This window comes from Pongo pygmaeus, chromosome 11, assembly GCF_028885625.2.
Source record: "Pongo pygmaeus isolate AG05252 chromosome 11, NHGRI_mPonPyg2-v2.0_pri, whole genome shotgun sequence".
Taxonomy (NCBI): domain Eukaryota; kingdom Metazoa; phylum Chordata; class Mammalia; order Primates; family Hominidae; genus Pongo; species Pongo pygmaeus.
This window is the reverse complement of record NC_072384.2, coordinates 93,051,489-93,195,667: the sequence shown is the minus strand read 5'-3', so window position 1 is coordinate 93,195,667 and position 144,179 is coordinate 93,051,489.

Here is a 144,179-nt window from a genome sequence, read left to right as displayed (position 1 = left end):
GTGCACAAGGATTTTTATCTTCCCAAAATTTTGGCAACACTTGCTGTGATTCATCTTCTAAATTTTTGTCAAACTAATAGTTGTAAAGTGGTATCTCATATTTGCATTGATATGCATTGCCCTGAATACTAATGAATTCAAATTTGAATATGTTTTCAAATGCTTTTGCCCCTTTAGGTTTTTTTCTTTCTTTCTTTCTTTTTATTTTTAAATTATTTTTGTTGTTGTTGTTGTTGTTTGTTTGTTTTTGAGATGGAGTCTTGCTTTGTCTCCCAGTCTGGAGTGCAGTGGCACGATGTCTGCTCACTGCAACCTTCACATCCCGGGTTTAAGCGATTCTCCTGCCTCAGCCTCCCGAGTAGCTGGGATTACAGGTGTGCACCACCATGCCTGGCTAATTTTTGTATTTTTAGTAGAGATGCGGTTTCACCATGTTGGCCAGGCTCCTGATCTCATGTGATTCGTCTCCCTCGGCCTCCCAAAGCGCTGGGATTGCAGGCAAGCCACCAAGCCTGGCCTATCACAGTATTATCATTCATACATTTTCTATTCTTTCTTATTAGGTTTATTATAGGTGCTTTGTTATGGTATTCTTAGGGATACCATAACAAAGCACCACAGAAAAAGTGACTTAACTCAGAAAATTAGTTTTCTCACAGATTTGGAGGCTAGAAGTTATTGATCAAGGTGTTGGCAGAGTTTGTATCTTCAGAGGCCTCTTTCTTTTGCTTGCAGATAAGTGCTTTCTCTGTGCTTCAGGTGGTCTCCCCTTTGTATATGTCCGTGTACTCATTTTCTCTTCTCATAGGGACTCTAGTTATATTTGATTATGATTTCATTTTAACTTTATTACCTCTTCAAAGACTGTATGTCCAAATATAGTCACTTTCTAAGTTACTGGGGGTTAGGACTTCAAAATAGAATATTTAAGGGACACAGCTCAACCTATAGCTTAAAGTACTGTAAAAATTACTGAAAAGGTTTGGAGGCATGGATAACCTGGATAACCTTTAGCTAATCTGTTTTGTAAGTATAGAGATAATCACTACATCTTCCCACTGTGTCATTAATTTCTTCTCATAGCTTCACTTATGACTAAATGAATCATAAATCAGGCAGGAGAAGAGATACAAAGTATTCTGATATTGATTAACAGCTTCTGCAAATTTCCATTTAAGTGATTATCTTCCATCTCTGAAACAGTGCTTATTGTATTTTAATTTAAAGCAAATTCAAGGTGAAGCCATATGCCTTACATTTTCTTTTTAAGGTTGGAAATTAGATATAACAGATTTCATTAAATATCAAATTGTGGCTCTTACGATAACATAATCAAATAAGCAAGATTTCTCTTTAATTTTAGCACAGTAAGGAATATCTACTGGATGGATGGAAAACAAATTCTGCCTTGCAGTGCAACTTTGGTGATAAAAAAAAGTTGATTGAAAACATGATTAATATTCAATGCCTAAAGTATGTAAAATTTGAAGTACAGTTATTTTCTAATTTTGTGAGTTTTCAACCATGTAACTTATAATTGGATTTAAAAAAAGAAAGAAAATCCTCTTTGTCTTCTTTCTGGATTTTGTTTGTTTATTTGCTAGGGCAGCTGTCTAATACATAGAAGAAATTTCTGCCTTAGCCAAGAAAAATTACCACATGTCAGTTCTAATTGCCCTATCCATATTTCTAAGAGGTACATAGAAATGTGGTACATCAAATACTTAAGTTTGCCAATGTCATCTTGTGGAACTAGAGTCCTTCTATTTGTCTGCTGGTATTTAAAAGGACAGGATATTTAAGGAAAAAGTAGTATAATAACTCTCCTTAATTAAATATTTTCTAGTTAGCAAGAATCGTGATCAAAATATTTGATCAACTTATCACTTAAAATTTAATCCTTTCAGCAATTCTATGTGATAGATAATATTACTCCTATTTTAAAATTAGGAAATGCAGGAGTAAATAGATCAAGCCACTTATCCCAGAAATATATATATATTATATTTATATATTATAAATATATATATTATATTTATATATTATAAATATATATATTATATTTATATATTATAAATATATATTATATTTATATATTATAAATATATATTATATTTATATAATATAAATATATATTATATTTATATAATATAAATATATATTATATTTATATAATATAAATATATATTATATTTATATAATATAAATGTATATTATATTTATATAATATAAATGTATATTATATTTATATATTATAAATGTATATTATATTTATATATTATAAATGTATATTATATTTATATATTATAAATGTATATTATATTTATATATTATAAATGTATATTATATTTATATATTATAAATGTATATTATATTTATATATTATAAATGTATATTATATTTATATATTATAAATGTATATTATATTTATATATTATAAATGTATATTATATTTATATATTATAAATATATATTATATTTATATATTATAAATATATATTATATTTATATATTATAAATGTATATTATATTTATATATTATAAATATATATTATATTTATATATTAGAAATATATATTATATTTATATATTATATTTATATATTATGAATATATCTTATATTTATATATTATGAATATATCTTATATTTATATATTATGAATATATCTTATATTTATATATTATGAATATACATCTTATATTTATATATTAGAAATATATATATTATATTTATATATTAGAAATATATATATTATATTTATATATTAGAAATATATATATTATATTTATATATTAGAAATATATATATTATATTTATATATTAGAAATATATATATTAGAAATATATATATTTATATATTAGAAATATATATATTAGAAATATATATATTTATATATTAGAAACATATATATATTTATATATTAGAAATATATATATTTATATATTAGAAATATATATATTATATTTATATATTAGAAATATATATATTATATACACACACATAATATATATCATACATGTATATATTTTTGCATATGTATATTTATATGTGCATATGTATATTTGCATATGTGTGCATGTATATATATGTGTGTGTATATATATACACGCACACATATATGAGAAAAAAACACAAGTCAGTATTTTAGCTAAGATTAAAAACTCAATTAGTACAATTAGTCCAAACCCAGCATGAAAAAGCTTCTGCTTGTAGGTCTGACATAAAAATACCTTGGAAGTTTGCACACTTGAATTTAAAAGAAGAAATTCTTTTGAAGAATTTACTTTTCTCAGTAAATGCTGAGAGTCAATTACTTTTCTCAGACTTATCAGACAAGTGAGGTTGGAGGACACACCGCCATACTAAAATCTGAAGAGACGGGTACTTCCGGAGAGATATTGCAACTCAAATCTGTTGACTTGGGGCAGAAGCCACTGAAGCCATAAAATGGTTGGAAAACAAGTTGTAATTCTGATGAACTTCTGAAACTGAGTATGGATGAACATAAGAGTGAGAAACTCCAGAAGCTACAGTTTGCCAATGTAGGGTGTTCTTTAATTGGTTTTACTTCTAAGTATCTCATCATATTCTCAAAATGTGAATCTGAGAAATAACTCCCATGGTCCCAGGGGAGGGAGGGGAAGAGTAACCATATGAAACATGATTAAAACTTTCTCTACTAACACACAAACAAAACAAACACACAAAAAACTATTTAATAGAGGATAGCACTTCACTGTAGCCAACTCTGAAATTTTATCCCAGCTGGATGAAGAGAATTCTTCACACTGCAGCACCTGCTATTCTTCCTGTTTCACTATAAAACATAGCCAATAGGGGGCAGAGTTTTAAACAAATATATTGGGAATTTTTAGCCAGAGACAGGAGCATGGAGCAAGGGAGAAAAAAAGCTATACCTGTGGAGGAGAGGCAGAAACATCTATGGAAGGCCAAATATTCCAAACAGGCTCACCATAAAATGAGAGTTAATCAGATTATAAAACACTCCTACCCTAAAATGAGAGTTAATCAGATTATAAAACACGCCTAACACTCTCATATGCCAATACCATACTAACAAGACTCCAGCTTTAAAAAATAAGTGTTTAAAACTGAAAAAAATAAAACATAAGAAAGTCTGTCTTCAATGAGAACACATAGTGAATTCCCAATACCAAGAGGGGCCGCTAAAGGAATTTGAATTCCCATTTTCGGTAGCTTCAACAAACATCATTAAACATAGCTTGACTTCTAGCCAAATTATCATGAACCCTCCCACTCAAGTCTTATTTGCTTCAATTTCTATTCCTCAATACAACATGTCTTGCCTTCAATTAAAATTTACAAAGTATGTCAATGGCAAAAGAAGACACAATCTGAAGAGACAAATTTTCAGGACTAGATTCAAATATAACACAGATGTTAGAACTATTGACGGTGAATTCAAGATAACTATACTTATTAGGTTAATATGTTAAGTACTCCAATGGCAAAGTAGATGCCATGCAATAAAAGATGGGTTATGTAAGCCAAGACAAAAGCCCTGAAAATAAAAAGAAAATGGTATAAATAAGAAACACCAAAAGAGAAATAAAGAAAGTCTTCTAAGCTTTCATCAATAGGCTCCACGTGTTGAAATAAATAATCACTGAAATTGAGGGTAGATCAATAGGAGCTTCAAAAATTGAAATATACGAAGGATAAAAAAGAATTAATGAAACAGGAGAGAATGTCCATTAATTAATTAAAACATTGTAAAATGTAACATACTAGAATAAGAAGAAAGTTCAGAATAAGTATTTCTGAGTTATACTGATATAAAAAAATGATTGAACAGATCAATGAGGGACAATAGACAATTCTCTCAAGAATAATTACGAATGTTTTACGTAGATGCTTACCATCCAAGAAGGTGGAGTATAAGTCCCTGACCTTTAAATTTGAGCTGTGCAGAATGACTTCTTTACAGAGTATGGTAGTCCAAGGCTGGTGGGGTGAGGAGAATAAAATTTTGCAGTAGAGAAAACTGACAAACAGTGCCTTATTCAGGTGATCAAATTATCTACTGTTGATGTGATACGATGAGAACAAAACTTTTCTTCGTTATTTTCCTCCCCAAAACATATAACCCCTGTCTAACCCTGAGGAAAACATTAGACAATTGAAATTATAAAACAGTTTATAAAATACCTGATCAGTACTCCTCAAAATCATCAAGATCATCCAGAATAAATAAAGTCTGAGAAACTGTTAGAGTCTAGAGGGGCCGAGGGAGACATGACAACTAAATGTAATGCACTATACTGGATGGGACCCTGGAATGCAGAAAGGAAATACAAAGAATAGACTTTAGTTAGTAAAATTATATCAATATTAGTTCATAGTTTGGACAAATGTACCACAGTAATAGTGTAAGACATTAATAATCAGAGAAATATGGTGTGAGGTATGTGGAAATACTATTCTCATAATTTTCCTGCAAACTTGAAAGTATTTTAAATAAATATATGATATAACATATATACGTGTCTTTATATATGTATAGCCAAACTATGCTCTCTTACTCTAAAATCATTAACAGTGACACACATGAGCACACACACACACACACACACACGTATGACATGCACCTAAAATCATTCAGATATCTTAATCACATAGAAGACACACAAAAATAATGAGTAGTCTATACATTTTTCCTGTCATTTAATTAAATATGGGCCAAAACATGTAATATTGATACAATTCCAGAAAAAGTCCGTATGGTTATCTATCATTAAAAATTGGGCTTCAAGTACCATACAATCATTCTGTTTTTTGCTTTTAGTACATAATTCAATAAATTACATGAGATATTCAACACTTTATTTCGAAATAATCTTTGTGTTAGATGATTTTGTTTAACTCTAGGCTGGTATAATTATTTTGCACACATTTAAGATAGACTAGGCTGAGCTAAGATGTTTGGTAGGTTAACTGTATTAAATGCATTTTGACTTACAATATTTTCAACTTACAATGGATTTATCAGGATGTAACCCAAGAATCATCTGTAATTTGTTATTAAAGTGGCATGAACTTTAATATTGGTATGGATTTTAAGATAATTTAGTGTTGAAGCTTCTATTTATTGGTTTAAAAAATTCTATGAAGATAATTAATATTTCAAATCACGGTTTTTACCCAGAGATTAGAAAATGGTTGGATGTTTAAGTTATTTTCAAGTTTTATAGACTCTTTATTTGACAATTCATGTTTCCAGTATTTTGAAATCTGTTTTATGGTAATTTTAGTGTCCATATTAAGGGTCATTTAGTTTTACAAAGCCAATAAAAAGTGAAAGAAGAGTTGTCAACAAAATTTACTATTCCATATGCCATATATATATAGATATTTAAAATAAAGAACTATGATAAGTAGCTGCACACACACATGCATACACACAAAGAAAGAAGAAAGTTCAGAAATAGAAATACATAACAAATAAGATGTATATTTGATTATTTTATATGTTGTGTTTCATAACACTTAATATTACATTATAATATCAAGAAGGAAGAACTACATGTCTCATTCCTGGAATGTATTCATTACTCAAATACAAAATGGAAAATAAATTAAAAAATAATTTAGTCTGATAATACTGTATGTTCATTGTTATGTGTTGATTATACTTAACACAGAAGCAATCTTATTTAAGTTATATGGATGTTATTGTCACTAGAGTAAATTTAATTCACATAGAATTTGATTCACTATAGGTTGGTTAGATTACAACATTTTGAGTGTTTACTACTAACAAATAAAACAGATGTTTGTCAAATAATCGCACTTTTTCTGTCCTTTTTAAATTTAATTTTTCAAATTGATAAACAGTAATTGCACATATTCATGAGGTATACGGTGGTACTTTGTTATACGTAATGTGTAGGAATAAAATTCAGATAATTAGCATAGACATAAACTCAAACCATTATCATTTCTTTGTGTGGTTCCTTTTTAGTGAATTAAAAGAAGAAATACTCTCTGAGATAAAAATGTAAAGATGTTTTTATTTAGTCATGTGTAATATTGAAATTGTGATATTTTCTGTAGGCTTTGCTTTGAGGATATTTATCATTTCCTTTTAAAGGTTCGTATTGGCCATTATTATCATTGTCATTGTTAGAGTTGCATAATGGTGTAATTGTTATAGGAAACCATTAATACTCACTCATTATTTTCATCATGCAATGACAAGAGGATTTAGCAATACGAATATGAGTGTGGTCTCATAAGTGTCTGCATAAAAGAAATTAAGTGTACATGAAATGATAGTCTTTTTTCTGGATATTATATCCATTTTCATAATGTTTCATTCTTACCTATTTTATTGAATGTTTCACAATGTGACACCATTCATCCTTTTTATTGCATCCTGTGCTGTCATAGTATGTATACCATATAGTAGGTATGCTTAATAATTTATAACAACTCTGTCCATTGGGAATTGCAATGACTATAGAATTAGATGGCCCTCTAGTCGAATCCTGTGATAATATGACTTTTGCATATTGTCTCATCTCCTTGAGCTCCAATTTTCTCTTTTGTAATATAGGGAAAATGAGATTTCAAGAATTCCTTGGAGGATAAAGAAAATAACATTTATTAAAACACCAAGTGCATTACATATGTAATACATGTACAGTTTCATAAGTGTTTAGTAAATACCTAAATTAGATAATAATTGCATTATTGTTTAAAATGTACATGACTTTTCATCTCTTACAGGATTGCAAGTTTTTGAAGAACAGTAATCATGATTCCCTTTAGAATCTGTCCCAGAAGTTGACAATCTAATTTGGTTTTTATTTTAAATTTAATGAATGCTATAGAACTAAAAGTTATTTTATGTTCTAGCAATTTCCTTTCTCTAATTTAGTTCAGAGAACTACTCAATATTTATAATTTTTATTTAAATAAAAGTCTATCTTAGTATGTATTGCTTCCCACAACATTGAGGATTATACTTTCATATAATGAGCATAATAGTTTCTATGTATATTTTATTTGTACTTTGAAAATCGAGATTTTGATACTTTCATAATAAAAGTAAATTTTGAAAACTCTATTTCTTCAGAATGCATTTCATTGACAAGATATAAGTCTCTAATAATAAATGGTTAAGCAAGAGAGGAATAATTGCATTATTAAAATTACATACAATTTAAATGTTGCAAACATCTGGCTTATCAGAGTCAAAAGATTATTTAATTGAATAATTCTGTATTAATCAGAGAAAGTCAACTTTCTCTGCTAGGCTAATATTTTCTGCAATCATTTTACTATATAATTTTTGAAATTAGTAATTATGTGTTTTTGCTGTTGAGAAATGCCAATATTAAATACTGTTTTTTTGTAATGTAGTGTTTAGAATATAATTTCAAATAACACAATCTTTATTGGAATAAATTTAGTGCATTTTATCTACAAAATCTCAATCAGAATTTTATGTGCTTAAGACATCAATCACACAAAATTATAATTAAACACATTTCTCTGCCTTGCTCTTTTATTGATTACAACCATTTTAGTTATTAACCTGTATTCTCATTTCCCCAATATGTCACTTGAAAAAAAATAGTTGTCTGATAAATTCTAGTCATCAAATTATTTTTCATATTCTTCTTTTATTTTACATTGTAATTTCAAATAGATGCTTTATTAAAAATACATAAAGCAGGATAATGGTAAACATACTCTTGCATGGTGTATGTAGTTACTTTAAGAAAAAATCTGAACGATGCATTTAGTGTTTCAAACGCCACAAATAAAATGTGTTCTAGTGTTTTAGTTTTTATAACTCTACAAATATTTTTGCTGTGTACTATTTAAGACAGTGCTGTTTACAAATCTTTTGAATTTCAAATCTCTATGCCAAATACAGGGTCCATAAATTCTACATGATAAGATTGGAGGCTTCTCAGACAACTAGAACGTATTATCTAATTGGGCCTCTGTGGGGTTTCCTCTCCTTTTCTAATATTTATATCAACATATTATGTCAGTAATATTAGCTGAAAACTAAAGATTCAAATATTAATATTATCCATATTGTAATTGTTTATTTCCTATAAAGGAGTGTAAATTAGTCATTTTATGGTAATAATTTTAAATCTTTTTAATGGCAGGCACCAACTAATTGACTATTATAGAATCTGCTAAAAAACAATCTTGGGATAAGGTTGTTGTGCCAAATGTTATAATAAAATCAGGTATTTGCTTCACGACCTAACTCCGAAGTAAATAATAAACAGAGGGCTGTATCTCAGGACTGGTTTTTATAGTCTAAAACACTAAAGCAGTCTCTGTTCAATGCAGTGCTGATACTCAGTTGGAAGAACAAGATAGGATTAAATAAAAACACTCATCAGTCCTAGTTGAGGTTCAGAGTTTTCTAAAATTTAAAAAGGGCTTGACTTCATAATACATGAATCCTAAGAAAGTAGAGATGAAACAGATAAGGTTGCTCTGCCCATGTGGCCATATTCAAGCTATGCTCAGTTATTTAAATGTCATATGGCTCTAAAAGTCAGATTTCTATTTTTGATAAAGTCTGATTTTACATAAATTTTACTTCCATTTAGATATTCTTAATATGAACAGCCCCAAGTGTGAGCCATGTTCTTTCCTTTTTATTAAACTTTTTAAAAGGCATTTGTTGCTATAATTTATTTTTTAACTTTTGTTAGGTATGATTAAGATATTAAAAAGCTGTACATATTTAATACATACATCTTGATGAGTTTGAGGATAAATACATACTTGTGAAACTATCACTTCTATCCATGCCATAAATATATCCATCACTTCCCAACGTTTCCTCCCATCTCCTTTATTATTATTATTTTGTTATTTTTTTCTGTGGAAGAACATTTAGCATAAGATTTATCTTTAGAAAAATTTAAGTATACAATATGTTAGTTCTAGGCATTATATTGTATATTATATCTTCAGAAATTATTTATCTTGAGTAACCGAAATTTTGTACACTTTTACAATCGTCTTCCTATTTCCTCCTCTTCCCTATCTCCAGCAACCACCATTTTATTCTCCGTTTCTATGAGTTTGACTATTTTAGATTCCACATGTAAGCGAGATCATACAATATTTGTTTTACTGCGCCTAGATTATTTCACTTAGCATAATGGCCTCCAGGTCCATCCATGTTGCGAGTGGTAGAACTGCCTTTTTTTTTTGAGACGGAGTCTCACTCTGTCGCCAGGCTGGAGTGCAGTGGCACGATCTTGGCTCACTGTAATCTCCACCTCCTGGGTTCAAGCGATTCTCCTGCCTCAGCCTCCCAAGTGGCTGAGACTACAGGCACGTGCCACACACCCAACTAATTTTTGTATTTTTAGTAGAGATGGAGCTTCGCCATGTTGACCAGGATGGTCTCGATTTCTTGACCTCGTGATCCGCCCGCCTCGGCCTCTCAAAGTGCTGGGATTACAGACATGAGCCACCGTGCCCGGCCTGAATTGCCGTCTGTTTTTTAAGGCGGAATCATATTCCATTGCATATATAAGTTTGCATACACATATGTATGCGTGTGTGTATATTTATGTGTGTGTGTGTATCTCATTTTCTTTATCCATCCATTTGTCAATAGGCATTTAGTTTGCTTCAACATATTGGCTATTGTGAAGAATTTTGCAATGAATATGGGCATACAAATATATCTTTGAGATTCTGATTTCAATGTCTAATTTCAATATACCCAGAAGTGAGATTTCTGGATTATATCTTTGAGATTCTGATTTCAATGTCTAATTTCAATATACTCAGAAGTGAGATTTCTGGATTATATGGTAGTTTTTTATTTTTTTATTGTTTGTAATTTCTACTCTGTTTTCTATAACTGCTGTAGCAATTTACATTTCCAACAACAGTGTATAAGGTTTTCCTTTTCTTTATATCCTCACTAATATTTATCATCTTTTTATAACAGCCATCCTAATAGGTATGACGTGATAATTCTTTGTGGTTTTGATTTGTATTTCTCCAATGATGAGTGTTGTGGAGCACCTTTTCATATACATTTTGGCCATTTGTATTTCTCTTGAGAAATGTCTATTCAATTCCTTTGCTCATTTAAAAAAATCATGTTTTGTTTTGTTTTTGTCACTGAGTTGTGTGTGCTTCTTACATAATTTGAATATTAACCTTAATTAGGTATATAGTTTGCAAATATTTCACCCCATTCGGTAGGTTACCTTTTCATTTTGTTGACTATTTCCATGGCTGTGCAGAAGCTTTCTTGTTTGATGTAATATAATTCATCTGTATTTGCTTTAATTGCCTGTGCTGTTGGTGTCATGTCCAAATAATATCATTGCCAAGATCAGTGTTAAGGAGTTTAACTCCGATGTTTTCTCCTAAGAGTTTTACAGCTTTGGGCCTCATATTTAAGTCATTAATCCCTTTTGAGTTGATCTTTATATGGTATAAGATAAGGGTCCACTTTTATTATTTTGCATGTGACTATCCAGCTTTTATAACACCATTTATTGAAGAGGCTATCTTTTACCCATCGTGTACTTTTGGAACTCTTGTTGAAAATTATTTGGCCATATTTATGTGAGATTATTTCTGGGCTCTCTACTTTGTTCCGTTAGTCTGTTTGTCTGTTTTTAAGCTAATATCATACATTTGTATTGGTATCCCTTTGTGATTTAATTTGAAGTCAGTAAGTTTGATACTTCAAGGTTTTTTCTTACTCAATATTGCTTTGACTATTAAGGGTCTTTGTGGATCCATGTGCATTTTAGGATCTATTCTATTCTATTCATCACATTGAGGTATATTCCTTCTATACCAATGTTTTGAGTGTTTTTACTAAGAAAAGATGTCAAATATTGTCAAATATTTTCTCTGTATTTGTTAAAATAATCACATCATTTATGTCTTTCATTGTGCTCTTGTGACATATCCCATTTATTAATTTGTGTTTGTTGAACCCTCCTGGTATCCCAAGAATAAATTCCACTTGATCGTGGAAAATGATCCTTTTAATGTACTGTTGAATTTTATCTGCCAATATTTGTTGAGGATTTTTATATCTATGTTCATGAAAGATTGTGGTTTGTGATTTTTCTTTTCTTGTAGTGTCCTTATCTGGCTTAGGTATCAAGGTAATTCTGGCTTCATAAAATAAGTTTGAAAATGTTCCATTCCACTTAATATTTTGAAGTATTTGAGAAACATTTATTTGTTAAATGTTTAGTAGAATTTGCCAGTGAAGCCATCTGGCCCTGGCCTTATTTTTGGGGGAGGTTTTTGATTTTGGATTCAATCTTCGTACTCTTTGTTGTTCTGTTCAGATGTTCTATTTCTTCATGATTCAATCTCAGTAGGTTGTATGTTTTTAGGAATTTATTCATTTATTCTAGGTTATCTAATTTTTTGGTCTAAAATTGTTTATAATGTTGTCTGATAATCCTTTGTATTTCTGTGGTATCAGTTGCAATGTTTCCTCTTTCTTTTATACATTTATTTATTTGAGTCTGTGTTCTTATTTCTTCGTCAATATTTTTTCAAAAAGCTAATTTAGCTTTGTTGGTCTTTTCTATTGCCTTTTTCTACTCTGTATTTCATATATTATCCTTTAATATTATTATTTTCATTATTTTGCTAACTTTGTGCTTGGTTCATTCTCTCTTTGTTTTTAGTTACTTGGAGTGTAAAGTTAGGTTGTTTCTTTGAGATCTTTCCTTTTCTTAATGTAGTTTTCTTAAGCCAACCTTATACTTATAAACTGCTTATTTTAACAGTTGTCACTGTCCAGCTTTTATGTGTCACAAACAGATGAAGGGATATATGTGTAAAATAATAATGCTAAAAGAAAATATATAAAATGACATCTGATTGGAAAGGTCAATATAATAATTACTTTCAATCTTCACTTAGAGCCTTGCCACCACCCCGCATGGCTCACGAGCACAGTCCTGTGCACTCTGCCATCTGCTTCCTACTAGAGCCTTCCCAAAAACCACATCACCTGAGCCCGGTGAACATGTGCCTGCCCGATACCACATGACTGCCTGAAACCTAGACTTATTTTTCTAAAGAACAGAAATGTAAGAAAAGTAAGTACAGTTTTTCTTTTCTAACATATGAAGTAAGCAATTTAAAAATCTTTTTTACAAAATCTGAAATTCTGCATTACAAAAGAAAAAAAAAGGAATAGCTGAGTGTCCAGGAGAGAAGGGAAGATTTCAGATACTCCAAAGATGAAATTGCAAAGAAATGAGACCTTTCACAGGGGTGAATACATGAATAGTTACTTTCCCCAGGAGTGGGAATGAAGTAGAGTTTGGATAAAAGATGTAACATAGTGGCAAGACTTTTATAATCCCCCGTTGCAATAGGAGTCAAGACCTCAGCTTCTTATAAAGTAGAAGATTGGAACAAACTTTTTGACAGAAAATTGGGATTCTCAAGGTAATGATGGAGTAGAGTTTTAAAGACACCTAACAGCAAAGGCTGATGATAATATAAAAACATGTTCGATTATGTATGAGCTCTGGAAGAAAGGAAAAATATCTCTCCTGAGAAGTTGAAGCCACAGACTTTGGATTCATGAAGATTGGGATTTAAATTTATACTACTCAATTATTCAGGGAAGCCTCAAGTTTTGAATATTGTATTAAAAATTGATCCAAGTTCTATGGTATACCTCGGGTGTCTAGCAGAAACTAATGCAAAATTGATCTAGAAAGGCACTTCCACAGCCAAACCTCAAGGTCTCCTTACATAAAAAGAAGCGATAATGAATATAATGTCATAATTAAAATACAAAAGATAAATTACAACAAACAGCTAAATTATATCAAAAAAGACCTAGAAAATTGAATTATAATATAAAAAATAAAACTGCTTAATCAGAAACAAAAAAGTAGGTTCCCATAAAAAGAAGAGTAATATTTTAGAAAAGAATATAAAATCTCTAAAACTAAAAATACATTCATTGGAACTAACTGAAAAGATAAAATAGCAGAATAATTTTTAAAAAATGTATCCAAAATGCAATATATAATGAAGGAAAGAGTGATCCAATTATAAATGGCTTAATTTTCTTGTTTAGGTAATTTATCAAAGTATTGATTTAGTTAAAGCTTTAAGACAAGCATACATAGAAAAAACATAAAAGTATTCACTAAAAAGTAGAGTAGAATGTAAATCTTCTAATCTGTTAAAAGGTAAAAAAGCACAAATAAATTTTCATCAATATAATAAAAGACTAAAATGAAGATTTTTTAAAGGGTTGGCCAATAAAAATATAACTATTTTAATATTTAACACATTATACATACTTATATAAAGAAAACTACAAAACCATTCATGGCAGTAGTGAGGTTTTAATAGTAACTCGCAGTTCTTTAAAGATAAAGCAATGTATAGCATCATATTGGACATCATTGCTGAATGTCTGACATTGTTAAAATAGAATAAAATTTTGGCATTTATTATTCAATTTGTTAAAATGTATTATTATTTAAATGATTATAGGCATGTAGATGTAATTATATTATTTTCTATGTTTTGTATATTTAAATATTTTAAAATTTTAATAAGATATTATCTACCATACCTCTCAAATGAGTTCATTACATTGATGCCAAAACCAGATAAAGATATCACTAGGAAGTAAAATTGCAGACAATGTTTCTTATAAATAGTAATGAAAAATCCTCAGCAGTATATTAGCAAAGTGAAAAATATATATATAAAAGATTATGCATCGTTACTGAGTGGGATTTATCTCAGTGATGTAAGGATGGTTTAACATGCAAAATTGACATAAGGATTGCATCATATTAATAGAATAAAAGACATATATCATTAACTTCATAGACACAGAAAAAGCATTTGACAGAGTCCAATATCCATTCCATGGTAACAAAAAACAAATGAGGGAAAGGAATGTACTCAACCTAATCAAGAATGCCAGCAACAAAACTCACAACTAACTTCATATTTAATGGCAAATAATTTAATGTTTTTCCCTTAAGTTCAGAAATCAAGGAAATTCACTTTTTCCACTTCCATTCAATATGTTCTGGGGCTTCTAATCAGGGAAAATAGGGGCTATGGGAAGGAAGAAAGCGTCTATGTTGGAACAGAACTAAACCTATATTTTAGATGACATTATAACACACACACACACACACACAGACACACACATATACATGTATGTGTGCACATACTCGTAATCCTAAGAATCAAAAATATTACAAATAATAGATGTGTTCAGCAAGGTTGCAAGAAACAAGTTCAATAATTAACTGAACTGAAGACTTCCAGCAGGCAACGTGAGAAGCTCTGAAGACCCACTCCTCAGTGAAACTTGTAAAAATCATAAAATAAAAATAAAAAAATTCCAGAATTGTACTTAGCAACCTATGACTAATGATGAAATATTTATCCCTGAAAATCTACTAAAATGAAATACGAACTTTGAGAGTTTGCAGTATTTGACTAGGTTATTTTTTATTCTCTCCCTTCTCCCAGCTTACTGAGGTAGAAACTCCATTCAAGTCTTCTACAGCTAAGAACACACACCTTTTTCTTCCCTGAGCTCCCATTCGGAAGGCTAGCTTCTCAGGAGTGGCCGATCATCAGTATTTGTAATCTTACCCTAGCTACCTGTCAATAAGTCTAAGTTTTGCTGAGTGGCTGACAAGTGGAAGCTCCCTTATTCCATCACTTTTGCCACTCATGGAGTAGAGACTCTACTAGGGTGCCACATTGCTGAGAATTCTTGAGCTCCAATCACATTTACCTCAGCTCGTGGAATTAGGGTTCCATTCCAGAGGCAAACTGAGGAGACCTGGAGCTGTTGTCCCCTTACACACCAAAGCTTCTAAAGTAAGACTGTCACTTAGAGAGAAGAACACCATTTTCCCATACCTGTAAAAGAGCCGTGGTTCAGAAACTTTTCCCAGGGTAGAGAAATTACTAAAGAGAACTCCAAATCCCTACCCAAAGGAACTGACTTTATTTGTAACAAAGTGTGAAGAAGAACAAGCCCAATGGAGCTCAAAAGTAGAAGTTATAGTGAAAGAAATGGGAAGAGATCCACAGATTATTTTTAAAAAGATGATTTTTCAGAAAAACTCAAACTATGTTTTTCCTCTGCTCTCACACCACAACAACACTCATCAACACAGACTTCTGTGACCAAATGTATGTTTTGTTTTGTTTTCTTCCCCAGACACTAAGTAAGCAAGTAATTTTGCAGTACACATCAGCTTGGTGTCCTTCAATTCAATTCCGATGCTATCTACCTGCAGAGAGCATCATATCCCACAGATTGAGGGCTCAGTCCCACAAGACTGCCCCCCTTTTAGACCAGTTGAAGTCCAAGCCTCTGGAACTTCTGACCAACCTGTTTCAAGTTGGGATTCCCAAGCCCTCCTCTTTGGGTTCAATTATTTTGCTGGGGTGGCTCACAGAACTCAGGGAAACACATATATTTACTGGTTTATTAAAAGGATACAGATAAAGAGATGCATAAGGCAAGGCATGGGAGAAGGGGTGCAGAATTTCTACTTTGCTCTCTTCAGGTGTATTACTCTTCAGGAACTTCCAGATTATCAGCTATCCAGAAGCTTTTTGAACTATAACCTTTGGGCCTGTTATGGAGACTTATATAGGAATGATTAGTTAATCCATTAGCCATTTGGTGATCAACTTAACCCCGTCTCCCTAAAGGTTTTGGGTGGGGCTGAAAGTCCCAATTCTCTAATCATGCCTTGGTCTTTCAGGTGGCCAGCCCCCAACCTGAATCTGTCTAGGAGCTGCCAGCTGTGAGTCAATCATTAGCATATAAAAATTCAACATTTTGGAGATTCGAAGGGTTTTAGGATTTGTATGCCAGACTGGGGTTGAAGACCAAATATATATTTTGCAACATTACAATGACCCATACAACACAAAAAAAGCAGGCAACTAAAAACTGCCTGTGAGAGTGGCCAGATTTAAGAAAGACTTTAAAGTAGGCATTATGAATATTTTCAAAGAACTAAATGAAATTATGATTAAAGGAATAAAGGAAGGCATGAAAAAAAACCACATCAAATAGAGAGTATCACTAAAAAGATAGAAATTATAAAAGCTAACCAATTGAAAATTCTGTAGTTCAAAAGTGTGATTACTAAAATAAAAAATTTATCAGAGTATATTAATAGTAGGTTTGAACTGATAGAAGAAAGAATTAGCAAACTTGAAGATAGATCAATAAGGATTATGCAAGCCAAAGGCCAGAGAGAACAATGAATGAAAAAAAATCATCGAAGTGTCAGTGAAATGTGAAACAGCATTAAGTGCACCAAATAGGTATTATGAAAAAAAAAGTGCATGAGTGAAAAGTACAGAAAAGAATATTGGAGAACATAATGTCTCAAAACATCATAAATTTAGAGAAAAACATCAACTTACTCATGTAGGAAGCTCAACAACTCCAAGCAAGATAAGCTAAGACAATGAGAAAATCTTGAAAACTGCAAGGGAAGAATGACTTATTACTTAAAAACATAAAAGTAAAACCTCAATAAGAGTAACAGATGACTTCTTAGAAGCAATAGAACCAGAAGGCAGTGGGATAACAAAGTGTTTATAACACACAAATCTTCAAGCAAGAATACTATATCCATCAAAGCTAGCATTAACAAATTAAAGCAAAATAGAGATGTTCTTAGATAAATATAAGCTGAAGAATATCTTGCTAACAGACTTGCCATACAAGAATGACTGTGGGAAGTTCTGAAGGCTGAAAGTAAGTAATCCCAGACAATAAATCTAATCCATATGACAACATATCAGTGGTAAAGGGAATAATGTAATTACAAAAGACAATATAAACAAATAAAACTATAAATGTATACTTTAGTTATTTAAAAACATAAAGTAATATAAATTAATATTATAATGTAGACGAGGTTAAAAATTCATGGCTACATGTAATATGTATAATAATTTCACAAAAAGTGGTCAAAATGAATAGAATATAAAAGTAACATTTCTGTATCTCCCCAAAATTAAGTATAAATCTGAAGCTCTTTTTACAAATTAATATAGATTATATAAACTCTAGAATAACTACTAATGCAAAAACAAAAACATCTACAGAACACTCTAACAATTGTAGAATACACATTACATTCAAGTGAAACATTATCCAGGATAGATGATAGAAGAAGACATAAAACAATTACCACCATATTTAAAATAAATTATGCAAGTATGTTCTCCCACAATAATGAAATGGAATTAGAAAAATAACAGCAGAAAGGAATTTTGGAAATTTGCAAATATATGGGCATAAACAATACACCCCTAAACAGTGAATGTGTTATAAAAGATATCACAAGGGAAATACAAAATACTTTAAAGAATATCGACACAGAACATAGCAAATGTCAGGACACAGCTAACAGTGCTTACACAGAGCTTCCTAACTGTATATATTTATATTAACAAAGAAGAAACATTCCAAATTAATAATTTAACTGTCCACAATAAGATACTGGAAAAAAATAGTAAACTACAGAAAAGGCAAATAGAAAAAAAGTTAAAATTTGAGTGGGAATTAAAGAAATGGAGAATGGATAAAAAAAATCAATGAAACCAAAAATTAACTTTTGTAAAAGATCAACAACATTGACCAACCTTTAGACAGACAAAGAAAAAGGGGGAAGTAAAATTTCTAAAATCAGAAATGAAATAGAGGACATTAGCACAGTATTGACCTAACAGAAATCTTAAGAAAGGCTTATAAAGGAATATTATAAACAATTGTTTGCCAACGAATTAGATACCCTAGATGAAATAGACCAATTCCTAGAAAGCCAAAACAATATTGAAATATTTAAAAAACATGTGATGGTTAATATTGAGTGTCAACTTCATTGAATTGAAGGATGCAAGGTATTGTTCCTGGGTGTGTCTGTGAGGGCATTGTGAAAGAAGGTTAATATTTGAGTTGGTGGATTGGCGGGGGGCGAACTACCCTCAGTCTGGGTGGGCACCATCTGTTCAGCTGCCAGCGCAGCTAGAATAAAAGCAGACAGAGGAATGTGGAAGAACTAGACTGGCTGAGTCTTCTGGACCCCATTTTTCTCCAGTGCTGGATGCTTCCTGCCCTCAAACATTGGACTCTAAGTTCTCCAGCTTTTGGACTTTTGGACCTACACCAATGGTTTGCCAGGGGGTCTTGGGCCTTCCACCGCAGACTGATGGCTGCACTGTCGGCTTCCCTACTTTTGAGGTTTTGGGACTCGGACTGACTTCCTTGCTCCTCAGCTTGCAGATAGCTGACTGTGGGACTTTACCTTGTGATTGTGTGAGTCAATTCCCCTAATAAACTCGCCTTCATATGTTCATCTGTCTTATTAGTTCTGTCCCTCTAGAGAACCCTGACTAATACAAAGCACAACAAAATTGGAGGATTCACACTTTCTGATTTCAAATTTACTACAAAGTAACAATAAAGAGAGTGTGGTTTTGACATAAGGATGTACCTATCAGTCAGTGAAATAGAATTTGATAATCTAAATATAAGTTCTCACATTAATTGTCAGCTGATTTTTGATAAGATTGACAAGACAATTCAATGGTGAAAATTAGTATTTTCAGCAAATGGTGTTGGGACAACTGGATATCCAAATGCAAAAGAATAAAGTTAAACATCTATCTCATACCATATATAAAAATTAACTTAAAATGTGTCACAAACCTAAATGTAAGAGCCTAAATAATAAAACTCTTAGAAGAAAACAGAGATACTATTTCTCAACTTCTTTAGGCAATTCTTTCTTAGATAAGACACTGAGACCAGAAGTGACAAAGAAAACAATAGATAAATTCAATTCATCAAAATCAAAAACCTTTTTGCCATAAACAATACCACCAAGAAAGCGAAAAGAAAAACCACAGAATGAGAGAAAAATATTTGCAAATGAAATATCTGTAAATCATTTATCTAATAAACTACTTGCATATAGAATACATAGAGAATTGTTAAATAATAAATAAAAAATATCATCTCATTCAAAATGAGTAAATGAGATCTGAACCAACTTTTCTCCAAAGAAGATATAAAGTGGCCACTAAGTACATGAAAACATGTTCAACACAAATAATTATTAGGGAAAAAGCAAATCTAAACCAAACTGAAACATTATTTCACACTTATTAGGATAGGTATAATAATAATACCAGACAACAACAATATCGTTAAGTATATGGAGAAATTAGAACCTCACACACTGCTGGTGCAAATGTAAGCTGGTCAGAAACTTTGGAAAGAAGCCTCAACCCCCTCTACATATTAAATATAGACGTACTATATGACCCAACAATTCCACTCCTAGGTATAAACCCAAAAGGAATAAAATATATGCTCACTCAAATACTTGTGCATATCAACATTACTCATAAAAGTCAGAAAATGGAAATGAATTAAATGTTGATTAACTTTCAAGTGGATAAAAAAATATGGTATATCCATACAATTGAATATTATATAGTAATAAAGAGAATGAAATTCTACCACTTGCTACAATATGGGTGAACCTTGAACACATTGTGCTAAGTGAAAGAAACCAGTGACAAAAGATACATTGTAAGATTCCCTTTATAGAAGTGCACAGAATAGGCAAAATCTGTAAAGACAGAAAACATATTAGTGATTTCATAGGGCAGATTGGGAGCGAGGGCTATGGAGAATAACAGCTTATGAGTACAGAGCTTCTTGTTCGTTAATGAAATATTCTGCATTTAGATTATAGCGTTGATCGCACAACTGTGAATAGAATAAAAACATTAAATTGTATACTTTATTGGTTAATTTTATGATGTATGAATCATATCTTAATAAAGTTGCCATGAAATATACATTACGGAGCCATTATGTAGGGTGATAAGCCAATCAAATAAGAAAGGATTTTTTTAGAGACACTAAACATGTAGAGGCAGAGATATTTAAACCAATTATCAATCCATGCTACTTTAAAAAGTATACTGAATGTGTGTGTCTGTGTCTTTGTGTGTATTTGCATTTCCATAACTAGCATAGTTTTGTTTTACTGGTGGTTTTCTTTATTTATTGAGATGTTTATTTCTATGCCCATTTTTCCATGTTAAAGAGAGTGACCATGTGGTATAACTTGCTTCTACAAAGTATTATTAATTGTTAGTACACCTCATAATGATTTTTCATTAAAAAACTCAGTTGCGTTATGTTGTACTGACAATCAATATGCTCTCTGGCTAATCACACAATAAATTCTACAAAGTGTTAAATCGCAAGAACATGACACCTAAAAGCCTTTTGTTGAAAGGAGCTATACATTTTTCATAGAAAAATATATTTATAGTTTATTCATTCTGCTTATCATAATGACTAGAATTTTGCAATAATAAGCTCAAAATTAAAAGAATTTATGTAAGCTTTCTACATTTATTATGCTCAAGTTCATCACAGATGAATTGCAAAGAAATTTAAAGTTCATTATTCAAAGTTAGAGTAATGAGAAACACCACCTCCTTCATTCGAGATTAGGAATTAAGTAATTAAGTAGTGAGTTTCAAAAATCATGTAAGAGAGTAAAAAATCTGTGTGTTTGTACGCATAGTTCAACAAACTGTGTATAGTATATATGTTTGGATTTTAAAAATTAGATACATTTTCTTGAATATAATTATATTAAGTAATGAACCTTATTAACTGTCATAGCAAAGGAAAAATTTCAAGGTGTTTCTTTAAAGACTGTAAGTATTCTGTCAGCTTAAAACTGTAGAATAAATCTTTGTGTTTCTGTTTTTCATTCATGTGTTCTTTGATTTTTTTATTTGTTCACCTATTTCATTAATGAGCTAATAAGTCATTCTCCCTCTCTTCTTTTCTCTCTTTCTACAGTGAATTGAGTACCTACTGGGTACTTGGATAGTAATTTGCATAGCATGCTCAATAAATATTTTGAAGGTATAGTTTGGAAGAATTTGTTTATAATATTCATCACAGTCTAAAAGATGCTACATTTATTATTTTCTTTGAAAATCTTTCTTCTGTGACTTTGCATATTAGTAGCCTTTCTGCTGACTCAGCTACAACCTTGCCATCGTCTCCTTCTGGGAATAAGTTTTATAGAGGCATGTTTCTCTTCCATAATTTTCCTCTTTCCAGAAGACTGAGTGAACAGTCTTATATTACAAATTGCCTCTAGCTTTGCTATATGTGACCCAGAGCTACTTCTGTAGAGGCCAGATACCATCAAGACTATTCCAAATAGATGGTAATAAGAACCTTAAAAAATAATATTGATATCTTCAAAATTTCAATATTTATTGCACACATATTACATGTCAGTCACTATTTTTAGCTCTTTACATAAATTGTCTTTTCATTCTTACAATAATTTTATAAAACTAGTAAAATTATCTCCACTAATGTGAAGAAGAATTCACCTCACTTCTCTTTTTTAACTTTCATCCAACGTTACATGCCAAATTGTGTCATAATCTTACTCTGTTTTATGGTCACAATCTTTTTTATTATTTTATTTTATTTTTACTTTTTTGTTCTTCAAATATTGAAACCTTCAGATCTAGTAGGAGCAACAAGTTTATTACTTCACTTGTGTCTATATCCATCCACCATTCCATAATGTAATTCTTTTTTTTAATTATTATTATACTTTAAGTTCTGGGGCACATGGGCCAAATGTGCAGTTTAGTTACATAGGTATACACGTGCCATGGTGGTTTGCTGCACCTATCAACCCGTCACCTATATTAGGTATTTCTCCTAATGCTGTCCCTGCCATAGCCCCCCAACTGCTGACGGTCCTCAGTGTGTGATATTCCCCTCCCTGTGTCCATGTGTTCTCATTGTTCAACTCCCACTTATAAGTGAGAACATGTGGTGTTTGGTTTTCTGTTCTTGTGTTAGTTTGATGAGAATGATGGTTTCCATAATGTAATTCTTATCATTTGTTCCCTTTTCATTCCAAGCTAACTCTACCAAAAAATAAGTTTAAATCAATAAAATAATTCAAATGGAAGAAAATTGGTTCAAATAATTAATCTGAAGGATAATATAAATAACAAAAAAGCCTGGGTGTGGTGGCTCATGCCTGTAATCCCAGAATTTTGGGAGGCCGAGGTGGGAGGATCAAGAGGTCAGGAGTTCAAGAACAGCCTGGCCAATATGCTGAAATCTCGTCTCTACTAAAAGTGCAAAAATTGGCCGGGGGTTGTGACACGTGCTTCCCAGCCAGCTACTAGGGAAGCTGAGGCAGAAGAATTGCTTGAACTCGGGAGGTGAAGGTTGCAGTGAGCAGAGAATGTGTCACTGTACTCCAGCCTTGGCTACAGAGCAAGATTCCATCAAACAAAAAAAAGAAAAGAAACAATAAAACAACAAAAATGAAACTAGATACCATAGAGGGAAAACAGACACATGGTTTTGCAACTCAGTTAAATAATCTCTTGACTGTTATATACCTAGCAATCTCCATAGAACTCTAGTCATTTCTTTTCCCCCTTTTCTCAGTAATTACACCAAACTTTACTTAGTTTAGCATTTAAAACACTTTAATCCATTATTTTCATAAATATGTTATGTCCTTCACTGTGAAAATTAAGACCATCTGACAAGACATTTTCTTATTTAGCTCCATGTCTCCTGTCAGTGTATTTCAATTTGCATACTCCTACATTCTTAGAAATCCTTATCTTAGTGAAAATGTGGTTAACTTTTTTTCACTCTCTTTATTCATTTATTTCCTATTCATCTCTCTCAAATGAAAAAATGAAATAATTGAATGTTGTATTTCTATCTACTTAGCTACCTTTTCTGTTTTTGTTTATAACCTCTAATTCCCACATACCATTTACCTCTCAAGTAATTACATTTCACTCTCATCCTGAAATGGCCTCCTTCAGCGAAAAGAAATGGAGAAATAACTGGTAAACTTTCTGAAGTATTACAAAGAATTGATCATTGTGTTTTCTTAAAATTCTCACTTTTCTAATTGCTGTGGTTATTTGTTCTTTGTGTTTTACTTTTGCATATTGGTTATATTTTAAAAGTCTTGTTTATGTATGTGTATTGTTTTGATAATGTCTTAAGTATTCCTGAAGGCTAATCTTTTAGCTCTTGTCTTTCCCAAATTATATGTTCTCTTTCTATATGCATTATTTGTACTGCCCAATAGACAGTAACATCTATTGGGTCAGAGAACAGTCTCTTTTAATGCAGATACTTCGATTCTTAATATACTGTGTAGATTTTCAACAAGTGATTTTTTCCCAATGATTTAAAAACTTTTATAAATGATTCTGGAATTCTCAAAAACTCCAGATAAGTTTATTCTGTTGCCCATAGTATTTTTCTACTTGAATATCTCCTCATAGCCACCTCCTCTAGATTATATATTTAAACTTTAACTGCCCTCTCTTGACACACGTATCTCTAGTTCTTCTCACTGTCAGCGTCATATGCACAGACACTCTAGCTATGTGCATTGCTACCTCGGGACTTTCACATTTGGAATTTCTTCTTTTTGCATCAACCGTCATTTGGTTAACTCCTACTTATAGTAAATAACCCATTTCAAATTGAACTTTCCTGGAAAGCCATATCTGAATCCTTAAGTTAAATAAGACTATTCTCCTGTGTGTTCTCCTACCACTTACCAGTTTATATTCTAAGGACTCCTTAAGTGTTTTCTTCACAATTTCCCTTTGAGAAGGATATTTGAGTAGCTAAAGACCTGTCAGAAACACTGTTACATCTTCTTTTGAGATTTTGTATTTCATCTGTGAAAAATTTGCTTAACGTTACTCAAAATGTTTACCAAAAATGTAACTGTACAATTTTTTTTCCACATAGCATCTGATGAAATCCTTATAGAAGACTTAGAGGTATGTGATCAACTTCCAGTCTGCACTCATAACACAGAGTAAGAATTTAACACATTTGAGAGAAATGACTCATTATTTAATGTGTTTCAAATGTTAATAATATAAACTTCATAGTAATAATATTTTCTTATTTAAAAAATGAATGTAAAACGTAACATAATGCCTGACAGATTCATGTTTAATGTAAAAGTTATCTAACAGCATTTCCATTATGATAAAGCAGCCAATTTTCTTCACTGAATAAAGACTACTCTTTCGAGATCTTCATTATCCTTTATTCCTATGGGGATATAAAAGATAATTGCATAATGTCATGAATTTTATTTTTACCAATTGTATTTCTGTCATTACAATTATTTTATTTTTGTAAGTGGTTGATTAAAATTTCTATAAAATAAGAGGTTTCCCAATAAAAATATGTTTGGAGATATATATATAAATATATATATGTATATATGTGTGTATATATATGTATATATGTGTGTATATATATGTATATATATAATTTGAAGACTATGTATATCTATTTATCGATCTATAGCTATATATAACACATATGGCTCAATTTGACAGCTAGGTGCAAATTAAGGTTTTATTTCTCTGATATTAGAATGCTGAAATATTCTGTAGCAATTGAGATTGCACTTTAATAATCTTGACATAAAGCTGTAATACTAAAGCTTTCCATTTTTATATAAATTAAAATACCAAGAAAACATGCTATTCCACATTACAACTTAAATTTTTACTTTGCCCTATTTACTGTGCTTCAAGATTTACAGCTTCTGACATTCTTCTTACAATACCTATTATATCCAGCCAGTGAGTGCTTAATTGATAATGATGAAAATCATCTCTGTACCTGTGGCATATGTTGAGCATCTGTTTCAGGCTATAATTTTAAATTTATGCCTTGTGCTTATAACTAAAGCATTGAGCAGATAAGTTTTCATTTTTCAGGTTTTTAAAAAATATTTGGTTAACCAAGTAGACTAAAATCTACAGTAGAGATTTTCACTTTGAAATTAAACACCAGAATAGAAAAGAATCAGAAGTACAACTCTTTAAAATATACAAATTGACTTATAAAATATTTCTGTCATTCTGATTTAAGTGTACATATGAATATGCCTCCTTGCAATCACATGGGCATGTGTAAATAATTCACCAAATTTTGAACATCTATCTGGCATTTTCTGGTAGCTAAAATGTTAAACTGATATCTATGTGCTAGCCTTTGCCTTATAAGCATTGTGAAAAGAAAGAGTGAAGTTTGGAAAATTACAAGCTGATTTCCTTGGCCAAAATTAATGTACCTCATCACTCTGATACCAATAAGAGCTATATTGTAGACAGTTTCTTTATTCTTCTATACAGCCTCCCTTTCCCCTTCTTTGGGTAAAGTCATTCTACATTTCCTAAGGGTAATCTTCACACTTCATTCCATATGGTTCTAGAAGAAATTCTGCTTATTGAAACTTCATTCTCTATGTCCTATTACCTGCTATCAGGCAATGAGCAAATCATCCAATCAAGGCTATCAGGCTTTTCGCCCTGGTAAATTGAAGTTTGAATGCAATGTCACATTAAGGTAAGGCTAAAATCAACATCCCAAACACATAATTCATGTGTTCCTAATTTAAATTTCTACAGCTGTGCGTGTTCCTATCCTTCATAAGAAGTGGGTATTTAGCTTTTCTTTGATCTTTTATCTCTGCTTTTTAAAAAAGTTATAACTATTTATTTACTTAATTCTCTATTTAAAATTAGTTAGCCAAAAGGGATTTCTGTTCTGTAAGACAAAATAATTCTAAGCAATTCAGTAATTTTCAGAGTTATTGTAAGAACTAAATTTCATAAATTGAAATAATGTGAAATTGCCTAATTAATAGGTATTTGATTCTAATAGGACAGGCTGAATAATTAGTTTTTGCCACCTTCACTAACTCAGTATCTTCCCAATCCGTATTAACTAGTGTCATGATTGTTACAAGCACTATATGAGTTTTGTTTTAGAATTTGGGAAGTCAGGGAATCCCCCTGAATGAAACAGAATCCATGCAAACCAGGATTCTTGTTTTATAAGAATGAAATATCAGTGCAGAAGTTGATAGGAAATAGATAAGAATACAGCTAACAAGTGATATGAAGGACCTTTTCAAGGAGAACTACAAATCACTGCTCAAGGAAATAAGAGAGGACACAAACAAATAGAGAAAAATTTCATGGTCATGGATAGGAAGAATTAATATCAAGAAAATGGCCACAATGCTCAAAGTAATTTATAAATTCAATGTTTTTCCCATCAAGCTACCATTGACTTTCTTCACAGAACTAGAAAATCTACTTTAGATTTCACTATGGAACCAAAAAAGAGCTCATGTAGCCATGACAATCCTAAGGAAAAAGAACAAAGCAGGAGGCATCACCCTAGCTGACTTCAAACTATACTACAAGGCTACAGTAACCAAAACGGCATGGTACTCATATGAAAACAGATATATAGACCAATGGAACAGAACAGAGGCCTAAGAAATAACACCACACATCTACAACCATCTGATCTTTGACAAACCTGACAAAAACAAGCAATGGGGAAAGGATTCCCTATTTAATAAATGGTGCTGGGAAAACTGGCTAGCCATATGCAGACAACTGAAACTGGACTCCTTCCTTACACTTTACATAAAAATTAACTCAAGATGGATTAAAGACTTAAACATAATACCATAAAATCCCTAGAAGAAAACCTAGACAATATCATTCAGGACATAGGCATGGGCAAAGACTTCAAGATTAAAACACTAAAAGCAATTGCAACAAAAGCCAAAATTGACAAATGGGATCTAATTAAGCTAAAGAGCTTCTGCACAGCAAAATAAACTGTCATCAGAGTGAACAGGAAACCTACAGAATGGGAGAAAATTTTTGCAATCTATCCATCTGACAAAGGGCTAATATCCAGAATCTACAAGAAACTTAAACAAATTTACAAGAAAAAACAAACAACCACATCAACAAGTGGGTGAAGGATATGAATAGACACTTCTCAAAAGAAGACATTTATGTGGCCAAAAAACATATGAAGAAAAGCTCATCATCACTGGTCATTAGAGAAATGCAAATCAAAACTACAATGAGATACCATCTCACACCAGTTAGAATGGCAATTATTAAAAAGTCAGGCACAACAGATGCTGGTGAGGATATGGAGAAATAGGAATTCTTTTACATTGTTGGCAGGAGTGTAAGTTAGTTCAACCATTGTTGAAGATAGTGTGGTGATTCCTCAAGGATCTAGAACCAGAAATTCCATTTGACCCAGCAGTTCCATTACTGGGTATATACCCAAAGGGTTATAAATTATTCTACTATACAGACACATGCACACATATGTTTATTGCAGCACTATTCACAATAGCAAAGACTTGGAACCAACCCAAATGCCTATCAATGATAGACTGGATAAAGAAAATGTGGCACATATACACTGTGGAATACTATGCAGCCATAAAAAAAGAATGAGTTCATATCCATTGCAGGACATGGATGAAGCCAGAAAACATCATCCTCAGCAAACTAACACAGGAACAGAAAACCAAACAGTGCATGTTCTCACTCATAAGTAGGAGTTGAACAATAAGAACACATGGACACAGGGAGGGGAACTTCACACACCGGGGCCTGTTGGGGGGTAGGGGGCAAGGGGAGGGAGGGCATTAGGACAAATACCTAATGCATGCGGGTGTTAAAACCTAGATGATGGGTTGATAGGTGCAGCAAACCACCATGGCACATGTGTACCTATGTAACAGACCTGCACGCTTCTGTATATATATCCCAGTACTTAAAGTAAAATAAAAAAAAAATAAAATAAAAAGAAAAAGGAAGAACACCTACTTAAAAAAAAGAAATAAAATATCAATGCAGGATTTAAACATGTGTCATTGTATTTGAAGAAGTTGTTCTATGACCACGTCTGCATATACTCAGTTTCTTGAAAAGAAAAAGGTATGATAGATAAGTCATTAAATTAATGGATCGTACACAAAGAGATGCTTTTTGTGTGTGACTTCAGCCAGTAACTCCTCGAACATTAATCCAGCATTTTCTTTCTTTCTTTTTTTTTTTCTTTTTCTTTGAGATGGAGTCTCGCTCTGTCATCAGGCTGGAGTACAGTGGTGCAAAATGGGCTCACTGCAACCTCTGCCTCTTGGGGTCAAGTGATTCTCCTGCCTCAGCCCCCTGAGTAGCTGGGACTACAGGTGCACGCCACCATGCCTTGCTAATTTTAGTAGAGACAGGGTTTCATCATGTTGGCCAGGATGGTCTTGATCTCTTGACCTCGTGATCTGCCCGCCTTGTAATCCAGCATTTTCAATAACTTATGTCACACAGTAGGTCTGAGGTTAATCTCTGTTGAAGAAATATGTTCAAATATGTCCTGTGTACAAAGATCACAATCCCTTTGTTTCAAGTGAACTACAACTTGATCTGCACAAAAATAGTAACAAATATGGTTAGCTTAGTAAAAACATGTATAAATTAACAATGTGTAAAAACATGATTTAAGGCTACATATAATATTACTGTTATAGATAAATTATAGTTAAAATTTTATTTACTAATTTTCAGTATTAAATGACATCTTAATGCAAACTAGAGTACCTTCTCTTAGAAATAAACTTTAATATTAAAAAAGAATTCTGCTATCAATTAATTGGCTTTTAGGAATGTTATTTTATAAGTAACTTATTTTTAAAAAATATGTACAGCATAATCAGAGTGGAGTAATAAGGTGAATGTAACATTGTAAAGTAGACTAACATTCAAGTGAGGAAAAATACACATAATCATGTATATTATCTATAAGCAATATATCAAAGTACACAAAGTAAGTTTGTTTAAAAATTAATAAAATCTACCATAAAATAGATGAACCAACATAACAAAAATTTGCTAATGTGTCGATATAATATAGTCTTACAGATAAACTAGGGAGTAAGAATTAACACCTAAAGTCGAAGCTCACTATGTTTTATTCGTCTGTCCAAATAGAATATGCAGGTTTATTATTGAGTGCTTGCCTGGGAATATAGGGCGGAACTGCAGGACTAGTTATTTTAGGTATAATATAAGAGTATTAAAAATATTTTAAAAAGTTGTTGACACTTCGGGAGGCTGAGGCAGGAGGACTGCTTGATTTTAGAAGTTTTTAGACCAGCCTGGGTAACAAAGTGAGACCCCATCCCTACGAAAAAATTAAAAACATAGCTGGGCCTGGTGGCGCATGTCTGTAGTCCCAGCTACTGAGGAGGCTGATGCAGGAGAATCCTTTGAGCCCAGAGTTTGAGGCTGCAGTGAGGCTGCTAGTCTACTATGATCACACCACTGCACCCCAACCCAGACGACAGAGCAAGACAAAAAGATTGTTAACTAAAACATTTTCCGTGGACATCTAATCCAACTCACTATGGATTAGGAAGTAGAGGTACAGTTATCAAATGACTTGCTCAAATTTAGTGTTGTGTATTTGAAGAGTTAGGTCTCCTGTGTCTCCACCTGACTTTTTCTTTCTTTCTAAGTCTTTGTCCCTGCTCATCTCTTTTTCTGAGCACTGTTTTCATAGATCCCCACATTAGTGTCTCAGGTTAAGCACTGAACCTTTAAAAGAGACTCTAGACTCTTAAAAACAACAGTGACTTCCTCTCATCCCTACCAGTTGCTTACAAAAAATCCTGTTGTGGGTTAATAGCACTTAATATTTAAGATTAACTTGTTTTCCCATCTCTCTGTCTCTTTCTTTCAAGATCCATGAAGGCAGGAGTCTTACCTCCCTTGCTTTTAGTGCTGTATCTCTTTTACCTATAACAGTGACACATAGTAGGAATTTAATAACACTTTGTTTAATGACTTATTGAAAACTCATCACTTCATGAGAGGCCTTTTATTTCTCACCCTATCTGAATTAGTAGTTCCCTGGCTGTCACCAAACCTGCCATATGTTACTATAAATGAGCAGCCTATTAATAGAAACATTACTATAATGTGCAGCACAATATTTTATTCAACATATGCTGTGTACAGTTTGATGATTTTAATTTATTCAAATCAGTATTAGCAAACTATTAATTTGTGCTGTTTATTACATATATTTGTTCTCCATTAATCTAATAAGCTCAATAAATTCTGTGCTATTTAGAAATACTTCAAATAAAAACTAAAAAAAGCTCATCAGTCATAACTGCACATATTGAAAGAGAATTTATTTCTCCTTATTTTCCTTAACATTGGTACAACAATTGTCCCACTAATAAAAGGTTATAAACATTAAATGAGCTACTAGAAAATAAATATTTAAAGTGATTTGTAGAGTGACATTTATAAAAAGTCATAATTATTAGGAATTGCTTTTTGTTGAAATTTAATCTTTTATATTTCTAGTGATTTTGTAAATTTAGTAGTTGATTATATTCAGACAATAAACACTTGTTTTTTATTGTATTTGATTTATGAATACTTATTTTTTATTTATTTTTTTTTTTGAGACAGAGTCTCACTCTGTTGCCCAGGCTGGAGTGCAGTGGGGCGATCTCGGCTCACTGCAAGCTCCCGCTCCCGGGTTCACACCATTCTCCTACCTCAGCCTTCCGAGTAGCTGGGACTACAGGCGCCCGCCGCCATGCCCAGCTAATTGTATTTTTAGTAGAGATGGGGTTTCACCGTGTTAGCCAGGATGGTCTCAATCTCCTGACCTTGTGATCCGCCTGCCTCGGCCTCCCAAAGTGCTGGGATTACAGGCATGAGCCACCATGCCTGGCTGATTTATGAATACTTTTAACAAAGTTTTAAAACTAATTCATTTTTTTCCAAAAGATGGAAGATTTACTTTAATAAAATTTGATATGTTAAATGTGATTGTTTCTATTATCCAATAGGAAATATTTCAGTGTCATCATTGAACACATTACTTCAGGAGGAAAGATTATAGAAAGCTAATGAATGGAAGCCACACAAACCCTAAAATATTTTCTATATCTTTTTTTCCTTCAGAAAAAGATTTGCCAGACTGCGGAACTGCATATGGTGATCTTCTTTTTTTTTTTCTCCTCCTCCTCATCTCTTCCTCCTTTTCTTCTCGCCTCTATTCCTACTTAATCTTCCTTTTTTTTTTTTAATATACTTTAACAACTGTAAACAACATTTCGCACATCTGGTACTGGGCCAGACTTACTGTAAGTAAGACCTACCTACTTAGGCCATAGTTTACTGACCTTTAGTCTAGAATTTACAATAAATATGCTTAGTTTATCATAATCTATCTTCAAATAATGTATTACTCCCCCATATAGTATAGTAACCTATACTGTCAGAAAATAGACTGGTTCCATCCCCTCTTCTACACATCTTATATACTCAGTAGTGCATTGTTGCATTGTTATTTTTGCTTTGAAAGCTATTGTTTAATGAGATTTAAAATAGAAAATGTATTTAGTCACAATTTACCATTTCTGGCCTCTCCATTCTTTCTATGTAAAGCTGCTTTTTCCTTTCATTTCTTGTTCTTTCCTTTTTACCTTAAGAACTACCTTTCCAATTTCCTGCAATGCAAGTCTCCTGAGAATGAATATTTCAGGACTTTTAAAAATTTGTCTTAAGTTTAAAACACATCTGAGTGTATAAAAGTTTAGATTGAGCAGTTTTTGTTTGTCTATACCTTTTTGGCACTTTAAAAATGTTCTGTTGCCCACTAAAGAAAGAGACCATTGAATTTCTCAGAGATACTTGTACTCCCCTTACCAGCACATTTATTTTCACTTTGGTAAATGGAGTGATTTCTGGGCCATCACATAGAACATAATTAGCTTGTATGTTTTTCACCCTTCTGAGATATATGGCCTACTTCTCTGAGCCTTTTGTTCTATTTTTTTATAGTGGCTTCCATGGAAATTCTGGCATTTTCATTTCAGTTAGTGTAGGCTATTACTATTTCCAAGCTTTCAAGAACCAAAATAGTTGTGTGAACATGGATGTCTCCCTCGGTTCTGCTACCACCTCTAGATCCTTTACAAAGTTTTAAATCCTGTATTAAAAGACAGTGCTCTTATAATAATAATCAATCCGTAATCAAGCTTGATGTTACATGCCACTCTTGATCCAGGAACCTTGTCTCTATTACCATACAAACTTGTCAGACTTTTACAGCTCCTATGGGGTATAGGCCCTTTTAATGGTGTATATTAAATGGTTTAATGGTTTTGTAGCTATGAAAAAAGATAGGGGTAGACTCTGATGAGTGTTTATATTTTTTGGTAAAGAAGAAATTTTTAAGTTGTCTTCTGACAGAGTAAGTCTTCAGCTGCAGTGATTGCCTGGAGAATCTGTGATTCAAGATTCCCAAGTGCTTCAATTCAGACATTTGTATTAGGGTTCTCTAGAGGGACAGAACGAATAGGATAGATGTATATATATAAAGGAGAGTTTGTTAAGAAGTATTGAGTCACATGATCACAAGGTCCCACAATAGGCCATCTGCAAGCTAAGGAGCAAGGAAGCCAGTCTGAGTCCCAAAGCTGAAGAGCTTGGAGTCCGATGTTTGAGGGCAGGCAGCATCTAGCACAGGAGAAGCATGCGTGCCAGAAGACTAAGCCAGTCTAGTCTTTCCACGTTCTTCTACCTGCTTATATTCTGGTTGGGCTGGTAGTTTATTAGACTGTGCCTACCCAGATTGAGGGTGGGTCTGCCTTTCCCAGTCCACTGACTTAATGTTAATCTCCTTGGGCAACACCTTCACAGAGACACACCCAGGAACAATACTTTGTATCCTTTAATCCAATCAAGATGACTCAATATTAACCATCACACCAATGCATATCTCAAGTTTACAATTCCTCCCAATCAATCTCTTGACATTGGCATAGAAGACTTTTAATAAAAATCAACTATTTTTGGATCTCTGCTTCTTTTCTACTTAAGTCCTGGGGTTAATCCAGGACTTAATCCAGGACATAATCCACAGCTTTTAGTACACTTTAGCTGAAATAAGAAAGGAGGCCTGCTGGCTCTTGTATTTCACCTAAATTGGTGATTAATAACACTCAACTTCATAGTCTTTCTCCAGTGTATGGATTATCCCCTACAACAACCATCAAAAGTCATCTTTCTTATTATAATTTCTACTTTTCACATAACCCTCAAAAGCCTGATGGGTTGCACTCATTAGTGAATTAACATTCACTAGTAGCCCATTTTGGTGTATCACTTTGTTATTCATGAACTTTAACAATCACACTGCCACATATGCCAAGAGCTATTCATATTCAACATACTACCAGTGATGTGGGCCTCATTGCCCGCTGGTGGTGGGTGGTGCAATTGACAATTGCATATTAGTGTTTGTTTCCTAGGACCTAATAGAATGAAAGGTCTTATGTCTGTGTTTTTAAAAAATGGACTCTGAGACTTGAATTCAGGATATTTTAATGGGAAAGCCTCTCAGGAATAAGACTTTTGAGAGAGAGCAATTGAAGCAGAATTGGTCAGAGAGAAGCTGAATGGTGATGCAGATGCAGCAATAGCTCCCATTAGTTGCACAGAAAGATGTGAAGCTACAATGGGCCTTTAAAAATGTTCAAGGTAGAGACAGGGAGACAAGTTTTGTAGTTCCTCACTGACCAGCTGAAAATGTGTGGGGCAGCTACCATCGATGCAAGCATGCAAGCATAGGTCACCAATACTCAACATTCCCAGCAACTGGGGGCTTAGCTCCTGAGACCTGAAGGGGGATCAAGATGAGGCACCACACCAGGCACTGTAGGGATGCAGATAATTTAAAGAATCAGCTACAGTAAGTTGTCATAATTTCTATTAAAGAGAATTAGGGTATGTTATGACTTTACTTATTAGGCTTCTTTACCAAATCTGGAGACCAGGTAGTTCTTTCTGAAGAAAAATATGTTTATGTTGAAGGCATATAATAAATGTTTTCTAACATATGGAGAAAAGGTTATATGTTATAGATTCAATGAAATGGCTTATGTTGATTGGGTTAGATCAAACAGGCAAATCACTCAGTTTTGTAACTACTAGTGTAACTCAGTGAAATTACACAACAGACTTGTGTGCATTTTGATTCCCAATAAAATTTAATAAATATAGGGCCCTGTTTTTCACCTATCCTAGTAAATTTAACATATCCAAACTAATGTTGGCATTCAAAACAGTGCATTTCAGAGATCCATAAATACTGATTAACATTGGTATAGACTGATACATCTCTTGGTATTCTTTCTGAAATAATACAATCTAATTTTTTTTAAATCACATGAAAAATTTCAACAGAGATCACAGACCTTAATTGTTACGTGAGAATCTGAATGAGTTTGAAGCATTTTTCAATTATGTATTACTATCAAAAGAATGAAGATATTGGCCATTATTGAAGATAATCAAAAGAATGTGACATGAGATGTAAAGAAAATTCCTGAAATAGATGGCATCTTTATAATAAAGGCAGTGAATCCCACAATTATTTGGAGACTCCAGCACTCGGGTTGATGTTTTTACTAATACAGATTCTTCTTGATATGACAGCTTACTATACTCTTCCTTTCCACATGCTAGCAAACAACCCTCCCAATTCTTTCCAGGTTCTCTGGTCTATAGTCCTTATTTTTCATTACATTATGAATGCTTAGGATGAGTTGCAAAACATTTGTATCTTTGATATCAAAAATAAATCCTCAGATATGCTTCTTTTTTCCTCAGTTTCTCTCAATCTCTCCTAAAAACTATGTGTATGTGTGATTAATTTTTCCAAAAAAAGTCTTTGATCATATTCCCTTAGGATAACAAATACAAATATACAAAAGTCCCTCTGCCTTTAAAATCCCTTAGTAAAATTGTAAAATTATAAAATTTCGATTTCTAATAGTTAAAAATATGACAATAGGCTTTTTCTCCCCCCTCCACATTATCTCAAATTCCTTCTTATTCTTTACCTGTTAATGTTTTATCTGACTCCATGGTCCAAATAAAAATATCTTTATTTTTTCTCCATGAGTATCTTAACCAGACACACTCTACCATCATTCTCTTTCAATAATATTATTAGATATGGGAAACATCTAGGTGTAACACCAGTTACCTGGCTATTCTTGATACATGTTTTTATTTCCTTGTCTGAACCTTAGTGCTGTTATTTTGGATTACCTAATCTATGACGTTTATTCCTCCTTTTGTAAGTTTGGATGTGTGCTATATGTTGATCAATTAAAATATTCAATTATTCTAGTATTTGATACTTATTATAACAATTATTTTATTCAAAGTCTCATAAGGTGTTACGGTTTACTTAACTGTTTAACCAAGATGGGTATATGCCCTTTATTCTTTTCTGCTTCAATCAAAACCCCCTAAATATTCTTAATCAGGCAAGGGGACAAACAATTCTGTAATACTATTCTCATGTAAATTCCATACAAGCTGTTTTGTTCTTCTTCCCTAACAGCTGCTACTCTTAACTGGTCCTTAAAACAGTTTGTCATTTATTCATTAACACAACATTCATGTGTTACCTATCCACCCTATGGCTATATTTATATTTATCTAGTTTTATACAGAAAATAAGACACATTGATAAATAAATGGACATGCAAAATCATGGCAGGATGTTAGTTTTGGGTAAATTCTTCTTACACAGTCTGCAAACAATGGGAAAAAAAAGTGAAGAAAAGCAAGAAGCCCAATCTTCTTATAGTAGGACATCTGTAGTCATTTCCACATACTGCTCTTTCCATCCTCACAGCTTCTTTAAAAAATTAGTTTCAGTGGTGAAAAGGGTAGAAGAAGGGTAAGTAGAAAAAAGTATCTCAATGGAGATGAGAGTAAATCCATCACCAACACTGAATAACTAACACAATGGATCAGTGGCATCATCTTTATGTGTGTTGGACAACATATTTCCCCTGACAGCATCTCCTGACACTTTAGAAACAGTCAGCAGGTTATGGTGACTATGCTGCCATCAATAAGTAAATTATGGGATCAAGCTGTTAGGAGTGGCTATCATTATTCACTTTTTTCTTATAATGTCACCTTTTTCATTATGTTTTAGGTACAAAGGAAAGATATATTTCAACTCCAACCTTCATGGCACTGAGTAAAAATAAATGTGAATTTCAGTAAGTGCAAAGAAATATTTCATTGGCAAAAACAGCCTTTCAATTTTAATGATGATGACTATACTGCATCAAGTAAGAACTGGCTTTTTTCTCTCTACACTTGAAAATGTGAAATACTATATATCACTCTTTAATTTATGGACACTAATTTTTAAATCATCTCTTCAGAATACCACCAAATATACAGTGAACACATGTGAGTGTTACATTTGCTTGATCGGATAACTTAGAAAACACAATTAACTATTTTGTTATTCTTCCCATTATACACAAGTACTCATTTGTGAGTAAATTCTGGACTCCCAAAACTCTCTCAGATGCTTTCAGTGGATGTAGAGGATAAAACAATTTTCAAAACAATTATTATGTTATTTGACTTTTTTTACGTGTTGATATCTGAAATGGGGCAAAAATCAATGATGGATGTATTACTCTGTTCAAGCTGCTATAACAAAATATCACAGACTGAGTCACTTACCAATATACACATATCACTTATTTTTCACAGTTCTGGAGTCTGGGAAGTCCAAGATCATGATTCTAGAAGATTCTGTGCGTGTTGAGGGCTCTTTTCTTGGTTTGCAGACAGTTGCCTTCTTTCTGTGCCCTCACAGTAAAATACTGGGCTCATTAAATAGGTAATTAAAAATAATTACTTTCTTTATCTAATTTTTCACCAAATTGGCTCTTCTGCAGAAAACTCCGCAATGATAATTATGGTTAGTATGATTTACATAATGTGCGCAAATTTTATGTGTTCGAACTCTTGTTTACAAAACCTTGATTATAAACAACACATAATTAGAATATACTGTAATCAACTTAAAAATTCTGAGTAACAAATGATAATAATATGCATTTATTAATTACTTTCTGCAAAACAATAGAAATTGATTATACAGTAGAATGATGCTGAAGATTATTTAATTTCTCTTGCATTATGCCAAAACCACTTCATGATATTGTAATGATTCCAAGATGTGAACATAAATATTAATTATATTATGCTGGTAAAACAAGAAAATAACAACTAATAGTCTCATGTTAATAAAATGTGAGATAAACTAAGTCTCTTTTTTCTTCTGTATTCTCTCCATTATAGTATCTAATTACATTTAAAGATCTCCACAACATAGGCTCTCAAGATATCTTTCTTTATTAATGTTACTTAGAATCATTGGCTTTCACCCTATGTCCCTTACCCAAGTTCTTTATAAGGTCAACTTTTTCTTAGAAACAGATAAATTTTAATCATCTGGTTTCCTGGGACTTCCACTTAACTTGCTCCATGGCTTAGTTGTGCCCATCTCTGTCACTTCCAGCTATGCCAAAGAATGGTGCTCCCTTTATCCCATCAGGAACTCCTCCACATGGCATAGTTGTTTTATGTTCATGCCAGTGGTGTGAATGATACTCTGACCACCAGGTCACCATAGTGTTGCAGCTTTTTCACTCCTGTTGTTTGGTGAGTGGGAGGCAGCATTAGAGCTCTTTTACTCCAACCACCAGCAAGCTCTGGGTTCTTGTCCCCTGACCAAGAAAAATAAGGCACACAGACGTCAGAGAGTGAGTAAGGCAGAGTCATATTTATTAAGTGATAGAAAAGCTCTCAACAGGAAGAGGGGACCCAAAATAGCATTGACATCTATGAGGCTGAGTCTAGGGTTTTTTATGGACTTGAAATGAGAAAGTGAGTGCTGATTAGTTTATGGATGGTCATGAAAAAAGTACCATTCAGAAAGAGGAAAAATAGTGTAAAGGACCAATCAGGGGCTGAAGTGAAAGCTTGGCCTGAGACCTTGGCCTGGAACCTTGGCCCGGGACCAATCAGGGCCTGAAGTAGAAGCTTGACACGGGATCTTGGCCTGGGACTAATTACAGAAAGATAGGTATATGTAAAATAGGTGAAAGTTAAGGATCGATCAGGAAGAAGCTTGTGAAATGAGAGAAAGTCACACCAAGGAAAGAGAAATGTGCCCAAAAAGGAGGGAAATTTGTTATCTAGATTCACAGAGTAGACATTTCTATTCAAGGATACTGGCTTTTTCTTATCTGGAGGCTGCAGCTAGATTTTTAGGCTGTTCTTAGTTTGAAGGAGTTTTGCTGATGTTGGATCTTTCCTATCTGGGGCCTGCAGACTGATTTGCAGGCTGTTCTTGATTTGAAGGAGTTGTACCGAGGATTCACTCTAACTGCCTGCCTGGTTGTTTTCTTCCTTTCTCTGCTCTCAATAATATTACTTCAGAAGGCTAAATACTGTACATAACTTATTTTCACTTTGGGATTAAGGAAAATTAGAGAAAATCACAAAAACCTAAAAGCTTCCAAATAGAGGCTCTTTGTGGGTAAATTCCTAGTTTCTAATCTATCTCTACTGCCTTAAAATTGTGAGGCTATACTAACCATATTTATGAGGATCCACAATGAGTCCCAACAATACTTATGCCTTTCACAAAAGGCATATGCATTTTTTTCCTCATAGATATATTTCTCTAAGTTATGTCTCTTCGGTATGGAGAATATCCTGGTACTCTTCAGTGGATTTTTGAGAGTTTGCCAAAGCCACCAAAATCCTGGAGATCATTTCCAGGGTTATTTAAGGCTAACGCTCCCAAATTTTCATTATTAAATGTCATATCTATGTTACAGAAAAACCCGCATTTTCTGAGCAAATGTTTATAATCAAAGACATGAAAAAAATTGATTAAATTATTAGTCGATAACTCTCAGTTTTATCTTTTTAAAAACAGGGAAATAGATGAAGGTAGGTAGATATGTTTGCTATAACATAAGATTTATATTAAGGATTGAATTCCATCACTTTACATTTTATTCAGTATTTCCTCAAACCTCTATATAGAAATAGGTTTTCATGTTTTTGATATAAATAAACCACAGTACATTTTTTTGTGCATCCAAATGAGAGACTCTTTGTTTCTATACATTCTCCATATGATTATGGCTACCAAATGCTTCAGAAGTTTATTTCTTCCTTTTTGTTTAACTTACATTAGGAACTATAGTAAGGGAATGTAGGATGTGATGTTTGTACACACAAGATAATTTGCATAATATCATTGATGATTTTAGAATTTAGAATTAATCATAGCGATTGTCTAAATATCTAAAATCATGTAGTAAACATAAACTGATTTACAATGATAATATTTTCTAATGCTTTACTCAGATAGAAAATGTGTCGTAGCATAGCTTTATAAATTTTCTGTTTCCAATTCTGAGTTCACAAAGGTTATGGAAACCCTTAGAGTAATTTCAGTGAAAGAAACCATTTAGAAATTTATCATATTAATAACAGCTATCACACGGTACAAAGTGTGCAAATTAACAAACTGTCATGTTTCATATTCATTGTATTGGAGACTGTGGGAGGAGGTCCATGTGTTTAGCCAAAATATGCTGTATTTTTGAAACTGTTAGAAGAAAATCCAACAGAGAAAAAAAATTATTCATTTTCTAGTAGTACATTTCGAGGACAAAGGAATCACAAGATATACGATACTAATCAATAACAAATTAATACATTTCAATAAGCAGTTTTACTCTGACTACACAATAAGTTTGGAACAATGTAACTGTAAGTAGTTTTACACCCAAAAGCAAAGGAATCCCCAGTACAGTTTTACTTTTCAGCTTTTCTTTCGATGCTTATATAGAAAAGGATTCTGTCATGCAATATATCTTACCAGTCAAATTTAAATTTATTTTATATTGATAATTTTTTTGTGCACATCCCAGAAAAACAAAAGTTCCCTGTGTCCATCTCATAGACTTTTCTGATCAATCCAGGAAGATATTTGTTTTAAAATTTTTAAAATAATTTCGCTGTTTACAATTTGCATGTTCCTTTTGTTTCAATTAATGCATTGATTCTAAATAAATGTAAAATCAAATTTGGATTAGAAACTTTTAATATGCCAATTATTTGGTAGACTATCCTCACCAATTATTCTAGGCATTGCTGTCTGTACAGAATTTATACATATATTTTATATATATATATACACATTATGTATATGTATTTGAATAATTACTGAATTCTTGTTTAAAATTATTTAGCATTTCCTAAAATGCAAGCACAAGTTTGTATATAAATTTGCATAGATAATTTTACTTCTCAGTATTGATATGGTTCAGGAATGTTTTAAATGTTGATTTTCTATTGTTCATTAAAAATTTTACTTTACCTACACACATTTACTTTACTGGAACATTTATAATGAAGTTTAAGGAACAACAAGATGTATAAATGTCTTATTTGTAAAACCGTCCTTATTTTGTTTTGATTTGATTTGATTTGTCCAAAAAGTTTGACTTGCATATTGGAAAACTAAGTACAAACGTTGCTGCATCTGATTTCCTCATCTTCTACTCTGTACCAGTCACTCTTCTACAACTTCCAGGTTATCTTTTCTAATAAGTATTTTTTATTATCTTTCAAGAATAGTCTAAAATAGCCCATCTTAAAAGTGACTAACAAAATATGTTTTGTATTTTGTCTATTCTTTCCATCATGGTAGGCACTGCTGTTGTTGAAGCTATCAGTAACTCTTAATTAAAAACTTTGTCTTCTAAATAATGTATCTTATAGTTTATTTTAACTTTTATTTTAAGTTCAGGGGCATGTGTGCAGGTTTGTTATATAGGTAAACTTGTGTCATGGGGGTTTGTTGTACAGATTATTTTGTCACCCAGGTATTAACCCTTGTTCCCATTAGTTATTTTTTTTCTTATCTTCTCCCTCTTCCCACCCTCCACCCTTCGATAGGCCCCAGTGTATGCTGTTCCCCTTTATATGTCCATGTGTTCTTATTATTTAGATCTCACTTATTAAAAAGAACAACAACAACAGATGCTGGTGAGGTTGTGGAGAAAAAGGAATGCTTATATACTATTGGTGGGAGTGTAAATTAGTTCAACCATTGTGGAAGACAGTGTGGCGATTCTTCAAATACCTAAAGACAGAAATACTATTCAACCCAGCAATCCCATTATTGATTATATAACCAAGGAACTATAAATCATTCTGTTCTAAAGACCCATGCATGTATATGTTCATTTCAGCACTATTCACAATGGCAAAGTCATGGAATCAACCTAAATGCCCATCAATGATAGATTATAAAGAAAATGTAATACATATATATATACCATGGAATACAATGCAGCCACAAAAAGGAACAAGATCATGTCTTTTGCAGGGACATGGATGGAGCTAGAGGGCATTATCTTTAGCAAACAAACATGGAAACATAAAATGAAATACTTTATTTTTTCACTTTATAAGTGGGAGTATCTAATAGTTTTAATCTTTCTAGTACTCATCCACTAAATTTATTTTACATGAAAAAAATAGAGTCTTTAAATAATTCCAAGTGTGATACTAGACTAAATCTTAAGTTACTACAACTAATATACATCCCTTTGGTCACTGTCTCATAATATCCATCATCAAATGAATACGCTATGAAGAAAAACTCTCTCAATTTCAAGGGTGAATATACTGAAAAGGGCAAAACATGTTGCTTATGCAAAATAAAGCAGAAAAAACAAGCAAACTACATGAGAAACAAAATATATAATATCACAATGAAAACATAGTAGTCAAAGAGAAAATGTAATCAAAATATTTTTAAAATAAAAAGTGTGGATGACAATTTTAAAAGAATTATATGAAATTTAAAATCTTTGGCTTGCACATTTTTCATAGAAATCATGTAGAACATAAAACAAAAATAATTAGTGAGAAATAAAATGTACAGAAAGAAAAAATGGAATACTTTAATAAATGTCATAAACAATAGAATAAATAAAAGAGAAATGTTTTCCAAAATGTAGTTTAAGTAAATTACATTAATATTAAAAGAAACTTGAGCCTAGAATTTAAAGGAAGAATTTATTACATAAAAACTGACAGGGATCCGTTAATACTGATGTGTTACCAAACAGTTTAAAAGTCAACAATTATAAACGTTTCTAGAACTCCTACTCTAGAACTCCTACTCCTTCTTACAAAAAAATAAAAAACTATGAGGAGTAAAACAATTCAATTGGTTTCAAACTACTACAAAAATATTTGACATATGGATAGTTTGGTGTCTTCAAATCTTTCAAGAGAAGAAGTGGGATACAAGTGTTGTACAAAGTAGCTAAACTGTCATTCATTTATAAAAGGAAATAAGCAAATATTTTCAAACATGCCAGTACTTACAGAAGACATAATAATCATAACTCTGTCATAAATGTAAAAAATTAACATAGAATCAGCTTCACCAGCCTAGAAATTAAAGAAGAAAACAAAATTAAAAGCTTAGTAGTAAACAATGAATTCATTTAATACTAGAACTAATATTCCAACACTTGAAGTACATATTATAAGCTATTATAATATAAAACTAACAATGTAATAGACAAGGACAATGAGGGGGAGACAGTGAAAAGACTGGCAGGGAAACGTAGATAGCCCTGTCTTTCATAGATGGGCTTAACTGATACTATTTAAAGATAATGTATAAAAAATATTCAGCTCATTAAGAGTAGGATAAACTTTATAAATAAGAAAAATGATAAGAAAACCAAAACTGAAAATTGTATTTTAGAGTAAATTCTTAAAATAAGTTTAACATATTTTTACAAATCTAGTGAGCTAGAATCAATAAGTATTATCAAAGTTGGTAATGTAAAAATAACATAGCCAATAAAACAGAAAACCTATAAATAACTGGAAGGCAAAATAAATATGCAAAGAACATTTTTAGAAACAAACAAAAATGACAGAATATGTAGTCAAGAATAAATAGAATTAAGTAAGAAAACAAAGCATAACATTCAAAAACATGATAAAATAATGCATTTTATATCAAAAATGAAAATGAGATAAACTTATTAAGAAAAAATAAAAAATCTGATTATGAATCAAACAGTCTGCCATATATTTCATGTAACTAGAGAATCTACCATATATTTCATGTAACTAGAGAATCTAAAAAATTTAGAAAATTTAAAAGAGTAAATACAATTTAAGAGAGCAGATGAAGTTAAACTATTAAAATGGTTATACATATTTAAACAAAAAGTATATAGCATTACAGAAGACAAGAAGAATTTATAATAAATTAGGCATGTCCAATTGGAAAGCTTAGACATAAATACTTTTCAGCAATAAAATAAATATTAACACAATTCATAAAACAATTTCTATACAAAATGGAAGAAAAATTCAGAAAGAATTACATCTGTAGTTGACTATTTAACTCATCTTCCTCGGTCTGTGATAAATCAAATAATTAAAAATAAGTCATGATTTTTATGACCTTAAGACATTTAACAAATGAAGAATATCTAATATTTATTTTTGTGTTTATACCTGTAAATATATATATATGTTAGAAATGTATGTATTGAACTTTATACCCAGAATACAAATATTTGCATATTCTTTTCAAGACACAAAGAAACAATTAAAAAATATCAGTATGTTGGCTGAAATTAAAATGGTTCCATTAATTCTAAAATATAAACGTATTATCAAAAATTTCTATCTCTTTACAGTATAAAGACCTTATAACAGAACAAACTGGACTTTGTTCTTTAAATCTACCCTAAAAAACATAGGTAAAACCAAATGCCAAATAACAAGGTGGGAAACAAATATATAGATAATATAAATGGTAGACATTATTAATTTCTGGAAACAGGAACCTCAGACTACAGCTGCAGAGATTTAGATTCCACCACCAATATGAATAAGCTGAAAGCAACCTTTTACCCAGAGTCCCCAGATAAAAGCCTAGCCTGGCTGACACTTTGATTTTGGCCTTCTAAGACTCTGAATATAGAACCAAGCCCAGTCTAGATTATCTGAACATATTTGCAAATAATATATCTGATAAAGTCCATATATACACAGTATATAAAGAAAGATTACAACTCAACAATAAGAGCACAAACAAGCCAAATAAAAAATGGGCAAAGTATTTCAATTTAACTTTTCCTCAATGAAGATATGTAAATATCTATTAAGCACCTCACAGAAGTTCTGCATATTTAGTCACTAGGGAAATGTAAATTAAAGCACCATGAAACACCACTAATACCCACTAGAATGGTAGGAATACAAAATACTGGTAATAATGAGTGTTGTCAATAATTTAAAAAAACCTGAACTTTCATATATTGCTAGTGGGAATGTAAAATGGTAAAAACAATTTGGAAAACAGTTTGTCAATTGCTTACAAGGTTAAACATACACTTACCACATGATTCATCAATCTTCCCTTAGCTTTTAGCTGTTTATCAAAGAAAAGTAAAAAGCTATGTTCACACAAAGACCTCTATGTGAAAGTTCATAGCAGCACTATTCATAAAATCCAAAACCTGGGAACAATCTAAGTGCCCATTGACTACTTTAATGGATAAACACCAAATGGTGTGTCCATGCAATGGTATACTACTCAACAATAAAAAGAAATAAATATGCAAACACAAGTCTGCAGAATGAATAAATTTCAGAGACATTATCCTAGGTGAAAGAAGCCAGACTCAACAGACTACATATTTTATGATTCCTAAAATGTGAATTCATAGAGATTGGTGGTTGCCTAGGTCAAGGGATGGGAATGAGGATTGAATGCAAATTAGTACAAAGGACATTTTTGATGTTGATTTAATTGTATTACTTGAATGTAGTTATGGTAGCAAAATTATATGTTTGCTAATATTTACTGAACTTTACCTTTATAATAAGTGATTTTTTGTATGTGTAAGTTAGTTTTCCTTCAATAAAATGATTTCACATATAATTAGGAGTAGACCAAGTTGTAGTTTACCTGTACTTTGAGAACAGTCTGAAATTTAGGTACTATTTTACGTCAAATCATAACCTTTTGAAGTATAGATGTTTTCTTCAACTCTGTTATCTTGGTGCTCAGCTCAATACCTGATAAATTATAGAACACTATGAATATCTATTAAATTTAAATATATATTTATAAAATGATGTATTTATAATATGTATTATTTAAATATAAAAATATTTATTAAATTTAAGTATAAATTAAATTAGATAATTGAAGGGAAATTAACTCTTGAGTAAGCAAGATCAAAGGTATGCTGCTTTTTCCGGTGTATAGATAAATTTTATAGGCAAAAAGGATAATTTGAAATGCCATGTAGAATAATGTCCAATACAGTAATAGTAACAGGTAAATTTGCTAATTAGAGACTTGCATCCTGTTTGGCATATGCCATGAGGGGTACCCATTATTATAATTTTCTTTCATTAAATTAGGATTTTTACAAAAATATTTGGGAAAATTTCTGGAATTTTCCATGAAGCAGAGCACATTTTATTTTAATGAAGTTAGATAAATGATTTAACTTGTCAGTAAGGTATAGGTAAAAGTAAAATAAAATATAAATAATTGATCAAAAATACTGTTGACATGCTCTCATTTCATTAATATGTTATCTTACTCCTGATATCATTCCTGCTTTTACATTTGGTCATAAGACACACAAATTAAATACACATACACATTTCCATGAAACAATAAGATCCATACTATTCCTTTCTGAAACTTATTAAAATGTGATGAAGAAATTTATAATAATAATATATCTGCATTATGACATCAATATATACTATTATATATTGTCATATGTTATATATTGCTAAATGCACTGTATATTTAACTATATATTAATTTTTAGCTTACATATTATGTTATATATTATTATTTAAATTATTATTAAAAGCATAATTTTAAAGCCATAGTTGTCTAACAATGTAAAACAGATTATAATTCATTTTGATAGTATAATCACAAGTCAAAATTTCTATTACGTTTTTAGACATATGTTACTTGAGATATCTAATTGCCAACTTTTTTTGCCCACAAGGCAATTAGTAGCCCTGAATTAGTAGCCCTAAATTAAATATTAATGAAATTAAGGATTAAGTCTAATTTTTTTGCTGTTTTCACTTTAAATGGTGAAATATGCTCTCAACAAAGATCTGTAAATGAATGAATAATTACATGTACATTTTATATATTTATCCGACTTGCTATAGATAAGTGCTCCATTTAAATATTACATAGTCTTCTGAAAAATCAGTCCAGAATTAAATTATCATTTTTGAGGATATCCATAATAAATGTTGTGAACGTGTATTGGGAGCGAGTGTTCCTCACTATATAAAGTAGATGTACTTAGGCTCTGTAGGACATGATACATTTACAAGTTGTGTCTATATATAATTTTATATAAATGTTGAGAATGTTACAACTATTTAATGAAATAATGTACTTGAGTCTGCAGCTTATTTATTTTTTCTATTTTTCATTTAAATATGTTCTCCGTAAAAACTTTTTATAGTAGCTGCTTTCATTAAGCTTATTTTGTCAGAGGTGTTTCTTGTGCCTTCAATAAATTCTACCTGCATTTTTATAGACATGAAGGTCAATATTTGTATGATTTATACTATTAAAATATGCTTCTTTCTCCATGTTACACACTCTCTGCTTTCTCTCATGGGAGTTGACAGTTTGTTTTGATATCTTCTTTGATTAAATACACTGCTGAAAATACAGAAGGTCATATTAAGGAATAAAATCACATAATATCTTGTCACTTTTATTGACATTTACAAGTTTTATGTATTTTTCGGACCAGCAATTTTTACTGATGCACCATAAATTAACTTATAGTTAGTGATCCAAATCCTTGAACAACATCAGTGATCATTCTCTTCCTCTGAATTGCTGCTAAAGAAGTTGGTCGTAGAAGCAATGCTGTGAAATCCTTCCACACATTTAGACAATTGTTACTGCTATTATCTTCTATGCATATGGTTTGCATTATTTTTTCACATCAGATAACCTTATATATAAGTGTAATAAAAGCTGTAGAAATGGCAAAATTTTGATATGTTTATTTGGATAAGATGATGAAGCTGTGTTTTTTTCATAATTAAAATTAATGTCAGTAAGAATTAGAGGCTGGATGTGGTGGTTCATGGCTCTAATCCCAGCACTTTGGGAGGCTGAGACAGGTGGATCACCTGAGATCAGGAGTTCAAGACCAGCCTGGGCAACAATGTGAAATGCCATCTCTACAAAATAACAAAAATTAGCTGGGCATAGTGGCACTTGGCTGTAGTCCCAGCTACTTGGGAGGCTGAGTCAAGAGAATTGCTTGAACCCAGGAGACAGAGGTTGCAGTGAGCAGAGATCATACCACTGCACTATAGCATGGATGACAGAGCCAGACTCTGTGTCAAAAAAAAAAAAAAAAAAAATTAGAAATCTTTCTAATTAGTATTGCATTTTCTGCAATAAATTAGAAAATGCTTAAAATCACTTAAAACTACTATAAATATATTGTTTCACTATATAATATGCCTTGTTTTTATTTGATTTAACACAATACTTTTTATATTGCCTACTGAATTGTATATGTGTTCCTTTAGCTAAGAAATGTTGTCATTATTAAAATAATATCTTCCAAATTAGGCATTTACTAATAATCCTCAACTAAGATAGAGCAAATGATGATTCATGCTTATAGAAAGTAATTTAAAATAGCATAGGTTTAGATCAGATCATCTGCAGTCAAATGAAATAAACCTTCGATTACATTACATTTCATCAGCAGACCAAATATTTTGAGAAATTTCTTTAGCATAAATGATATCTCTCTGACGGAAAATCAATGGAATAAAGAACTGTCTTCTAATGCACTAGCATAATAGTATTTTTCTGTTGATAGACATAATCTAGACTGTCCAGAGATCAGAATAAAGATTCAAAATTTGGTGGGTGGCTTTTGGAATATTTGGGCTTTTTGTAAATATCTACCTTGTCATTCCAACTTCTCCTTATAGCAGCCAAAATGGTGATTAATCCTGGCTGTCATAAAGTATATGCGAGTATGATGGTCAGTGAAGTAGTGTGGGGAAGGCAGATACCTGGAACACCTAGGAAGTACATTAATTCTCAAATTCCACAAACAAGTTACTGAATCACAATAGCCACAGTATATTCAGAACCTTTGGCAAAATCACCAGATGTTTGAGAATTTTGCTACTGAAATCAATGCAAAACCAAGAATCATCACGGTTTGAGCAGATCAGAAACTATACAAACGTGAACTTACAGTTTTACAAAAAAAAAAGGTTACTTTGTAAATAACCATAAAATATGTCTGCCCTGTTAAATGTAATAACATTTGGAATTGCAACAAGATGAGGTAATAGGATCATGTCCTAAGAAGCAGTAAGGTGAACTAAAACGCTTAGCCAGGAAATTATTTCAAAAAACATTTTGTAACCCAGAAAGTTAAAATTCACGTGTCTGGGATTCAATAAAAAATGTCCAGGTATCCAAAAAAGTAGAGAACACAACCTATAATGAGAAGAATAATCTATGAATTGCAACTGACACAAATGATGCTGATGTTTAAAATTAGCAGAAAAGGACAGTGAAATAGTATTTGGCATTTTGTATGTACAAAATGTGAAGTAGAGACTTGATATATAAAAAAGACATAAAAATAAAAATTACAATATCTAAGATAAAATACACTAAATGAGCTTCATGATGAACATTGCAGAAGAAAAACAAATTGTTAACTTGAAGACATAAGAATAGAAACTATCCAAATGAAACACAGAGGTAAAAATAAAAGAAAGGAAGTCTAAAAGAAAGGAACGTTTATCAGTAAGCTGAGTGAAAAGTTTAAGTGGTAGAATATATGCATAATTCTGCTTAATGAAGAGGAGAGAGAAAAAGAACAAAAATATTAAAGAAATAATGGCCAAAATTTTTAGAAATTTTATGAAAAGAAGTCCACAGTTTTAAGAAGCTCAAGAAACTCCAAACACAAGAAACACAAAGAATATGATACCACAAATTGCAAAAGCAGTGAAAAGAAAAAATAATTAACAAACCCAAATTTTATAAAATGTCACAAAAGAAGAAAAATAAAATGAATGTGAATTTCTCCTCAGAAATATCTTCCAAAAGTGAAGGTAAAATAATGTTCAGGAAAACACATCTAAAAGAATTTATCATAAGCAGAATCACTTCAAGAAATGTTAAAGAATATTGTTTAGCCAGAAACAAAATAATGACAGATGGAAATATGAATCTTAACAACAATAAGAAAAATAAAATGCACCAGAAACAGTACCTATATAGGTAAGTATGTGATAGTTTCCTTGTTTAAATTGCATTAAAACAGGATTGACTATTAAACAGGTAACAATATTTGTATTGTGGTTATTAAACATGTGAAAATAAAATGTATGATCACAATACCAGGAAGACCAAAGAATGAGAATGAAAGTAAGGTTTCATATGCTATGTGAAGTAGTAAATATCACCTGAGGAGAGACAGTGATATGCACATGTGCTGTGTACTACAATGTGGCAAATATAATATGATAACAGATTTATAGCTAAGGAGTTAAGAGTGGAGATAAAATAATATGAAGTACTTAATCAAAAGAAGTCCAGTAAAGAGAAAAAAAAGTGAACAACAGCTGAGATCAGTTAAAAAAAAAAAAAAAGGAAGGTGCTGGATGACACTTTTAAACTCAACCACATTTATCTCTCTAACTATTTATCTATCTATCTATCTATCTATCTATCTATAGTAGATGATACTCTAAACAACTCAATTAAAAGGCAAAAATTATCAGATTGGACTAATAGGTAAGACTTTTTATTCTCAGGGCTTAAATACTGCCATTTGTTGTTTTTTTTTAATAGGTTTTTAAAGATCCTTTAGAATTTCTGCAAAGTACAAATCACTCCAAACTTATAAATAGAAAATTTTAATATCTTAGAATTTATTATCAAAGTGTAAGCCCAATTTTGATATATTTATTCAATGAATAAATCAATTAATATACTCAAAACTTTTCAAGACCATCATAAACCATATTTTTAGCTATTAGTATTAATAATTATCTAGCAGAAAAAATTTGATTCTAATGATCAAAAAACAGTGCTGAATTCTATATCCCTCTTCTCAGGAGAATTAGATTTTTGCTTTTTCATTTATTAGGGTTTCCTTTGGATATTAACTTATGCAATCCTCAAACTAATCCTCTGAATGAGAATAATATCACCATTTTTTGATGAACAATCTTAGGCACAGACATCTGTGAAACTTTCTCAAGGTTACATAATGAGTATACAATTCAATATTTAAAGCCATACTCTCAAATTTCCACAGTAAATCAGATGACAACGTTTGTTATGGCTTTTATATGTTCCTATCACCAAATTCTAGGTATGGTCTCAGTAAGGAGCTAAACTTACTGACAAATACTTGTCAAGAAAAAATATTTAAATAGTGATTATGTTAAAATTAAATTGTAATTGTATCACAAGTGCATTTTATTGGATCAAGAATGTGAAAACAATTACCTTGAATGAAATGATCTTTTTATCTTTTAGAGATACATATATAAGGTCAACATCTTAGACGACCCTTAACACAATGTCCTGATCAAATTAAGCACTCCTAAAGAATTGCAACATACACCCTCCTTATACAAAAATACACCTTTGATGAGAGAAACTCTTGTTTACAGAATACAATAGTCCATTGTCAAATTTTCGTATGTGTGTCAGAGTAATAATTTGAGGATTATTAGACTTTTTCTTATAATTATTTTACCTCTCTAGATTTATGTTTAGGAATTACCTTCAAAATAGTGAACACATTCACAAATTATTATAGTCATTTTTTGTTGTTTCAGAGGATGTTTATTGCAAAAGAAAGAACAAGGAGAATAAAGATGAGACATCTAGCTCTGTCTTGTTCTTAAGGAATTTACATTTTAAAATTCTTAACATGTTTTTATGCCACTGGAAAAGGCCAAGAGCTTTAATGAAGATGGTGTTTTAATATTAAAAATATGTGTTTTATAGTTTTTAGTCTCCAAGATCTTAAGTCCTGAATAATTAAGTTGGCCCCATAAAAATAGAAAAAAAAATAGTAAAATGCTTATTGCCACGTAAGTTAAATCCTTCAGACTAAAGGAAGTTAAGGAGATTCATAGCATAAAGCAGTAGAGTTGGGTTCTTCTGTGGGTCTCTGAGAAGGGTGTCTGCATCCTTTTTGCTGCATCCAGAGTTATGGGGGCAGTCAATGAAATCTTCAGCTAAGTTTTGAGATGTGATTTGGAGCAGGCACCGAGTGTCACTTTCCTTCCATAGCCTTAGCCTTTGGCAGGCTCAGAGTACTCTCTTTTTGCATCAGATCATATGAATAGTAAACTAGATATTTTTTATAGTGGTCTTGAAGCAGGAGGGCCTATCACAGTCCTTTCTAACTTCTGCCATCACTGAACTGTACAGAAAAACATTAATTTACTGTTTTCTGAGGAGGTTGGGGGCGTCTAATCAAGATAGCATGAACAACACACCTGAAGAAGCTTCTTAGTTGGCTGGATAGATTCCACTGTGGGTGGGAGTGGATTCCACTTGGGATATGATTCACATTAAGAAGAATTGTTGACATCTCAGTAAACAAAATTAAGGATATGGTCAAGATTGAGAGCTAAACAAAAGACTCAGCTGGTGCAGTTTTGTCAGACAATGACCAAGAACCAGGTATTCATGCCTATTGATGTCCTCAGAACTTAGATCCATCACAAAAGGCAGGAGGGAGTTAAGGAAATTCTGACTTTGGCTAAAAACTGAAAACTGAGTATATCTAGGATTGATTAGATTAAATGTTTGCAAACAATTGGAATAATATCACTATCAAGAGGTAACACTTAAGATATAGGCAAATAAAGTAACATTCAATTTTGAGAAGACCTGATTGTGAAATGAGATTTTGTACAGTTTAGACATAACATTGAGAACAAAGGTTTGTGTGAAATTTTTACTAAAAGTAGCTTCATGTGTAATTTCATAATGAAAAATAATTTTACAAATTATAAGTGCATTTAGGTATTTCTTGTATGCAATGTAATAGGCATACAGGTAACTTTAGAGACACATTGAGAGGTCTGATTTGGGGCCAAAATGAGTCTAATACACATAGAGATTAGACAAAACATTCCAAAGCACTGCCTTAAGATTGTCTTAAAGAGAAACAAATGTGGTTGAATACAGACCTTTTTAGAAACATATTTCTGAGTCATTTAAGGCTATAATATACACCATGTTTGTAATTAAGTCTAACCTATAATGATATATCCAGGAAAAAGAATTTAGAAGAATATATTCTTACACTCCTCTTTTTAAGAGCAATGTTCCATGGCTCAGTGTTTTTTACCTATTAAGATATCCTGCTAGATGTCTTCTTTGGCATGCTTTCCTTACATTAAAACATAAATTAGGGAAAAGTAGTTTATCACATGTGTAATCTACTCCACAAGGAGTCGCTCATTTCACTTTGTAAGCCTGTTTTGTGATGAAGGTGATACTTAGTTGCTAATTTCTTTTTACCTATCCACCACCCAAGCGGCTGATTTTTTTTAACCAATCAATATGGTAATTGATCTTGGGATGCTAGATTTGGTGAAGTTCACCAAGAAATTGAAATCATCTACTGCGTGCCCTGATTATTGAAATGATAGATGCAACTGGAAATTTGCAGCTAAATTTGTAGTGCCCGAAGTTGGGCTTATTTCTCTCACTGTTTTACATTGTGAAAATACAATATACATTTTCATGGTGACAGGAAGGTGGTTCCCAAATGAATTGTGAGAAATCGCAATCGAGAAAAAAAGGAGACAGCCTGAAGCTTTTGAGATGGCTTATATCTTTGACAAAACTTGAAGTTCTGAAGCTAGTGCCTACAAGAATATCAATGAAATACATGAGTTTACTTTTGGCTATTATAGCCTCTGCATCCCTGTTTTATATAGATCTTGATTAGTAAATTTAGTAGTGGGGTCTTGCTATGTGTAATAAAATACATTTTATTCATAATACATCTTATAATTCAAATGCTTAGACTGTATACTAGTATGTTTGTTAGTTTTGGTTTGTCCAGGATTTTAAGTACCTAATTCTCCATATTAAATTCCTTACAAACTGAAATATCTGAATTGTTTTCTGTTTCCTACACAAAATCCTAGTATAAAGATACCACAAATTCAGGATCAATATTATCAGGCACTGGTCTGCAGAAATCTTTTACTAAAACCAATTACTTACACGAAAGAAATGTTAAGTGTTTTGTTTTGTTTTAGGAAGCCAAAGATACTATCTTCAATATGCTCATAATCTACTAGAAAATAGCCATAGTACAGTGAAAGACATGGACAGCATATAAAAAAGATGACATTTACATAAGGGAAAGTTAGCGAAAATTACGTGTGAGAAAAATCTTAATGTGTTTAAATTAATTTTCCTTGTTGAGAGCTACTTACTTCTAAGTGGAGCTCTTCTTTTAAATAGATAAATATACCTATCATCATGAGGTAAAACAGCATGACTTATTTTCCAGTATGACCCTGAGCAATTCAAATAGGATTTGGTCAAAACGGGATGCAGGAAAGAAACCAGCAGAAACTAGTAGACACCAACAAAAACACCCTCTAGTTGCACTCATTGCTCACTATTAAAGACACTCCACCAGCACCATGCCATGACAATGCACCATGGCAATGCAGGGAAGTTACCTTATATGGTTCTGGGAAATCCCTGTCCCTTTTCTGGTAAGTTTGTGAATAATTCATCCCTTAATTAGCATATAATTAAGAGTGGGTATAAATATAATTAGCCAGCACTCCACGATTGCTACTCTGGGCCACTCTTCCTGTGGGATAGCCCTGTTCTGTCTATGGAGTAGCCATTTTGCTGCACATTGTTGCTCTACTAAACTTGCTTTCTTTCACAGTTGGCTTGCTCTTGAATTCTTTCCTGAGCAAAGCCAAGAACCCTCCCAGGCAGAGCCCCAATTTTGAGGTTAGCCTGCATCAATCACACAGTACTTTAGTTCAAAAATGTGCGTGTGTATGTATACATACATAAACACACATATATGATACATATAAACACATATATGTATATAAATATGTACCCACACATGCACATGCATGTATTTGAATGTATTTGTAAAAAGTGACACAAAAACATTACTTGATATATTTTAGTTACATGTAGTTCAGAAATTGGAACACCAACAACTGGCAGTTCAATAGAAAAACCAAACAATTTCACTTCTAAGAATGAGAGGGGATGGGGGACAGAGTGAGGTTGATCAATTGTTACAAAATACAGTTAAATAGGAGATATAGTTCTGGTGCTCATTTGCACAGTAGGGTAACTAGTTGGCAGTAATTTACTGTATATTTCAAAATAGCTGGAAAGGAGAATTTTTAATGTTTTCATCACGAAAAAATGACAAATGGTTAAGGTGATGGATTTGCTGCTGATCCTGATTTGATCTTTATACAACGTGGACACGTAGCGAAATATCTACAATTATATGTGAATTAAAAACAAAATATATGAAAAAAAGAATGAGACAGGAAAGCAAAAGTCATTGTTCTAAATAAAGGTTTTACATTATTTTCAAATTATATCCAATTGCTTCTACACATTCATATGTATATATAAGAATTTATATATGAATATATACAACTTTATCAGGCTCTTTTATGGGCCTATAAGGCGTAAGATTAAGACTACATTTTCTAGTCATTCTCAGATAGCTACATTCAAATGACTAGTTCTAGTCAGTGAAAAATTTAAGTGATGTAATATGCTTCCTTAATAGTCGCATAAAAACCTCTCATTTGCATTTTTTATCTCTTTTTCATTTTGCAGATACTTTATTGGTCTCCAGTAAAGATATTAGAGCTATAATGGAAGGAAACCAGTATCTCTGAATCATTTCTGGTAGAAATCTTGCCTACAGGAAATGTTTACATTTGACTTTGTATGAACAAGAACTAAGTTGTTTCGGAATTAATACACAGAGATTTTGCTGCAGGGCAGGTGAGCCCCAAAATTAGAGCTTAACTTGGAGGGTTCTTGGCTTCACCTAGGAAATAGTTCAAGGGTAAGATGGTAGTGTTAGCAACATTTATTGGAGGGGCAATGTACTGGGGCAAAGAGTGCACACTGCTCTTTGCTGAGCAAGGCTACCCCATAGTGTGCCCAGAACAGCGCTCAGAGGCAGTTCTGCAGTTACATTTACAACCACCTTTAATCACATGCAAATTAAGGGGTGAATTATTTAGAATGTTATAGAAAACAGTGGTACTTTTTCATCATTGCCATGGAAAGGGGTGGTAGCTTTTTGGTGTTGCCATGGCAATGGTAACTGACATGGTACTGGTGATTATGTCTTATGGAGAGGGGCTTTTGCCTCTTCCCTGTTTCTAGTAATCTTCAGTCTGGTCCAACATAAAGTCTCTGTCGCTGGAGTCAAGTCCCAACTCCTACTTAATTTGGTGTAGTTCATTACAACAGAATGAATTTTTACTCTAATTATGACAGCATTCATCCTAATAATTTTCTAAGTAAATTAAAGCAAATGAAAACTCTGCCACTCCCCAGAATCTGCAAAGGGATTGCTGCTCTGGAAATGTTTTGGTTTTGAATTGATACATTAGCCTTTTTCAACAATAATAAAATAAGGAAAAAAAATCTATATGCCCTGGGAGTGTATAATGTGTTTTCATTTTTTATATGAAGGAGAATAAGGGAAAGGTTAAAAAGTTATGGCAGCTTTAAAAAACTTGAAATATAATTACTTAACCAGGAGAGAAAATAAAGGATGGATCTACGAAGCACAGTATACTTTTAAACTGAGGGATTTTTATTTATTTATTTATTTGCTTTTAATTGGGATATTGACTGCCTTGAGGAAAATTGTGGAAAGAAATGATGAGTTATTGTATCTACCAAATTGAAGAATTGCAAAGAGGCATGAGCCAATTAAAAAAATTAAAAGAAAAGGTTACATAGATTTTTAATACTCTATTTTTATGCATTGAATGATAATTGAAGTACTTAGAAAGTCCAAATCTATTTATTCTGACAGTGCTCCAAATAAGTGTCTAGATGATAAATAATGTGAAATTAAGGTGTTATTTCTGACTCTTGAAACTACTTACAACTCAACTATCCTTCAGCTTTAGTTTGCCAGTTTCTGTTTTTTTCCTTCTTGTAATGGATTTTAATGTCAATTTTAAATTGATTTCACTTATAGTGAAAAATGTTTTTAAAAAGTTAAGCAAAAATAAATGGTGTGATCTGATAGCTTTCTACAGTGTCTTGTTGGTTTGAACAAATTTTTAGACAATAATTAGTAACTGTCAATTACAAGGAAAACAAAATTACGTACAAGTAGATAAATTCACTGTTTAAGTAAAAGTTATAACATCAAACAATTTTAATATTAATGTAAACTCAAAGATTCACTGACCACCTATTGGTTTTTACAGAATACAACATAGATAATACTATGATGTACCATGCCAATTAGCTGTTTCCAAAAAATTAAACTAGGATATGCACACCCCAAATTTGAAAACACAGGCCTGCATTCTGAATGATTATTTTTAAGCTTGAAGTCAAATATTCATTATTTGTTAACTATAGAATACACTTCTTATTTGTGATACTTATTTTAGAAAATGAAAGGGTGCCCATTAAACAAAATTATTAGCGGCTATTTTATCTATTGTATTCTCAATTTACTTGGGATGTCAGCACATATTTAATATGCCACTACTCAGCTAGAAGTAATCAATTTCCTGTTCTCAAAGTAAAACTTTGTATAAAGAGGTAAATACCATCACATTTCAGGAGGGAAGTTTGTCGTTAAATGCGTCCATGAACTGTGTTTGGGACAATGCATCAAGATATCCAAATCGTAGTGTAACTGATGAGGCTGTCCTGTTCTGGTTCTTATTTGTGGAGCCACTAGATATTATTAATGATTTTTAAAACATAATAAAGTGAAAGTCACTTTTCTTTCATTTCTGTCACCTTTTACTCCTGAACTCTTCTTCCCCAACACCTGTAGTAAATAACAGATCATTAAATTTTGGAAATCGAATACTGGAGGGTAAAACCAGAAAGGAGTTATTACTCTTGCACCTTCACTTACAATATAATAATGTACCTTACATTTTGTCAGAGCATAATATCACAAAGTCATCGTAGAGACCAAACTAATCCTCTTCAAAAGGGTTAATCATGTGTTATGACACTATAAAATATTTTTAAGTTATTTAAATTTAGCAAAATTTTGTGTGTTCTGTATGAATGTAAACAGTACATATTTTTCATGTGAACTCTGAATTTTACCTTCAGAAGAGTTTTAAAACCCACTTAAAATTAACTTCCTTGAGTTGTGCTGGTTCCCCTTAGGAATTCAGGGTCGGGGAGTAAGGGCATCAGAATATGGTGGTACTCCACCCCAACCCCATAATAAGCCACTTAGTAAGTCCAAGTTTCCATCTCTTTCACAGGCACTTCTAAAACAGCACTATCCTATTAGAAGACTAATTGAAAAGAATACCTATGAAGATTTTGTGTGAAATGTTTGAGTATTATATCTGATTTCATTGTTAAATCATAGAAACTCATGAATAGCACCCATGTATTTTACACTATTTTCTAACATATGTCCTTAACTAATTCTTTCCAGAGTTTCTGTATATATGAAATATTTTCAGTATTTAACTGATAAATGACATGATATTTCTCTAACACCCAGAAACCATATACAGATTTGGGTTAAAATACTTTTCCTCACAATCTGAATGAAGGTAACCTCCCTATCCTATTCAGCACTGTCAAGGAGAATCTAAGATCAATCTAATTTTCATCCCTTCATAATTGTTTGTTTTTTCTTTTTTGGAGAATTACATAGGTTTTCTTTTTTTAATATTTTTATTTTTTCTGTTCATGAATATATCCTACTTTTTGGTTATTTACTATGCACTGTGCTAATCAATCATAGGACCCTTGTTTAGGCTGAAAACTCTCATTTTACTTTTGTGCAAAAAAATTGTTTCTGATATTCCTTAAATTATTTTTCCTCCATTGTTTTTGATATCTGGAATTCTTCACGGAGTTGATCCCTTTAGACCATGTCCCATGTCTTTTAATTGTTTTTTTGTTTCATTTCCCCCACAAAAATAATGCTGCATTCTAGGAATATTTCTCAATCTTCCTGTCAAGGGAATTTTAAACTATGTCATTTCTGCTATGTAGGCTACGTATTAAATTAATTTTAATTTTAGAAAATTGTACATGGATGCATTATTTTCTTATAACTTTGTGAGAATTTAAACTGTTGATCTTTTATATTTTGCTTTTTTATAAATTTGAGTATCTATTCTTATGTATTATGTTTGAATGCAGATTTCAGTACTTCTCTTTAAGGATATTATTTTTTAATTCAAAAATACTGTTATTTTTAAAAATTTAGGCACTGAAATATGCACTTGAGACTATCATCTAAAGATCTTTTTGTAGAGACTGCATTCCAGTGAAGGATCATGTTTTAGCTTGAAGTATAACTTTTTTATCTTTGACCTGTTGATTTCATGAGGCATTTATATCAACGATAATTCTAAGAATAATTCCAAGGGTTTTTAAATTGAATTAGATATATTGAGTCACCCACACAGATAAATTAAAATTTGCTAATAAATAATCTCAGAAAAAATCTGAAAAAAATTGATGAGAATATTAAAAGCAAGGCTGTTGTAATCAAAGTGTTTAAGCATGGATTAGGGAATTGTGATGATACTTAGGATAGCTCATTTATATTCTGAGGTATGGGGAAAACAAAAATCATATTTCAAGGGTAGATGGTAATTAGAAATAAATAGTAAGCAATAATGCCAAAGTAATAATAAAATGAAGAAGAAAAAATAAGGCCATGGAGAATAAATAGAAAAACAATATACTTTTTAGAATAAATTTGGGAGGCAGATGGAAAAAGAAAATGAAAATGGAAAAAGTCCATTATTGCCATAGTGCAGTCAGTAGAAAAGGAAATAGGAACAAGAACACAGAGTTTGAAAAAACTGTTAGTAATGATGGACTATTGCACCATCTCTACTGAGTAAAATTGAAAACTAAGAAACGTAAGGATTATTACATTTTTTCCTATTAGAGTTCCAAAACAAAAACTGTTTGTAAGTATAAAATCTTCTACCTTTCCAATAAAAGCTGGGATCTTCTGAAAGAAAAACATTATGCAAATATTTATAAAATTTGCCTAGAAGATTATCTGAAATTAATTAACTTGAAATTAAGTGTGGTAAAGTTGGTAACAATCAAATTTTATTTGAAATATATTGACATGGAGAACTACTAATCATGTAAATTGCCTAGAAAGGAAAAAAAGAGACACATGTTGGGATAGGATTGTTTGAATAGTATTTTTAAGCCATATATGTTCAGAGAGGTGAAAGAAATACATTGAATAATTTAAAATACTTAAATTAAAAGTAATTTAGCTTTTGGAATCTATAGGAATAATATAAGGCACAAAGTTGCTTGAACATTCTTAATAAATCATTTTTGTTTTTTATATCACAATGATTTAACTTTCTCTAATTTTTGGTTACAACATAGCCATATTTTCCATGATATGAAAGAGTCAATTACAAATTATTGAATGTTCCTTGTACTATCAAGCAAGTAATTTGATTTAAGAAATATGCCATGTCTTTTTCAAAATAAATGCATGGTTTTTAAACTTAAAAGGTCTTTTAAACTCTTCAATAATATTATTAAACATGTTTATTTAAATATAAACAATTGGATGACAAAAACAATTAAGTAAATTCACTCATCCATAATTCAATAGTAAGAATCAAATCAAATTTGTTTTATTTTATAAACATTTTGTGTGTTACATTCAGAATAATATGTGCTTAAATGCTACATGTGATATAGTATATTTCAATGTATTAAATCAAATATATGGAATAGATTTTATTTACCATAGAATAAAAGACAGTAATAGAATAACATTGGCAAACAGCGAGCATTCTACTTCAAAGTAGTGCAATTTACTGAAATAGTAAAAAATGTTTCACTAAGGTATTGCTACATCCCATTTTTCAGCCAAATGTAAATAGAAAAATATGTGTAGAATGCCTCATTTTTTGTTGTATAATTTATTTTCTTTATAAATATATGTAGGACATATATATTTATATACCACCTTTAAATAAAACAAGGTTGCTGAGATAAAATCAGAAAATAGAGCAAGCTAAAGTGTAGTGTAAAAAAGTAATACATACAAAGAGGGAACAAGCAAGAGCAAGACACTAAAAATAAGATAGATTTGAAGCTAATTAAAATGCATTTTTGTAAACCATATACTTGCAAAGGGTAAATAACAAATTTAAATCTGACAGATCTAGTAAAAAGACAAGAAAAACACAATTCCTTAAATGTTGAATATTATTAATTACTCTGATGAAGAATGATTTCCTTATAATAATGCTAGAAAGATATTTCAGTCACATAATTCCATAGCAAAGTGATGAACATATTCTTAACAATGCCTACATATTTACAGGAGGAAGAAAGGAAAAAAAGGAACTTCACTCTTTATTATCGCACTTCAAAATATATATTCCAGAGACATTTTAGATAACCACAAAGGATCACTCACAGAACCATTTTTTATTATTTTTATGTTTTCTTGTCTTAGTTATCGCTTTTGTTTTGTGTAGGCAGTTAGTTGATACAAGATGTACACGGGAAGATGGAGAAATAGCATGGGAACTTCTATAAAAATGCATTGCTAGACATTATTTAGAAATAATAAACACAAAATCATTGTCTTAAAAGTATAATGTGGAAATGTAAAAGCAGAAAGTAATTTACAATTTTAGTACAATAGAATTTAATAAAATAATACGTTTATCAGTGTATAAATAGTCACATGTCAAACATACCTATGAATCCTAGGAAAGGGGCAAACAAAAAGAATGAAAATTTAGAAATGAGGGTAAAAAGTAACTGAGCATATATTGTATATATAAAAACATATATAATAATGTTTTATTTATTTGTATGATAAACACCTATTTTTACAATAATGAAAACCTTAGTGTAGCAACCATAGAATACATAAGTTTTGGAAATGCTTCTTCTCAGTATGCATGTACAATAAATTACTTATTAAAATTGGGTGGATTAACTGAAATAAGGAAGATTGGAACAACAAGCCTAGTTAATTTGCATAATATTTAAAAACTAGAAATTGTCTCCACCGCCTCTTTCTGACAATAAGAATAAGTTAGTGAGGACATTTGCCTGTAAAGCATACTTCTTTATCATGAAAATAAAATGAGTAATTTGAGAATGCTTGAACTTCAGTTTTGTACTGGAGAATGATAAATTATGTGGTCTACATAAAATGCAAGATATGCATATGTATGTATACACACACAAATACATGCATACATGTAAATGCAAGTAAAAAATACGTCTAAAACATGTAGTAAAAAAGAGATGGGAGATGTGGTTATGTGTTAAATATTATTATTTATTGTGAAAATAGTAAATATTTTGTGGAGGATAAATAAGCACTTTTTAAATTTAACAAATGAAGAGTAAAATTATATTACAATTATTGTGAATTATAGAAATAATCATGAAGTTTATAAACAGAAATATTTGAAAAAGGTTGAATTTGAAAACCTCAAATGAGTGTAGTCTGGTAAGATGAAGGAATATAGCGCATTAGGGAGTTTTCTATTCATGATTTGTTTAGCTTGACATTTTAACTTTATCAAATGAATAAAATTAAGTGAAGTTTGGACCTAGGATTCATGGGATTAAGTCTAGTGAACATAATCTGCAGAGCTGAACATTAAGCCTTTCAAATCGACCTAATAAGTAGAAATGATCCCTGCCACATAAACTTGTAGTAGCTTCCCCAATTGTGTTCCATGAAAAAAATTAAGAAATATATGAACAAATGAAAAGCTATAAGGCCTGCAATGCTGTTTTTGGTTATTTGATACATAGCATCATGTAACTTACCAAATTCATTTTTGTCAACTAGTGCAATGCATCTCTTGGAAGTAACTAATAATTTGTGTGTCATTCTGTGCCTTCTTTTGTAAGTCTTTGCTCATCCTGACAAGTGAGACTTAGAGATGCTGTCAATAAATGAACAACAAATATCATGGAACAAAAACATGCAATAAATATTGTAAAACTTATAATTATGAAATAATTATAATTGCTGATAGGCAGAATGGCAAAAATAGCAAAATGGTCTATAGTGGCAACATTATGTGGAAACATTTTAGTAAAATCCTGAGATTCTTTGCCATGAATTCAGTTGTCCTCAAGCCAAGGACAGGTACTGTACTCACATGCAGTTGGTAGAACATCATAATTGGGAGGACTGGGGAGAGTTATTTATGAAATGTGGTGAAAGGAATCAAGGATACCAAACATTCCGTGGCATTCGTATCAGTCCTTTTCAAAGAATTGTTGCACTCAAATTGTCAGTAGTGCCCTGATGAGAAACTCTGTGTTTAAGCTCCTACCTCTCCATTCGTTATCCTATGAACTTTGAATAACTGTTTATTATAATTTCCATATTTATAGATTAGAAAGTATTATGTCTCTCTATTTTACAGTGATAATGCAGTATTATCTTTATATACATAGAATCCTATGAAACAATAGCTTTTGTAAGTTATATCCTTGAATAATATAAAATCAAAAGTAATTTAGTTCTCTTAAACATCTCTCAACTGATATCTTTAATGGCAAAACTACGATTTAAAAATAATTTTAAGAAAACCCATGGAGTTTAATGCATAGTAATTTTTAAAGATATATAATCTCATATAATAAACTGAACATCTACTGGCTTTCTTCCCACATATTACAAAAAGCTCTATTAAAACTATGGCCAAAAAATCACTTCTTTAAAATAAATATTTGTTGTTGGTTTACAAAACTGTGGCGGAGGTTGCAGTGAGCCGAGATCGCACCATTGCACTCTAGCCTGGGAGACAGTGAGATAATTCCGTCCCTCCCCCGCCTCAAAAAAATACTAACCCCAAAAACATAGACATTGTTTTTATGAAAGCAAGAATAAGACACTTCCCTGATAGCTATAAAGTATTGTGAAACCCAGTAAACAATTAAATGCTATATTTAAAGTGTTTAAAGTAAGAGCCAAATAAAATTTATAAATTTAGTGTAAATATGCTTCAAAACTGGAAAAAAAATACTGAGGATCTATTTAGACAAACAAAACTGAGATTGTTCATCACCTATGAACCAGCTTTACTATAACCAGTACTTGAAAGAGTAATAATGAAAAACAAGCAAAAAAACAAAATACAAAACCAAAAGCAGAGGGAAAAACAAAATTGCACTGAGGAGTGCAGAGACAATTTTAAAAAGGTGTTTGGTATATATAAAACAATACTAACTGAAAATTGACCCTACAAACAAACAATACAGGCCTCGTGGATTTTAAATTATATACAATCATCTCTTGGTATCCATGAGGGATTTCCTCCAGAACTTCCCACAAATACCAAAATCAGCAGGTGCTCAATTTCCTTAAATAAAATGGCATAGCATCACATATGACTTCTGTACTTCCTTCCTTGCACTTTAAATTGCCTCTATATTACTTATAATACCTAATACAATGTAAATGCCATGTAAATAATTGTTATACTGTAGTTTTTAAAATTTGAATGATTTTTATTGTTGTTTTGCTTTTTGTTTTTGTTTTTTCTGATCATTCTTGATCCACGGTTGTGCAAAAGCAACTGTAGACTATAGGTAAAACAATAAAAATATATGTAAAACAGTCTCAGAAATATGTACAAAGAATGTAACAAAGATGATTTTCTATTTTCTAATATTAATGAAATGAATGATTTCCATTTATCCACCTCATAAAAGAATGAAAAATTTAAAAATAAAATGAGAAAATAATAAACTAACTCTTAGAAAGGAAAGCAAAGCATAATTTGAGATATAGTATTGTATTCATAAAACTGAAACTTATAGCTATAAAACTGTAAATCTTTGATATTTATTTATTCTTTCAATAAATACTATCATTTTATTTTTCTGAGCCTTATTAAGATTAAGGTATAATTGACAAAATTATGTATATTTAAGATTTACAATGTAATGTTATAATATACATACATATTTTGAAATAGTTACCACAATCAAGCTAATTAACATCCATCACTTCACATAGATACTATTAGTTTGTGTGTGGTAAAGATATTTCAGATCTACACTCTTGGAAACTTTCAAGTAAAGGCATAACATGGAGATATGGCAAGTTTGATTCCAGATCACCATAATAAAGTAAGTATCACAATAAGGAAAGTCATTTTATTTTTTTCTTTGCTTTTCCCCGAATATAAAAAGTTATGTTTACACTATACTGTAGTTGATTAAGTGTAAAATAGCATTATGGTTAAGAAAACAATAAACATACTTTGATTTAAAATAAAAACAACAAATATGTGATGTTGTTTGTTTGATAACATTTTATCCACAGTAGAACTTCTTTCAAAATTGTAGTCAGTCCTCTTGAAACTTGCTCCTGTTTTTACCAAATAAGTTTATGTAATACTCTAAATTTTTTGTCGTCATATTGATAATGTTTACATCATCCTTTCCAGGAGTAAATTCCATCTCAAGAAACCACTTTCTTTGCTCATCCTAAAGATGCAAGTTCTCATCTGTTCAAGTTTTATTATGAGATTGTGAAAACTTAGTGACATCTTCAGGCTCCACTTCTAGTTCTAGTTCTCTTGCTATTTCTAGCATATCTGTAGTTACATCCTCCACTGAAGTCTTGATGGTTTCAAGGTCATCCTCCATGAGGGTTGGAATCAATTTCTTCTAAACTTCTGTTAATGAATAAAAAATGTTGTTGTTGACATTGAGAATGATGAATCTTTTCCAAAAGGTTTCTAATTTACTTTGTCTAGATCAAAGGAATCCCTGCCTATTCTAGTCTTACACAGTGTATTTCTCAAATAATAAAACCTAAAGTCAGAATTAGTCTTTGATCCATGGGCTGCAGAATGAATACTGTGTTAGCAGGCAGAAAAACATTAATCTTGTATATCTCCAGCAGAAGTCTTTGCTGACAATATGCATTATCAATGAGCAGTAATATGTTGAAAGAAGCAACTGATTTTCTGAGCAGTAGTTCTCAACAGTGGGCTTAAAATATTCAGGAAATCATGCTGTAAACACATGTGCCATCTTCAAGGCTTTTGTATTCTGTTTATAGAGCACAGGCAGAGTGGATTTAATATAAATTGTAAGGGCCGTAGGATTTGCAGAATGGTAAATAAATACAAGCTTCACCTTAAAGTCACCAGCTGCATTTGCTCCTAACAAGAGATTCAGCTTGTCTTCCGAAGCTTTGAAGCCAAACTTTGAGTTCCCTAGATATGAAAGTCCTTGATGGCACCTTCTTCCAATAGAAAGCTGTTTCATCTAGATTGAAAATTTGTTATTTTGTGTAGTTGCCTTCATGAATTACCTTAGTTAGACCTTCTGAACAACTTGCTGCAGCTTCTATATCAGCACTTGTTGCTTCACTTTGCACATTTATCTTCTGGAAATGGCTTGTATCCTTTAACCTCAACCTCTAATAGCTTCAAACATTTTTCTGGAATGTCTTCACCTTTCAGCATTTATAGAGTTGAAGAAAGTTAGGGCTTTGCTCTGGATTAGTCTTTGGTTTAATGCAGGAGTACCCAACCCCGAGCCATGCACCAGTACTGGGCCTTTAGGAAGAGGGCCCCACAGAAGGAGGTGAACAGCAAGCAAGCATTACTGCTGAGCTCAGACTCCTGTCAGATCAGCAGTGGTGTTAGATTCTCATAGGAGTGCAAACTCTATTGTGAACTGTGCATGCAAAGAATCTAGGTTGCATGCTGCTAATAAGAATCTAATACCTGATTATCTGAGGTGGAACAGTTTCATCTGGAAACCATTTTATCAACCCCTATCTGCTGAAAAACTGTCTTCCATGAAACTAGTTTCTGGTGCCAAAAAGGTTGGAGACCACTGGCTTAAGGGAACGTTGTGGCTGGTTTGATCTTCTATCCACACCACTCACATTTTTGCCCCATCAGTAATAAGGCTGTTTTGCTTTCTTATTTGTATGTTCACTGGAGTAGCACTTTTCATTTACTTCAAGCACTTTTCCTTTGCATTCACAACTTGGCTAACTGACCAAGAGGTTTAGTTTTCTGCCTATTTTGGCTTTCAGCATGTTTCCTTCAGTAAACTTAATTATGAATAGCTTTTTATTTAACATGGGAGATATGTTACTTTTCCTTTCAATTAACACTTGAAGCCATTGTAGGGTTACTAATTAACCTAATTTCAATATTTTTTTTTCCTCTGGAAATAGGGAGGCCTGAGGAGAGGGAGAGAGATGGGGAAATGGCTGGTCAGTGAAGAAGTCAGAACAAGTACAACATTAACCAATTAAGTTTGCCATCTCGTATGAGTGCAGTTTGTGATGCCTCAAAACTATTACAATAATAACATCCAAGATAATTGATTACACCTCACCATAACATATATAATAATAAAGAAAAAGTTTGAAATACTGTGAGAATTACCAAAATGTGACACAGAGAGAAGAGAGTATATGCTATAGGAAAAATGACACCAACAGTCTTGTTCAACACAAGGTTGCCACAAACTTTCAATTTGTAAAAAACAAAATATCTGCAAAATACAATAAAGCAAAGCACAATAGAACAAGATATGCTTGTACAAAACACAGTATTACTAATTATATTTACCATGCAGTACATTACATCTCCAGTTCTTGATACTTAAAATTTTTTAAAAAATGTTAGGAAATCCACATGTTTGAGAGCTTGCTGTGTGAAAAACTGGTTTTTGCTTGTTATTTCCATCAAACTTGCATGAGAACCACACGGAACAGAGGACATTTAGTATAATATGTCTGTATGTGAGTGGTGTGTGTCTATTTATCTAACAAAGATTAAACTAAGCTTAAAACTGTCACTCAGAATATAGTGGAAACAACTGGACTTTTGGACCTAGATGACTTGAGCCTATATCTCAGATATATTCTTTAAAATTTGTGACTTTGGAAAATTTTATTATATTTGTACCTTCAGTTTTCTTATCTGTATAATAAGCATAATAGAGTGATCATGACGGTTAAGTAAGCCAAAACAATGAAAAAACTTCATGAATATTAGCAGGTTCTTAACAGTTTTTCTTTTCAAGCATTGTCTCACTGTTACCGAAATATGCTAGACATTCTTTTTAATTATTTGTATATTTTAAGTTATACTGCATATTTCCTATCTCTTGTGTCTTAGTACTGTATTTTGGATAATTTATTTAGCATTTTCTTTTAGTTGACTAATTCTCCAGATTTGTCAAGTTCTCTTTAAAGTTCATGCATTGAGTTATTAATTTCAATAAATTTTTAAATATTTTACCCTGAAAGTCATGTTTTAAAATGTTTTTGACATCCCTATTTTATGTTTTTGTCTAAAACTTCAAATATCTAAAATCTTTGATGACCCAAATTTGCTTTGACAATTTCTCTCATTGTAGTTTTTTTTTATGGTGGCTGATTTTCTCATGCCATTGTCATTGTTTGAGTTCATGTGCAGGGTGAAATTTTTTGCCCACCTGTTATGTTTCTGAAGGTGTAACACAGAATTTCCCAAAGTTTTGATTTCTGCCATCCATGTTACCAAACAATATTAGAGAAACAAAAAACACTGGTCAAGGCAGATGCTGCCTTTACAAATCATATACAAATCTGGAGTCACGTTTCCACGATATTTTTGTTTTATAAATGTTTTATTTAATATTATACATCTTCAGAGCCATATATGTATATGTGTATATGTATATATACATAATATATAAAGTGCTTTTATTTTTGAGATCCAAAATTATTATCCATAAGTTGGTATAACAAAAGTCAATCCTTTCACTTCAAAAGCAAACTATTTTTTTCTACCATTATCTAGGACCTCCAGTACAATGTTGAATACCACTGATTTTTGCAGATTCTTTTAATTTTCTTGTACTTTATAAAAATAATCTTTATATTTCACCTATAATTAGGATGTTTGCTTGATATTTCTGTTTAAAAAAATACACAAAAATGCTTTGAATATGGCAGTGTCTATTTTTGTTTAGTCATATAAACTAGAGCTTAAGAGATTGGCCTCTAAGCTATAAAAAGCATTTTTGATTATGTATGTTTCTGAATACATATGTTGTGGGAAGGTGGAGAACCCCTTTCTTTAAAGGCATTTATTATTGTATACCTCATCTACTAGAAAAAGTTAGAGACTCTACTTTTAATTCAAATAAAAGATCAAAGGAAAAAAGATAACATTTAAGTCAATAAATATGTTCCTTTACAAAACTATTAAGAACCTGCTAATATTCATGAAAGTTTTTCATTGTTTTTCTCACTTAACCATCATGGTCACTCTATTATGCTTATTATACAGATAAGAAAACTGAAGCCAAAAATATAATAGAATTTCCCAAAGTCACACAAATTTTAATATGTTTTAAAGGAATGTAATATTCATACAAATTGCCAAAAGTTCAGAATTCTAGAGATTAAAATTGTTACCTAGTTCATTTAATTGCCATGAATATTCTGGCCTAAATGTTTTATGTGATCTTCAACTTGATACACACACACACACACGCACACATCCTAAATTATGCTTTAATCATGATTTGTGTATATGCAGATTTCTTTAACAAATGACATTTTGCATAAAGAATAATTATTGAAGCCTCCATTTCCCAAGCCCAAAGTGATATGATTAACTGTCAACCTTCTATCTAATAAGAAATTAGTCCTGTCATTTGACAATTATTACAATGAATCCAAGCACTCTCCCTAAAATTAAAATTTAAAACTCCAGATATTGTCCCTCAGAAATTCCATCTCTATATTTTTAAAGTCAAATATTTTTCATATTACTTAAATTTCTTATGTGTTTGAGCTTCAATGTTATTCACTGGACAAAATGATTATAATTATGTAGTATATGCTTTACATGCTTGGAGTAAATGGATTTTCAAGGAAGAATAATAATTCCAGTCACTTTTTAAAAAGATGAATAAGTTGATATAACTAAGTAAGGAAGTTTATGCATAGAAGTAATGCAGAAATGTCATTCGGTTCTTCTCCTGTTTATATGTACTAATATGAGGCATAAGCATATTAAATCTGCCCATAATTACCACAGATAGTTATATTTGGAAATTCAGATGCTTAATGTAGAAGAAAATTAAGGCTACTCAAAAAAAAACAACTTTCTTGTGATTGAAACCAGAGCATATTCCCTCTATGTCATACCATTGTCAATGAATGCATATTTTACATTGAAAACAGTATTTTAAAATATTCAAGGCTTATAAAATTAGAAAAATCTGGAGCCAAATTCAAACACTTTTACCTACCAATTGTGTAATTTTGTTACATTGTATTACTTTCTCATGCCTTGTATGCCTTTGCTTTAAAATATATATAATGATAATGAGTGTTGTGATAATTTATTGAGTCAAGCTTTGTAAAGAGCCCAAGAACGTGGGCCTTCAACAATTTTGTTTCATCTTCTGTGTATTTTACTATGGTATTTTTCTGACATGGTCTTCCATATTCTACCCCCATGTTTTCCATATTCAACAGGTTTTGTGTCATCATAGTATCAATTCTCCTTTTTCTGTTTTAATTCTAACTTTTCCTATGTCATTTATTTTCTTTAGCATACATTACAGGAAGAAAATCTAAAGAAAACTGAAGCCACTTTAAATAATATTTTGATCTTGTTTTATTCAGACTTTCATTCACTACGTTGTGCTTAGAAACTCTTTGCCAAGTTACATGGACTGGAAAGTATTAAAGTCAGACCAAATGCTAATAACCCTGTTCAGAGAAAACAAATACAGTTACCCTTTGTTCAGATCAAATAGAAAATCAATTTACACAGAGTCTTGAAGCAGATCCCACTGGTAAAGTCATGCTAAAATGTCTACTTTCTATGTTACTAGTATATATTGCTTATAAAAATAATACATTATCTATATGCAATTGTTTAATTATATGTTATCTGGAAGTCATTCGTATTTGGAAGCCATTTTCCAGATTTCCAATAGGAAAAAGTGCAGAAACTTATAGATTAAAAACAAAATTGTTATTAGGAATTTGTCTCCATAATATTTAATCTATCAATATGATTATAATCAGGAGCTTAATCTCAATGGAATATAGAAAATCAAAGAGAAAGCCTTGGTTTATACATTTCTGTTACTTGGAAATTCTGTTACAAAAAATACTTGTTTTTTTTTTTTCTCAAATAATTGTTGCGTATTAAGTTTACTAAGCTGAAATTTTGGTCACCCTTTGGTTATTGTTCCTATGTCTGCTGAAGAGTAACATACTCCTCAGATTAGAATAGCTTGGCTATTATTAAAGAAAATCTGATTTTTGGAAAAGTGTGAAATACCTTTAACATATATGAAAATGTAGCACCAAATATCAGCAAGTAACAAGGTAAACTATTAGTTATATATGATGTCCTATTTTCTTTTCTTTTCTTTTTTTTTTTTTTTCTTGTCAGAGTCTCCCACTGTCACCTGGGCTGGAGTGCAATGGCACCATCTCCTCTCACTGCAACCTCTGCCTGCCTCCTGGGTTCAAGCGATTCTCCTGCCTCAGCCTCCTGAGTAGCTGGGATTACAGGTACCTGCCACCATGCTTGGCTAATTTTTTTGTATTTTCAGGAGAGACAGGGTTTCATTATTTTGGCCAGGCTGGTCTTGAACTCCTGACCTCGTCATCCACCACCCCCCAGGCCTCCCAAAGTACTGGGATTACAGATGTGAGCCACTGTGCCCAGCCTATTATGTCCTATTTTTGAATGCCAGATAAACATATCCCAATTTCAACTTCCGTCAGTAAGTGTATCAAATTTTTCAAAAGTAATATTTTAATCGTGTTAGTACGTAATATGTATTTGGAAAACTCATAAGCTCTTCTTTTATTTTAAAGAATACTTGCATAAAATAGTAGGTGTTTATAATGACTAGTTTCTAAAGATGGCCCTCAGTTTGTCCTGTGCTGATAAATGTTTATCAACTGACTTTCCAAAATCATAAAAAATAAATTTAAAATCCCTAATGCATTGTGTTTGCTGATTTATCTGGTGTAAATGTTCCATATGATATCCTGAACAAGGAATTGTGAAGATATATGCATAATAATTTCTCAAGATCCTGTATGTATATTTGTTTTCTAACTCATTTAATGAACAATGTAATTAATGCTGGTGGATTCATTTCATGTTACATGGAATTTTACTGGCTTAAAGTAAGAATGCTACAGCTCCAATACTTATTGGCTGCTTAAATTGATATACACATTTGTGTAAATAAGAGAATTACCAAGGACTTTTTACAATTATATTTACATAGTTAATGAGAATTTAAATGAGTTTCATTGCCAATTATCTCTAGAGGAACAATATTTTAATGTGTCACTTTGAATAAAGCTTTTTCAGAAACAGTTATACACTGCATTCTCCAGTAATTATGGTTTAAAATTAATATTAATACTTAATTATAGTTTTGTAAATTACAGCAGCAGCAAACACATGCTACAAGACATTAGAGATTAGTGATTAGATGATTGATTACATTGATTTCATTAGAGACTTGCCATTTTTCACCTATTTTAGCATCATCTCAATCTCTCTCTATTCTAGGGTTCTAATCATAGAAAAATTATTGTGTTTTCTTTTAATCTTTAAAGATATTCATGTGACTTCAAGTATTCAAATTAGATCAGGAAAACAATTCTAGATTGCCTTCTCTCATATAGTATCTTTTTTTTCTTGAAACCACTTTTGATATCCAGACTGTATTACTCAATCTGCTCTAAATATTAAAAATAACAAAGATTTTACATATGTAATTACGAATTTATAAGACTTGGCAGACCTGAAGGAGAAAAATCAGAGAATCCAACACTGATGTCCTCAGTTTAAAACACTGAAATAGATAATTTTCAAAAGCCGGAAAGTCACTGCCATTTTTTTATCATTTTATTTTGGAATAAGTTTAGACTTACAGAAAAGTTATAAAAATAATACCTAGAGAATTCCTTCTCACAGCTTCCACTAATGTTAACATTTTGCATAACCCTTATATAATTATTAAAACAAGGAAATTAACACTGATACGTACTACTAATCTATAGATTTTACGCAAATTTTACCAGTTTCTCACTAATGCTTTTTATTTTCTAATCCAGAGTCTATTCCAAGTTTCCACATCACATTAGTGTTGCCATGTCTCCTCAGTCTCCTCTACTCATTACATATCTTCAGATTCTTTTTCCTTTGTCTTTGAGTCATTGGCAGTTTTAAAAAGCAGTGGCAGAATGTCTCTTAATTTATGATTGCCTGATTTTTACTCATGATTATACTCAGGTAATGCATGGTTGGCCAGAATGCCACAGAAGCAGTGTTGTACTCTTGTCAGTACATCATACCAGTGTTATCACTGGCAAAGCTGTTTGCTACAATTTTGAAGAGTCTTTGAAAAGCAACCACCAACTGCTTCAATTTGCACCAGTGAAATGACTAATTCTCAGGAGATCATTAGGAAGCAACTGTTCATTTCACATCTGCCTACACCTAGACTGTAAATGCCTCTAGGGAAAAACCCAGCATTTCTTTCTTTACCTTCCATAATTGTACACATTTTCTCTCACTGGACTTCTAAGCCAGGGTCATGCAAGTAAGGCAATTTTGGAAAATGTAGCTTCTACATTTTCTAAGTAATATAGAGAGAATCTGTAATAGGAAGTGGTAGTATCCATTTGATAACAGACAAACCAGACACCCCCAACAAGAAATTTAAAATAGAATATTTTCAGTGTAACTGATAAGACAGTATCAGCTAATCAATGTACATTTTTACATTAATAATATCGATTTTTGAAGCAGTTTACAATTTGCACAGCATATTTCCTATGTATATTCTTTACTGAATCATTACAATAGCCACGAAATTTAGGTAATAAAGGAAGAAGCTTCCAGAATTTTACCAATTAGGAAGATATTATTTACATAATGTACCCAGTAAGTGAAAAAACCTGAAGTTCTTATATTAATTCAGTACCAAATCTAATGAGTCTTCCACTATTTTACACTGTCCTCTAACTCTTGTGAGACAATAACAATTACTTCATAAAATCATGTTATAATAATATCTCATTTCTCTTGCCTACTAAAAAAAAGTATATATAATTCTCTATATTAGGGATTAAGTCATTTTTAAGAGGTGCAAACCTACAAAAGGGAAACATATTTAAAATAAAAATCACAAGCCCATGGAATAAATGATTTCATTATTTTGTGTTAATAAAAGATACCTATAAGAAAACATATTATTTTATATTTGAATAAAATGTGTCAAATATGTACATGGATGTGTGTATGTAAAGAATAGTTTAATTCTATACAATATTCATGTAATGAGGGTGTATTAGTTCATCTTCACATTGCTATTAAGATACTACATGCAGCTAGGCAATTTACAAACAAAAGAGATTTAATTGACTCACTGTTCCACGTGGCTGTGGAGACCTCAGGAAACTTACAATCATGGTGGAAGGCAAAGGGGGAGCAGGCACCTTCTTCACAAGGCGACAGGAAAAAGAGAGCTAGACAGGAGGAGTGCCACACTTTTAAAACTATCACTTCTCATGCTTCTCATGAGAACTCCCTCACTATCAGGAGAACAGCATGGGGTAAACCGCCCCCAGGAACCAATCACTTCCCGCCAGCTTCCTCCCTTGACATGTGGGGATTACAATTTGAGATGAGATGTGGGTGGGGACACAGAGTCAAACCATATCAGAGGGAGAGAGAAATAAGATTTTTGGCAACTTTTCTGTCACGTTTATTATTTATTAAAATCAGAATAGATACAGAAAAGTAATTTATTGGGGGATATTAACTACCATTCTAAAGGGCAAGAGAATCAGGCCCTGAAGCTGTTTCTGCGGAAACAGTAACCAACCACGCCTCAGGGACTGCTCTAACCAAATGCTACTGTTTGGCAGAAGATACCAGAACCTCTTCCAGTGCTGCCCTGAAGAAACACACGTCTCTGTTCTGGTGCTGCAATGGCCAGAAGACTGATGCCCCTGCATGTGGCTTGCTCCTCGCTTTGTTTTTTCCTGAGTCTGAGTCTTGGATACTCTGCCTGATTGGCTAAACCTGACCTTCTTAGATGGAGGGTAGCCTGGTAAAGGGATTTTTTTTTTTTTTTTTTTGGCTTCTACCTTTGGATGGTAAAACCCCAAATGCCGAGAGACTATTTTGAAAGAGGCTGAGAGTTTTCAAGCGACCCACATCCCCTGCAATGAGTAACGACATCCCTGACATAGGTGTAAATTGCTGGGGTGCAGGAGATTGAAGAGTGAGGGGGTTTCAGATACTGGCAGCCAGTGTTTCATGAAGCAGTTAGCCAGTTTGGGGATGATTTCAGAGAGAACCCTAAAGATACAGAGAGTTTGCTTCTCGCCTAGCAAGATTCCAAGAGAAATGCTGGCATTTAGCAGGAAAAAGTAAATGAATAAAAATGATGAACCATCAGGCATAGTGGTCTGACATTTCAAAGTATGCAGAGGGCTTCAGGTAGTTGTCAGCTTCTCAGAGGTATGATAGAATACAAACACTGGAGTTATTAAATGTTTCAATGTGTTGACTTTAAAGCCTCAGGAGTTAAAGAAGTAGCTAATATTATATTATTTAGGAATTTCAATAATTTGTTTTAGTATTAAACTGGTATTAAATGACTTTTTCTCTCATATTAATCACAGTAACAAAAAATTAATGTAAATATGATATTTATTAATATTCTGTCATGAGTCAAATCTATCATTTATAATTACCATCCTTAGAATATTGTGTCACTTGTGGAAGAATATTTTCTACATATCCTCTTTTTCTATGACCTCAGCTGTATTTAAGGCTCTGTTCATCTTCTGAAATCTATTCCTAAAAAACTTTTCTATCTTCAAAAGTGGAAATCCATTCTGGTTCTCACTTCAAAGTGGAAAACCTTTCTGACCTCCATTACTAGCCTCCAATTTCTGATTACACAGCTCCGCCCTCTCTAGATGAATACCTCACTCTATCAAACAAGAAGATAGTTCCTTCGTGTTTACTAATCATGAAATTATCCTGGTTCATGTCTTCTCAGCTTGTTTACATGGTAGGTCACTCAGATATCTGTCTTAGATTGTAATATTTTATAGAAAAAATACTATTCTGACCTTGTACAAAATTAATCCAAGTCAGACACCTAATTTTTCAGGCAATTAGAGTTACTGGCATATGGTTCTCAGTAAGACTCTCACAGCCTTTCGTATACTAAGAATTTTGGAGCTTGAATGGCTTCATAAAGATACTTCACTTTTTGAATAGGTAAAGCATTGTCTTTGATGTGTAACTAATGTGTCTGAAAGGCACCTCTAAAAAGGATCTCTAATCAATTCAGGGCACCTGATTTTTCTTAGCAGAGCAACAATAGTGTGTTCAAGAGTTTCAAAGGGTTGTTAAATGTGATTCCGAGGCAGAATAGTTGTAAGGTCCCTGAACTTATTTAAATGCTGAAAACAAAAAGAGGGCTATTTTGAATCACATGCAAAGAATAAAATAAATGACCTCGACCCTTTAAAAATAGTATGCCTTTTTGGATGATGTCTTAATGAGGTAGTGAAGAGGACATTGTACCTAAACACACATGAGGTCTATTAAGTGCTCACTTCTTAGCATTCCAACAAAAGACGTTTTCTACAAGAGCTGCTCATAATTTTTCCTTTTCCTTTTGTTTTCTCCTTACTCTCTCCTTTTCTTCCATGTTTATTTTCTTTTAATTCTGTAACATTCCTCAGGCCTTTCTCCTGTGCATTGATCTGCAAGCATAAAGTTTTGTGTTTTTTTTTTTCATAGTTCTCTTCATGTCTTAACCGAGAGCAAAATGAAACCATAACTGGAAGAAAAGAAGATTGTAAATGCACACATACACACCCTGGAGGGAATTGTATACAGCCCCTTTATACACAGATTAAAGATTAAACATTTGATGTTCATCCTTCTAGTTTTGCATGAAATCAGATCTATCTATCTATCTATATATATATAGATTACTCATATACTTACTTTTTATTTTATATCACTTATTCCCCATCATGTCACTGTTTTTCAGCTAATATCAGGAACTATGTTGCAAATATTGATTTAATATGTATAAGAATAGCTTTAAAAGATTCACATTGCTCGTTATTAATTTTTACTTTTAATTTTGTATACTTCCATTGATTTTAAATAGAAGCTTTCAAAATCAGAAAATTGTTTGAATTTAATAATTTTAAGAGCCATTTATTTTAACTGTTGAAATTGATTCAGAATAACTGCTCCAAATACTTATTTTTTTTAAGAAGGCAGTAAATTATTTTAATTTTGAAATACTTTTTACTATATTACATTATTTTCTTTATCTATAAAACTGTGATCAAGGATAATGTTTTTTAAAGGTATGCACACCTAAAGAAATAATGGGAAAATTAGTTAATGAAATTACCTTTTCTTAATATGCATTTAAGATAATTTAATCAAACATAGAATTGCAAATGGGCAAAGGCAGAAGTTCTAGAAATTTGCCTGATCATTACAACTAATTGTATTTTTTTTTTTAATTTCTTAGTGGCAATTACTTCTTTGCAGTCTCCACAATGGTTTTTGGATCTAAGATTTACTCTAGATATTTTTTAATTCCCCAGAAAATTTTAATTACCAGTGAGACTTGGTAATTCCTGCTCGACAGTGTTGTTCTAGCCTTCTCCCCTCAGTCTTCTGACTTGACAGATTTACAAAAGCCTCTCACTGCCTGTGTCCAGTTGCTGTTGAAAATCTTTCTAGGCACTTGCTCCTATTTCTACTGCTCAATCCTATTTTTTCTCTTTCGCTTGCTGATTCTTCTCTTTGATCCTGTTCTTGCTCTTTGATTGCCCTCTTGGGTCAACACTTCTGACCATCTATTGCTTTCTAATCTATATATATACCTGGAAATTGGGCTTTTATTTTGCAATCAAGGGTCAATCCATTCGCTCCCACACACACCCATAACTCATAGCATAGAAAAGGAACCAAACTCTATTTTTAGTTTAGAAGAGTTACTTCACACATCTAGATGAAATTACTGAAAAAAATTGTCCTAATTTTCTGATGTTTTCCCATTTTTAATAAATGTATAGGTTGTTATGACTGAATGTAGAGATAGAATCTGTGAGGATATGACAAAATTTAAGTGAGGTCATAAGTGTGGAGCTTTAATTGATAGGGCTGCTGCCCTTTTAATAAGAGGCACCTTATAAACTTGTCTCTCCCCGTGCTCCAGGGCACCTAAGCACGCGGCAAGAAGGCAATCATCTGAAAGATAGGAAAAGGGCCCTTACCAAGTATTGAATGGCCGGCACCTAGATCTTGGACTTCTCATGTTCCAGAACTGTGAGAAACAAATTTTTATTCTTTAAGCCACCCAACCTGTGGTATTTTGTTATGGCAGCCTGAGGGGACTAATACATAGATATCGCATGCAATCCTGTAATCTGGGAATACTCTGTAATCAGAATTGGTATGAGCCCAGTAAGATCATTTTTTATTTTGAGATTAACTTTAAAGCCTATGCCATTGTTTGGGTAAACTATCATGCCTTTATTTGGGAGATCAGGTAGATTATATAGCATTTTGTCTGCCTGAAATTCATATGTAAATACCTCATAGGCTGACATTATACAATTGAATTTTGCATTATATTTTATAGATTAAAAACGAAGTCAAGATATGCTTTTATGCAATCTCCAAAAATTGTACTAAGGTCTTATCAATGAATACAATCATTGACCAGTCTCCCTCTGCAGTAACATAATAACTGAGGTCAAAATGATAACGCTTTGTAAAGTTATTTCTAAAAATTTAAATATATCCAGTTTTTGTCGATACAACACAGTTAAAATTTGTTGAAAAAGATTATTTCTATTATTATTTAATGTTCATTCATTCATTCTTTAAATATATTTATGGAGTATCTAATACTTGCTTAATATGAAAGTATGCATTGGACACCATCAAGACAAATACAACAACGGTCTGTGACCTCAAGGGGTACAGATACTATTGAACAATATTCAAACATGTTTGGAGGGTTGTAGACAGGGCAATAATGAGAGTGCACGGGTCAAGTCCTGAATCCAGAATGTACTTAGCAAAAAGGAAACTAAAAGCAATTAACCATCAATAAGAGAGCAATTTAGACAAAGAAAGTAATTTGTGCAAAGCAATAGAAGGGAGAGAGAACAGTACAGCTATCTACCAGAATGTGACAGGGCAAGGTCAGATATTGGAAGGTAGAATGAAAATTATAAACATATCAGAAACCAAATTACGGAGGACTGTCCATAACATGCTAACAAGTCAATGGGGGCTGAGCATGGTAGCTCATATCTGTAAGCTTTGCAGTTTTGAAGGCCAAGGCAGGAGGATCACTTGAGCCCAGGAGTTCCAGACCAGCCTGGACAACATCGCAAGAAGTCCTGAAAAAAAATTAAGTTAATGGGGAGATTCTGAAAAGTTTTAAGCAGCAATAGAGTTAGATTTAGATATTACGCTACTTACTATGATTGCAGTGTAAAGAACTGATAGCAATGGGATAGTATTGAAAGGAACTGAATCACTTATAATAGGACAGCTGAAAATTGATTAGGGCCTTATGTAGGCAAATAACAAAAAGAATAATATAAGTAGTCAGAGTAATGCTCATGATGGAAAAGAAAAGATGCAAAAATCAGTTCGAAGTGTGGCCAGGTGCGGTGGCTCACGCCTGTAATTCCAGCACTTTGGGAGGCTGAGGTGGGTGAATCACTTGAGGTCAGGAGTTTGAGACCAGCCTGATCAACATGGTGAAACCCCATCTCTACTAAAAATACAAAAATTAGCTGGTGTGGTGGTGTGTGCCTGTAGTCCTAGCTACTCAGGATGCTGAGGCAGGAGAATCACTTGAACCCGGAAGGCAGAAATTGCAGTAAGCCAAGGTCAAGCCACTGTACTCCAGCCTCGGTGACGGAGCAAGACTCAGTCTCAAAAAAAAAAAAAAAAAAAGGAATAAAATATGGAAAAGCGAATACTTAATGACTAGGCAACTGTGTATATTGTGGTTTCTCTCTTTAAGATGGGGGAAAAAACATCATGTGCTCAATAATTAATTTTTAATTAACAGATAATTCATACATAATGTATTATAACATTGTAGTCTAATATGTGATATAAAAAATCTAGTACGGTGGTTATAGTATAGTATAGTATTTCTTTTTATGACATCTTCCCTGTGAAATCATACTTGTGATATCTTTTGGTAGGCAAAATAATGCCTCCTTCCCCCTAAAGATGTCTATACCCTAATTCCCAGAATCTGAGAATACTTTACATGTCAAAAGACACTTTGCAGATGTGATTAATGTTAAGGACCTTTGAGGTGGGGACAGTATCCTGAATTGTCCAAGTGAGCCCAAGATAATCACATGAGTCCTTAAAATATGAAGTACCTTTCCCAGCTTGGTCAAAGAGTGATGTGAGGTTAGAAGAGTCAGATAAATGTTGCTGGCTTTGAAGATGGAAGAAAGAGCCACAAGCAAGATAATGTGGGTTGCCTCCAGGAGCTAGAAAAGTCAAAGGAAACGATTCTCCCCTAAAACCTTTGTGTTAGACTATTCTTGCATTGCTATAAAGAAACACCTGAGGCTGGGTAATTCATAGATAAAAGAGGTATTTTTGGGGTCACAGGTTTGGGTCACAGCTCACAGTTTGGCAGGCTTTAAAGGGAGCAGCGTTCTGGCATCTGCTCGGCTTCTGGGCAGGCCTCAGGAAGCTTACAATGATTGAGAAGGGTGGAAGGGGAGCAGGTGTCTCACATGGCAAGAAGGGGAGCAAGAGAGACAGGAAGAAGATACCACATACTTTTAAACAGCCAGATCTCTCAAGAACTCATTCACTATCATGAGGAAAGCACCAGGAGGATGACACTAAACCATTCATGAGAAATCCACCCCCATGATCCAATTACCTCTTACCAGGACCCACCTCCCACACTTGGGATAACAATTCAGCATGAGATTTAAAAGAAACAAGATCCAAACTATATCAGCTTCCAAAAAGAAATACAGTCATGAGGACATCTTGACTTTAGCCTGGTGAGACCTGTCAGTACTTCTTACCTATAGAACAGTAGAATACTCAATTTGTGTTGTGTATGCCACCAAGGGTGTGGTAATTTGTTACAACTGTAATAGAAAATGATTACATATTTTTATACTAAGAGTGAGGTGCTGCTGTAACAATTGCCAAAAAAAAAAAATGTGTGAATGGTTTTGCAGTCAGACATTACAAAAATTTAGAATAATTTGTAGAGTATAAAGAAAAAGAAAAACTAGATTTTCTTGAACAGTTAGCAGAATTATGGTTTGTAAAGTCTCTGTTCTTAAAGTCTTAGAGGTGAGCTTAGCAGAGAAAGGCTAAATTACCTTAGAGTATGGATAAATCATCATGAACAGGCCATCGAAAAAGCCTGAACTCTTAAGAACGTTGCTGATGAGGGTCAGAAGGAAATGAGAATCATGTTTTTGGAAAATGGAAGGAGAGACTTGCTTGACAGTGGTAGAAAGCTTAGCAGAATTGTATCTTGTATTATGTGGATAGCAGAAACTATCAAAGACAAACTTCCATACTTAGCTAAGAAAATTTCTGAAGAAACTATTGAAGGTGTGGTCTGGTTTCTTCTTTCTGTTTAGAGTAAAATATAAAGAAAAAATAGTTAACTTGTTAAAAAAAAAGTGTTGTTAAACAAAAAGGAAATAAAGCTAGATGTCTGGGAAATTATCAGCCCATCCAAATTATAAAACATGTTAAAATTAAGAGATTTACTGACAGGAATGCATGCTCCAGAGAAAAAGCCAAGATTGCATTATATTAAATTTTACTAATATCTCAGAAAAATCAAAATATCAAGGTATTCAGTCACACAAAAGGCTCTTTGAAGGGATTAAGGGTGTGACTCACAGATCCCCTCAATCAAACCACAGAGCACCTAGGAAACTTTACAGCCTTACCTTTTCTGTCTCCCTTGTGGGTACCCCGTCTTTTCTTCATACTGTCAGTGATTCCCAAGGGCTGTCTTTGATCCTCTGTTCTCTGTACTTCAATGGCCCTAGATGATTTCATCCAAATTATACAGCTTCAACTTCCATTTGCATGCTAGAACTAAAGGCTCTTATATACCTATATTCTGGGCTCTAGTTCTTTTATAACCAAATATCTACTGTCTGACTGCAATTGAATTTCTGAAATAAATTAAAAATCAAGGCAGATAGTGTGCTTTCCATTCCTTCAAACTCCAAAATTAATATTCAATAAAATAAAACAGTTCTAAAACATCAACATCCTAAATAGATCTCATATGTTCCCATTTTTCTTTACCTCACCGGACATTCTGGTAAAACTTATCTCTTATGCTGTCTTATGGAAAACAAAAGTATTCATATGTACAGTATTCATATTCACACAAAAATCCCACTCAAAGGTGAAAGTGTGATTGACAATTTCCCATAATGAAAATCCTTCAGGAATGCCCCATGATTCTTGGTACGCTGCACAAACACCAAGTAGGCTTGAAGAACCCATTGTAGATATAGTTATCAAGCTTAATTTCCTGCCATTTCTCCATACTTGTTCCTCAGTCAGCTTTTGCCACATTACAGTTCCTTGAATAATATATTGGATCTCTTTACCTATGCTCATGCTAAACTCTTTGATCTTTTTCCTTTTTAAATAGAGATATCATACCTTGCCTTACCCTCCTCTATACTTACTTCTTAGTGGCAGCCAACTCTACATTTCTTTGCTGTTTCCTTCACCAAAGATTTCTGAATTTAGCATCTTACACCACACACTCAGGAGAGATGGGATTTTATCATCCGATTTCCTCTCCTTTAAAGACCATGACATATGGATACATTTTTTAGTTTCCAAGGAGAACTAAGAAAGAAATCAACTCCAGGTCTGTCCGATTCAAACTAGACTTGGAACCACTTCTAGCCTTATATTAGATTCTCCTGAAAGTCCTCAATGATTGAGAAAAGGAGCAGTAATAAAACTGAAGTTGAAAGTGCTAAATTAACCAAATTAAAAAACATTCAAATATTATTTGAATATTTTTATATTCTGTATTTTCAACATTGTAACTATGTAAATGTTCACTGTTAACCACTTAGTGAATTAAAAATTATGTTTTCTTTCTGATATACCATTTTTTCTTGAAATTAAGTTATATCACTTTAAAGTTTGCTTAGTTTAATACTAAATTCTTCCCTAACACTTAGAAGTAAGACACATTTTAACATAATATTCCACATAATTAACCATAAGAGGAAATGTTTTGGATTTCAACCATTGTGACCATATTTCCCTTGCCTGTCTCACTCCAAAACCTCTTTCTGGGCATGCTCTGTCTTTTAGATCAGGACTGGACTGATTCCTTTCTGATGTAGTTCTTTTCGCAAGGTATTCCTTTTTCATGCTTTCTATACATGTGTATATAAAAAACATGCTGGATTTAAATTTCATGGTATGGCAGACTTAAATTTTCTTTTTCCTTTTCAACACGAGAAATATTTTACATAGTCAAGTATGTAAATGAACATAACACCACAAATTCTGAATGACAAAGAAAGATTTGTAGTTAGTAAGAATAATGAACAGGAGTTACTTTTACTTTTTTTAAATAGGCAAAATCAAATGCATTCTCAGCAAGGTACATCTTTTCCAAATACAGGTTTAGATTCTTATCTGGAGAAAACATTGGATTTCAAGTAACAGATGGAAAAAAATCAACTGTAGTTCTCAGGTCAGAACTAGAATTTAAGTTATAACTTCTTATCAGACTTTCCTCAGAGTCTTCAATGGTTGATGAGAGCCAATAATAACTGAAGGGAGGGGAAACACAAGTGGGTAGCACTTCTTCCAAAAAACTTTTTCTTTCTGTGCAAAGCTACAATTTCTTGGAGAACAAAGGAGAACATGGCCCTTTGGGAATCTGAATATAATAGGATAAGGAAAAAGAGTGAAATCTCAGGAGTGAAAAAGAGACATTTAGGAGATTGGATAAGAAAAATCACTATGTTAAATACTTTGCTTAAAATTCGACATCTGTTTTATTGATTGAAATTGTATGTCCCCCGAAAAAGATATATGAAGTCTTACCCCCTAGTACTTCATAAGTGATCTTATTTGCAAAGAAGGTCTTTACAGATTACAGTGAAATCATTGGGATGGACCCGAATCCAATATGCCTGATATTCTTATAGAGAGGGGGAATTTGGACACAGAGGCAGACATAGGCAGAAGAAGACTAATTGAAAAGACACAGAGAGAATGCCATGTGATGGCAGAGCACTGAGTGATGCATCTAAGCCAAGGAATGCCAAAGATTGCTGGAAAACCACCAGCACTGAACTGATTCTCCCTCGCAACCCTCAGAAGGAACAAATCCTACCAGCATCTTAATTTTAGACTTTTAGCCTCCAGCACTATGAGACAATAAATTCACGTTATTTTAAGCCACTCAATGTGGGCTTTCTTATGGCAGTCTTAGAAAATTAGCAGAGCCTGTAAGTCATCTTCCATTTTGTTGTATGTTGAATTAAGAATCTATCCTATTTTTAAATTCTACCTGATTACTCCACACTTGCAGATCCACTTCAAAGACAACTTTGCATAGCGTTTGTTTCTAGATTTTTTGGGGGGAATACTTTCATAAGTCTAAATAATACGCACAATTTTCTTTAGCTATATTAACTTTAGACAATGTTTACTAGTCCCCTGCTGTGGAAGACAGGTAATTAACACATAATGCCTCCTTTATTCCTTTCCCTCACTCCAAGTCTGTTTTACATATTATGACATTAGTTTTAGTATCAATTCCTTGTAAGCATTCTTGTTCAGACAAGTTCAGGCAGCCTCAGGGTGTGTCAGCATTCTTACCTTTTTTCCAACCACTCTTCCACATTTTATGTTGTTTCCACTTTCTGTTAGTTATACATTCCTTTTACATTGTAAAGATTAACATCACTTATAAAGTGATAAAATCTTCTTGGTTTTCCATTTATTGAAATTAAAGTTTAGAATCTATATATCATGCCGTTATTATTACTATTGTAATTTTGGAAGTGAAAAATGTAGTAAGAATATCACATTTCGCCGGGTGCGGTGGCTCATGCCTACAATCCCAGCACTTTGGGAGGCCGAGGTGGGCAGATCACAAGGTCAGGAGTTCAAGACCAGCCTGGCCAACATGGTGAAGCCCCGTCTCTGCTAAAAATAAAAAAATTAGCCAGGCGTTGTGGCAGGTGCCTGTAATCCCAGCTACTCAGGAGGCTGAGGCAGGAGAATCACTTGAAACTGGAAGGCAGAGGTTGCAGTGAGCCGAGATCGCACCACTGCATTCTAGCCTTGGTGAGAGAGTGAGACTCCGTCTCAAAAAAAAGAAAAGAATATCACATTTATTTTCCTCTGATTCCAATGATTTGACAGTTTTACTACCTAGTAGCAGCAGCAGAGTGACTTCAAGGAAACATAAAAAATTATGCTATATATTTAAGAAAATATATACCATAATTGTGAGATATACATATACATGTGTGTTAGTAAATGACCTTGGTATTTCTTACACATTTATTTTTCCTAATTTGTAATTGGCTTTGATTTTTTCTAATTACAAAATGTTTCTTCAGCATACTCGGCTTCTCAGTCATGGCAAGTACTTTTGGCTTGCTCCCTAAGGCATCCTCCAAAAGCCTTCTAACTTCTTATTCCTATGTGAACTAGTTTTTCTCATGGCCTGCTACACCATTGTCATCTGTGTAATTTTTTTATTACATTACAGTAAAGGTTCATTGTTCTTTACTATATTACATTCATTCTTTTATCTGCCAGTTTGCTTTTCATGACTTTCTTGATTTAATATCAAGCCCTTCGTGGGGTACATCCACAAACAATTTTATCAGAACCCAAGAGGACATGGTCAAAATATCTAAGCCCTTGCATCTCTTAAATGGTGACATATTGATATGTGATATGTAATATGTGATATGAAAATATCATATGTGATATGAAATTAACCTGATGGGTTTGGAATTCTGAGTTCAATATTTTCATTCCCACAGAATTTGAAAACACAGATTCATTGTATTCTACCATTCGTTTTTAAATCTGATACAAAATTGACGCTCCTTCCTTTGAAGATAGCATTTGGTAAAAAAGTGTTACTTACGAACTCTATTTTTGATGTTTTGGAATATGACTACCATGTGTCTAGTTGTGGAATTATTTGTTCATTCTAATTAAATATGAGCGTTCTTTCTCAGATTAAAGACTATTGCTATTCTTCAACTCTGAAATTTACTTTCCCTATAGTTTTCTCTCCTCTTTGTTCTATTTCTGGGATTACATTTAGTTCACAGGTTTAGATATTTCTCTCTTCCTTTTAGTTCTATATTCTGGGGAAATTATTTTAATTGACAATCTATTATTCCCTCAGGGTCATTTTATGGTTTACTTTTTTTCTTGGCATTCTCCTTTTATCCTGATGATAATATTCACATGTCCTAGTCATCCATGTTTAACAGAGGAGTAAGATGCTTAAATGAGTTTCTTTACCTGCTCTGTACATGTCTGCTTACCAAGTATTCCTCTGTGAGTGAAATTTCTCACCGGACTGGGATACCTGGTTACTGGAGAGCACATTTTCACTTAAAGTGAGTTGACTGAAGCTGCTATCAGGCCACAAGACTTTCAAGTTAGAGAATGAGTAGGGCTTTACCATGAAACATAAATGTTGAAAACATAAACATAAAACATAAGAAATACCTGAGAAGCTGTTATTTCCCCGAGATGGTTATTTCATAGGTGCTCTCTTTCTTTAATTTTTAAAATTGGTTTACATACCAGTCAACTGTTCTTCTGTGAAGACTAAAGGAAAAATAATGAAGCTGACAAGCATTGCTGCAACCCTACTTCTTGTTCCTGCTCTCTGTTGAAGACTACTTGAGCCGAGTGTGGTGGCTCATGCCTGTCTTCCCAAAACTTTGGGATTCTGAAGTGAGAGGATTGCTTGAGTCCAGGAAGTCAAGTTACAGTAAGTTATGGTTACACCACTGTATGCTGGCCTGGGTGACAGAGCGAGACCCTGTCTCCTCACTGCACATAAAAAATTGCTTGACCCAGAAACTCTGTAATTCCAGTAAGTTGATTGTCTTTCTACACTCATTTTTTAGAAAAATTCATTGTAAAATACACATAACAAATTTAACCATCTTAACCATTTTTAAGTGTTCAATTCATAAACTACATTCATATTGCTATGCAACCATCACCATCATCTGTCATCTTGCAAAACTTTTTCTTCTTGCAAAACTGAAACTGTATCCATTAAATAGTAACTCTACATTTTCCCAATTCAGCCCGTGGCAACCTCCAATCTGCCTTCTGTCTGTATGAGTTTACCTATTCTAATATTTTCTATAACTGGGATTATGCAATATCTGTCATTTCTGTATGGCTTATTTCATTTAGGCATGATATTTTTAAGGTTCATCCATGCTATAGCGTGTGTCAGAACTTTATTTTTTCTATGAGTGGATAATATTCCAATATATTTATATACCATATTTTGTTTATCCACATATCTGTTTAAGGACACTTGGATTGTTTCCACATTTTGGCTATTGTGAATAATGCTGCTATGAACATGAGTATATAAGTAGCTATTGAGACTCTGCTTTCAATTATTTTGGGTACATAACCAGAACTGGAATAGTTGGAATATATGGTAATTGTATTCATTTCTACGTGACTAAAACTGTTTCCAGTATCCCAGCATTTTACTTGCAATTGCTTGATAATTGCTAATTCTAATTATTTTCCTTCATCCTTATTATTTTTATGCATCTGGTCTATATTCAGGTATAATCTTTGAATAAGTAGAATATGGATGTGTTTGCACAATCTACCACTTTAATCTAATATCAAACTTTAAAATGTTGTGTCTCAGAAAATATATATATAATAAATTAAAGAACAAAATTAATAAAGTAAAACATTGGCTTTTTTATATGAGAAACAAACACATAGGCTTTTAAAAAATAAAACCAAAAAATACGTATATAAGATCTTATTAGTTATTATAATAGTTTTAAATAAACTTTATTATTGAAAGTATTTTTGACTCTCATAAAATTTGCTAATATAAGATGAAGCAACATGACATTGCATTTACATTGGAGGTTTTACTTAGAACTACCCAGCTGTATTAATTATGAGATCTTTGGCAATTGGTATACTCATCCAATTTTCAGTTTTCTCATTTATAAAATGACAATAAAATAACAGTTCATCAGGTTGTTTAGGAATTGAAACATAATATTCATCTAGTTCACATATAAAGTACTTAACCTTTATTTATTTATTTATCTAAAGGTACTGGTGAGTGATCCATGCCAGCATCTAAGACCCCTCAGCTCCCAGCCCAGCATCCCCCACCACTGCCAACAAAGTACTTGACATTTAAAGTGCACTTAGGCAATGATGTAGGAAAAGCAGCTTAAAGTGATGCAAAATAAATTTCAAAAGTGGAACATATTAAGAATTGGTGAATTATTGCCTTATAATGTCTTGTTTAACAGCGTATATGTATATTTCTATATTATTTCTTAAAAGTACACATCTTGATAGAAATCTGAGGAAAAGATATAAACAAGAGAATACACAGTATATCTACACATATATAATGTGTATATTTCCCCACATTACTAGTATATCTGATTTCCTTTTACCAAATGCTTTCAATTTTTTTATTTTATTATTTTTGTTATTTTTGAAGACATTCTTTTAGTCATTTATTGAGGGTAAGCTTTCTAGTGATGATTTTTCTTAGTTTTCCTTTTTGTGAATATGCGTGAATATGCTTTTAGTTATTCTTCGTTTCTAAACAACATTGGGTCCATTCTTTCTGGCCTCCATCATTTCAGGTGAAAAAGCTAAAGCCATTTCTACTGTTTTTTTTTTTTTTTTTTTCTTGTAAATAATGTCTAATTTCCCTGAGATTATCTTCAAGGTGTTTTCTTTTTCCATCTTTAGGAAGTTTCAGAAATTGAATAAAGATGTGTTTTCGCATATTATCTCCATGTTGTTCAGACAGGATAAATTACATTGATCTCTCAAGTTTGCTGATTTTACTCTCTGTAATTTTTACTCAATTATTAAACCCATATAGTGAGTTTTTTTTTCATTTTAGTTATTGTATTTTTTAGTTCTCTATTTTCCACATGAGTCTTTTTTATAACATATTATTTTGTTGAGACTTTCTTTTATTTTTAAAATTTGTTTCAAGAGAATTTATTACTACTTGGTAAAGCATTTTTATGATGGTAGATGAAAAATCCTTGTTAGCTTATTTCAACCTGATTCAACATAGCTGTTGTCAATTTATTATTTTTTTCTTATTGCTGTTGTGACTTCTCTATTTCTCTTATAATAAGTAATTTATGATTGTGTCCTGGGCAATTTGAATATTAGATAAGACTCTGGACTCTATTTAATCTTTTTAGCTGGCAGTTCTCCTTTTGAGGTGTGGTGGGATGTCTGAATCTGTACACAGGTTCAGCTTCCCCTGGAGCCCACTGATACTTTCCCAGCAAAAGTAAAGTTCCAAATGATACTGCCTTTTGCAATAGGTAGGGTGAACATTTACTTCTCTCCATCCTTCTGTTAACTTCAAAACAATAAAAACAGTGCACACACAGCCTTGTTTCTTCCATGTGAAGGGTATAAGATCATCTCCCTTCTATGTTCTGCATGCTCTAGGGAGGGTTAAGCAGAGGAAAAACTCACATTGCTTTATTGCTATGAGGTATTCATAGTAGCTCAGCTCTTCACTGGGTCCTACTGAGCTCCTCTCACATGAGGGGAAGGAAAAAAATTAATTGCAGTTCCAAAAATCCCCACCTTCCACTACTTTGTTTCTCGCTGATCCCAAATGAAGGTGGAAGTTCAGCATCTCAGTTGGCCCCCTGGCACAAGGAGGGAAGCGGTGAAGTAGAGTGGCGCCTACTTCTACATCATCCTGGGTTATTAAATCTTGTTTCTAATAGGAGGGGGAAGAGGCTCAACTTTTCACTGGATCCCACTGACACTATCCTGATGAGGGAAGAAAGGAACTGCCTGCTTCTGATAGGCAAGAATTGGAAGATCAGCTGTGTTTCCAGCTCTACTGATGCTGGCTTAACAAAGGGATTAGAGTGCTTTCTGCCCCTGCCAGATAGGCAGAAAATAGCAGAGTAGCTCTCTGTGTGGTCCTACCAGTACCACATAATGAGGGAATAGGAGTAAGTACATATGCTTTCCTTTGCCATTGGTTTGTGCAAAAAGATCTCTCCTTTATTTAGTCTCATTTAAACAACAGAGTGGGAGGAAGTTATTTGGCTGAAGTAGAATGCATGCTGCCAAAAAGTCTTGGTGTTAGGATACACTTTTCTCAGCCCTTTGGCTAATAGAAACAGGTTTTTTCTTGCATCTCTTTATGTATATACCTTTGGAAGACCTAGATTATAAACTTTTACAGGACTCCTGTTAAGTATATATGGAAGTCATAGTAAATCAAGGGCACTCAATCTGGTGTCATTCTTCAAATTACAAGGCCCCAAGATTGCCTAATATTTCTTTTCTACTCATTAGAGTCATTCTATTCTTCCTTGTTGTGTTATGCCCAAGGCATTTATCCTTTTTTTAGTTATAATGTTGAGGAACAGACAGAAATCAGGCCACTCTATCTTGGCTGCAATCAGAAGTCCATATGATTTTGTTAATTAATAAGAAACAAATAAAAACAATATCTATTTTAATGCTTAAAACCAACTTCAGGTTGTGTTTTAAAATTAATTTACTTCCAAGTCAATATTAGACATTTAAATTGTAACATGTTTTCTGTCTATATTAAACCATAAATCATTTGTTTTCTGCATGTGGAAGGCATTTTCTACAAATTTAAAGAAATCTATGAAAATGACAGACATCTGGACTGTAGGTATTAAAGAAGAATAGCATGATCTACATCTATCTACAAAACAATTTTTGAAACTTGCTTAAAAATGTAGTCGAGATAATTTATTGTTTATAATTTGAAATATATTTCAAAAATTTAACAATGACCAGTTAAGCAATTAAGTGTCTTTTTGATTTCCAATTGTCCCAGACATTACTGATTGTCCAGTTTCTCTAGTATCTTATTAGGCTTAAAATATTAATGAATGCAGTTTAGTAAATAAGTTTTGAATAGCCTAGGACTTTTAATATAATTTGAAAGTATTTACCATAGAGATTGCCTATTACTGAAAGTATAATATTACTAGGTTAAACATCAGTTTTTACTATTAATCTACTAATATTCTGTGGTATTTGAAGAACTGGTAAATATAAACTTTATACTTTTACAAATATCTTTAAAGTTATAATTGTTATTCATTACATACCAAGAAAGACCTGGTAATAGACTATACATTGAAAAATTAATATATTTTTAATCTTTAAATATCTGGATAATCATTGTTTTATTATATATCATTAGAAAGAAGTTTTTAGAGTCTTTATAAAAAAGTATTCTGTAGTAGTAACATATAAATTTTGGCAAAAATGAATATAATTAAATAAATAGAGTTGACAAAACTACTGGAAAACAAAGTCATTGTTACACATATTTCCTGATGCATATTTCCTTAAAGGAACTGTATACCATCTAGTGATTTAGTGGCTAAATTACAACTTTAAATTCTGCATTTTTCTGCAAGAATCATCATCAGACTATTATGAACAAGAACAATAATAATAAAAAAAATGCTTCTTAAGTTTGAATTCAACATTTATCTTCGGTAAAACAACTTTCTGGAAAAAGTTCAAGTATTTAATTATTTCTGTTAAGTTGTACCTTAGAAAAAAGGGGGAGAGGACCTTTTTGAATTATCGTAACTCTGCTATTTATGAGAAATACCTGTCTAAATGCTACAATACATATTCATTTTTTTCACTTGTAAGTATATATTATTTCATGATTTTTATGGAATTGTAATAGATATGTAATAGAAACAATTACATAATAAATGCTATAAATTGTAGTACATATTTAATATGCATATATAATCATGGGTTTTTCTTCCATGTAAATATGTATTGGATAAACTGTATTATATATTGAAAATATATATATATTTTTAAGGAGAAATGCATTCTAGAGATCTACTGTACAATATGGTGACTATAACAATATATTATATTCCTAAAACTGCTGTGATAGTGGATGTAAAATCTCTCACTACAAAAATGTTAACTATGTAATGCATATGCTAATTAGCTAGATTAGTCATTCTGCAATGTATATATATACTTCAAACGTCATGTTTTGGTAAATGCATAAAATATCTGCCAATTAAAAATGATTAATTTTTTAAAAGAAAATGTATCTAAAGAAAGGGGGTTGATACTTCAAAATATAATTAGAAGGAATACTGCAGAAAATAAGGCAATGTAATGTCTTCTTACTTTTTTTTTTCCTTTATGCAGTTCAAGAAGATGTTCTAAATTGACTGGCAGAGATACATATAGTTAAACTGTTCAGATTTCCTTATGGTTTATTCAACAATTATTCACAACATGGGATTTCTTTTTTACTTCTTGCTCTAAATAACTTTGAAAATATTTCTGAATCCACAGTTTCCATACATTGTACATTCCTTAAATTCACAATGTAAGCCCAGCATTCTCACATTCAATAAATTATCTTTAAAAATCAGATTTGTTTGACAAGGATAATTACTCAATCTCAGGCTCTCCACCTCAAAAATACCCCTGCATCTTCATTCATTTTGTGTCTGTAACACCAAAAAGAAGTATGCTTCCTTTTATTTCTTTCCAAAATTACCAGCTTTCTTTATGCTATTTCCTCCTTAATTCTCTAAATCTTAGCTCTTTCAAGTATCCTCATTCTCCATTGTAGCATTAGTCTTTGTCTTTTTAACTCCTTCGTTTGGATTCAATCTTTATAAAGGCAGTAAGAGCACAAAATGATGCCATCTCCTTGATTGTGGTACCCAGTGGTTTCTCCACTTTCTCCCAATCTATCCACATTATTTGTAATTAAATTATTTATGATAAGCAATATTAACCATATTATAAAACCATTTGATTTTGAATTTTTATTTTAATTTTATGAGTTTTTGTTTTTAACTTAAACCAAATAGACTATTCAGGAGATTTTAGCGTTTATCTGTATTTCCTTCTATTTATCCCTCCAATCCAAGCTTTATAATTTTTAAAACGCATCAATTATCTTTCATTTTAAAAAGTTAATATTGTGTATATGTGAATATATTGTGCATAGGATACTATGCACAATATTCTCCACCTTGATGTTTTTACTTTAAAAGTTTTAACCTATTGTTGAAAATGTAGGTAGAGGAGAAAAATTATTCCTCTAACTTCGTAAGTTTTTTGGTTGGTCTAAGACTTAAACTAACATAAGACAGATTAACAGGAGAAAAACATACAGATTTTATTTAATAAAATGTTATATGTACATGGGAGTCTTCACAGGAATATGTAAACCCAAGAAGTGGCTAAGACTAACTGCTTATATACCAAATTGAACAAAATGGCAATTGTAGAAACATAACTAGGAAGATAAGGGTTAGTTTGACAAAGTTTGTACAGATTTCTTTCCACCTTGACTCATCTCTGGTGATAAGAACATTTCTTTTTTTCTTTTATAGGGAGGATGTTTTTTACGTTGGAATTTCATGATTTGCTTTTAGGATGAAAAGAGAAGATCAGAGTGCCCTTCTGGTACCTAATGTTAAAATATCATCAGCTATTTAATTGCAGTGCTATTAGTAATAACAGAAGAAGGAAAGCAAATGTTCACCAACAAAAGACAATGGTACATTCCAACGAACAAGTACTATGGTACTTGTAGTAATGAAAAATATTTCTACATATTACTGTGACAGTGATGATATGGTTAGACAAGATAAATATGCCCAAGCAGCATAGTTTAAGGTGGATGTCCTGAAATCCTTCATTACCCTAGTAAAGGGTTCCTCAAATTTGACATTCTGAACTGGATAACTCTGTTTTGTTAGGGGGCTGTTCGGTATATTATAGGAAGATTAACAATATTCCCGCCTTCTGTAATCTAGATGTCAGTAGGACTCACTAGTTGTAACAATTAAAAGTCCCCCAGACAGATCTCTGGGGGTGATCAAAATCAGAATTAAATATCACTTCTATTAGTCTATTTTTATACTGCAGTAAAGAACTCCCTGAGACTGGGTAATTTATAAAAGAAAGAGGTTTAATTGACTCACAGTTCCACATGGTTGTAAAGTCCTCAGGAAACTTACAATCATGGTGGAAGGCGAAGGGGAAGCAAGGCACCTCCTTCACAAGGTGGCAGGAAGGAGAAGTGCCCAGCAAAGGGGTAAGAGCCCCTTATAACACCATCAGATCTCTTGAGAGCCCATTCACTATCACGAGAACAGCATGAGGGAAACCGTCCCCATGATTCAATTATTTCCACCTGGACTCTCCCTTGATGTGTGGGGATTACGGGGATGACAATTCAAGATGAGATTTGAGTAGAGACAAAAAGTCTAACCATATCATCACTGCCACAGTAATATATAGAAATATTTTTCATTTATTTTTACAGCACCATAGTACTTGTTCATGGGAATGTAGCATTGTCTTTTTTGGGGAACATTTGCTTTCCTTCTTCTGTTATTACTAATAGCACTGCAATTAAATAGCTGATGATATTTTAACAAGATATTTTTGGAATTGATTTTTAGAAGTGAGTTTACTAAAGCAAAAAAGTAACTGTAATTTTCTAGATATTGCCAAAATACTCTTCATTCTACATTCCTTCCAATCAAATTCCCACCAAAGTTTGAATGCTATAACTTTCTTTAAAACATAAGTGATTCATCACTTAATTAAAAATATTATTTATCCAGATGAATTCATTTTATTTCTCATCATACTTTGTTGAATATAACATTTATTTTCATATTTCAATATTCTCATTATTTGATATTTCAAATTTCAGATAATTACTAAAAATATACGATTAAAATCAATGTTAAAATAGAAAATCAGTTTAGTTCTAAAAAGGAAAAAGTAGCTGGGAAAACTAAACAAAATAAAGAGTATTCATACCAGTGTTTTATTATAATAGAATACCTATAATTCCATTTATTTTGTAGTTACTTGTCTACTACCCCACTTATGTATTCCTTTGTGCTTTTTGTAACAGAGAAAATGATATTCCAGATGCTGAAAGTATATACATAAAAACTACCAGGATCCAGACAGGATTTGTACCATAGAAAACCTACATAATTATAATTTGAATCTTTCAATGTATAATGTTTTCATGCTTTATGTTAAGTTTTTCATTATACTTTTAAAATTATAAAATTGTGTCTCTGGGGGGGATGTTTGGGATTTTACCATATGATCACATTTGATGACAATTTTACTAACTCATTTACAAAAGATGGTTTTAATGCAGGTAGTATGCTGCGGTGTCAAGCCCAGTACTTTTTACTTTTCAAAAAATGTATAATCAAATACATTTCAAAAGAAATTAAAAATTGTTCTTATACTTTCGAAACAAAGTAAAGCAAGATATTGATTCTCTAACACAAGCATTGCTTAAGATTTGCTTTCTATAGATAGATTTTGGCATCAGTTTTCTTGTGAAAATTAGTGGAAATATATTTATGCATACTATGAGACAATTAGACTTCTGAAAGTCTTAAAAGTATATAACTATTAACAATTATTAACTTCTTATGATAATTTTGGGCAAAGTTAATAATCACTTTTACTCTCTAGGTTTTCGTAGAGATCGATCTTTTAACTAATATAAATCTAAACGGAGAAAACGTAAACTACCCTAGATATTTTAAAATAAGAGTATCAGTAAAATAAATTGGTAAGGCGGGATGAAAGAGGTGGCAAGACACATAGAGAATGGTTAGGATGCCCCTATATCAGCAACAAGGAGACAGCTGCCAATTAAAGGGCTGAAGAGTCAATGGGAGTAGGAGATGGAACCTAACCAAAGAAACCTGGACCTTTTAGGCCTAGGACTATATCCAAATAAGAGGTTGGAACTGAGTAGGAAAATGTTTTCCATTGGAATCCAGAAACATAGAAGATAGAGTCACCGCTGTAGATGCCAGAGAGATGAAAGACAGAATTAATACTCTTGATTTTCCTTTCATCCACTTCTCCACCTGCCAATGTCCAACCAATGCATTCTTTTTGCTGATCTCAGATGGAATCTGCAGAGATCAGCCGCCTTCTTACTTAGAGTGATATCCGGAAAGTGTGAGAAAAATAGGCAAATGATCTAAACAAAATTTCTTATTATTCTTGTCATTAATGTTTCTGCCATTTATTAGCAGAAAACCTTCAACTAATTGAGGTCCAGCTTGATTTTTGCTTTTCTTGTGTGGCTCACAGTGTAATTGAGTTTTATTTATTTATTCTTTCTTACTATGATTTATCATATTATCACTGTGCAAAATAATTCCATGGTAGCAAAGATTGTCTTTTTGTTTAGTCCATGGTTGTAACCCCAGTACTTGAAAAAAGCCAGGGTCATATTAGTCTGTCAATACAATGCAATAAATGAATGAATGGATGAATAAATTTCATGTATTAGAGAACAAAACCATGGGCAAAATATAACAATCTGGAATGTAAGCTAAGGTCACTATTATTCTAGCTGGTTTTGTTCCTTATTTAAAATTTAGAACTCGTATTCCAAAGAGGATGAACTTCCAATGATCAGAAGATTAATATTACAGGTATATGTCTCAACATTTTGAATACCAAATAATATTTGATTTTTATAATTAAGTCATCTCAAATATATTATCTATCAAAATTTATCAAAATTATTTTTAAAGTAACAGATTCGTACAGTTGTCTCTTCATTCTGCTGATTATTTCCTTTGCTGTGCACCGCATTTTAGTTTGAATAATCCAATTTATCTATTTTTGCTTTTGTTGCCTGTGCTTTTGAGGTCATTTTAAACATTTCATTTTTGCCCAGACCGATGTCATAGAGCTATCCCTCCAGGTTTTCTTTTAGTGTATTGCAGTTTCAGATTGTATGAATCAAATTTATAATGCATATTTTTATTCTTTCCTATATTACAAGAAAACTTTGGTTCAATTTAAAATCTTAATATTATATACAATATTCAAGTAGCTGATTAATGAACAGATGATCTGTAAGTTCATTTGATTACGCTTATTCTAAATTTTGGTAGAAAGATAATTAAGTGTATTGTATTGTGAAATATATGCTGAGGATAAGAGAAAGCTTCTCTAAATAGATTTATAGGTTATGCCAGAAAGTTTAAAGAGAGACACATAGAGAAAATGTAGTATTTTCTAAATGCTTCATGGAAAATATATAGAATAAATAACAAATTAATCTTTATGTTACTGAATTTATAGCAGATAATGTGGTACTATGTTGACATAGGAAGATTAATAAAAGATTTACTGTAATATGTCCCAGAAGTGATATGTGTACTTAATATAATTGTGTCAACTATGTTTAATCAAGTCAGAGAGTCATGTTTGAATTCTCTGATTAAGTAAAGCTATAGCCTAGGATGCCAAGTTTGGTTTTACTGTCCATTACAACAAGATATGAGTAAATTTTAGAGTTTAGTCAGTGCTAATGTGATGAGAAATTAAAATTGATATGTTTATATCCAATTTGAATGCATCCCCAAAGATATTCCTATCACTAACTAAACTTAATTTGTTCAGGTTAAAATTTTAAGTTCATTAGGTCGAAGGATAATCTATGAATTTCACACTATCTAAAAATAATTACTGATAATAATTCAATTGTCCTTTAGGCAACAGCTTAGTACTCATATTCATGAAATTGACATTTTATTTTCTATTCTTGTTTGTAAGAAGGCAGATGACTTCCTGGCTCATTTTCTTATATAAAAAAATGAACAAGTTATAAGGTAAATCAACCAATATTCTTTAAAAATGAGTCATTCTAATCTGATTGAAAATTTATGTTGGCTTTATAGACAAATATATACATATATAAAATAAAGAATCAATCAATTTGATCATCTAAAGATGTTGAGGGTATTTGATGAATTTAAAAATATTTATAATCTGATACAGTAATTCAAATTCTAGGAAGTCACCATTAAAAAAACTGTAATTGACTTCAAGAATAAGTTTGTAATGCTATTCATTATTATTTTATTTAAGTGAATATGCACTTTTATTTTCAAAACTTTCTCAATGTGTACTTTAATATCCATAGCTACCGAATTTATAATAAGATTTTTAAAAATGCAAATCAGTTTAATGCCCAAATGGAGAAACTTAGTTTTAAAAATTTTAATAACTTTTTTAGGGAATACAAAGTAGCCACTAAAATAGATTAAAATATGAGATTAAAATATAGGCTAAACTATTTTTTTAATACATGTGTACATATACAATGAAAGGCCTAGAGAGTCTTTTTAAAAGTGCAAAAGTACAAATTGTAATTAATTAGTAATGGTAAAATAATAGAAATTAGGTCTTTTTTTTTTTTTTTACCAATATGTATTTTCTATTTTTTTACAATCCATGTTTAGTATTTTCTTATAAGAAAACAACTAATAATTTTTAGAAAAAGAGAAATAGAAGACTTTGAAAATATTAACTCTATAAATCATTATAATTAATAGCTTAGTAATAGTTTATGAAAAATAAACTTTGATAAAAGTTAATAGAAATTATTTATCATCTATTTTGAGTTGGTGACATCAGTACTGAATTACTGGTGCTAATTAATGTTAATGTTAACTCATCCAATGCTGATTTATTTAATACATTTCAGGCGCACTTTACCAAACCAGAAAAAAATAGCAGTTCAAAGAACAATGAGCAAAAGACCTTTTGTCTTCAAGTTATTCATGATAGAATGGAGAAGCAGATATCTTATAAATACTTTATGTATGTGGTACAAATAAGTAACCATTGTATGGTAAGAGAGCTTGATTCTGATATAAGATTTTGAAAGACATCATGACTGAGTTAATATTTAATCTATAACTACAAGCTATGGAATCCCAATGACAACTTCATGTGGAGAAAACAGCTTGGGCATGGTTATAGAAAAGTTCAAGGTAAATTCAAGAAATTATGAGTATTTGAAATACAGACTATTTGTGCAGGATATAAGAAGAAAACATTTGGAAAAGTGAGTTTTTATGAGATTGCAGGGAATGCTAAATTTATACCAATGATTGTATAAAGGAAGATCTGGAAACCGGAGCTTGGTTAGTAGATAATAATATTAACAGAACTGATCAAACGAAAATTGATCACCTTTGCTGCATACAATGATGGAAACTAAAAGCAAGCATGCTACATGGCATGCCATTTTAGGTGTTTAAGCAAGAGTTAATAGGACTGTAGGAGAACAGAAATAAAAGGAAAGCTTTTGGTTTTAGAGGCAATGCATAGATGGACTGAGATTTTGTTAACAGTGGAGTTTGGAGACTCAGAGACAAATAAAAACTAAAGCTGACTTCTAGCTTTCAAGTTTAAAAAGGGTCACGTGAAAATGTAGGTATAATTTATGACTCAAATCACAAGGATGAGACTGGATTGTAAAGGAAAGACACTTAGAAACTTGCCATAAGAGTGAGATGATTGAAAACATAAAACTACAATAAACATATTACAGACTGAGAAATGCAGAAGCAAGATAGCTGTGTTGAAAATAATAGCGATCGAATTTTAGAATAAATCGTATACATGACTTACTGCCCCCTAAATAATTCTGAAATCTTTGCTTTCTATTTCTTTGCTTTCAAACTGTAGAAACTCCTTGAGTAAAATCAAATAAAATTAATCAGATTGCGGTATACATATGTAACTTACCTGCACATTGCGCACATGTACCATAAAACCTAAAGTATAATAATAATAATAATAATAATAATAAAAGAAAAAAAAAAATTAATCAGATTGTTAACTCCAATTAATTAAAGATTTATTTAACAATACTTAATGCCATATTTTCATGTGATAATTGTCTCTAACACCAATTATTATAATAATTAGTGTCAAGTTATATTTATCTTCACTTGGAATGCTGCATTGTATACTTCAAACAAATTTTAATTAGTTTTTGAGTTTTGATGTACACAACTAATAGAGAATAGGATAGCATCCACTCCTACAGTAATAGAATGACTCACTACTTCTGGTTACTAAATTTTTCATGAGTCAGAATGCTAATAGAGGAGTGAGCAAATGAAACATTGTTTGAACTTTAGATCTCTTAATTTTCCTATAGTTTGCACTATCTTCTGTTTGAGCCTAAGAAATGTGTCTGTGAGATATCTCTAAGTTATTTCTCCTAGAAATTAAAAAATTCTTGTGTAAGTAAAGTTGTGTTTACTTTTGATTTCACTAAAATTGTCCTGCTGACCTTTACATTAAAAGAGTTTCTAGGTTCTCGTTTGTTTGTGCTTGTTCATTTTATAAACTCTTGGTAGTCATAATCACATTTTCTACTTGATTGCCAGGGTCATAAAAATTGGAATTATTAAATGTAAACATTTCAATATGTCTGTAATTTTACATGCTTATTATATTTTATATATGTTTCTTGGATATTTTCTAGCATCTATTTAAAGTTCCACTTTTTAGTGGTAAAAACACAAGGATGAGGATTGCTTATTATACATTTAAAAGTTCTTCCATAAATATAATATATTTTAACAATGGATGTATTTTCACAGAATACAGTCTAAGTTGCATTTCAATAATAATTATTTTGCCAATACTGGACTAGCTGCCAAGACCTCAGGCTTCAGGCCAAATTCAGCACTTTGCTAGCAGTCCTAGTCATATGGATAATACCCATAGATTCAGCCTCCAGGAAGGCCCCTTATCCCCAGGTTTGAGGCCAGTCCCAGATTCCAGACCACCCCAGAATCAGGTTAGCCACACAACCCCAGGCTTCAGGCTTGCCCCAGCTTTAATCTGACACCCTTACCCTAACACAACAAGCCTTTACCTGTGAACACAGGCCCTAGGCCTGCTCAGTGCCTGGCAACTATCTGCAGCCCCACTCTCCAGGCTGGCTCCTGCAGCCTTATACTCCAGCAGATCCATGGTCCAGGCCCATTCTAGCAGACCCCAGTTCTAGGGTAGTCCCCGTGGAAATAAGTTATGGGACAGCCCCTATGGCCATAGGACCCAAGCCACTCCTCCCGGACCAAGCCTCTAGGCCAGCACCTGCATGCCCAGCCTCCAAGAAGGCCCTGATAGACCCATGCTTCAGGCCCATTCTCATGGCCCCAGGCATCAAGTCAGCCCCCATGGCTGTATGTATGTGGTACATGGCTGTAGACACCATGCCATTACCCACAATCCTAGGCTCTAAACTGGACCCCACAGGCCTAAGCTTTACACCTGCCCCAATCTCAAGATGGCCCCCCACTCCAGGCTGGTCCCTATGGCCCCAGGTTCCCATAGACCCAAGGTTCAGGTCTACTCTAGTAGACCCTGAGTACATGCCCATTCTAAGACCCTGGTGTCAAGCTGATCTTTATGTACTCAGGTTCTAGGACCACTTCTCCATACCCAGACTCTATGCCATTCCTTATACACTCAGCATCCAGGCCCAGCCCAATGGCTTCCAGCACCAGGTGACCAGCACCAGGTCAGCCCCATGGGCATTCCAGACCCATCCTAGTGGAACCAGGTGCCAGGTCAATCCCAGTGTCTGGTTGGCCCTTACACACTCTTATTGTTAATAATAATAACTACAATAATGTATTAAGATACACATAATATAGGCCAGGTGCTGTGGCTCACACCTGTAATACTAGCGCTTTGGGAGGCCGAGGCGGGTGGATCACAAAGTCAGGAGAGCGAAACCATCCTGGCCAACATGGTGAAACCCCGTCTCTACTAAAAATACAAAAATTATCAGGGCATAGTGGCCTGTAATTTCAGCTACTCAGGAGGCTGAGTCAGGAGAATAGCTTGAACTAAGGAGTCAGAAGTTGCAGTGAGCCGAGATGGTGCCACTGAACTCCAGCCTGATGACATAGCGAGACTCCATCTCAAAAAAAAAAAAAAGGACATATACGATATAAGAAGATGTAAGTTGTTACATCAAAAATAAAAAGGGTGGAGGAAATAGGAAAAATGTGTAGAGTTTTTTTTAATGCAAAGTTAAATTGAAGTCAACTTTATAAAGCCTGTTATAACTCTAATGTTTATGTCAGTCTCATGGTAACCATTAAGCAAAGAGCTATAGTAGTACACAGAAGAAAAATAGTAAGCAATTAAAGCACACCACTAAAGAAAATCATCTGATCACAAAGGCAGACAGCAAGAGAGGATGAAAGAAAAAAGAAAATACAAAACAGTTATAATATTTGAAAAAATTAGGCAAAAGAACAAGTCAGTAAATCTCAGAAGATTGAGATTAGAGCAATTTTCTTTTGTGACAACAATGGTATGTATCTGGTAATGAATAACTAGAGGACTGTCTGAAAATTCAAAAATATCTAGAAATTAAAAACTTGCTTCTGTACAACCAATGGTCAGAAGAAATTAAAAGGGAAATTTAAAACTATGTGGAGACAAATTAAAAGAAAATGCAAGATACAGAAACTTATAGAATATAGATAAAGCAGTTTTAAAAGAAATGTTTATAACAATAAATTCCTGTATCAAAAATAGAGAAAAAATTCAAATAAATAACCTATGATTACACTTCAAGGAACTAAAAAGAAGTGAATAAACTGAGCCCAAATACAGTAGATGTAAAAAGAAACAAACATCAAATCAGAAATAAATAAAACAAAGACCAGAAAAACAATAGAAAAGACTAGTGAAACTAATAGTTGGTTTTTGAAAAGAAAAAATAACAAATATTTTGCTAGACTAAGGAAAAAAGAAAGAAGACTCAAATACTGTAAAATCAGAAATGAGAGAGGAGACATTATAGCTGAAACCAGAAAGATAGAAAGGATTAAACAGATTACTATGAGCAATATATGCCAGTAAATTGGATAACATAGAATAAACAGATGAATTCCTAGACAGACAAAACCTACCAAGACTGAACTATAAAGAAATAGAAAATCTGGACAACACTGTAAATAATTGAATCAATAATAACATGAATCCCATTTTATTACGTGAGCCAATATGCCTGATGGTATTAAAGGTGCAAAAATCCTCAACAAACTGTTAGCAACATTATATTAAAAGAATTATTCACCAAGATCAAGTAAGATTTATCTTTGGGATGCAAAGATAGTTCAGTATTCAAAAATCAATAAATGTGATACACTACATTAACAAAATGAAGGATAAAAATACATACTCACCTCAAAATATCACAGAAAAAAGTATTTGCCAAAGTTCAACATGCTTTTTTGATAAACCTCTTAAAATTTAAATATAGAAGGAATGTACTTTGATAAAATAAAAGCCATATATAAAATTTTACTGCTAATATTATACTCAAAATAGCTGAAATCTTTTCCTCTAGAATCAGGAGCAAGACAATCATGTCTACTCTTTTCACTTCTCTTTAATGAAGTGCTGGTAGTCCTAGGCAGAACAATTAAGCAAGAAGAAATAAAAGGTGCTCAAAAAGTTAAATTATCTTTGTTTGCAGATGACATGATCTTATATATAAAAATCCCTGAAGACTCCATTAGAAAACTTTTACAAATAATAAAGAAATATAGTAAAGTTGCACATTGCAAAACCAGCTTACAAAAATAAGTAGCACTTCTAGAAAGGAACCAACTCTGTGAAAAAAATTTCAAGAGAAAAAGTTCCACTTACAATCGTTTAAAAAAATAAAATACTTAATTAATTTAACTATGGAGGTGAAAAACATATATACTACAAACTCTAAAACATTGATGAAAGAAATTGAAGACGACACAAACAAATGGAAAGATAGCCTATGTTCATGGGTTGGAAGAATTCATGTTAAAGTGAACACACTACTGAAAGTGATCTACAGATTCAATCTAATCTGTATCAAAATTCGAATGATACTTTTCACAGAAACAGGAAAATATCTCAAAATTTGTCTAGAACCACATAAGATGTAGAATACTGAAAGTAATTTTGATTACGAAGAATAAAACTGGAAACATCACACTACCTGACTTCAAAATCTATTACAAAGCTATAGTAATAAAAATAGCATGGTACTGGCATAAAAACAGAAACCTAGATCAACGGAACAGAATAAAGAGTCCAGAAAAAAATTTATGTATTTATGCTTAATTGTTTTTTGACAGAGGTGCCAAGAATAAACAATGGGTGAGGAATAATTTTTGCAATAAATGGTACTGAGAAAACTGCACATCCACATGCAGAAATCTGCAATTAAACTCATCTAATATCATATACAAAAAGTAACTCAAAATGAATTAAAGACTTAAAGGTGAGACCTTATACTATAAAGCTACTCAGTAAAATGCTCCATGACATTGGCCTAGGCAATTATTTTTTTTTGGATATGACCCTAAAATCACAAGTAACAAAAACGAAAATAGACAAATGAGATTACATCAAACTAAAAATCTTCTACAGAACAAAGGAAACAAACAAACAAAAAACAGAGTAAAGAGACAACCTAAGAAATATAAGAAAATATTTGAAAACAATACATCATACAAAAAAATAATTTCCAAAAATGTGAGGAACTTAATAGCAAGAAAACAATATAAATAATGGTGAAAGGACATGAGTAGACATTTCCCAAAAGAAGACATACAAAGAGCCAACAGATATATGAACTAATGCTCAACATCAGTAAAAATCAGGATAATTCAAGTCAAAACCAGAATGAGATATCACCTCATATGTCTTAGAATGGCTATTATCATAAAGCCATTATCATAAAGAGGATAGATAATAAGTATTGGTGAGGACATGGAGAAAAGGCAACTCTTGTAACTGTTAGAATGTAAATTAGTATAGCCATTATGGAAAACAATATGGAGGTACCTCAAAAAAATACTACCATGTAATTCAGCACTAGTACTACTGAGTATGTATCTGAAGAATATGAAATCAGCACGTCAAAGAGATATCTGCCCTCCTATGTCTATTGCAATATTATTCACAATAGCCAAGATATGGAATCAACCTAAGTGTTCATCAATGAACGGATAAAGTGTGTTAATGTGATAAATGCACACGTGTGCATGCATGCACACACACACGCACAGACACACGAATACTATCCAACCAGAAAAAATAAGAAAAAGAAAATCCTGCCGTTTGTGACAGCATAGATAGACCTAGAGGACATTCTGGTAAGTGAAATAAGCGAGGCACAGAAAGACAAATATCACATGATCTCATTTATAGGTCGAATCTAAAAACATTGAACATATAGGAGCAGAGAGTAGATGGTGATTACTAGGGCCGGAAGGGTGGAGGAGGTTGGAGATAAGCTACTCAAAGGACAAATGACTTCAGTTAGGAAGACTAAGTTTAAGAGATCTATTGTACAACATAGTGAGTATAATTCATGGCAAGATGTTGCATTCTTGAAGATATCCAAGAGAGTAGGTTTTAAGTTTTCTTACCACAAAAAATGTTGAGTATGTGAGGTAATGCATATATTAATTAGTTTGAGTTAGCTACTCCACAATGTATTTATTTCTCAAAACTATATTATACATAATAAATATATACAATTCTTCCTGTCAATTAAAAAATACATTTTAAGATTTGTAAATAAGTGTTTTTTTATCCTCATATTTTTTCTTTGTGTCAGACAAATCAGTAATAGGCATTTTCAACAGAAAAATCAAAGTAAAACTATAGTTTCTAAAATTTCTAAAGATATTTTATTATTAAGTATGGGTAAAAAGTTCTGAATGTTTCTTATCTTAAAATATGAATTCTTTCCTAATCCTCTCAAAGTTAGTCATAATTATACATAATGATATATAAAAACTTATAAAATTATCTCTATTAGGAATAGTAGAGACTATATTATACCTAAGAAAATTCTGATCATAATGTTTTTATATAGTTTTGCATTATAATGAGAAAAACACCAACGCATGTTTTGACATAGAGTTTATGAAACATAGGTTACATTTATGTTAGTTAAAAAATAATCAACTGAATATTGCATATTTGCATAAGGATCATAAATATATTCAAAATACATAGAAAATAATGATAGTAATTGCGAACTGATAAAATTATTACAGGAAATGAAGAAAATAGCACTTTTTCAAAATTAAAAACATCACTTAATATTTTGTAGTTTGTGAATAAATATATTAGGGTCACTAAATTAACATGTAATTATTTTTACTTTAATAAAATTCAATTCTTATGTATCTGACACTGAAGTTTTACTCAATGTAATTTAAAAGTACCAATGTAATTACTCATTGTAATTTACTCAATTTACTAAATTACAATGTAATTACTCAATTTACATTGAGTTTTAAATTACTCAATGTAATTTAAAATAACTTTAAAAATATAAATTAATATATTCTTAAGGAGACACATACATTGTATTAACATTACACGGAAACTTACCAAAATATTACAATGTGATTTTAAAATGACACTAACTTAATATGAATAAATTTATGCACTATATTATATAATCACTAAGTATTTGGCTTTTCAATTATGTTGAATTATTATATTTATCTTTACTGAAACCATATCAATGACAGACTCATTATTTTCAGGGTTCGTGGTAAGTTATTACATCTTCCTTAATTGCTAATAACAAAATTTCTTTAAATTATATATTGCTTTTTATCAAAATTAAATTGAACAAAATAATAATGTTTTATGGTATTGTGAATTTTATCAACTTTGTCTCTAAGAATTTTTAATTCTATTCAAATAAATCATTAAACCTAATCTTGTAACTACCCTTCCTTTTTTTTTGAGATGGAGTCTCGCTCTGTCGCCAGGCTAGAGTGTAGTAGCATGATCTTGGCTCACTGCAGCATCGCCTCCTGGGTTCAACAGATTCTCATGCCTCAGCCTCCCAAGTATCTGGAATTCTAGGTGTGCACCATCATGCCTGCCTAATTTTTTGTATTTTTAGTAGAGACAGGGTTTCATCATGTTGTCCAAGCTTGTCTCGAACTCCTGACCTCAAGTGATCCACCCGCCCCAGCCTCCCAAAGTGTTGGGATTACAAGGCGTGAGCCAACATACCCCGCTGTAACTACCCTTCCTTATTTCTCATGTTCCTTTTGACGCCAAAGATCTGACATACTATAACTTTATAATACATACTTTATTCAAATATGTTTGAATTAATATATTTGCATCCATGCTATTACTTAGAATGTAGTATACCATAAATCCCCTACTTAGATATTTGTCATTTTAAATTTTACATACTCCTCTTTTCTATCATTTTGTTTCTTTAGAATGTTAGTGATTTTTTTACTCTGTACAACTTATTTTTATAGAAGTGTAATAGCTAGTAATTTGAGTTCTCAAATTAAACAATCCTGTTCAAATACTGTTTTTTGCCTGTTAACTATTACATAATCTTCAAAAGACATGGTAATGATTGAATGAAATAATCTCTGTGAGTCACTTAATACACTATCTCAGTTTTAGTAAACATGTAATCAATGCTATGATTTGAGTAATATAAATATTTCTTTGAGATTATATGATTTCCATTTATGATTAATATGTTCTCATTAATGAGCTATTTAGGCTATACATGTATCTCTGATTAATGATTACATTAAAGTAATGACAAAAGTGACAGTACAAGAGGTGAAAACACTACTTTTAAAAGTAAGACAATTATTTTAGAAATATAGGTAAATATATTGGTAAAACTGATAGGAATATAGGTTAAAATGACTGAAATTGTGCTTTATTTCTTGTTTCCATTTATCTAGTTGAGATAAATACTATCTTCCCTTTTTGTCAGAATTCTAAAAGTTTACATGGCTGAGGTTAGAATAAGAAACACATACTGTATCAGTAAGTGAAAAATTAAGTAGTTTCCTTTTTTGGTCAATTAGAAGATTATTCTTAGAAAGCTTGTTATTTGAGATGTCATTCTGTACCTCTGTGAATTACATCAATTCTCTTCAGCTCTTCATCTGTCCTTGGTCTTATTGCCTGTAATATTTCTGATTTCCTCATCCTGACTTTTGTTCTGTTGGATAATTTTTTTCTCACCTTTTAACAATCGGGATTCTCTTTATCACATCTCCTCAGCAGAAGAGTGGACCTCAAAGGAGCCTGTTATGGACAGGAGACAACAGCTGGCAAAGCAACAAGCTGTGTTCGTTCACACCAGAAATGTATACATTTAGATAAGGACTGTACCTGACTTCTTAAGCCAGCATTGTTTCCTTGACTGGATAAATCCTGCAACTACTATACTTTTAAGTCTTGATGGGAGCTTCGAAAATAAGGAAATTAAGAATATTTTAGTTGTCACTGCTTATCAACTCATAAGTGACTTTGGAAAAGTTATTTACCCTACTCCCAAGTTAGTTTTCTTACCTGTAAGTGAAATATTTGTGGCTACATGATCTAAATTCATTTCTAGTTCCAAATTCTCTGATTTTAAAGAATGTATTAAAAGGCTGCTCTATAGGCTAATATTCTGATTGGTTTCTCCAGTCCCACACCAAGAAATAATTATTAAAAATGATTCTTGAGCCTGATTAAAAGTGTGTAGTTTTTCATAGGGAATGTACAAATTCATTATATGTGAAAGTATGGCTTATAGACACAATTCTTTTAGAAACATTTGAGTATAAACTAACTTTTCATGTAAGTGAGAGACAATACAGATCTAACCTACATTTTACATGGATTACATATAATATATTTTTTCCTGCAGGCCTGTTTATGTTTTGCTTATGCTTTGGGAAATTTTTACCTTTACTTCTTTTGCCAATATTGGATCTCAGCTCACCAGCTTTCTCTCAGCAACTACTACCAACTAACACAGGGAGTAATGAAACAAAAGATGGCAAACAACTCCTCACAAAATAATTTTTTTGCTAAGATAAATATAAAAACCCTCAGGACTCTGGGGTCAAATTACTTAATGAACATGAATCTGATTTCTGTTCATTGGTCTGGTTGTTTTTATCTTACAGGAAATTGCTGGAGTTGTAAATGATGAGGCCAAGTTAAAAAAAGAAAAAGGAAAGGAGATGGAATAGAAAATAGCAGATAGTTTTGACAACCACATTTAAGCTTTGGATTCAGTTTTACTTGAAAACAATGGTATCCCTTATTCTCTCATAGTATATTAAAAATAAATCATATTTGAATTTTATTGATTATTTTTAACATAAGTTTATTTGGGTTAGACATTCAGGAACTATAGGAGACATAATTTTGCCAAGTATTTATGTTCGAATGTATACCAACCAGGTGGAAGTGTAATTTGTTATCTCTAGTCTTCCAATTCATATCAGCACGTATTTAGAAAAACAATTGGTTCAATGATTATTAGACCACCAATCTTAAAATACTAGCTTAAATAGCCAAGTACTTACTCGATGTAGAATGAGTTATAGGTATTTATATAAATATTATTTCCATTAGATTGGGGTGAAAAAAGAAGCAATTGCCTATACTACATCACACATTTAACAACTCTAAGTTTTATTTTGAAACATTGAAAATTAAACAAATACTGATATACGTGAACTTTTCTATTTTCCATGAGTCTATGCAGATCATAGAGCTGTTGTGCTAATGAAAACAGTATGCTTTCTTAGCCACCTAAAGCACATAATTATTCAGGGAAGAGAAAAATACCACTGCATAGTAGTACAGTATCACTTTTCACTTCTGGTATAAGTTGTTATTTCTTAACTAAGCAATACATAATAAAACAATGCTTTATAGAAATTACAGTAAATTATATTGTACACTTTCATAATATGGTAATCTGCAAAGGTAGATTAAGTTGTTTACTTAGTGCTCTGTCAGGTTGATAGTGCTATATGTTTACATATGTTTCAAGGCAGCAAACACATTAATTGATATGGTAAGTGAATACATTCTCAGAGAAATGCAGCATGGCATGTTAATATTAAAGAATATTTATTCTAGTCTGCATCTGTGGTTGTTTCCTTGAATATGTTTTTATCCACATAAGTAATATATTTAGACTTCATAAAACAAAGTGTCTTTTTTGTCATTTATCCCTCTGTGTGTCTATGAAATAGAATATTAATTAGGGCTGTTTTACAATTCAGAGTTTTAAAACTGACAAATAACATTATCTAGTTTTTAAAACTTAGAGTTTATCTAAAGAACCCCTTTTTAAATATATTTCTATGCATGAAAAATTATGATGAGAATTCATGAATTATATTTAAGAAAGAAAATTACACATATCATAGGTTCACAAAGAAAGTAATTTAAAGTTAAATTAAATAAGAGCTGAATAAATGTAGTTAGTAATTCTCCTAGTAGATTAACAATAAAAAGCTAAGTGACAAGGTGATAGAAGATCAAATTATTCATTTTAAAATGTTAAAAATAAGATGGTCTGTGTGACAAGGAAAATGCACTTTAAATATAGCAATTTTGATAAAAGAAAAATTGGATTATGACAATGAGAAAAACTCTTAACCATATTTTTTTCTTCAGAGGAATATTGTGAAATTACTATAGGTTCTAGTTCCAGAACATTTTTATCATGCCAAATAGAAAAACTTACCTACTAAGCAGTCACTCTCTATTTGCCTCTACCTTGATGCTCTGGTAACTAATAATCTATTGTTTCTTTGTCTCTATGAATGTACCTATTCTGAATATTTCATATCAACGAGAGGATACAATATGTGACCTTAGAGTTTTAGGTGTTTTAACTTAGCATAACATTTTCAAGGTCCATCATGTTATAGCAGGTAGTAATTCTTCACTCCATTTTATTGCTGAATATGAATAGAGATATGTTACATTTTGTTTATTCATTTATCAGTTGATGGATAGTAGGGTTATTAATACATTTTGGCTATTGTGCAAAAGTGCAACTAAGACAATTATTGTAAAAGTAGAAACCCAAAAGTTTGCATTTTTTTAAGGTAAACTTGTAGAAGAATTGTGGGGTTATATGGTAATTCTATGTTCCATTTCTTGAAGAGCCACCAAACTGTTTTTGGAGTGCCTGCACCATTTTAGATTTTCACAACAATGTATAAAGATTCCAATTACTCCACATTCTCTCTGCCAACATTTCTTATTTTCTGTTTGTTGTTGTTGTTGTTTTAATTTTTTTTTCAATTACAGTCATCCTAGTGGATGTGACATGCTATCTCATTGTGGTTTTAAATGCATTTCCTTAATTATTAATGATGTTGCCCATCTTCATATGCTTGTTAGACAGTTGCATTTTTTTTTCTTGTAGAAATTCAAAGTCCTTCGACCATTTACCGATTAGGTTGTTCATCTTTTTGTTGTTGAGTTGCAGGCATTCTTCATGTATTCTAGATAGAACCCGATCGGCTTTATGATTTGCAAATATTTTCTCTCATTTTCTGAGTCATCTTCTCTATTGATAGAGTTATTTGATTCACAAACATTTTTATTTTAGATGTTGTCCAATTTAGAGGTTTTCTCTTTGGTTGTACTTTAGTGTCATATCTAAACCTCCATTACCAAATCCAAAGTCACATACACTTAGCCTTATATTTTTGTTCTAAGAGGTTTAGTTTTATCTCTTACATTTCAGTTGTTATTATTTTTGTGCATGCTGTGAGACAAGTTATTTTCATTCTTTTGCATGTGGAAATCTAGTTGTACTAGCATCATTTGTTGAAGAGACTATTATTTTCCCATTGAATAATCTTCACTCCCTTTTTGAAAATCAATTGACTGTAGATGTATTAATTTACTTCAGAAATCTACATGCAATTCCATTATTCTCAACTTCTATTCTTATGCCAGTACTAGATTATTTCAATTACTGTAAGTTTATAGTGACTTTTGTAATCAGGATGTGTGAATTCTCCAACTTTCCTCCTTTTTCCAAGATTTTTCTAAAATGTTGAAGATTTTTAAACCTAAGAGTCACCTGTAATTTTATGAATTTGCAAGGATCAGCTTTTCCATTTCTGAATAAATGGCTATAAGGATGTTGATAGTTATTGAATTAAATCTATAGGTGCCTTGAGGGATATTACCACCTTAAAATATTAAGTCCTGTAATCCAAAAACATGATATGTCCTTTTATGTATTAGTCTTAAGTGTCTTTAAAGAATTTATTTTCATTTTCAGTGTAAAAGTTTTAGAGCACCTTGGCTAAACCTATTTCTAAGTATTTTATTCTTTAAAAAATATATTATAAATTGAATTGTTTTATTAATTTTATTTTCAGATTTGCATTCAACTAACTTGATGAATTAATTTATTACCTCTAATGTGGTTTTTTGGTGGATTGTTTAGAAATTTCTAGCTATAAGATCATTTCGAAGTTTTACTCATTCATTTCCAATTTGGATGGATTTTATTTATGATTTTGTCTAATTACTTTAGCAAGAATTTCTAGCACTGTGTTGAATAGAAGTGTTAAAAGTGGGCATTATTGTCTTGTTCCTGATCTTGGAAGGTATATTACTTTCCTAGGACTGCTACAACAAACTACAGAATTAAAACAACAAAAGTTTACTCCCACACAGTTTGGGAGGCTAGGAGCCTAAAATCAAGGTATCAGCATGCACTGTGTCCTACCTCCAAAAGTTTACTAGCAAACTTTGGCATCCTTTAGCCTGCTGCTTATTAGCCCCAGTCTCATCTCCACCTTGCTTATCACGTTAAGTGTCTTCCCTTTGTCTATGTCTTCACATGGCATTATCCTTTCTGTGTATATCTGTCTCTTTGTCTCTTCTCCCCTTTCTATATGGACACACCAGTCATATTAGATCAAGGGCCCTTCTTAGACATTTTCCTTGTATCTTTCCAAATAAGGTCACATTCACAGGTGCTAGTGGTGAGGTCATCATCATGTCTTTTCCAGTAATGTAAGGCAACTCACAAAATGAAGAAAGCTCTATGACTTTTATTTTAAAGTATGTTAGCTGTGGACTTTCTCTATATGTTCTCTATCATGTTAAGAATGTTTCCTTCTATTTTCAGTTTGTTGAGTGTTTTTCTCTTGAAAAGATGTAAGATGTTGTCATGCTTTTTACTTTTGCATCAACAGAGGTAACAATGTGTTTTGTTTTTCCTTTCATTTTATTAGTGTGGTCTATTACATTGATTGGTTTCCTTACATTGAACCACCTCCTGTATTCTTGGGATAAATACCACTTGGTCATACTGTATATATCTATTAACATGCCTCTAAATTAAGTTTTCTAGTATTAATTGTGCATCGATATTAATAAGGGATAATAATCTTTAATTATGTTTTACCGTGATGTCTGTCTGGCCTTGGTATCACAGTAATACTGGCCTTATAGAATGCATGATGAAATATTCACTCTTATTCTATTTTTTAGAAGGGTAGTGGTGAGAAATGTTGGTGTTAATTCCTCTTTAAACATTGATAAAATTGACCAATGACGTCATCTCCTTCTGGATTTTCCTTTACCTGGAATTTTGATGACCAATTCAATCATTTTACATGGTATAGGTATTTTCATATTTATTATTTCTTCATGAGTCATTCCTGGTATTTTATGTATTTCTATATAGTTTTACATTTCATCCAAGTTATCTGATTTGTTGGTGTATAATTATAATTATTAACAGTATTCGCTTATAAATCAAAAACACCATTCTAAGCTCCCTAACTGACTGAATGAACCCCATTCTTGGCCAAGAAAATCTGCCCCCAAAACTGAAAAACTAGTTAAGGCCATGACAAGAAGGGGGTTGTGTCAGACATGTCTCATTATACCCACGTCCCTTGGATGTTTAGACACAACAGAGCAGCACTAACATTAAAACAGAGACTCTTTGTAGTAATGGAATACTAAATTTCAACCTGACTCTGGTACAGCATCACATGACAGATAGCAGGCTCTGAATAAAAATCAAATTATTTTATCCCAAAATATATTTCTTTGACATATTTTGAAATGACTCGGCAAAGCTGTCTCATGTGGGAGAAATTTACATTCTGAAGGAAGTATTGACAGCTATTAATTTCTCTCTGAGCACTGTTTTCTCTACATCCAATAAGATTTGGTGTGTTCTTGTTTTTGATCGTTTCATAGAAATTTCTAACCTACTTTTTGCATTCTGCTTTAACACATTGGTTGTTATAAAATGTGTTGTTTAATTTCTACATTTGTGAGTTTTTTTCAGTGTTCCTTCTTGGTTTGAGTCCTGGAGTCCTGCAGAACCAGGACCCCAATGTCTGAGGGCAAGAGAAGATGGATGTCCCAGCTTAAGGAGAAAGAGAATTTGACCTTTCTCTGTCTTTTTGTTCTATGTGGACCTGCAATGGATCAGATGATGCCTATGAACATTGTGAGAGCCATTTTCTTTACTCAGTCTACTGTTTTAAATGCAAATTTCTTTTGGGAACATCCTAACTGACACACTAAAAAATAATGTTTTAGAAGCTATCTGAATACCCCTTATCCCAGTCAATTTAGTACATACTGCTATTGGGTATAGAGTGTTATGTTTTAAATGTATGTCTGGTAGACTAGTTGATTTATAGTGTTGTTCAAATTCTGTATTTTGTTCTTGATCTTCAGTGTAGTTATTCTATCCATTATTGAAAGTAGGATACTGAAGTCTCCAACTATTATTTTACAATGGCCTTTTCTCTCCCTTAAATTCTGTCAATCTTTGATTCATACATTGTGTGGCTCTATTTATAAATATGTAAATGTTTATAATGTTTACATCTTCTTCATAGATTAACTTTTTTGTCAATATATAATATCCTTCTTTGTGTTTTATAACAAATTTTGACTTAAAATCTATTTGGTTTTATATTAGTATATCTGTCCTAGCTTACTTTAGGTCAATATTTGTGTAGAATATATTTTCACTTTCACTTTCTATGTATTTGTGTTTTTGTTTCTAAAGTAAGTTTCTTGTAGACAGTATATAGCTGGAATTTTTAAAATTAATTTAGCTAATGGGGACAATAGAGACAAGATACTTGCCTCTTTTGTCTGAACAAGTTTTTGAAAGGTTGGTGTCCTTTATTTTATAAATACTAGAATGCATTAGTAAAAACAGTCTTGTATTTTTCTTTGTGCAAATGTATTTGACAGCATGTTTTGTCTTTAGTAAAGATAAGGTTACTCACATTTTCTATCTTATGTTATTCCAGCTCTGGTAAGTTTACATTTTAAGGAATTGCCTTTTTCATCTACATGGTATAATTTGTTGGCCTAAAGTTACCTATAATAAATCCTGATCAAGTGTTTCATTTTTATATGACCTGTAGTGATAAACACCAACATTATTTGTTTCTTCTTTTTTAATGATAATTTTTAACTAGAATTTTAAAGAAATATATTTATTCACTTCTTCAAAGGACCAACGTACAACTTTGTTAATTTTTTATTGCTTTTATGTTTTCTAATTTATTAATTTCTACTCTTACCTTTATTTTTATTATTTGTTCCATTCTACATATCTTGATATTTTTGCTCTTTTTTTATCACTTTTTAAAGGCAGAACAGAAGGTCATTAATTTTAAACCATTCTTTTTAACATTTAATGCTACAAATGTCTATGTACTGCTTTTGCTATGTTGTTCCTTTTGAAATGTTTTGTTTTATTTTCCATGAATTCTGAAATATCTTCTTATGTCTTTTACAATAATTTTTACTGGGGTTATTTACTAGTGTGCTGCCTAATTCTCAAATACTCAGGATAATATGGGTAGCTTTTGTTATTAATCTTTAAGTAACTTCTATTTAAATATAGACTATAATCTTTATAGTAGCAATTATTTTAAATTAACTGGACTTGTTTTACATGAGGTCTACTTTGTTGAATTTACCATGTACACTTGAAAAGAGGTCATGTTTGCTTTTGTTGAATAGTTTTTCATATATTTAAGTTCAGTAAAGATGGCTGAATATTCTTTGTCAGATTTTTAAAGTATTTAAATTTTATTTGGCAGTTCTATAAATTACTGATAGAGAAGTGTCAAAATCTGCCACTATGTTTACTTAATGGTCTATTTTCCTTTCAGTATACCTTGCTTATTTTTAAAATCTGCTGTTTGTTTGTACCCAAAAATGATTATGTCTTTCTGATAAGCTGAACTTTTATAATTATAAAATACATTTATCTCTGGCAGTTTGTTTTGTTTTGAATTAGAATTCAAAATGTAATTAAAATTATAATTATATATGAGATTCTGCTTTTATACTTCCTCTTTGCATGGTATACGTTTGGCATTCCCTTTAATTTCAGCCTATTTTTCTTTTTTATGTATATTTTAAGTTCCTTTCTTCAGACAGAATAGATCCATATCTTGCTTTCCTTTTAAAAAATTACTAAATGTCTGTCTTTCGATGTTTCATTTGCATGTTTAATTCATTAACACATAATATAACTTTTGATGTGCTTGGATTTAGATCTATTATTTTATTGTTTATTTTCTGTTTATTTCCTCTAATTTGTGTTTCTTTGTTTTTCATTTTCTACCCTTCTCTGTAGTTTTCAAAATCAAATTTTTAACTATCTATTGGGATTCATCTGTATGTATCTTTGTACTAATATCTTAATGGCTAATTTAGGGATTAAAGTAAACATTCTAGATTTTTATAATTAATCTATAGTTAATATTGTTCCAGTTTATGTAAAGTTTAAAACCTTTTGTATTCTATAGGCCTATTAATCTGTTTCTCATCTTTTATTCTAGAGTTATTGTATGTACTAAATATGTGTACAGTATATTTCTCACAGTACAATATTCATTTTATTCTTAGTCATATATATTTTATAGAAATGAAAACAGTTTTATTTTGCCCACATATTTAACATCATTTCTGCTCTTCATTTCTTTCTGAACATCTGAATGTCCATCTTATTTTATTTTATTTTATGTTCACCTGAAGAAATACCCTTAACATGTTTTAAGAGAAGCTACTAAAAGAATTTTTGTGTTTTATTTAGTATAAACTCAATATTTTTTAAGGTCTTATGCTTATAATCAAGTGTTCTACAATTCAATAACTTATTCAATATTTTAATACTTTTCTGGCAGTCTTCATTTTAATTGTTATTATGTTTTGCTAGTAATTTTCCCACTAATGTGAAATGCAGTGCCATTCAATATTTGTCTATATTCTTCAAAACAAATGCATAGGTGAACATACAAATTGCTAATAAGAAGCTACCATATTCCATCTCTGTCAATATGCACTGCTTATATGATTTACAAACTTGTAATTGCAACTGTTAACAAAGTCATAAATTGATTACGTAAGTCATGCATATTAACAGATACACAGTGTTACAAGTATCAGATATTGTTCATTTTAATTTTTTTGATTAACAATTTCTCTTTCCACAGAGTGAAAATAAATTTTTGTTAAATTTTGCCAAACCGTATCCACAACCAAACTATGGTTGCAATAAAACTGTTATTTGACCAGTGGAGATGCCTCCCAATAAATTAATACTCCTAATAAGTTTATTGTCATTAAACTGATACATGATTTGTCATTCCACTATTATTAAATTCTACAAATTATATTAATTAAGCTAAAATCTCTTTTAGCCTTAACATTAATTGTAAATTTATGTGATTTTATTTTTGTAATGGCTGTGTGTTTAATAACTTGCTCACAATATTTCTGCAAATTTAACTATCAGGTTTTGTGAGCTAATAAAAGCTAGGTCCACACTGCTGCATGTAGATCACCTTACAAATTGGATCCAAGAGAAAAGAAAAATAAAAAAAATTCATTTTTCTTTTTCTTTTTATTTTTCTTTTTTTATTCCTATCTTTTATATCTCTTTATTATCTTCTCTTTTCAGTTGTAATAATATTCTGAAGAATAATTTTCTATATTTCTATAGAAAATGATATTTCTATCATTTTCATTTTCTACTTATTTCTATAATTTGCTTTATCCTCGTTTTCCATGAACACGATTGAAAAATAATCATTAGCAGCTAGCAGGTATGATCTGAAAGAACAGCAATTTTTCTTTATATGAGTGGCTTGTAGAGTATCTGTTTATAACTTTATTTTAAAATACCATCACAGCATTTTTTGTTTACATATAACATAGTTGTTTTAATACAATCAATTTTAATAGAATTTTAATTCAATTGAATATTTATTAATGTTCTGCCTATTATGTGGTCATTAGTGATATAGTGATAAAAGGGACTCACATGGTCTTTGCTCTCATGAGATGTATAAGTGGATAAATCATTCTTTTACCAGTAATGAGAAGTGCGTTGAATATGAGGAAATTTTTTTAAAGTACCATGGGAATAGCAAATAAGCTTTATCTAGTCAAAGGTGTCAAAAGCTTCTTTACGAAACTAAAACATAACTGAAATTTAATAGCTAATGAGGCCATTAGATAGGAAAGTAACAGAGAAAGACGGCAGCTGACTTAATGATAAGGGGTACATGAAGAGCTAGAGGGGCCCTAAGTAGTGCAAGTCAATAACAGCCGGGAAAAGCAGTAAGAATAGACAAAACAATAACCTTAGTTCCACAGGAGCCTTCCACTCTTTCTTTTTGCCATTCTTTCAATATCTCCCCTGAAATAAACACACACACACATACACACACACACATTTAGATGATGGAAATGTATCAAAATGGAGAAATAATTGATCCTGGGCAAAATTAAAGAGATGAGAAAATTTGGTTAAAAAACTTTTTTTCTCTTTATCTTCCATCAAAAATAATCATGCCCTACTTGTATCTTTTGTCTCTATAGTGCTCCGGGTTCCTAGTTCAAAAGTAGAAGTCTCTTACAGGACACATTCATTCATTGCTTTTTAAAAATGCAATTCAAATTTGTTTAATAGTGAATGTAAATGTGAGAAACTAGCTTAATATTCACCAAATCCTTTTTTTTTTGTCCTTTTGCCTGCACCTTAGCCTTTCTGAATCATTTTGCATCAAGGTGGCATCAAACAATTGAGTTCTGACATTTAAATGTGGGCCAAAATGATGTACACAACTTCCAGGCTGGTCATTAACACTGCCCATGAAGAGACTTACTACGGTTGTTTTTTTCTCTTTCCTCTGTCCAACGTAAAGGGATTGATGGAGGATTTTGGTGTCCTTAGAGATGGCAGAACTGTTAACTAAAAGGAACCTGTGTTCCCGCCTATTGAGCAGAGTTCCTCAGCAATGTACATTGGGCTGTAATGTAGGTGAGAACAAAATTTTGATGTTTGAAAGTAGTAATCTTTAGTCAGTACTTGTTATAGGAGGAAACATTCTTGGAAAATACTATATATGTAATATATATATGTATATATGTGATATATATATGTAATAGATGTTAAAATCATGGTAGAGGTAATACAGACTAAATTTTAAAAATTATTCATCTCTGTAGATGGAGACAGTAAAATAGATTGGAGAGGAATGCAGAAGTATTCTTACCTTTATTAGCAAACATGACTAAACATGATTACTTTGATTCTAATGAGTATATGGTGTCCTTGGTCATCTATGTAAATTATTTCATTTCTGCTTTAGAATAATTTCATAACAGGTAATTTATGTGCATAACAAGAAAATGATGAGCATCTCAATAGAGAAATGGACAAACAACTTGCGAAAGTGTCACCAGATGAGGAATTCCAAGAACCAATAATATAAAAATATGATATTTCTTATTGCTTATCAAGGTAGTGTAATTGAAAAAAATAGCAGGCAATTATGTTTTAGTAGGATAACTGAATATATTGACAAATGTATTAGAAATTGCTTACAAGATGGGTAATGTACTGCATTGTTCATATTGGTCATGTATGAGCATTTCTACACATTTTAAAATTGCTTCAGTCCTGTGTGCCAAATTTCAAGTGAGAAAATTATTTGACACATCAATTTTACGCTTACAAATTAATTCTAAAATAATCACGTGTGTCGATATATACAAAACAAGTATATTCTGATAAAAAAATAATAAAAAGTAAACAACCTTAATAATTAAAATCGTGGATTTCTTAAACTCATTATCATATATGTGTAGCAATTATGAAATAAGCAGTTTTTAAAAGATTTTTTAAATGATAACATTTATTGTTATGATATACATATATAAGACATATTTAAATTAAAAAACAAGTGAAAATTAAGCATATAAAACATATGCTTTTTATTTAATAATAAGGTATTTTTCTTGTATCTGTATATATATACAGATACATATAATTTAACATAGAAGCATATATCAAAATGAAAATATTAGATTTTAAGAAGTATTATTGCAGGTGATCTTTATTTTCTTTAATATACTCTTCCATGTTAATTTCTATATGTGGTTCTTGGTTTCACAAAATGTGATGATAAAATCATAAAAGACATAATGCAAATACATATGCATTCTTTTAGAATATAGTGTGAAAAATCTTAGCAAGTTTATCATTAATAAAGGGGTTAAGTAATTCTAAGATCACTATCATACATGAATCATTTTAGATCAATAGAATGTCTCTTGAGTGGTGAAGATTCTGCAATGGTGAATATGTAATCAAAATTATTCAATGGGATTATAGTGTATACAAACAAAAAGAAAGAAGAACATATACATACAGAAAGAAAGTGGATAATTCTATGAAGAAAGAGTAACATTTGATTTAAACAACTTAACAGCCATTTTTGCCATGTATTCTCTGTGAAAACCAGGATAATTCAGGAAATGTATTAAGGGGAAAAATGTCTAAGACCAACTAGTGAAATAAGAAAAGAAATTAACCCAGAATAGTCAACATATGCTGTGTTATCTATCAGTAAGAATGTAAAGTAAGTGGTATTTAAAAAGTAATTTACTTCCTTTAAAAAATTCAGCAGTTTCGCATAACAACGAATTACAGAATATGCTGCAATACAGTGTACCTCATAATGTTTATAACTCTTCAGGGTAAAATACAAAAATACTTTATTCTCAGCAATCTAAAAAGTGACCACATTCTGAAAGTGTTAAGTGCAATCAAATGAATAATACTTTTTAAATAAAGCACTCCAATGTTCTAGTGTGTAATAAACTTGCATCCCCATTGGCTAGTATTCACTTGCTACTCAACTAAGAGATCTGAATTAAAAATGCTTTCTTTATGTATTAAGCAATTGATATAAGTTTTGTAGGACAAATTTTAAAGAAATTGCATTTTAGAAATTTTACACATCCCTTCTACAATGATAATAAAAGTAGACAATCTCATAACAGTGTGCAGTTTTTCTCATTTTTGCTATCTTTTCTCATAAAACACTGTTCTACAAAGATAATATAGATATAATTACTATATAACTCTATAGCAAAATCAAAACTTCTACTATACCCCAAATGCAAATATAGTATAAAGAATCTTCCAATAAAACTATTGACAAAAGTGTAAATGCATGACTTAGTCTTAATAGCTTTTGTGTAAGTAAAGCATTATCTCCTGGGAATGCCAAATGCTAGAAAGGAATGAAATCTCTAAATACTGTATTTATTGCTTAAAGTGCTGGTGGAGAATTGAACTGCTGTGTCCACAAATTTCTAGTCTTCCATCATTAAGTACATTTTAGAACTTCTTTAGCGCTTGAGAGGCACTAACTAATCATTACACTCAATAACTTAAGTTTTTATCCCTTTTTACACAACTAAAAGAAAATGGGTAAGTGGTTTTCCTCTGCCAGCACTGTAAGTCAGCATAAGGCCAAGTTGGAAGCATTTTATGTCTTTGACATGATTTAGATGTGTTTTCCAAAATAACGTACACAAGGGATTACTGATGGAGGCCAAGGAGAAGGGCCAGGCATTGGAGGTGGGAAAAAGTCCAAAGACACACTTGACCTGGTCATTAAAAATGATGCATCATTTCTCAGTAACATTTCATCATGCCTCTGCTCTATGATCAATAAACAAAGTTAGGAATTGGGGAAAGTAGGCACAAGAGCTTATCTAGAGAAGAAAAATTATTTTAAAGTACATGCTAGAAATGAGCTGTATTTTTCACAGGCAGGATTACATAACAATGTCTTCTGATGCTGGCTGCAGGGACATTTATAATCACCTAGGCTTGGATACATAACAAAACATAAATTAATTTAGGATTAATATCATCCTATTTTATGATCCTAGCTTTCTGCTTACCTATTTCCCATCACATTATGGTTCCCAATAATGTTCTTAAGACTTTCAAAGACAGATGATACAATTTGAGCATATTATTTTGGATCTATCACAATATTTTTCTATAGTCATCCCTCCTAATTCATGTGACCAGGTCTAGGAACAATTGCAGTGTTTAGGAGTTTTGAAAGTGGGAAAAATTTGTAGGACTCAATTTCTGTCCATCTTCACTTCTTGTGTTAGGGTGGATAAGACACAACATGCATAGAAAGTGAAAAATTAATTTTCTGACATTTTGCTTGTGCCTTAGCTTGCCTATTAACGCATGCTTTAATGGATGAGAATACTTGTTCTGAAGTCAAGCTATTTGCATAAAATTGTGACTCAATCATTTACTGCATGGATACTTTTGGAAAAATTAGTTCAATCTGTTTGATTTCCCATTACTCACATGAAAAATGTGCTAATAAGTACATTAATTGCTGTACAAATTAAATCAGTTTTAAATATAAATTGTTTAGAATACTGTTTATCATATAGTAAGCTCTTCATAAATACTTGTCAATATTATCAGTAGTATAATTATTTCAATTAACTTAATCTTATTAAATCAATATTTTCCCTGTTCTTTCTAGTTGAGATTTTGATATCTTTTTACAAATCAAGCAAATGTCATGCCCAGGTAAAGGTCCAGACTGCAATATTTAAAAAAAAACAGTTTCCAGTTTTGCCTTTAATTTACTACTTTACCATAAATAAGCCATTTTAACAACTTTAGTTTGTTCTTATAATATGTGAATATAAACTGTGTTTTCATAACTCCGTTTAGATCTAAAATTGTGTGAGTCAAAGGCATAATTTTGGGTTAGAACTGACCAAAGGTTTTAATATATCTAGATCAATATTATGTTCTGAAATAATTAGCATATCAAATACCTAGTTTGCATCATAAATGTCATGTTAATTTTTAAATCTTTTTAATGTTTAAATACAATATGTATGTTATTTTTAAAACATTAAAGATTCTGTACATATTCTTGGCTACTCTTCTACCTATAGACTCATTGAAATATATGCTCTTGAGTTAATGATGCCTCCTCCAAATATTCTTGAAATTCAATTTTTAAATTGTTTTAAAAACACATTTTAGTAGTGGCATAAAGTGGTTTTTTTCTTGGGACTTTTTCTGGAGAGATTCCAAGACATAATTGGTAAATAATGCAGATAATCAGCATACAGAGGTTGTCTAATTAAAAATAATATATGCTGACAAAAATCAATAAATATTATTTGTGTGTGTGTAGCTTATATTTGATTCTAAAAGCAATTTCAAAAGATCATTTGGAAAAAAATAGGGAAAAACCTAGTTGATGTTTTACCTGTAAAAATGTTCAATATTTAAAAGGTTAGCAAATTATTTCTCACCAACTGCCAGAATGATGGAATCAACATCATCCCTTTTTGTTACCCCTATTAGGGAGCATAGATCAGTGAAGACATGATGATAAATTAGTTTTACATTGTCCATATAGTAGGATCTCTCTCCACATAGAAGAAAATTATAATTATTTACTAAATGTATGTGATTGATTTCTTGAAACTATCATATATATGATAGTCATGTGTCACTTCATGACTGAACTATGGCCTATTACTCCTAGGCTACACACCTGTACAGCATGTTACTGTGCTGAATATCATAGACAATTGTAATACAATGGTAGTATTTATGTTTGCAAACATATCTAAACACAGAAAATTTATACTAAAAATACAATATTATAATCTCGTAGGACCACCATTATATATGCAATTTATTGTTGACCAAAATGAGATATTTATTCATAGATCTTTCATGCTTCTGCATATCTTACTGTATGTGCCTGGAATGCAAGGCCCAGACAACTCTTTACCTGGTTCATTTCTCAGGTCTGAATTCCCAGTGAGTAACCTTGAGGAATAAGGTAACATCTCCCTCTGGGACAAAGAGCAAGCTTGCTTCCTCCTAACTATAAAAGTGATGAATTCCCGAAGCTCAGTACTCTTCAGCTGTAATACAAACTCAGTGCAGATGAAGTGTTTATTTGAATCCATATTGCTTTCTCCCTGTGGGACTTTCAGGGAACCAAACTGTTACAAACATGCTCATTTACCTGGTACTGCCTATGCTGTGAATATTTATAATCATTTGTCTCTGAACTTGGAGCCTTTTGTCTTCTTCCAGCATCTATGATACTAACAGGATAACTTATTAACTTGTAAAGAGGCTAAAATATAATATCAGACCTGAAAAACTTGCTGTTTTGTGAATTTCTTTCTGTGAGACTTCAGAAATAATATTTTAACATTTTATAATGTTATCCATGATATGCCTCTATGTTTAATACGGTTTATGGCTCTAGCTTATTAGACTTATTCAAAAAACAAGGTAAGTACTAGAAAGTCATATAGAATTATTACCAACCATTATATAGCATTAAGTAAAATATTTTGATTTTATAATTATTCTAAATTGGTATCACTTTTTCATGATGAATTTTGGAGACTATCAGGGCAAGTAGAAGCATATTTTTTGACAAAGGCCTTCTCCACGTGACATTTAATAATGATGTAAATGTTACTTTATTTGTAGATTTAGCCTCAGGCTCTGTTTATATGATGGCAATTTATCTAGCCTCTTTAATAAAATTAATTAAAAAATCTGTCTGGTATCTTGTTTAACTGGTCCTGTAATAAGTTTTAAAACTATGTAAGGATTAATACAACTCTTTTAAAGATAAGAGTTCAAGAAATATGAGGACTTAAGCAAAGAAAATTAGATATATTTAAAATACGAAAATTTGCATTTATAGACTAACAAAATATTCTTAAAGTTTCAAACTTTGGATTTTATTGCTTCTCTTCTGTGATGAATATTAAAGACTAACTTAAAACTTTATGCATATCTGTTTTCTATAAGGCTAATCTGATTAATATGCAAGACATGAAGTGCATACCATATTTTATGTGAATATTCACAAAAAATAATCAATGGAGGCACATCAAGTAAGTATACTACCTATGACAAGTTTTTCTCTTTTTAAGAAGTGTACACAAACCACCTCTATTATTACCAATCTCAAAGCATTTAAACACCAAGATACAATCCTCAACCTAGGGCTCATGCATTAAAGTGGCAGGAAAGTAAGGAAATAACAGAACTCAAAAACCCATTACACAATCCAATTTTGAGATACTAAAATGAATCCAGTTTTAGAAGTAAACATTTCCATTAACATACTTCAAAACGTTACTGCAGATATTTCTCTGTGAATTACAATTAGGTTTATAAATATACATGAAACTAAAAAATAGCTCCTTAGATATCTATAGCCTAAGTAATAAATTACATTATTATTCTGGTTATACTCTGATAAATATTCCTTTACTATGACTAATGATTTGAAAAGATAATAAGCATAGTAATGATGCATAGCAGTTCTCCTCTTTCATGTAACATAGGTGTGTAATGTACATTTAAGGGTACCTAGTTGAATGTAGTCTTCTGTTACATAGTTGAGCAAATGGTGAACTGATTTTTAATGCTGTGGAAACACTGTCAAATGGTAAAATTTTCAGGAAAAGACCTGGAGCTATGTGTTTGCAAAGACTTTTGTTATTTCATTTCATTTTATAATAGTTAACCATATGAAATATGTATATAATAAATGGTAGATAAGTTAAAGTTATGGATAAGTTAAAGTTATAAAATCATAAATTAGCATTATTTAATTAAGGAACCATCTTCAAGGACACTCTGAATCATAAAATTCAGACAGGTACAAAAAAATCTTTAGGTACATATATAAATGACTACACAAATCACCACTAGTGAGAAGCATGCCAAAACCTGCATTGTCTTTGATGAGTCAGAAAAAAATGGGGAAAAAACTTAATTAATGTCAACTATAAAAGTTACTTAGCTGTAAAATTTTGAAATGTTAAAAAAAACCAAGGACATTTTTTCCCCAACTACTTGAGTTAAAAACAAATCTCATCCCTTTTAGTTATACCTATTGTAGAGCATAATATGAACCCAGTTAGGATGCAGATAGACTAAGAATATGAGCAAGACCACAGACACATAAATCTGTAGAAAACCTGATAATCATAGTAATAAAACTTTATATAAAGTTTACATCTCTATCTTCAAATGTAAAGGACTTTGTAGGTTTTATTTGATGGCTTTTTGAAGAAAGAGTACAAAGCAAACTAAATGAATACTTGTTTGCTGGTAAAGGGGAGGTACTGCTACACTTTGGCTAAAGAAATGACTAATTAATTAATTAATTAATTAATTAATCTATTAAAATAATAACCCTAAATGCTAGTCACCAGGTTTACTAGTGTAATAAATAAATCTCATGTGAACACTGCAGCTCTTCATTGATGATGAATTACTGTATGGTGTACTGGTTGTCATTGTTTATTTGTTTATTGCTTTCTTACCTTGCATATAGAAAGAAAAATACTGAACACATCCTTATCTCTGAATTTCACTCCAGTATCCATGGCACTAAGGTCCCTAAGATCTGTGATTGAATTGAAATATTCACCCCACCATCCAGATATTTTGTTCCCACAATTCCAAAAGTCAGCTGTTTTCTAGGCTTCAATTCTTAAAATTTCAGATAAATAGTCACTCTGTTTAAAGGACCAGGAGATTGAACTAACTTGTTTCTGAAGCCTATTGTTACTGAGTAATAAAAGATTGGTATAACTACTATAAAAGATTCTGACAGGGCAAAAAGATGGTCTCCTCTAAAAAACTTTTTCTATGCAGTAGTTTGTTTATTTTTCTCCAAGCAAGAAAGGGAGGATCTATATAATAATTATTTACTATATGAATCTCTTCCTCAAAAATATAGCTGGTATTAATTTATTTAGAGAAAACATTTTAATTCAATTTTTGAGCAAGACAGGATCTCTTTTGAACATCACATTATCTCATCTTTTTTTATTCCAAATACTCTGCTTCTTAGAGTTTTCTATTACTATGCTTTTTATTTTACTTACCAATAAAAATATGCATTGGTAACATTCAAAGGTCTATTTAGAGATCACCAATCATGGTATTAAATAATAACAGCTTTACAATATTCCTCTCTGAAGTGCTATTTTCAAGCACAAATTCATTAAAAATATTAGCTTAAATCTCACTTTACAGAAGAAACGTCAAACCATTTGTTAATTAAGGGCCACTTAAGAAAACTAAATAAGCACAAAGTACCACAGTCTGCTGAAGGTGCATAAACATAACGGCATGAAAGGAAAGAGCTAAAAACTTTTATATATGACAACAATTTGAAGCTGCCAGGAGAGTGCATTCTTATTAACTTAAGAAATAAGTCATCAGTAATCATGTTACATTACATAAAAAGCTATTTCCAGTTGTCTTTGAAACAAGAAAAAAGCTGACCCCCTTTTTTAAAAAAAATAAACATCTCTACAGTTTACAATATTGTGATATTGACTAATACATTTGTCTCTTCTCCAATCTGTACTTGCCTATTTCTACATTCATAGCCCTTTAATTATTCTAAATTAAGCAATGTATACAAAGGGAAATTGAGATTCTCCTTTTGAAAAAAAAGTAATATAATACAATTTCTTTAACAATTGGGTTTTTTTTTTCTCCTATTCAGTATGTACTACTATTCCTCAAGCATAAGTATCTAAAATTTTCTTAGAGGGATCTTTAGTCCTATGTGTCCTGTAATGTTAATAGAATTTGACTTACTAGATGCCCATCTCAAGGCTTAGCAGGGCTGTCATGGCTAAAGCCATATTACCCTAATATGTTATTAGCTGTATAAGTTAGGATCCCATTAGAGTACATAAGAGTTTGTTCATACGCTGACTACTACAATCTTTACAACTTCAGCCCAAGGGACTGCATCCTAAACCTAAACCTAAACCTAAACTTCCTAACCCTGGAAGAAGAAGGGACTAGCCATGTGCAGTCTCCATATATCACAGAACAAAGAGGTGGTTTTAAACAAATGTGCAAGTACTTTTAGCGGCTACATTCCCTGGAAGAAATGCAGATAAAATATTTTAAAAGTGACTCTCCCTGTTTCTTTCCAGAAGGGGTTTACCACGGCATTCTTCCAGTAGCTACTTCACAGCCTGGCTTCTAACTAACTTGCATCAAGGACTTCAAGCGACAGTCAAAAAGTAGCCCACTGGCAGCTCATCACTTCCTGAGCCATTTCACTTCAACAATAACTTCATGTCTACCAATTCCTCCTGGAGGAATTTGACCATACAGAATGCCCCAACAGTTACAGCATTTACCCAAGAGACTGCATCCCAAACTGTCTAGCTCTGGGAGTAGAAGGGTCTAGTCATATGTGAGTCTCCCTAGACTACTGAACAAGAAGGTGATTTTAAATAGGTGTGCAAACACCTCCAGGGTCTAGACTCCCTGAGAGCAGTGCAGAAAGGGGGCTGGAACATGAAGCTTCCATTTTATCTCCAGAAGGGTTTTGCTGCATTACCTCCCAGTAGATTCTTGATAAACTGGACTCTAAATTGCATCAGGGATCTAACAGGGCAGAAAAGCAGTAGCTCTCATACAGCCTGAGCAGAAACTTGGTACATACTAAGTCTTTCCTCTGGCTCACCCCACTGATAAATCCAAGTCTACTCATTCTTTCTGGGAGTAGTTTGTAGATATGCTGAGTGTCACAACTACATTCCTGATTCTCTCTCAACCACAGAATACAAAGAGGTAGACATACAATGGGGTCCTTCCCAGCAGCTCTCTCCCCAGGACCAGAGGGTGCATCCTGAAAGCTAGCACAGGCATTTGGCACAGAATCTCTCCCCAGCCTAGTTTAGAGAAAATGGGAGAATAACACTCAAACTCGGCTTCGACATGAAAATAGAAGGGACAGGAACAAATATTAAACACTTTAATCTTTTCATCTACATCTAGAGAGTCTACCTTCTACTTCACTGATTGAAGGGTACTGACAGAATGTGGAACATCCTAATCTCCAAGGGACTACCAAAAACAGAGACAGCAGTCTGAACAAACACAGATTTGAGAGGCACATTACTGAAAAGCAGCCAATTTGAAGAGCAAAAAGAAAAAATATAATAACATAAGAGACTTATGGAAAAATAGTAAACAAATCAAATGATATACAAAAGCAGGGAAAGGGGCTTCAAGGTGGCTGACTAGAAGCATTTAATGCCAACCTCCTCCACTTGGACCAAAATAGTGTATAGACGGTCACATTTCAAATACATTATCCAAGTGAGAACAACAGAAAAGTGACAGGAAACACCAAAAGTAGGGAAAGATATCTGGGTGGGATGGGCTGGGAGCTAGGAGTGACTTTCCAATATGGGGAAAAGATAAGTGAAAGACTTCAAGTGGCTGACATCTCCACTGTGGAATTGTGCGGCTTTGGCCACAAGAAAACCCTTTGGCTCTCCCAATTTCTGAAATTAACTTAGGGAGATGCTAAGACACCATGGGATGAAATTGCTCCAGAGAAAGAGCTTGCACTTAGTCCCACAACCTTTCTGAGAACTAAGAAGTTACTGCAAGGCACCAGTTTTAAACTTAGCTTCTGGCAGAATACACACTGTCTCGGGGCCCAGTGGCATCAGGTCTGAGGTCTCAGGGAAACTTATGCTGTCAGCTGGGAGTGCCCCCACAGCTGGGGCAAAAAAGCAAGAAGGGCTGGGCTTCAATAGCTGGTGCCAGGATATAAGTGCCACTGGGATGGAGACTGGGATGCAAGTAGAGTGCGAATTGCCACTGAGACTTGGCCTCTAGCTGGTGGGGCTCCTATAGCCAGGGTGTTAAGTGTTGGCCACCACTTAACAAGTTAAGTGTTGGCCACCACTGAAGGGCTAGAGGGAAGCCCTGACAGGACTGGGACATGAGAGGAATGAACAGTTCCCACCCACTGGCCCAGGCTTTGGCTACTGAAGATAGCCCCCGACTCTTTTGTGGCAGAGCTCCAGAACAGCTTCTACTGCTCCTCACCTCAGCATTCTGCCTGCAGCCTGAGGATTGTCCCCCCGGACCCCACCCACCATGGCAGATACCTGCTCTCACCACTGGGATGGCTGAGCACAAGCCTGCCCAGCCCAGCTTCACCCCCTCATTGTCCAACCCAATCCACCACCTTCAGTGCCTCAGCACTCCTCCTGGGGGCTCCAGCATCTGAGCACTACTCTTAAGGGTAGGCATAAACTCCTAGCCGCTACCACCTCAGCTGGCATCAATCACCAAGCACCACCTGTGGTCCTGGAGGCTGACTTGACTAGCCCATTGCAACCATTGTCGACAACACAAAATGCTTGGGCCCCTAAGAATTGTTCTGCCACTGCTATTGCAACTGCACATGCCACACCAGCTACCCAGGGATGCAAGAATTTGCTTATCCACCTAGTGCTCTGTTGCCACTACCAGCACCCAAGTAACTCCCCTGCTAGACCAAAGATCGGCCCACTGGTAACTCCCAACAGAGGTACCAGTGTACACTGCCTTGAGGCACAAAGGTAGGCACAATTAGCCCTTTGCTGCCACTACTGGGGCCTGAAAACTGAGCCACCTGGCTTCCCAGTCCCCAGTACAACCTTACCACAGCCTCCACTAATAACTGCCCTGTAACCTACCAAGGAAATCACTTACACCACTTACACTGTTTACAGCCAAAGAAATAATACAGAGACCACAGTACTGCATATGCAGAGAATCAAAGCCAAAGTACCCTACCCAAAAAACACCATGGATACATCTCCATGGATACATTTCCTTCACGAAGAAAAAGTCCTCCCTGATTAAAATAAATTGAAAAATAGGAAGAAGCAACTCTTACACCATATGCACAGATGTCAACATAAAGACACAGAGAGCATTAACAAGCAAGAAAATAGTGTACTTCCAAAGGAACACTATAATTTTTCAACAACAGATGTGTATTAAGTCATTCTTGCATTGCTATAAAGAAATACCCAAGATGCGGTAATTTACAGAGAAAAAAGATGTAGTTGACTTGTAGTTCTGCAGGCTTTACAAGAAGCATGGTGCTGGCATCTGATTGGCTTCTAGGGAGGCATCAGGAAGTGTACAATCACAGCAGAAGGGAAAGGGAGAAGAGGGGCATCACATAGAAAAAGCAGGAGTAAGAGAGGGAGAATAGGCAAGGGGAGGTGCTACATGCTTTAAAATGACCAGACATTGTGAGAATCCACTATCACAAAGAAAGCACCAAACCATGAGGGATCCACCCCCAAGACCCAAACATCTTTCACCAAGCCCCACCTCCAATGTTGGGAATTACAATTCAACATAAGATTTGGGTAGGATAAATATTCAAACTATGTCATTCTACTCTTGACCCCTCCCAAATGTCATGTCCTTTTCACATTGCAAAATACAATCTTGCCTTCCCAACATTCCCCTATAAGTCTTAACTCAATTCAGCATTAACTCAAAAGTCCAAGGTTTTATCTGAGAGAGACAGGGAAATTTCTTTATGCCTATGAGTCTCTAAAATCACAAACGAACTGGTTACTTCTAAGATGCAATGGGGGTATAGACACTGGGTGAATATTTCCATTTCAAGAGGGAGAAATTGGCCAATAGAAAGGGACTATAGGCCCCATGCAATTGTGAAACCAGTAGGGTAGTTATTAAATTGTAAAGCTCCAAAATAATCTCCTTTTACACCATGTCCCACATCCCAGGCACACTGGCGCAAACTCTTGTGGCTTTTCAGGGTTCAGCCCCTGAGGCTTCTCTGAGGGGCTGGAGTTGAATGCTTTTGACTTTTCCAGATGCAATGTGCAAGCTGCTAGGATATACCATTCTCGAGTCTGGAAGACAGTGGCCCCCTTCTCACAGCTCCACTAGGCAGTGCCCCAGTGGGGACTCTGTGTGAGGCCCCCAGCCCTACATTTCCACTCCACACTGCCCTAGTAGAGGTTCTCTGTGAGGGCTCCACCCCTGCAGCAGGGATCTGCCTGGACACCTGGCTTTTCCATACATCCTCTGAAATCTAGGGAAAGGTTCCTCAGACTCCTTCACTTTTGCATTCTGTGTGTCTGCAGGCTTAACACCATGTGGAAGCCACCAAGGCTTATAGCTCGAAACTTCTGAAGCAGTAGCCCAAGCTTTATCTGGAACCCTCTGAACAGAGGCTGGAACTGGAGTGGCTAGGATGCAAGGAGTAGTATCCCGAGGCTGTACAGGGCAGTGGGGCCCTGGGCTTGGCCCCCAAAGCCATTCTTTCCTTCTAGACCTCTTGGACTGTAATGGCAGGGATTGCTGTGAAGGTCTCCAAAATACCTTCCAGGCCCTTTTCCCATTGTCTTGAATATTACCAGTTGACTCCCTTTTAGTTACACAAATATCTCTAGCAAGTGGTTTCTTCACAGCCTTCTTGAATTCCTCTACTGAGAAAGCTTTTTCTTTCACTACCCATGACCAGGCTGCAAATTTTCCTAATTTTTATACTCTGCTTCCGTTTTAAATATAAGTTCCAACTTTAAGTCATTCTTTTGCTCTTGCATTTCAGCATAAGATGTTAAAAGCAACCAGGTTACTTCTTGAATGCTTTGCTGCTTAAAGAACAAATAGCCAAACTATGTCTAGATCCTAATTGAAAAGAAATTTTTGAAATGTCATAATAATACAAAATACTGATTTTAAAGAAGTTCAGTGAAATATAAGAGAATTATGAAAAACTATAAAAAATCAGAAAAACAATTCAGGATATGAAAGAGAAATTTAACAAGGAGAAAAACACAGATACAAAGAATACATATCAAAAAACCAGAACACAGTTAGCAACGCAACATGAACAAAACTTCATATGTCAATAATAACCTTGAAAGTAAACAGACTAAATTTTCCACTTAAAAAATATAGGTTGGCTGAATGAATAAAAAAAATATAAAAACCATGATCCAAAGCTATGCTGTTTACCAGAAATTCATCTTCCTAGTAAAGACGCATACAGACCGAAAGTTAAGGAATGAAAAAAGACATTCCACGCACATGTAAACCAAAATTGAGCAGGAGTAGCTATACTTACATTAGATAAAATGTACTTTAAGTCAAGAACAGTAAAAAAAGACAAAGCAGGTTTTTATATAATAATAAAAAGATTAATCAGCCAGAGTATGTAACAAATCTAAATATTCACAGAGCAAATGATTCATAAAGCAGAAATAAATAATAAATCACATCCATAAAGCAAATCTTAATAGATGTAAAGAGAGCAATGGACTGCAATACAATAATAGTGGGAGACTTTAATTTACCACTCTCGGAATTAGACAAATGATCTAGGCAGAAAATTTACCAGGAACATTGGATTTAAACTAAATTTTAAGCCAAATGAAACTAACAGCCATTTACAGAGCACTGTATCCAACAACTGCAAAATGTATATTATTTTTTTCTGCACATGGAACATTCTCCAGTATAGACCATATGTTAGTCCACAAAACAAGTCTCAATAAATATTTAAAAATGGAAATTATATTAAGTATCCTCTTATATCACAAAGGAAAAAAAAGGTATAAGTCAATACCAAGAAGAAATTTATAAACTATAACAACACATCAAAGTTAAACAATATGCACCTGATTGACTATTGAGTCAATGATGAAATGAAGATAAAACTGAAAAAAAAAGAAAATAACAATGGAAATACAACATACTAAAACCTGTGGAATACAGCAAAAACAGTGCTAAGAGGAGAGTTTGTAGCAATAAATGTCTCCACTAAAAGGTAGAAAAAATACAAATTAACAACCTAACAGTGCACCTCAAGAAACTAGAAGAGCAAGAAAAAAAACCAAACCCCAAATTAGCAGAAGAAAAAAAAATAAAAATTAGAGCATAACTAAATTAAATCCAGACTAATAAAGTAATGCAAAGAACTAACAAACTCTAGGTTCTTTGAAAAGATAAACAAAATTGATAACCTATTGGCTAGAGGAAGCAAGAAAGAGAGAACAGCAAAATAAATAAAAATCAGAAATGAAAAAGAAGATATTACAACTATTACCAAAGAAATATGAATGATCGTCAGAGAGTATTATGAACAAACTGTACATTGACAAATTGAAAAACCTAGAGAAAATAGATAAATTGCCAGAAACAATACAACCCACCAAGATTGATTCAGGAAAGAAATAGAAAGCCTGAATAGACCAACAATGAGTAGTGAGACAGAATTTGTAATAAAAAGTAATCCAACAAAGAAAAGCCCAAGACTGGATATATTTACTGCTAATTTGTACTAAAATTATAAAGAATTAATACCAATCCTTCTCAAACTATTTCAAAAAAATTTAAGAGGAAATTCTCCTTATCTCATTTGAGAGACCAGCATTATCCTCATATCAAAACCAGACAAGAACAGAGCAAAAAATGAAAACCACAGGCCCATATTCCTGATGAACACAAATGCAAAAATTCTCAACATAATACTAGCAAACCAAATGTAACAGCACATCAAAAGATAATGCACCATGATCAAGTAGGATTTGTACCCAGGACGTAAAGTGGGTTCAACATATATAAATCATCACATCAACGGAATGAAAGACAAAAACCATATGATCATCACAACAAACGAAGGAAGAGTATTTGGTAAATTTAACATCCCTTCATAATAATAGCTCTCAACAGACTGGGAGTAGAAATAACATACCTCAAAACAATAAAGGCCATACCCAACAAACCCACAGTGAACATCATACTGAATGGGGAAAACTTAAAAGCCTTTTCTCTAAGACCTGGAACAACACAAGGATGCTCACTTTCAGCACTCCCATTCAACAGTACTGGAAGTCCTAGCCAAGCAAATCAAGAAAGAGAAAGAAATAAAAGGCATCCACATTGAAAAAGATGAAGTTAAATTATCCTTCTTTGCTGATAATAGGATCTTATATCTAAAAATACCTAGAGACTCTGCCAATAAATACTTAGATTTGACAAATGAATTCAGTAAAGTTTCAAGATATAAAATCAATGTACAAAAATCAGTAGCATTTCTTTATATCCATAATGATCTAGTGGAAAAGGAAATCAAAAAGGTGATCTCATTTACAATAGCAACAACAACAACCAAAAACTATGAATAAACTTAATCAAGGAGGTGACAAATTTCTACAAGAGAAACAACAAAATACTGATGAAATGAATTGAAGACACAAACACATAATATATTTAATATATATAATATATAATAAATGATATAATAAAACATTTCATGCTATGGATCAGGGGGATTAATATCCTTAAAATGGTCATACTGCCCAAAGCAATCTACAGATTAAATGCAATCCAGATTAAAATAGCAATATTACTCATCATAAAATTAGAGAAAAAAATTCTAAAATTCATATGGAACCAAAAAAGTGCTTGAACAGCCAAATCAATTTTTAAAGAAAAAATAAGAAAGCTGGAAGCATTACATTACCTGACTTGAAAGAATATCACAAGGCTATAGTAACAAAAACGGCATAGTATTGGCATAAAAACAGGCAAGTTGACCAATGAAATGGGACAGTTATCCCAGAAATAAAGTTATCTATTTACAGCCAACTGATCCTTGATAAAGTGAACAAGAACTTACACTGGGGAGAGTACATCCTCTTCAATAAATGGTGCTGGAAAAATGGATAGCTATATGCAAAATAATAAGATTTGACTTCTATCTCTCAACTTAAGAAAAATATCAACTAAAACTGGATTAACAACTGAAACATAAGACCTAAAATTATAAATATCCTAGAAAAACATCTAGGGAAAACTCTACTGGACATTGGGCTAGATAAAGAATTTATGGCTAAGATCTCAAAAGCACAGGCAACCAAGATGAAAATAGACAAATGGGACTATATTAAGCTAAAAAACTTCTGCACAGCAAATGAAACAATCAGCAGAGTGAAGAGACAACTTGTTGAATTGGGGAAAATATTAACAAAATGTTTATGTGACAGAAGATTCCTGTGTAGAATATATAAGAAATTCAACAAGTCAATGGGCAAAAAAACCAAATAACTGTATTAAAAAGTGAGCAAAGACATGAACATACATTTTTCAAAAAAGGATGTACAAGTATTGGACAAACTATGAAAAAATGCACATCACCAATAAAATGCAAATCAAAAGCACAATGAGATATCACCTCACATTAGTCAGAATGGCTCTTATTAAAAAGACAAAAAATAACAGATGTTGGTGAGGATGCCAGGAAAAATGAATTCTTATACATTCTTAGTGGGAATGTGAACTATTACAGACACTATAAAAAACAATATGGGGATTTTTCCAAAAAACAAAAATAGAGTTTCCTTTCAACCCAGCAATACTACTACTGTGTATCTACCCACAGGAAAATAAATCAATATATCAAAGGGAGATCTACACTTGCATGTTTATCGCAACAATATTCACAATAGCAAAAATATGGAATTGACCTAGGTGTTCATCAACAGATGAATGGATAAGAGAATATGGTATACATAGTGGAATACTATCATCATAGAAAATAATGAAATTTCATCTTTTGCAGTAACATGGATGAAACTGGAGGTCAATATCTAAGTGAAATAAATCAGCTACAAAGAAACAAATGTCACATGTTCTCAATTATATGTGGGAGCTAGAAAAGTTGATCACTTGGAGGTAGAGAGTGGAAAGATAGATGATAGAGAATGGAAAGGATGAGTACATGGAGGATGAAGAGATCTTCCTTAATGGGTACGAATATACAGAAAGGTAAAAAAATAAAATCCAATATTTGGTAGGAGGGTAAGGTGACTATATTTAACAGATATGTATGTGATGGGCACCCTACACACCCTGATTTGATCACTACACATTATGTACACATAAAACAAATTATCGTTTAGTTTAAAAAATTGCAAACACACAAACTATCACAATAAAAGCATAACCTTGCAAAAAGCTCATCACAACTTTACACAAAAAAATACTTCTGCAAGAACATCTGCCTAGCAACTGCCTATCCTAAGTTGGATTGACATCACACTTATTATTGATCTTTGTAGCCAAAGATAATTTTCTCAAAACAATTGTAATCATCTTCATTTCTCTTTAAAAACCGTTGTCTTCCTTTACCTTCCTTAATACATCTTTTACTATGGCACACATATTGCTATCACAATGTCCTATTCCTAAATAAATATCATTTTATTTTAGAAAGCAAAAACAAGGTGGTCATAGTGGTTCCTGCCTATAATCCTAGCACTTTGGGCGGCTGGGTTGGGAGCATTGCTTGAGGTGAGGAGTTTGCGACCACCCTGGGCAACTTAGAGAGACAACATCTATCAAAAAAAATTTAGCTAGTCATGGTGGTGCATACCCATAGACCTAGCTACTCAGGAGACTGAGGCAGGAGGATCACTTGAGACCCAGAGTTAGAGACTGCAGTAAAACATGAATGTGCCACTGCACTCTTTGGGAAATAATGTTTTGTATTTATATATTACCTAATCTTAGATGTTCTGTGATAGCAGCAGAAAATGAATTAAGACACTACACTTTTATTCCCCCTCCTCACACGTTTAATTTTTGATATCACACTTTAATATCTTTTTATAATTTAATTGCTCGACAAATATAGTTTTAGCTGTTTGTAATAGTTTTGTCTATTAACTTTAATACTAAAGATAAAATTGGTACCATTAGAGTGTTTTAAATCTTATAACGTACTTACTTTTTCCAGTGAGTTTTACACTTTCATGTTTCACTGTTACTAATTAATGTCTTTACTTCAGCTTGAAGTATTCCCATTATTATTTCTTTCAAGATAGTTCTAGTGATGATAAACTCATACAATTTTTATTTTCCTGATACATTTCTTATAGCACCTTATTTTATAAATATAAGATTGCTGGGTATAGTATTTTCAATCGGCTTGTTTATCAGGGTTTTGAATATATCATCTCACTTCTTTCTGACCCTCAAGGTTCCTGCTGAGAAATATGCTAATAGTTTTGCAGATTCCCTTGTATGTGACTATTTGCTTTTCCCTTGCTGCACCCTCGACTTCCCTTATTGGACTTTCAACATTGATTCTTTGTCTAGCTTTTGACAATTTGATTGTGTGTCTTGATCTGTGTCTCTGCGAATTCATCTTATTTGGTGTATTTCAGGCTTCCTGGATCTGGATTTCTACTTCCTTCCCCAAACTTGGGAATATATCTGCCATTATTCATTTGAATATGCTCTATGATTCTTTCTCTCTTCTCCTGCTGACAAGCCAATAATGCAAAATTTGTAATTTTTTTTCTTTTTAGGCATATGGCCTCACTTTGTCACCCAGGCTGGAGTGTAGTGGTGCAATCACAGCTCACTGCAGCCTTGACCTCCCGGGCTCAAGAAATTCTCCCACCTCAGAATCCTGAGTAGCTGGGGCTACAGATGTGTACCACTGTACTTTGGCTAATCGAAGAAAAGTATATAGAGACAGGGTCTCATTATGTGGCTCAGGCTAACGTAAGTTTGGTGTGGTGGGGGGCATTTAAACAACAGCATTCAGCCCTGGCTTTCCAAAAGTCATGTATTTCTTCCATACAAAATATATTAATTTCATCTTAATAGATTAAACACTGTTAACTTGCTCAGCATCAACTCAAAAGTCCAAAGTACAGAGTTATATATTGTGAGTATCATGGCATAATTCATTCTTAGTTATATTCCCTCAAGATGTGAGCCTGTGAAATAAAAATAAGTTATCTACTTTCAAAATACAATGATGGGATAGGCTTAAGACACACATTCTCATTTCAAAATGGGCATATGGGCAAGAAGAGAGGAGTAAGTGGTCCCGAGCAAGTCCAAAACCCAACACGGTGAATAACGTTAAGTCTTAAAGTTGGAGAGTAATCTCCTTTGACTCCATGTCCTGTATCCTGGGCGCATTGGAGAGTGGGTTGGTTACCCAAGTCCTTAGGAATTTCTGCCACTCTGGCTTTATTGGGCTCAGTCTACCCAGCACCTCTCAGGTTAGAGTTTCATGCCTCCAGCTCTCACCAGTTGGAAATGCATACTGGGCTCTACCGTTCTGAGATCACGGAGGCAGCCTCACTCCTATGGTTCTATCAGCCATTGTCCTAAAACAGAATCTCTGTGGTAACTCCAACACTGCCATAGGCTTCTGCCTCAGCCACCAGGCTATCTGAGATATCCTTAGAAATCCAGGTCAAGGTAGATATGCCCCCACAATTTTTGCATTCTGTGAGTATGCATACTTAACACCTTGTGGATGCCACAAAAGCCTCTTGCTTATGCCCTTTGGAGTAGTGGCTTAAGTTGCACTGGGTCCACTTGAGCCATGGCTAGCCAAGAGTGTTATGTTGGAATGTGGGGAATAGAATTGTGAGACAGCAATGGACAGCAAGTCCACAAAGGGCACTAGGTCCATCACCATCCCCTGAAACAATACTGCTTTTCTAGAGCTCTAGTTGTGTTATGGGAGGGGAAGGCTTGAAGTTTTCTGACATGCCTTTGAGGTTTTTCTCCCATTGCCTTGATGAATAGCACTTGGATTTCTTCAATGCGTGTTTATCTTTTTAGCAAACAGTCACTGGTCCACACACTTAGTTTGCTCTCTTAAATAAGCCTTTTCACTCGATGCAGCCGGTGTGTGACCTTTCCATCCTGCTTCTTTTTTAATTATAAATTTCCTTTTCAGTCTTTTTTCTCTCTTTCACATCTCAGCAGATATAATAAAATGTCACCACCTAGCAGCCTGAATGCTTTGCTGCTTAGATATATTTTTTTCCCACCAGATAGCCTAGTTCATTGCTCTTAAGTTATGCATTCCATAAAGCCCTTGAGGAGGAATACAATTCAGCCAAGGTCTTTATTACTTTGTAACAGGGATGGCATTTCCTCAGGTTTCCAATACCTTGTTCCTCATTTATATTTAAGACCTCATCAGAATGTCCTTTACTGTTCATATTTCTATCAATATTCTGATTACAACCGCTTAAGTGATCTTTAAGATGTTCTATATTTTCCCTACAGCCTTTCCCTTTTTCTGAGCCCCCACAAAAATAAATTTTAACACTCAATTCAGAGAAATAAAGGCTTTTTCTAGTCCACTCCTCCAAATTCTTCCACTCTCCACACACTGCCTAGTTTCAAAGCCACTTCCTCATTTTTAAATACTTGTTATAGCAACAGCTCCACTTCTTGATACCAATGTTCTTACTCTATTTTGTGCTGCTGTAACAGACTGCTTGACAATGGATAATTTATAAAGAAAAGAAACTTATTTTTCACAGTTTTGAAGCTCAGAAATTCAAAATTATGACACTAACATCTTGTGAGAGTCATCCCATTATGGAAAGTGAAAGACCAGAAGAAAACACACAAGATAGAGAAAGAGAAAATTGAGCTAAACTCAACGTGTTTATCCAAAGGCAACTTTTGGGATAACTAACCTACTTTTTTGATGATGAAATTAATCCATTCATGAAGGCAGAGCCCTCATGATCTAGTCACTGTTAAAAAGTTCCCACCTTTCAACACTGTTGCATCGTGGTTTAAGTTTCAACACAATTTTTAGAGGGTGTGTCAAAACCATAGTATGTAAAGTTTGTGTATGTATCAAAATTGAGTTGTTATTAACTTAAAATAGCCTTTTATAAGATATTATATGTAAGCTTCAGAATAATCACAAAGCAAAAGCTTATAATTCATACACAAAAGACAAAAATAAAATATTGAAAGCATTTTACCACAGAATGTCTTCAAACCACAAAGGAGAAAAGCAAGTGGGTAAGAAAAAACAGGTAAGTAAAACAACCTGCAAAGCATTAGCAAAAGGACACTAGTAAGTCCTAACTTATCAACAATTACTTTGAATGCAAATAAATTTAATTATTCAATCAAAAGGCATAGACAGGCTGAATGAATTAAAGGAAAAAAGATCCAACAATATGCTGCCTCAAAGAGACTTACCTCACCTGAAAGGATGTTTATACTGAAAAGTAAAGGGATAAAAATATATACCATGCTAATGGAAACCAAAGAAAGTAGGAGTAGCTCACACAAAATAGACTTTAGGGCAAAAACTGTAAAAAGAGATAAATGAGGTCATCATATTGTGATAAAGGGGTCAATTTATTGAAAGAGTATAACAACTGGAAATATGTATAGCCCCAACATTAAAGCACCTAAATATCTAAAGCAAACATTAATAGATCTGAAGAGAGACGTAGACTACAACACAATAATAGAATTCATTCAACAGGAGACAGATCATTCAAATAAAATGAATAAGAATACACCGGATTTGAACTACACTGTAGACCAAATAGTTTTGACAGGCATATACAGAACATACCATCCAATAGCAGCAGGATGTGCATTATTCTCAACTGCACACAGAACTATCTCCAGGATAGTCCATATATTAGGTCACAAATAAAAGTGTTACAAAATTAAAAGAAAATTGAAATTATATCATGTGTCTCTCTGCCCATGATTATATGAAACTAGAAATCAGTAACAAGAGAAATAAAGAAATAGTAATAAATAAATGGAAAATAAACCTTATGCTTCAGAACTATGATTGTGTTAAAATAAGAAATTAAAGGAAATTACTTTTAAATCTTAAAACAAATAAAAATGGAAACATAACATACCCAAACTTATTGGATGGATACAGCCAAAGTAGTTTTAAAAGGGAAGAAAGAGATCTTGTATTAATGGATTAGAAGAATTAATAAATTGCTAAAAAGTTCATAATCTAAAGTGATCTTACAATTCAATGAAATCTCATCAAAATCAGCAAAATAAGGAACACTTATATGCTGTTGGTGGGAATGTAAATTAGTTCAGCCACTGTAGAAAGCAGTTTGGAAATTTCTCAAGTAACTTAAAACAGAGCTATCATTTGACCCAGTAATCCTATTACAAGGTATCTACCCAAAGAAATAAATAATACTGCTGAAAAAGACATATGTACTCATATGTTTACCATAGCACTATTCCCACTAGCAAAGACATGGAATAAACCTAGGGGCCCATAAATGGTGGATTGGATTTAAAAAATAAAGTGGTATATATATACCATGCTATACAGCCAAGAAAAAAAAAATCATGTCTTTGCAGCAACATGGATGCAATTAGAGGTCATTATCCTAAGCAACTTAATGCAGGAGAAGAAAATCAAACACAGGATGCTCTTACATATAAGTGGGAACTAAACATTGGGTACACATGGACATAAAGATAGGAACAATACATGCTGGGGACTGCTAGGAGGGGAAAAGAGGGTAAAGGACTGAAAAAATACCTATTGGGTACTATTCTCACTAGCTGGGTGACAGGATCATGCACATTTCAAACCTCAGCATAATGCACTATACCCATGTGACAAACCTGCACATGTACCCTCTCCCCACCACAATCTAAAATAAAAGTTAAAATTATAAAAAAATTAAAAATTCTAAAAAGATTATTATTTTTTTTCCTTTTGAGATGAAGTCTTGCTCTGTCGCCAAGGCTGGAGTGCAGTGGCCTGATCTCTGCTCACTGCAACTTCTGCCTCCCGGGTTCAAGCGATTTTCCTGCCTCAGCCTACTGAGTAGCTGGGATTACAGGTGCCCACCACCACGCCTGGCTAATTTTTGTTTGTTTAGTAGAGACAGGGTTTCACCATGTTGGCCAGGCTGATCTCGAACGCCTGACCTCAGGTGATCCACCTGCCTTGCCCTCCCAAAATGCTGGGATTACAGACATGAGCCACTGTGCCTGGCACAAAGATTTTTAAAAAGACCACAGGAACCCTAGTTGATACGCATATTACAACATATCTGAGTAGCTCTTCACGAAAAACAATGAAAATCCGAGAAAAATGTCAGGTCATTTAAGAAACATTATAACTAAATGAAATACAGTATTTTGGATGGGATGTTGAAAGAGAAAAAGGACATTAGGTAAAACAAATGAAATACAAAGTCTGGAATTTAGTTACTAATAATCTATCAATATTAGTTCATTAGTTGTGAGAAAGTACTACAAAATATGCGATGTTGATATTGGGGATATTGGATGTGAGATATATTTGAATGCTCTATATTATCTTTGTAACTTTTTGTCAATCCAAAACTTGTTAAAGAGAAATGCATTAAATATAGTTTTTAAAACTTTAATAAATAATATCACATTTTTACATGTAATGGATGATGTCTAACTACCAGGAAAATATATTATTTTTGAGATAATTGACTTGGGTAGAAGAATTGGTAAAGCTTTACCTGTTCTCTGGCTTTGGCCACAAATTTTCAACAATCTCTCCAATTTCGTAAATTAGGTAATCTTAGTTATAACTATCTCAA